This window comes from Mytilus trossulus, chromosome 9, assembly GCF_036588685.1.
Source record: "Mytilus trossulus isolate FHL-02 chromosome 9, PNRI_Mtr1.1.1.hap1, whole genome shotgun sequence".
Taxonomy (NCBI): Eukaryota; Metazoa; Mollusca; class Bivalvia; order Mytilida; family Mytilidae; genus Mytilus; species Mytilus trossulus.
In genome coordinates, this window is record NC_086381.1 from 69,560,488 (window position 1) to 69,682,383 (window position 121,896).

At 32.3% G+C, this 121,896-nt stretch overlaps 2 protein-coding genes and 1 long non-coding RNA gene across 15 annotated transcripts; 2 read left to right on the forward strand and 1 right to left on the reverse strand.

The window, feature by feature from the left end:
• Positions 1-31,385: 31,385 nt before the first annotated feature.
• On the reverse strand, positions 31,386-93,754 carry LOC134683320 (uncharacterized). 11 transcript variants are annotated; one of them, XM_063542528.1, is made up of 7 exons: positions 93,664-93,754; positions 76,319-76,475; positions 68,991-69,044; positions 62,072-62,130; positions 48,910-50,455; positions 41,956-42,522; positions 31,386-36,759 (listed from the first exon to the last, which is right to left on the reverse strand). In XM_063542528.1, the coding sequence occupies exons 5-7, from the start codon at positions 50,216-50,218 to the stop codon at positions 36,638-36,640; spliced, it is 1,998 nt and encodes a 665-aa protein (XP_063398598.1). In that variant the 5' UTR covers positions 50,219-50,455; positions 62,072-62,130; positions 68,991-69,044; positions 76,319-76,475; positions 93,664-93,754; the 3' UTR covers positions 31,386-36,637. The 11 variants fall into 11 exon arrangements, with proteins under 11 accessions (XP_063398598.1, XP_063398594.1, XP_063398597.1 ...); XM_063542524.1 differs by lacking the exon at positions 62,072-62,130; XM_063542527.1 differs by lacking the exon at positions 62,072-62,130 and having other exon boundaries at positions 93,612-93,682.
• Positions 83,125-89,462, forward strand: LOC134683321 (uncharacterized). The gene is made up of 3 exons (XR_010100995.1): positions 83,125-83,255; positions 84,767-84,917; positions 89,135-89,462. It is a non-coding gene; the product is annotated as an uncharacterized LOC134683321 (long non-coding RNA).
• A 4,478-nt stretch (positions 93,755-98,232) lies between the features above and the next one.
• Positions 98,233-121,425, forward strand: LOC134683322 (RING finger protein 141-like). 3 transcript variants are annotated; one of them, XM_063542537.1, is made up of 6 exons: positions 98,233-98,289; positions 105,227-105,387; positions 106,119-106,227; positions 108,853-109,001; positions 113,304-113,414; positions 116,397-121,425. In XM_063542537.1, exons 2-6 carry the CDS (start codon positions 105,254-105,256, stop codon positions 116,545-116,547), a joined length of 654 nt encoding a protein of 217 aa, XP_063398607.1. In that variant the 5' UTR covers positions 98,233-98,289; positions 105,227-105,253; the 3' UTR covers positions 116,548-121,425. The 3 variants fall into 3 exon arrangements, with proteins under 3 accessions (XP_063398607.1, XP_063398608.1, XP_063398609.1); XM_063542538.1 differs by having other exon boundaries at positions 98,259-98,359; XM_063542539.1 differs by lacking the exon at positions 98,233-98,289 and adding an exon at positions 98,392-98,410.
• The last annotated feature ends 471 nt before the right edge of the window (positions 121,426-121,896 follow it).

A 121,896-nucleotide genomic window follows, 5' to 3' on the forward strand; every position in this document is an offset into this window, starting at 1 on the left:
CCTTGTATAGACCAATGACATGCTCAGTTATGTCTCTAGGGTGAAAAGATCCGGGGTAGGTATGGTCTATATTGGCGTCAGGCTATCCAAATTGGGTGTAGGGGTCTATGAAATATTTTTTTGCCTTACATTCACATATTTCAGTATAAATAATGATTCAGGCATGTAGTAGACACCCTAAGCATTAGTTTGAGCTATAATATATCTCAATGGCATGTATGGGCGGTGCTGGGGGAAGATTTTCACTATGATTGATATTTGCCTTTATGTTGGTTTCTTGGCTTTTATGATGGTTTTTCGTGTTTCCCGCTTAATGAGGCACCTATTTATGTTGGAAAACACATGTTAAAGTTAGCCAAGTCCTTTACGGTAAAAAGGACACCTTGTATAGACCAATGACATGCTCAATTTGGTCTTGAGGGTTAAAAGATTCGGGGTAGGTATGGTCAATATTGGCGTCTGGCGATCCAAATTTGGAGTAGGGGTCGATTAAATCGATTAAATATTATTTTGGCTTACGTTCACATATTTCAGTATGAATAAAGATTCAGGCATGTAGTAGACACCCTAAGCATTAGTTTGAGCTATAATATACCTCAATGGCATGTCTGGGCGGTGCTGGGAGAAGAATTTTACTATAATTGATCTTTGCCTTTATGATGGTTTTCTAGGCTTTTATGATGGTTTTTCGTGTTTTTCGCTTAATGAGGCACCTAATTAAGTTGGAAGACACATGTTAAAGTTAGAAAAGGCCTTTACGGTAAAAATGACACCTTGTGTAGACCAATGACATGCTCAGTTTTGTCTCTAGGGTGAAAAGATCCGGGGTAGGTATGGTCAATATTGGCGTCTGGCTATCCAAATTGGGGGTAGGGGTCGATTAAATATTATTTTTGCTTACATTCGCATATTTCAGTATAAATAATGATTCAGGCATGTAGTAGACACCCTTAGCATTAGTTTGAGCTATAATATACCTCAATGGCATGTCTAGGCGGTGCTGGGAGAAGATTTTCACTATAATTGATATTTGCCTTTATGTTGGTTTTCTAGGCTTTTATGATGGTTTTTCGTGTTTTCCGCCTAATGAGGCACCTAATTAAGTTGGACGACACATGTTAAAGTTAGACAAGGCCTTTACGGTAAAAATGACACCTTGTAGAGACCAATGACATGCTCAGTTTTGTCTCTAGGGTGAAAAGATCCGGGGTAGGTATGGTCTATATTGGCGTCTGGCGATCCAAATTAGGAGTAGGGGTCGATTAAATATTTTGTTGGCTTACGTTCACATATTTCAGTATAAATGAAGATTCAGGCATGTAGTAGACACCCTAAGCATTAGTTTGAGTTATAATAAACCTCAATGGCATGTCTGGGCGGTGCTGGGGGAAGATTTTCACTATAATTGATATTTGCCTTTATGTGGATTTCTAGGCTTTTATGATGGTTTTTCGTGTTTTCCGCTTAATGAGGCACCTAATTAAGTTGGAAAACACATGTTAAAGTTAGCCAAGGCCTTAACGGTGAAAATGACACCTTGTATAGACCAATGACATGCTCAGTTTGGTCTCTAGGGTGAAAAGATCCGGGGTAGGTACGGTCAATATTGGCGTCTGGCTATCCAATTTGGGGGTATGGGTCGCTTAAATATTTTTTTGGCTTACGATCACATATTTCACTTTAAATAAAGATTCAGGCAAGTAGTAGACACCCTAAGCATTAGTTTGAGCTATAATATACCTCAATGGCATGTATGGGCGGTGCTTGGGGAAGATTTTCACTATAATTGATATTTGCCTTTATGTTGGTTTTCTTGGCTTTTATGGTGGTTTTTCGAGTTTCCCGTTTAATGAGGCACCTATTTATGTTGGAAAACACATGTTAAAGTTAGCCAAGGCCTTAACGGTAAAAATGACACCTTGTATAGACCAATGACATGCTCAGTTTGGTCTCTAGGGTGAAAAGATCCGGGGTAGGTATGGTCAATATTGGCGTCTGGCTATCCAATTTGAGGGTATGGGTCGATTAAATATTATTTTGGCTTACGTTCACTTATTTCAGTATAAATAAAGATTCAGGCATGTAGTAGACACCCTAAGCATTAGTTTGAGCTATAATATACCTCAATGGCATGTCTGGGCGGTGCTGGGGGAAGATTTTCACTACAATTGATATTTGCCTTTATGTTGGTTTTCTTGGCTTTTATGATGGATTTTCGTGTTTTCCGCTAAATGAGGCACCTATTTAGGTTGGAAAAAACATGTTAAAGTTAGAAAAGGCCTTTACGATAAAAATGACACCTTGTATAGACCAATAACATGCTCAGTTTGGTCTCTAGGGTGAAAAGATCCTGGGTAGATATGGTCAATATTGGCGTCTGGCTATCCAAATTGGGGGTATCGGTCGATTAAATATTTTCTCGGCTTACGTTCACATATTTCAGTATAAATGAAGATTCAGGCATGTATTAGACACCCTAATGGTCAATATTGGCGTCTGGCGATCCAAATTGGGAGTAGGGGTCGACGAAATATTTTTTTGGCTTACGTTCACATATTTCAGTATAAATAAAAATTCAGGCATGAAGTAGACACCCTAAACATTAGTTCGAGCTATAATAAACCTCATTGGCATGTCTGCGCGTGCTGGGGGGAGATTTTCACTATAATTGATATTCGCCTTTATGTTGGTTTTCTTGGCTTTTATGATGGTTTTTCATGTTTCCCGCTTAATGAGGCACCTATTTATGTTGGAAAACACATGTTAAAGTTAGCCAAGGCCTTTACGGTAAAAATGACACCTTGTATAGACCAATGACATGCTCAGTTTGGTCTCTAGGGTGAAAAGATCAGGGGTAGGTATGGTCAATATTTGCGTCTGGCTATCCACATTCGGGGTAGGGGTCGATTAAATATTTTCTTGGCTTACGTTCACATATTTCAATATAAATAAAGATTCAGGCATGTATTAGACACCCTAAGCATTAGTTTGAGCTATAATATACCTCAATGGCATGTATGGGCGGTGCTTGGGGAAGATTTTCACTATAATTGATATTTGCCTTTATGATGGTTTTCTTGGCTTTTATGATGGGTTTTCGTGTTTCCTGCTTAATGAGGCACCTATTTATGTTGGAAAACACATGTTAAAGTTAGCCAATGCCTTTACGGTAAAAATGACACCTTGTGTAAATCAATGACATGCTCAGTTTTGTCTCTAGGGTGAAAAGATCCGGGGTAGGTATGGTCAATATTGGCGTCTGGCTATCCAAATGGGGGGTAGGGGTCGATTAAATATTATTTTTGCATACATTCGCATATTTCAGTATAAATAAAGATTCAGGCATGTAGTAGACACCCTAAGCATTAGTTTGAGTTATACTATACCTCAATGACATGTCTGGGCGGTGCTGGTGGAAGATTTTCACTATAATTGATATTTGCCTTTATGTGGATTTCTAGGCTTTTATGATGGTTTTTCGTGTTTTCCGCTTAATGAGGCACCTAATTAAGTTGGAAGACACATGTTAAAGTTAGACAAGCCCTTTTCGGTAAAAATGACACCTTGTATAGACCAATGATATGCTCAGTTTGGTCTCTAGGGTGAAAAGATTCGGGGTAGGAATGGTCAATATTGGCGTCTGGCGATCCAAATTGGGAGTAGGGGTCGACGAAATAATTTTTTGGCTTACGTTCACATATTTCAGTATAAATAAAAATTCAGGCATGTAGTAGACACCCTAAACATTAGTTCGAGCTATAATAAACCTCATTGGCATGTCTGGGCGTGCTGGGGGGAGATTTTCACTATAATTGATATTCGCCTTTATGTTGGTTTTCTTGGCTTTTATGATGGTTTTTCATGTTTCCCACTTAATGAGGCACCTATTTATGTTGGAAAACACATGTTAAAGTTAGCCAAGGCCTTTACGGTAAAAATGACACCTTGTATAGACCAATGACATGCTCAGTTTGGTCTCGAGGGTGAAAAGATCAGGGGTAGGTATGGTCAATATTTGCGTCTGGCTATCCACATTCGGGGTAGGGGTCGATGAAATATTTTCTTGGCTTACGTTCACATATTTCAATATAAATAAAGATTCAGGCATGTATTAGACACCCTAAGCATTAGTTTGAGCTATAATATACCTCAATGGCATGTATGGGCGGTGCTGGGGGAAGATTTTCACTATAATTGATATTTGCCTTTATGATGGTTTTCTTGGCTTTTATGATGGGTTTTCGTGTTTCCCGCTTAATGAGGCACCCATTTATGTTGGAAAACACATGTTAAAGTTAGCCAATGCCTTTACGGTAAAAATGACACCTTGTGTAAATCAATGACATGCTCAGTTTTGTCTCTAGGGTGAAAAGATCCGGGGTAGGTATGGTCAATATTGGCGTCTGGCTATCCAAATTGGGTCTAGGGGTCGATTAAATATTATTTTTTGCTTACATTCGCATATTTCAGTATAAATAAAGATTCAGGCATGTAGTAGACACCCTACGCATTAGTTTGAGTTATAATGTACCTCAATGACATGTCTGGGCGGTGCTGGTGGAAGATTTTTACTATTATTGATATTTGCCTTTATTTGGATTTCTAGGCTTTTATGATGGTTTTTCGTGTTTTCCGCTTAATGAGGCACCTAATTAAGTTGGAAGACACATGTTAAAGTTAGACAAGCCCTTTTCGGTAAAAATGACACCTTGTATAGACCAATGATATGCTCAATTTGGTCTCTAGGGTGAAAAGATCAGGGGTAGGTATGATCAATATTTGCGTCTGGCTATCCACATTCGGGGTAGGGGTCGATGAAATATTTTCTTGGCTTACGTTCACATATTTCAATATAAATAAAGATTCAGGCATGTATTAGACACCCTAAGCATTAGTTTGAGCTATAATATACCTCAATGGCCTGTCTGTGCGGTGCTGGGGGAAGATTTTCACTATGATTGATATTTGCCTTTATGTTGGTTTCTTGGCTTTTATGATGGTTTTTCGTGTTTCCCGCTTAATGAGGCACCTATTTATGTTGGAAAACACATGTTAAAGTTAGCCAAGGCCTTTACGGTAAAAATGACACCTTGTATAGACCAATGACTTGCTCAATTTGGTCGCGAGGGTGAAAAGATCCGGGGTAGGTATGGTCAATATTGGCGTCTGGCGATCCAAATTTGGAGTAGGGGTCGCTTAAATATTTTTTTGGCTTACGTTCACATATTTCAGTATAAATTAAGGTTCAGGCATGGAGTAGACACCCTAAGCATTAGTTTGAGCTATAATATACCTCAATGGCATATCTGGGCGGTGCTGGGGGAAGATTTTCACTATAATTGATATTTGCCTTTATGTTGGTTTTCTTGGCTTTTATGATTGTTTTTAGTGTTTCCCGCTTAATGAGACACCTATTTAGGTTGGAAAACACATGTTAAAGTTAGCCAAGTCCTTTACGGTAAAAATGACACCTTGTATAGACCAATGACATGCTCAGTTTGGTCTCTACGGTGAAAAGATCCGGGGTAGGCATGCTCAATATTGGCGTCTGGCGATCCAAATTGGGAGTAGGGGTCGATTAAATATTTTTTTGGCTTACGTTCACATATTTTAGTATGAATAAAGATTCAGGCATGTATTAGACACCCTAAGCATTAGTTTGAGCTATAATAAACCTCAATGGCATGTCTGGGCGGTGCTGGGAGAAGAATTTTACTATAATTGATCTTTGCCTTTATGATGGTTTTCTTGGCTTTTATGATGGTTTTTCGTGTTTTCCGCTTAATGAGGCACCTAATTAAGTTGGAATACACATGTTAAAGTTAGACAAGGCCTTTACGGTAACAATGACACCTTGTATAGACCAATGACATGCTCAGTTTTGTCTCTAGGGTGAAAAGATCCGGGGTAGGTATGGTCAATATTGGCGTCTGGCTATCCAAATTGGGAGTAGGGGTCGATTAAATATTGTCTTGGCTTACGTTCACATATTTAGGTATAAATTAAGGTTCAGGCATGTAGTAGACACCCTAAGCATTAGTTTGAGTTATAATATACCTCAATGGCATGTATGGGCGGTGCTGGGGGAAGATTTTCACTATAATTGATATTTGCCTTTATGATGGATTTCTGGGCTTTTATGATGGTTTTTCGTGTTTTCCGCTTAATGAGGCACGTTATTAAGTTGGAAGACACATGTTAAAGTTAGACAAGACCTTTACGGTAAAAATGACACCTGGTATAGACCAATGATATGCTCAGTTTTGTCTCTGGGGTGAAAAGATTCGGGGTAGGAATGGTCAATATTGGCGTCTGGCGATCCAAATTGGGAGTAGGGGTCGACGAAATAATCTTTTGGCTTACGTTCACATATTTCAGTATAAATAAAAATTCAGGCAGGTAGTAGACACCCTAAACATTAGTTCGAGCTATAATAAACCTCAATGTCATGTCTGGGCATGCTGGGGGGGGGGGGGGTTGGGGGGGGGGGGGGTTGGGGGGGGGGGGGGTGGAGATTTTCACTATAATTGATATTCTCCTTTATATTGGTTTTCTTGGCTTTTATGATGGTTTTTCATGTTTCCCGCTTAATGAGGCACCTATTTATGTTGGAAAACACATGTTAAAGTTAGACAAGGCCTTTACGGTAAAAATGACACCTTGTATAGACCAATGACATGCTCAGTTTGGTCTCTAGGGTGAAAAGATCCGGGGTAGGTATGGTCAATATTTGCGTCTGGCTATCCACATTCGGGGTAGGGGTCGATGAAATATTTGCTTGGCTTTCGTTCACATATTTCAATATAAATAAAGATTCAGGCATGTATTAGACACCCTAAGCATTAGTTAGAGCTATAATATACCTCAATGGCATGTCTGGGCGGTGCTGGGGGAAGATTTTCACTGTAATTGATATTTGCCTTTATTTTGGTTTTCTTGACTTTTATGATGTTTTTTCGTGTTTTCTGCTTAATGAGGCATCTATTTATGTTGGAAAACACATGCTAAAGTTAGCCAAGGCCTTTACGGTAAAAATGACACCTTGTATAGACCAATTACATGCTTAGTTTTTTCTCTAGGGTGAAAAGATCCGGGGTAGATATGATCTATATTGGCGTCTGGCGATCCAAATTGGGAGTAGGGGTCGATTAAATATTTTCTTGGCTTACGTTCACATATTTCAGTATAAATTAAGGTTCAGGCATGTAGTTGACACCCTAAGCATTAGTTTGAGTTATAATATACCTCAATGGCATGTCTGGGCGGTGCTGGGGGAAGATTTTCACTATAATTGATATTTGCTTTTATGTTGGTTTTCTTGGCTTTTATGATTGTTTTTAGTGTTTCCCGCTTAATGAGACACCTATTTAGGTTGGAAAACACATGTTAAAGTTAGCCAAGTCCTTTACGGTAAAAATGACACCTTGTATAGACCAATGACATGCTCAGTTTGGTCTCTACGGTGAAAAGATCCGGGGTAGGCATGCTCAATATTGGCGTCTGGCGATCCAAATTAGGAGTAGGGGTCGATTAAATATTTTTTTGGCTTACGTTCACATATTTTAGTATGAATAAAGATTCAGGCATGTAGTAGACACCCTAAGCATTAGTTTGAGCTATAATATACCTCAATGGCATGTCTGGGCGGTGCTGGGAGAAGAATTTTACTATAATTGATCTTTGCCTTTATGATGGTTTTCTTGGCTTTTATGATGGTTTTTCGTGTTTTCCGCTTAATGAGGCACCTAATTAAGTTGGAATACACATGTTAAAGTTAGACAAGGCCTTTACGGTAAAAATGACACCTTGTATAGACCAATGACATGCTCAGTTTTGTCTCTAGGGTGAAAAGATCCGGGGTAGGTATGGTCAATATTGGCGTCTGGCTATCCAAATTGGGAGTAGGGGTCGATTAAATATTGTCTTGGCTTACGTTCACATATTTAGGTATAAATTAAGGTTCAGGCATGTAGTAAACACCCTAAGCATTAGTTTGAGTTATAATATACCTCAATGGCATGTATGGGCGGTGCTGGGGGAAGATTTTCACTATAATTGATATTTGCCTTTATGATGGATTTCTTGGCTTTTATGATGGTTTTTCGTGTTTTCCGCTTAATGAGGCACGTTATTAAGTTGGAAGACACATGTTAAAGTTAGACAAGACCTTTACGGTAAAAATGACACCTGGTATAGACCAATGATATGCTCAGTTTTGTCTCTGGGGTGAAAAGATTCGGGGTAGGAATGGTCAATATTGGCGTCTGGCGATCCAAATTGGGAGTAGGGGTCGACGAAATAATTTTTTGGCTTACGTTCACATATTTCAGTATAAATAAAAATTCAGGCAGGTAGTAGACACCCTAAACATTAGTTCGAGCTATAATAAACCTCAATGTCATGTCTGGGCATGCTGGGGGGGGGGGGGGGGGGGGAGATTTTCACTATAATTGATATTCTCCTTTATATTGGTTTTCTTGGCTTTTATGATGGTTTTTCATGTTTCCCGCTTAATGAGGCACCTATTTATGTTGGAAAACACATGTTAAAGTTAGACAAGGCCTTTACGGTAAAAATGACACCTTGTATAGACCAATGACATGCTCAGTTTGGTCTCTAGGGTGAAAAGATCCGGGGTAGGTATGGTCAATATTTGCGTCTGGCTATCCACATTCGGGGTAGGGGTCGATGAAATATTTGCTTGGCTTTCGTTCACATATTTCAATATAAATAAAGATTCAGGCATGTATTAGACACCCTAAGCATTAGTTAGAGCTATAATATACCTCAATGGCATGTCTGGGCGGTGCTGGGGGAAGATTTTCACTGTAATTGATATTTGCCTTTATGTTGGTTTTCTTGGCTTTTATGATGTTTTTTCGTGTTTTCAGCTTAATGAGGCATCTATTTATGTTGGAAAACACATGCTAAAGTTAGCCAAGGCCTTTACGGTAAAAATGACACCTTGTATAGACCAATTACATGCTTAGTTTTTTCTCTAGGGTGAAAAGATCCGGGGTAGGTATGGTCTATATTGGCGTCTGGCGATCCAAATTGGGAGTAGGGGTCGATTAAATATTTTCTTGGCTTACGTTCACATATTTCAGTATAAATTAAGGTTCAGGCATGTAGTTGACACCCTAAGCATTAGTTTGAGTTATAATATACCTCAATGGCATGTCTGGGCGGTGCTGGGGGAAGATTTTCACTATAATTGATATTTGCTTTTATGTTGGTTTTCTTGGCTTTTATGATGGTTTTTCGTGTTTCCCGCTTAATGAGGCACCTATTTTTGTTGGAAAACTCATGTTAAAGTTAGCCAATGCCTTTAAGGTAAAAATGACACCTTGTATAGACCAATGACATGCTCAGTTTTGTCTCTAGGATGAAAAGATCCGGGGTAGGTATAGAGGGTGGGGGTCGATTAAATATTGTCTTGGCTTACGTTCACATATTTCAGTATAAATTAAGGTTCAGGCATGTAGTAGACACCCTAAGCATTAGTTTGAGCTATAATATACCTCAATGGCATGTCTGGGCGGTGCTGGGGGAAGATTTTCACTGTAATTGATATTTGCCTTTATGTTGGTTTTCTTGGCTTTTATGATGTTTTTTCGTGTTTTCTGTTTAATGAGGCACCTATTTATGTTGGAAAACACATGCTAAAGTTAGCCAAGGCCTTTACGGTAAAAATGACACCTTGTATAGACCAATTACATGCTCAGTTTTTTCTCTAGGGTGAAAAGATCCAGGGTAGGTATGGTCAATATTGGCGTCTGGCTATCCAAATTGGGGGTAGGGGTCGATTAAATATTGTCTTGGCTTACGTTCACATATTTCAGTATAAATTAAGGTTCAGGCATGTAGTAGACACCCTAAGCATTAGTTTGAGTTATAATATACCTCAATGGTATGTCTGGGCGGTGCTGGGGGTAGATTTTCACTATAATTGATATTTGCCTTTATGTTGGTTTTCTTGGCTTTTATGATGGTTTTTCGTGTTTCCCGCTTAATGAGGCACCTATTTATGTTGGAAAACAAATGTTAAAGTTAGCCAATGCCTTTAAGGTAAAAATGACACCTTGTATAGACCAATGACATGCTCAGTTTTGTCTCTAGGGTGAAAAGATCCGGGGTAGGTATAGAGGGTGGGGGTCGATTAAATATTGTCTTGGCTTACGTTCACATATTTCAGTATAAATTAAGGTTCAGGCATGTAGTAGACACCCTAAGCATAAGTTCGAGCTAAAATATACCTCAATGGCATGTCTGGGCGGTGCTATTAGAAGATTTTCACTATAATTGATATTTGCCTTTATGTTGGTTTTCTTGGCTTTTATGATGGTTTTTCGTGTTTTCTGCTTAATGAGGCACCTATTTATGTTGGAAAACACATGTTAAAGTTAGTCAAGGCCTTTACGATAAAAATGACACCTTGTATAGACCAATTACATGCTCAGTTTTGTCTCTAGGGTGAAAAGATCCGGGGTAGGTATGGTCTATATTGGCGTCTGGCGATCCAAATTGGGAGTAGGGGTCGATTAAATATTTTGTTGGCCTACGTTCACATATTTCAGTATAAATGAAGATTCAGGCATGTAGAAGCCACCCTAAGCATTAGTTTGAGCTATAATATACCTCAATGGCATGTCTGGGCGGTGCTGGGGGAAGATTTTCACTATAATTGATATTTGCCTTTATGTTGATTTTCTTGGCTTTTATGATGGTTTTTCGTGTTTTCCGCCTAATGAGGCACCTATTTATGTTGGAAAACACATGTTAAAGTTAGACAAGGCCTTTACGGTAAAAATGACACCTTGAAGAGACCAATGACATGCTCAGTTTTGTCTCTAGGGTGAAAAGATCCAGGGTAGGTATGGTCAATATTGGCGTCTGGATATCCAAATTGAGGGTCGGGGTCGATTAAATATTGTCTTGGCTTACGTTCACATATTTCAGTATAAATTAAGGTTCAGGCATGTAGTAGACATCCTAAGCATTAGTTTGAGTTATAATATACCTCAATGGCATGTCTGGGCGGTGCTGGGGGAAGATTTTCAATATAATTGATATTTGCCTTTATGTTGGTTTTCTTGGCCTTTATGATGGTTTTTCGTGTTTCCCGCTTAATGGGACACCTATTTATGTTGGAAAACACATGTTAAAGTTAGCCAATGCCTTTAAGGTAAAAATGACACCTTGTATAGACCAATGACATGCTCAGTTTTGTCTCTAGGGTGAAGAGATCCGGGGTAGGTAAAGAGGGTGGGGGTTGATTAAATATTGTCTTGGCTTACGTTCACATATTTCAGTATAAATTAAGGTTCAGGCATGTAGTAGACACCCTAAGCATTAGTTTGAGCTACAATATACCTCAATGGCATGTCTGGGCGGTGCTATGGGAAGATTTTCACTATAATTGATATTTGCCTTTATGTTGGTTTTCTTGGCTTTTATGATTGTTTTTCGTGTTTCCCGCTTAATAAGGCACCTACTTATGTTGGAAAACACATGTTAAAGTTAGCCAAGGCCTTTACGGTAAAAATGACACCTTGTATAGACCAATGACATGCTCAGTTTGTTCTCTAGGGTGAAAAGATCCGGGGTAGGTATGGTCAATATTTGCGTCTGGCTATCCACATTCGGGGTAGGGGTCGATGAAATATTTTCTTGGCTTTCGTTCACATATTTCAATATAAATAAAGATTCAGGCATGTATTAGACACCCTAAGCGTAAGTTTGAGCTATAATATACCTCAATGGCATGTCTGGTCGGTGCTGGGGGAAGATTTTCACTGTAATTGATATTTGCCTTTATGTTGGTTTTCTTGGCTTTTATGATGGTTTTTCGTGTTTCCTGCTTAATGAGTCACCTATTTATGTTGGAAAACACATGTTAAAGTTAGTCAAGGCCTTTACGGTAAAAATGACACCTTGTATAGACCAATTACATGCTCAGTTTTGTCTCTAGGGTGAAAAGATCCGGGGAAGGTATGGTCTATATTGGCGTCTGGCGATCCAAATTGGGAGTAGGGGTCGATTAAATATTTTCTTGGCTTACGTTCACATATTTCAGTATAAATTAAGGTTCAGGCATGTAGTTGACACCCTAAGCATTAGTTTGAGCTATAATATACCTCAATGGCATGTCTGGGCGGTGCTGGGGAAGATTTTCACTATAATTGATATTTGCCTTTATGTTGGTTTTCTTGGCTTTTATGATGGTTTTTCGTGTTTCCCGCTTAATGAGGCACCTATTTATGTTGGAAAACACATGTTAAAGTTAGCCAATGCCTTTAAGGTAAAAATGACACCTTGTATAGACCAATGACATGCTCAGTTTTGTCTCTAGGGTGAAGAGATCCGGGGTAGGTAAAGAGGGTGGGGGTCGATTAAATATTGTCTTGGCTTATGTTCACATATTTCAGTATAAATTAAGGTTCAGGCATGTAGTAGACACCCTAAGCATTAGTTTGAGCTACAATATACCTCAATGGCATGTCTGGGCGGTGCTATGGGAAGATTTTCACTATAATTGATATTTGCCTTTATGTTGGTTTTCTTGGCTTTTATGATTGTTTTTCGTGTTTCCCGCTTAATGAGGCACCTATTTATGTTGGAAAACACATGTTAAAGTTAGCCAATGCCTTTAAGGTAAAAATGACACCTTGTATAGACCAATGACATGCTCAGTTTTGTCTCTAGGGTGAAGAGATCCGGGGTAGGTAAAGAGGGTGGGGGTCGATTAAATATTGTCTTGGCTTACGTTCACATATTTCAGTATAAATTAAGGTTCAGGCATGTAGTAGACACCCTAAGCATTAGTTTGAGCTACAATATACCTCAATGGCATGTCTGGGCGGTGCTATGGGAAGATTTTCACTATAATTGATATTTGCCTTTATGTTGGTTTTCTTGGCTTTTATGATTGTTTTTAGTGTTTTCCGCTTAATGAGGCACCTACTTATGTTGGAAAACACATGTTAAAGTTAGCCAAGGCCTTTACGGTAAAAATGACACCTTGTATAGACCAATGACATGCTCAGTTTGTTCTCTAGGGTGAAAAGATCCGGGGTAGGTATGGTCAATATTTGCGTCTAGCTATCCACATTCGGGGTAGGGGTCGATGAAATATTTTCTTGGCTTTCGTTCACATATTTCAATATAAATAAAGATTCAGGCATGTATTAGACACCCTAAGCGTAAGTTTGAGCTATAATATACCTCAATGGCATGTCTGGTCGGTGCTGGGGGAAGATTTTCACTGTAATTGATATTTGCCTTTATGTTGGTTTTCTTGGCTTTTATGATGGTTTTTCGTGTTTCCTGCTTAATGAGGCACCTATTTATGTTGGAAAACACATGTTAAAGTTAGCCAAGGCCTTTACGGTAAAAATGATACCTTGTATAGACCAATTACATGCTCAGTTTTGTCTCTAGGGTGAAAAGATCCGGGGTAGGTATGGTCTATATTGGCGTCTGGCGATCCAAATTGGTAAAAGTAGGGGTCGATTAAATATTTTCTTGGCTTACGTTCACATATTTCAGTATAAATTAAGGTTCAGGCATGTAGTAGACACCCTAAGCATTAGTTTGAGTTATAATATACCTCAATGGCATGTCTGGGCGGTGCTGGGGGAAGATTTTCACTATAATTGATATTTGCCTTTATGTTAGTTTTCTAGGGTTTTATTATGGTTTTTCGTGTTTTCCGCTAAATGAGGCACCTAATTCAGTTGGAAGACACATGTTAAAGTTAGACAATGCCTTTACGGTAAAAATGACACCTTGTATAGACCAATGACATGCTCAGTTTTGTCTCTAGGGTGAAAAGATCCGGGGTAGGTATGGTCAATATTGGCGTCTGGCGATCTAAATTTGGAGTAGGGGTCGATGAAATATTTGTTTGGCTTACGTTCACATGTTTCAGTATAAATAAAAATTCAGGCATACGAAGCCGGACAATTTTTTCGGGTTTATTTTCATACTGTGTGCTGTACAACGTGCTCTTGCAGAACTTAATCTGCGAACCTTTCAAAAGTTTAAAGATGAGAGGATAGAGGATGCCACTTTTCAGCACCTTGCTGATTAATAATTGATCAGTCTAGGTGTTAAAACTATTGGTGATAGAATAAGATTGAGGGAAGCGATGAGGAAGTCTCTGTGACTAAAATGAACAACTATAGGTCATTATAATGCCCCCAATAATAAGACACCCTATACATTGGTTTGAGCTATAACATACCTCAATGGCATGTCTGGGCGGTGCTGGGGGAAGATTTTCACTATAATTGATATTTGCCTTTATGTTGGTTTTCTTGCCTTTTTTATGGTTTTTCGTGTTTCCCGCCTAATAAGGCACCTATTTATGTTGGAAAACACATGTTAAAGTAAGCCAAGGCCTTTACGGTAAAAATGACACCTTGTATAGACCAATGACATGCTCAGTTTTGTCTCTAGGGTGAAAAGATCCGCGGTTGGTATGGTAAATATTGGCGTCTATCTATCCAAATTGGGGGTAGGTGTCGATGAAATATTTGTTTGGCTTACCTTCGCATATTTCAGTATGAATAAAGATTCAGGCATGAAGTAGACTCCATAAGCATTAGTTTGAGCTATAATATACCTCAATGGCATGTCTGGGCAGTGCTGGGGGAAGATTTTCACTATAATTGATATTTGCCTTTATGTTAGTTTTTTTGGCTTTTATGATGGTTTTTCGTGTTTACCGCTTAATGAAGCACCTATTTATGTTGGAAAACACATGTTAAAGTTAGCCAAGGCCTTTACGGTAAAAATGACACCTGGTATAGGCCAATGACATGCTCAGTTTGGTCTCTAGGGTGAAAAGATCCGGGGTAGGTATGTTCAATATTGGCGTTTGGCTATCGAAATTGGGGGTAGGGGTCGATTAAATATTTTCTTGGCTAACGTTCACATATTTCAGTATAAATTAAAATTCAGGCATGTAGTAGACACCCTAGACATTAGTTTGAGCTATAATATACCTCAATGGCATGTCTGGGCGGTGCTGGGGGGGGGGGGGGGGGGGGAAAGATTTTCACTATAATTGATATTTGCCTTTATGTTGGTTTTCTTGGCTTTTATGATGGTTTTTCGTGTTTCCCGCTTAATGTGGTACCTATTTATGTTGGAAAACACATGTTAAAGTTTTAGTTGCATGAACTTTAACCTTCTTTAATATAAAACATAATGCTGTCATTAATGGTAAGCATTTAACTAATATAACAGTGTAGTATATAGATAATTAATTGCTTATACGCACTAGAAAATATTTTCATATTGAAGCATAGATTGTTCTTTAGTTATTTACTAAAAAATGCTTTATTTAAATATCAAGGCATATCCAATCAGTAGTGAAAGACATGCATAGTTTCCTAATAAAGGAAAACTCACTATCTTGAAAGCGGAAAAATGAATCAAGATATTTGCCTTACGCTGTACCCTTTTAAGAAGAAAGTTGATATGAAAGTGGTGTTCGGAAAATAAAGACACAAAGTTACCTTAAATAACAAGTAACAAATGCAGAACATAGTATTGTCCTTTTTTGAGACAATACTTATAATTAAATAGAATATTAGAAAGAAATAATTCCGATGAAGAAACTATTTTTTATTTTTGAATTCGCCCAAAGGTCCCATATTTACCTTTTTTATTCACCCAAAGGTCCCTTTTATTTATCAAAAAAATATCATCCTTAAGGGCAAAGACCAACTAATGTTTATCAATTGTAGTTGCAATAACTTTAACATTCTTCAATATAAAACATTATGCTGCTATAAATGATTAGCATTTAACTAATATAATTGTGTGGTAAATAGATAATTAATTGCTTATACGCAATAGAACATATTTTCATATTGAAGCATATATTTTTCTTTAGTTATTTACACAAAAATGTTTTATTTAAATAAGAAGGCATATCCAATCACTAATGAAAGACATGCAGAGTTTGCTAATAAAGAAAAACTCACCATCTTGAAAGCGGAACAATGAATCTAGATATTTGCCTTACGCCGTATCCTTTTAAGAAGAAAGTTCATATGAAAGTGGTGTTTGAAAAATAAAGACACGAAGTTACCTTAAATAACAAGTGACAAATTAGGAAAATATTATTGTCCTTTTTTGATACTATACTAATAATTAAAAAGAATATTAGAAAGAAATAATTCCGATGAAGAAACTATTTGATATTTTTGAATTCGCCCAAAGGTCCCATATTTACCTTTTTTATTCACCCAAAGGTCCCTTTAATTTATCAAAAAAATATCATCCTTAAGGAAAAGACCAACTTATGTTTATCAATTTTAGTTGCAATAACTTTAACATTCTTTAATATAAAACCTAATGCTGCCATTAATGATTAGCATTTAACTAATATAATTGTGTGGTAAATAGATAATTAATTGCTTATACGCAATAGAATATATTTTCATATTGAAGCATATATTTTTCTTTAGTTATTTACACAAAAATGTTTTATTTAAATAAGAAGGCATATCCATTCACTAATGAAAGACATGCAGAGTTTGCTAATAAAGGAAAACTCACCATCTTGAAAGCGGAACAATGAATCAAGATATTTGCCTTACGCTGTACCCTTTTAAGAAGAAAGTTGATATGAAAGTGGTGTTCGGAAAATGAAGACACAAAGTTACCTTAAATAACAAGTAATAAATGTAGAACATATAATTGTCCTTTTTTGATACAATACTAATAATTAAATGGAATATTGGAAAGAAATAATTCCGATGAAGAAACCATTTTTTATTTTTGAATTCGCCCAAAGGTCCCATATTTACCTATTTTATTCACCCAAAGGTCCCTTTTATTTATCAGAAAAATATCCTTAAGGCAAAGACCAACTTATGTTTATCAATTTTAGTTGCATGAACTTTAACATTCTTTAATATAAAACATAATGCTGCCTTCAATGATAAGCATTTTACTAATATAACAGTGTAGTATATAGATACTTAATTGCTTATACGCACTAGAAAATATTTTCATATTGTAGCATAGATTGATCTTTAGTTATTTACACAAAAATGTTTTATTTAAATAACAAGGCATATCCAATCAGTAATGAAAGACATGCGGAGTTTGCTAATAAAGGAAAACTCACCATCTTGAAAACGGAACAATGAATCAAAACATTTGCCTCACGCCTTACCCTTTTAAGAAGAAAGGTCATATGAAGGTGGTGTTCGAAAAATTAAGACACAAAGTTACCTTAAATAACAAGTGACAAATGAAGAACATATTATTGTCCTTTTTTGATACAACATTAATAATTAAACAGAATATCGGAAAGAAATAACTCCGATGAAGAAACTATTTTTAATTTTTGAATTCGCCCAAAGGTCCCATATTTACTTCTTTTATTCACCCAAAGGTACCTTTTATTTATAAAAAAAAATGCAAACCTTAAGGTAATGCCCAACTTACATTTATGAATTTTTGTAGCATGACATTTAACCTTCTTTGATATAAAGCATAATGCTGTCATTAATGATAAGCATTTTACGAATATAATAGTGAAGTTCATAGATAAATATTTGCTTATACGCATAAGAATAATTATATTTTCATATTGAAGCATAGATTGTTCTTTATTTATTTACACAAAAATGTTTTATTTAAATAAAAAGGCATACCCAATCAGTAATGAAAGACATGCAGGGTTTGCTAATAAAGGAAAACTCACCATCTTGAAAGCGGAAAAATGAATCAAGATATTTGCCTAACGCCGTATCCTTTTGAGAAGATAGTTGATATGAAAGTGGTGTTCGGAAAATAAAGACACAAAGTTACCTTAAAAAACAGGTGACAAATGAAGAAAATATTTATTGTCCTTTTTTGATAAAATACTAATAATTAAATAGAATATTGGAAAGAAATAATTCATATGAAGAATTTTTTTTTTTATTTTTGAATTCGCCCAAAGGTCCAATATTCACTTATTTTATTCACCCAAAGGTCCCTTTAATTGATCAAAACATTATCAACCTTAAGGCAAATACCAAGTTATGTTGATCAATTTTAGTTGCAAGAACTTTAACCTTCTTTAATATAAAACATTATGCTGCCTTTAATGATAAGCATTTTACTAATATAACAGTGTAGTATATAGATACTTAATTGCTTATACGCACTAGAAAATATTTTTATATTGAAGCATAGATTGTTCTTTAGTTATTTACTCAAAAATGTTTTATTTAAATAACAAGGCATATCCAATCAGTAATGAAAGACATGCAGAGTTTGCTAATAAAGGAAAACTCACCATCTTGAAAGCGGTAAAATGAATCAAGATATTTGCCTTACGCTGTACCCTTTTAAGAAGAAAGTTGATATGAAAGTGGTGTTCGGAAAATGAAGACACAAAGTTACCTTAAATAACAAGTAATAATGTAGAACATATAATTGTCCTTTTTTGATACAATACTAATAATTAAATAGAATATTGGAAAGAAATAATTCCGATGAAGAAACTATTTTTTATTTTTGAATTCGCCCAAAGGTCCCATATTTACCTTTTTTATTCACCCAAAGGTCCCTTTTATTTATCAAAAAAATATCATCCTTAAGGCAAAGACCAACTTAAGTTTATCAATTTTAGTTGCATGAACTTTAACATTCTTTAATATAAAACATAATGCTGCCATTAATGATTAGCATTTAACTAATATAATTGTGTGGTAAATAGATAATTAATTGCTTATACGCAATAGAATATATTTTCATATTGAAGCATATATTTTTCTTTAATTATTTACACAAAAATGTTTTATTTAAATAAGAAGGCATATCCAATCACTAATGAAAGACATGCAGAGTTTGCTTATAAAGGAAAACTCACCATCTTGAAAGCGGAACAATGAATCTAGATATTTGCCTTACGCCGTACCCTTTTAAGAAGAAAGTTCATATGAAAGTGGTGGTCGAAAAATAAAGACACAAAGTTACCTTAAATAACAAGTGACAAATTAAGAAAATAATATTGTCCTTTTTTGATACTATACTAATAATTAAATAGAATATTAGAAAGAAATAATTCCGATGAAGAAACTATTTTTTATTTTTGAATTCGCCCAAAGGTCCCATATTTACCTATTTTATTCACCCAAAGGTCCCTTTTATTTATCAAAAAATTATCATCCTTAAGGCAAAGACCAACTTATGTTTATCAATTTTAGTTGCATGAACTTTAACCTGCTTTAATATAAAACATAATGCTGCCATTAATGATAAGCATTTAACTAATATAATTGTGTAGTAAACAGATAATTAATTGCTTATACGCACTAGCATATGTTTTCATATTGAAGCATAAATTGTTCTTTAGTTATTTACACATAAATGTTTTATTTAAATCAGAAGGCATATCCAATCACTAATGAAAGACATGCAGAGTTTGCTTATATAAGAAAACTCACCATCTTGAAAGCGGAACAATGAATCTAGATATTTGCTTTACGCCGTACCCTTTTAAGAAGAAAGTTCATATGAAAGTGGTGTTCGAAAAATTAGACACAAAGTTACCTTAAATAACAAGTGACAAATTAAGAAAATATTATTGTCCTTTTTTGATACAATACTAATAATTAAATAGAATATTAGAAAGAAATAATTCCGATGAAGAAACTTTTTTTTTATTTTTGAATTCGCCCAAAGGTCCCATATTTACTTATTTTATTCACCCAAAGGTCCCTTTAATTGATCAAAACATTATCAACCTTAAGGCAAATACCAACTTATGTTTATCAATTTTAGTTGCAATACCTTTAACCTTCTTTAATATAAAACATAATGTTGCCTTCAATGATAAGCATTTTACTAATATAACAGTGTAGTATATAGATACTTAATTGCTTATACGCACTAGTAAATATTTTCATATTGAAGCATAGATTGTTCTTTAGTTATTTACACAAAAATGCTTTATTTAAATAACAAGGCATATCCAATCAGTAATGAAAGACATGCGGAGTTTGCTAATAAGGGAAAACTTACCATCTTGAAAGCGGAACAATGAATCAAGACATTTGCCTCACGCCTTACCCTTTTAAGAAGAAAGGTCATATGAAGGTGGTGTTCGAAAAATTAGACACAAAGTTACCTTAAATAACAAGTGACAAATTAAGAAAATATTATTGTCCTTTTTTGATACAATACTAATAATTAAATAGAATATTAGAAAGAAATAATTCCGATGAAGAAACTTTTTTTTTATTTTTGAATTCGCCCAAAGGTCCCATATTTACTTATTTTATTCACCCAAAGGTCCCTTTAATTGATCAAAACATTATCAACCTTAAGGCAAATACCAACTTATGTTTATCAATTTTAGTTGCAATACCTTTAACCTTCTTTAATATAAAACATAATGTTGCCTTCAATGATAAGCATTTTACTAATATAACAGTGTAGTATATAGATACTTAATTGCTTATACGCACTAGTAAATATTTTCATATTGAAGCATAGATTGTTCTTTAGTTATTTACACAAAAATGCTTTATTTAAATAACAAGGCATATCCAATCAGTAATGAAAGACATGCGGAGTTTGCTAATAAGGGAAAACTTACCATCTTGAAAGCGGAACAATGAATCAAGACATTTGCCTCACGCCTTACCCTTTTAAGAAGAAAGGTCATATGAAGGTGGTGTTCGAAAAATAAAGACACAAAGTTACCTTAAATAACAAGTGACAAATGAAGAACATTTTATTGTCCTTTTTTGATACAACATTAATAATTAAACAGAATATCGGAAAGAAATAACTCCGATGAAGAAACTTTTTTTAATTTTTGAATTCGCCCAAAGGTCCCATATTTACTTATTTTATTCACCCAAAGTCTCTTTTATTTATAAAAAGACTGCAAAGCTTAAGGTAATGCCCAACTTACGATAATGAATTTTTGTAGCATGACATTTAACCTTCTTTGATATAAAGCATAATGCTGTCATTAATGATAAGCATTTTACGAATATAATAGTGAAGTTCATAGATAATTACTTGCTTATACGCATTAGAATATATTTTCATATTGAAGCATAGATTGTTCTTTATTTATTTACACAAAAATGTTTTATTTAAATAAAAAGGCATACCCAATCAGTAATGAAAGACATGCAGAGTTTGCTAATAAAGGAAAACTCACCATCTTGAAAGCGGAAAAATGAATCAAGATATTTGCCTTACGCCGTACCCTTTTAAGAAGAAAGTTGATATGAAAGTGGTGTTCGGAAAATAAAGACACAAAGTTATCTTAAATAACAGGTGACAAATGAAGAAAATATTTATTGTCCTTTTTTGATAAAATACTAATAATTAAATAGAATATTGGAAAGAAATAATTCCGATGAAGAAACTACTTTTTATTTTTGAATTCGCCCACAGGTCCCATATTTACCTATTTTAATCATCCAAAGGTCCCTTTTATTTATCAAAAAATTATCATCCTTAAGGCAAAGACCAACTTATGTTTATCAGTTTTAGTTGCATGAACTTTAACCTTCTGTAATATAAAACATAATGTTGCCTTCAATGATAAGCATTTTACTAATATAACAGTGTAGTATATAGATACTTAATTGCTTATACGCACTAGTAAATATTTTCATATTGAAGCATAGATTGTTCTTTGGTTATTTACACAAAAATGTTGTATTTAAATGCAAAATCATATCCGATTAGAAATAGAAAACATGGAGAGTTTGCTAATTAAGGAAAACTGACCATCTTGAAAGCGGAACAATGAAACAAAATATTTGCCTCACGCCATACCCTTTTAAGAAGAAGGGTCATATGAAGGTGGTGTTCGAAAAATAAAGACACAAAGTGACCTTAAATAACAAGTGACAAATGAAGAACATATTACTGTCCTTTTTTGATAAAATACTAGTAATTAAATAGAATATTGGAAAGAAAAAAAATCTGATGAAGAAACTATTTTTTATTTTTGAATTCGCCCAAAGGTCCCATATTTACCTATTTTATTCACCCAAAGGTCCCTTTTATTTATTAAAAAATTATCATCCTTAAGGCAAAGACCAATTTATGTTGATCAATTTTGGTTGCATGAACTTTAACCTGCTTTAATATAAAACATAATGCTGCCATTAATGATAAGCATTTAACTAATATAATTGTGTAGTAAACAGATAATTAATTGCTTATACGCACTAGCATATGTTTTCATATTGAAGCATAGATTGTTCTTAAGTTATTTACACAAAAATGTTGTAACTAAATACAAAATCATATCCAATTAGAAATAGAAAGCATGGAGAGTTTGCTAATATAAGAAAACTCACCATCTTGAAAGCGGAACAATGAATCAAAATATTTGCCTCACGCCATACCCTTTTAAGAAGAAGGGTCATACGAAGGTGGTGTTCGAAAAATAAAGACACAAAGTTACCTTAAATAACAAGTGATAAATGAATAACATATTATTGTCCCTTTTTGATACAATACTAATAATTAAATAGAATATTGGAAAGAAATAATTCCGATGAAGAAACTTTTTTTTTGTTTTGAATTCGCCCAAAGGTCCCATATTTACCTATTTTATTCACCCAAAGGTCCCTTTTATTGATAAAAAAAAATATCATCCTTAAGGCAAAGACCAATTTATGTTGATCAATTTTGGTTGCATGAACTTTAACCTGCTTTAATATAAAACATAATGCTGCCATTAATGATAAGCATTTAACTAATATAATTGTGTAGTAAACAGATAATTAATTGCTTATACGCACTAGCATATGTTTTCATATTGAAGCATAGATTGTTCTTAAGTTATTTACACAAAAATGTTGTAACTAAATACAAAATCATATCCAATTAGAAATAGAAAGCATGGAGAGTTTGCTAATATAAGAAATCTCACCATCTTGAAAGCGGAACAATGAATCAAGATATTTGCCTTACGCCGTACCCTTTTAAGAAGAAAGTTCATATGAAAGTGATGTTCGAAAAATAAAGACACAAAGTTACCTCAAATAACAAGTGACAAATTAAGAAAATATTATTGTCCTTTTTTGATACAATACTAATAATTAAATAGAATATTGGAAAGAAATAATTCCGATGAAGAAACTATTTTTTTATTTTTGAATTCGCCCAAAGGTCCCATATATACCTTTTTTATTCACCCAAAGGTCCCTTTTATTTATCAAAAAAAATATCATCCTTAAGGCAAAGACCAACTTATGTTTATCAATTTTAGTTGCAATAACTTTAACATTCTTTAATATAAAACATAATGCTGCCATTAATGATTAGCATTTAACTAATATAATTGTGTGGTAAATAGATAATTAATTGCTTATACGCAATATGATATATTTTCATATTGAAGCATATATTTTTCTTTAGTTATTTACACAAAAGTGTTTTATTTAAATAAGAAGGCATATCCAATCAGTAATGAAAGACATGCAGAGTTTGCTAATAAAGGAAAACTCACTATCTTGAAAGCGGTAAAATGAATCAAGATATTTGCCTTACGCTGTACCCTTTTAAGAAGAAAGTTGATAGGAAAGTGGTGTTCGAAAAATGAAGACACAAAGTTACCTTACATAACAAGTAATAAATGTAGAACATATAATTGTCCTTTTTTGATACAATACTAATAATTAAATGGAATATTGGAAAGAAATAATTCCGATGAAGAAACCATTTTTTATTTTTGAATTCGCCCAAAGGTCCCATATTTACCTATTTTATTCACCCAAAGGTCCCTTTTATTTATTAAAAAAAATATCATCCTTAAGGCAAAGACCAACTTATGTTTATCAATTTTAGTTGCATGAACTTTAACATTCTTTAATATAAAACATAATGCTGCCATTAATGATTAGCATTTAACTAATATAATTGTGTGGTAAATAGATAATTAATTGCTTATACGCAATAGAATATATTTTCATATTGAAGCATATATTTTTCTTTAATTATTTACACAAAAATGTTTTATTTAAATAAGAAGGCATATCCAATCACTAATGAAAGACATGCAGAGTTTGCTTATAAAGGAAAACTCACCATCTTGAAAGCGGAACAATGAATCTAGATATTTGCCTTACGCCGTACCCTTTTAAGAAGAAAGTTCATATGAAAGTGGTGTTCGAAAAATAAAGACACAAAGTTACCTTAAATAACAAGTGAAAAATTAAGAAAATATTATTGTCCTTTTTTGATACTATACTAATAATTAAATAGAATATTAGAAAGAAATAATTCCGATGAAGAAACTATTTTTTATTTTTGAATTCGCCCAAAGGTCCCACATTTACCTATTTTATTCACCCAAAGGTCCCTTTTATTTATCAAAAAATTATCATCCATTAGGCAAAGACCAACTTATGTTTATCAATTTTAGTTGCATGAATTTTAACCTGCTTTAATATAAAACATAATGCTGCCATTAATGATAAGCATTTAACTAATATAATTGTGTAGTAAACAGATAATTAATTGCTTATACGCACTAGCATATGTTTTCATATTGAAGCATAAATTGTTCTTTAGTTATTTACACAAAAATGTTTTATTTAAATCAGAAGGCATATCCAATCACTAATGAAAGACATGCAGAGTTTGCTTATATAAGAAAACTCACCATCTTGAAAGCGGAACAATGAATCTAGATATTTGCTTTACGCCGTACCCTTTTAAGAAGAAAGTTCATATGAAAGTGGTGTTCGAAAAATTAGACACAAAGTTACCTTAAATAACAAGTGACAAATTAAGAAAATATTATTGTCCTTTTTTGATACAATACTAATAATTAAATAGAATATTAGAAAGAAATAATTCCGATGAAGAAACTTTTTTTTTATTTTTGAATTCGCCCAAAGGTCCCATATTTACTTATTTTATTCACCCAAAGGTCCCTTTAATTGATCAAAACATTATCACCTTAAGGCAAATACCAACTTATGTTTATCAATTTTAGTTGCAATAACTTTAACCTTCTTTAATATAAAACATAATGTTGCCTTCAATGATAAGCATTTTACTAATATAACAGTGTAGTATATAGATACTTAATTGCTTATACGCACTAGTAAATATTTTCATATTGAAGCATAGATTGTTCTTTAGTTATTTACACAAAAATGCTTTATTTAAATAACAAGGCATATCCAATCAGTAATGAAAGACATGCGGAGTTTGCTAATAAGGGAAAACTTACCATCTTGAAAGCGGAACAATGAATCAAGACATTTGCCTCACGCCTTACCCTTTTAAGAAGAAAGGTCATATGAAGGTGGTGTTCGAAAAATAAAGACACAAAGTTACCTTAAATAACAAGTGACAAATGAAGAACATTTTATTGTCCTTTTTTGATACAACATTAATAATTAAACAGAATATCGGAAAGAAATAACTCCGATGAAGAAACTTTTTTTTAATTTTTGAATTCGCCCAAAGGTCCCATATTTACTTATTTTATTCACCCAAAGTCTCTTTTATTTATAAAAAGACTGCAAAGCTTAAGGTAATGCCCAACTTACGATAATGAATTTTTGTAGCATGACATTTAACCTTCTTTGATATAAAGCATAATGCTGTCATTAATGATAAGCATTTTACGAATATAATAGTGAAGTTCATAGATAATTACTTGCTTATACGCATTAGAATATATTTTCATATTGAAGCATAGATTGTTCTTTATTTATTTACACAAAAATGTTTTATTTAAATAAAAAGGCATACCCAATCAGTAATGAAAGACATGCAGAGTTTGCTAATAAAGGAAAACTCACCATCTTGAAAGCGGAAAAATGAATCAAGATATTTGCCTTACGCCGTACCCTTTTAAGAAGAAAGTTGATATGAAAGTGGTGTTCGGAAAATAAAGACACAAAGTTATCTTAAATAACAGGTGACAAATGAAGAAAATATTTATTGTCCTTTTTTGATAAAATACTAATAATTAAATAGAATATTGGAAAGAAATAATTCCGATGAAGAAACTACTTTTTATTTTTGAATTCGCCCACAGGTCCCATATTTACCTATTTTAATCATCCAAAGGTCCCTTTTATTTATCAAAAAATTATAATCCTTAAGGCAAAGACCAACTTTGTTTATCAGTTTTAGTTGCATGAACTTTAACCTTCTGTAATATAAAACATAATGTTGCCTTCAATGATAAGCATTTTACTAATATAACAGTGTAGTATATAGATACTTAATTGTCATACGCACTAGTAAATATTTTCATATTGAAGCATAGATTGTTCTTTAGTTATTTACACAAAAATGTTGTATTTAAATGCAAAATCATATCCGATTAGAAATAGAAAACATGGAGAGTTTGCTAATTAAGGAAAACTGACCATCTTGAAAGCGGAACAATGAAACAAAATATTTGCCTCACGCCATACCCTTTTAAGAAGAAGGGTCATATGAAGGTGGTGTTCGAAAAATAAAGACACAAAGTGACCTTAAATAACAAGTGACAAATGAAGAACATATTACTGTCCTTTTTTGATAAAATACTAATAATTAAATAGAATATTGGAAAGAAAAAAAATCTGGTGAAGAAACTATTTTTTATTTTTGAATTCGCCCAAAGGTCCCATATTTACCTATTTTATTCACCCAAAGGTCCCTTTTATTTATTAAAAAATTATCATCCTTAAGGCAAAGACCAATTTATGTTGATCAATTTTGGTTGCATGAACTTTAACCTGCTTTAATATAAAACATAATGCTGCCATTAATGATAAGCATTTAACTAATATAATTGTGTAGTAAACAGATAATTAATTGCTTATACGCACTAGCATATGTTTTCATATTGAAGCATAGATTGTTCTTAAGTTATTTACACAAAAATGTTGTAACTAAATACAAAATCATATCCAATTAGAAATAGAAAGCATGGAGAGTTTGCTAATATAAGAAAACTCACCATCTTGAAAGCGGAACAATGAATCAAAATATTTGCCTCACGCCATACCCTTTTAAGAAGAAGGGTCATACGAAGGTGGTGTTCGAAAAATAAAGACACAAAGTTACCTTAAATAACAAGTGATAAATGAATAACATATTATTGTCCCTTTTTGATACAATACTAATAATTAAATAGAATATTGGAAAGAAATAATTCCGATGAAGAAACTTTTTTTTTGTTTTGAATTCGCCCAAAGGTCCCATATTTACCTATTTTATTCACCCAAAGGTCCCTTTTATTGATAAAAAAAATATCAACCTTAAGCCAAATACCAACTTATGTTTATCAATTTTTGGTTGCACGAACTTTAATCTTCTTTAATATAAAACATAATGCTGCCTTCAATGATAAGCACTTTACTAATACAACAGTGTAGTATATAGATAATTAATTGCTTATACGCACTAGAAAATATTTTCATATTGAAGCATATATTATTCTTAGGTTATTTCCGAGGGTTATTTACAAAAACATGTTCAAATTAAATAAAAAGGCATATCCGATCAGAAATGAATGACATGCAGAGTTTGCTAATAAAGGAAAACTCACATTCTTGAAACCGGAACAATGTATTAAGACATTTGCCTTACGCCTTACTTTTTTTAAGAAGAAAGTTCATATGAAAGTGGTGTTCGACCATGTTTGTAATATTTGTTCTGTTTTGATTCTTTCAAATGCAAATGAACAATGAAATACTTTAGATAGTTAGAGCTTAAGTATTTAAAATGGTTAAACAGAATAAAAAAAATAAACTAAAAAGCAAAAACATAACCTTTGCTCCATGGTTGAGGTAATTAATGTTTTACAATGGCCAAATTTCTTTATTAACCATGAAAAGTGTTTTTGATACCAATTAATTGTTGCTTTGATTCAACATAACTACACAATTATTTCTTGACGGATGTTAAGTAACCAAAACAAAATTAAAAATATATTTTACAATAATAGATCGTACTTTCACTTTGTTTAAAGTATGATGTAAAAATAACCCAAAAAACTACAAAATACAACTATGGTTCAATATATAGAACGTGTAATAAAAATGAAAACACGTATCTATACTGAATGAAAACAATGCATTATTGTAATCGAATAATGATTCTTCACATTGAGAAAGAAATAATTAAAAAAGAACAAGACGCAGGGGAAGTTACATTGAAAATAAGGGATAATGCGGTTTTTGTGAACGCTTCTCGGCATTTTGTAATTAAACTTTTTTCAGAACTTTGACCCACCCCCTCCCACCCCCTGAATTTTAATCTCATCTCGGTTTTATTTTAAATGATATACATGTCAGCCTCAATCCCATTTTAATCAGATTAAAAATGCAGTTATATAGCAGGAAGACTATTAAAAGTTCAAGACTAAAAATGTGATACTAAATGGAGAAAGATATAAAAACTTATTTAATAAAACGTACGCAACTATTAAAAAGTGAAGACCATGTAAACTTTATCAGAAATCTAAAATTACTCTGTTTGACGTCAAATTGTATAAAGTCGATTTCTATCCTTCACGGCTTGAGATATTGATATTTGATCTTGTTTACGTTTCTAAGACAAATGATGCATAAACAAAATAATGTTAACAGTAAATATAGTAATTAATAATCAATTATTCATAACGTAATGATCAAAATATGAACACAGACAATAATTCAGATTTGTTTTGATAGTATATCTATAAAAAGATACAGGTTAATTTAAAAATAGTTTTCAGGTCAATATTGCAATTCACCCGTCAATTAACCCAACACTCCAAAAAATAGTAAAACCTTGTTATATATGATTGAAAACTTTGGTGTAATTCACTTTGGTGCAATAAAACATGTATATATAAACTAGCGTTTAATTGAGTACATACTTAAAAAAAAAAAAAGTCACATTTACATGATAAAAATTCATTAGTCATCAGCAATTATTTAGTTTTTGATAATTTATCAAAGTTAACATTATATTCAGCCTTGTTAATTATTTAGCCACAACGTACCATTCATACGCTTTTGTTCCGAATTACCCCAACAAGCCATTTATCGGTTATATATATATATATATATATATATATATATATGAGTTTTGAAAAGTGCAGGAGTAATTCTCAAATGACATTAATATACCTGTATTAAAAATGAAAAAGGTAAAATCTTAAACGGGTATGGAGTATAAAGCTAGGTATCTTAGGTCCGAGAACACAATTAATTCGTAGTGCATTTCTTTTAGAACATAAATGAAAATAAAAAAAATCCCACCTGCGCTTTCTCAAAGAAACTTTTACAGTGTGTTGTACTAATTTTGGGACAAATTATATCAAAATTATAGAAAACTTCATCGCCTCTATTTCAAAATATGGACAATTTCATGTTAAGGGCGTCTTGAAATCTTTTGACAGCTTCCGAAGTGCTCATTTTCAACCTTTTTCAGCTGGACCAAATCACTACTTTCTTTTAAAATTCTGGACCCAAATTTTTTTACAGTGTAATTCCATCCCCCTATTTGCAATTTGAGGCATTAAACATGGAGAAATAAATTTGGAAGGGGTATAAAAATTAATGGCAAGTAACCCACTGTCAACACTAGGGACTATATTTGTGAACAGAACAACGAAAGGGAGGACAATGGTGGTCTCGGACCATAATTGCACTAATTTACAGAATTTAACTTAATCTTAACAAGGATTTGTATAGTTACTATACAAATCCTTGATCTTAATAAACATGATCATGATGGTGCATTACATCAGTTACAAATTCAAACTTATAATCGCGTAAGTTTTTCAACATCACATACATGTATATATAGTTGCTCACTTAACTATGTATGATGATAACATTAATTATTTTATTAAAACATGCAGTTCAATGAATCATTTGTACTTACACAATTACATACTGATTATCCCATATATTACTGAACCAAAATTCCTCCTTAATCTCTTATATGTGAAAAGCATTTCCAAACACAACCAACATGACCTAGCCACAATTTCAAATTGTTAGCATCCAGGAAGTGCCAACTAGGCATGCCCAGTCAATATTGTGTAATTCCTGCAATGTTCTGGCAAACATATAGCATGGTCAAAGTTTTCTGCAATCTTGTGGCAAACATTCTTTATTATCTTAAACTTTCTGGCAATCTTATGGCAAACATTGATGTTTCAGCAAACTTGCCGCAAGCTTGCAGCAATGTTTGCCAGAAGTTTGCAGCTAGCGGCAAACATCTGCAAACACTGTTTTATGTGTTCCTGCAAACTTTTTGTTTGCTGCAAGTTTGCGGCAAACAATTCAGTTTCATAAGGGTAGAGTGTGGGTTTCTATGTTGTGATGTTACACTATTGTTCAGGTCAGAGTGAAGGTTGGTACTCATTAAAATGTTGAAACTGCTGCATTTTTTTTTGCACCTGTCCCAAGTCAGAAACCTGATATTCAATAGGTGTTATTTGTTGGTGTGTGTCATAAGTGTTTCTTGTTTTTATATGACCATAAACAAAATTTGGAGGTTGTATAATGCTATGATGTCATGGTCTTTATTGTCCTAAGACACATTTGGTTTCAGGACAATAATTTTATTTTAGCTGAATGGATCTTGATAATATTTTAAAGGAAGATTCAATGCCAAAAAAGGGAGGTTGGGATTGATTTAAAGGGTACCAGGAATTTAGGAATTAGGGGGGGGCACCAAAAACAAGCATTTTTGTAGTTTCCAAACAACTTGTCTATAATTTGTGTGTAATTGTATGGACCTTACCGACATTGTACCACAATCAATATGACATATCACAAAAAATTTCAAATTTCAAATTTTTTGAAAAGTTTCAAGAAGAAATCTCCAATTGTACAGTTTTGCACAATAGATTTTTAATATTTTTAACCTCATTTATTTTGTTTCAAAAACATATAACAAAATTTTTATCACAATCCAAATTCAGACAGTATAAAGCTTGAATATTTTGTCCATATTTGACTGAACAGACAGTAAGCTGTTAAGGGTTCAACCTCTGCGGTGGTATTAGTGTGCTCAGGAAGACCTTACTTTGACCTGATAATGGTTTACTTTACAAATCGTGACTTGGATGGAGGTTTGTCTCATTAACACTCATACCAAATCTTCTTACATTACAAATCGTGACTTGGATGGAGGGTTGTCTCATTAACACTCATACCAAGTCTTCTTATATCTTAATACACTAAAGAATGGGGTAAATTTTGAAATGAATGCAGTCAAGTTTGGTTAAATTAGTAATATCATAGAGCTACTGGACATTAAACAACCAACAATCAATCAATCAGAGAAGAAGATTTATGTAAAAGTAACAGACAACGATGGATGCCAAGTAATGAGAAAAACTTGGTTGGCCAGGCAACAAAAACAAATTAAATGTCTCATACGATAACAATTTTTATTGATAATGATTTCTGTTGAACATAATGACATTGCACAATTGCCCAAGGATGAAACTAGGCAAACTTTTTCTGCCAATTCTATATTGCTATAATACAATCAAGGTTATGCATCTATTTACAAATTAAAATGATTATAGACTAGAAAACAACATAAAACAATCTGTTATTAAAAAATAAATGGTTCAATACATAAAACAATCTGTATTAAAAAATAAATGATCTCAGCTTAAAATTTATCTATAAAATTTAAAATTCATTTAACAAACTTTGGATAACAAATTCTATCTCTCACAATAAACAATAACACAGTAAATGGAATAGTTTAAATCAAAGAAGCTGAAGGTATTGTTGAAAGATTGAATATATAATAATGTAAATACTTCATATCCATATTGTATATACCAGATGGCATGAAAGCAAAGTTACCATGTTCATCAACAAATAAATATTCTATATTTAGAATTATTTTGTTTTCCCATAAGGCATTACATCAAAAAGCAAGAGGTTCTAAAGAGCCTGTGTCGATCACCTTCGTCTATGTGCATATTTAACAAAGGACATAGATGGATTCATGACAAAATTGTGTTTTGGTGATGGTGATGTTTTTGTAGATCTTACTTTACTGAACACTTTTGCTGCTACAATTATATCTTTCTAAAATGAACTTGGCTCAGTAGTTATAGTAGAAAAATTTACAAAAATATACCAAATATTTGTAAATTGTTAAAAATTTACTATAAAGGGAAATAAATCCTTAAGGGGTCAATTGACCATTTTGGTCATATTGACTTATTTGTAGGTTTTACTTTGCTGTACATTATTGCTTTTTAAAGTTTATCTCTATCTATAATAATATTCAAAATAACAAGAGTGCAAACACTGAAATGTCTCGCCTTCTTTACTAATCATTGATTTTATGTTGATAGTCCTTATAATAAAGCTTTATTACAACTGTCACATAAACTTAACATAAACCAAGAAAACTAAACATTGACCTTTGAACCATGAAAATGAGGTCACAGTCAGATGAACCATGCCAGGTAGGCATGTACAGCTAACAATTCTTAGATACAACAAATAAAATTGACTTATTGCTTATATTTTAAGAAAAACAGACCAAAACACAAAATCTTAACACTGAGCAATGAACTGTAAAAAATGAGGTCAATGTCAAATAAAACCTGCACGACTGACATGTAGATCATGAAATATTTCCATACACCAAATATAGTTGACCTATTGCATATAGTATTAGAAAAAAAGGCCAAGACTCAAAAACTTAACTTTGACCACTGAACCATGAAAATGAGGTCAAGGTCATATGACACCTGCCAGATAGACCTGTACACCTTACAACCATTCCATACACAAAATATAGAAGACCTATTTCATACAGTATAAGAAAAACAGACCAAAACACCAAAACTTAACTATAACCACTGAACCATGAAAATGAGGTCAAGGTCAGATGACACCTGCCAGTTGGACATGTACACCTTACAGTGCTTCCATACACTTAATATACTAGAACTATTGCTTATAGTATCTCAGATATGGACTTGACCACCAAAACTTAACCTTGTTCACTGATCCATGAAATGAGGTCGAGGTCAAGTGAAAACTGTCTGACGGGCAAGAGGACCTTGCAAGGTACGCACATACCAAATAGTTATCCTATTACTTATAATAAGAGAGAATTTAACATTACAAAAAATCTTAACTTTTTTTTTCAAGTAGTCATTGAACCATGAAAATGAGGTCAAGGACATTGGACATGTGACTGACGGAAAATTCGTAACATGAGGCATCCATATACAAAGTATGAAGCATCCAGGTCTCCCACCTTCTAAAATATAAAGCTTTTAAGAAGTGAGCTAACACCACTGCCGCCGCCGTAGCTGCCACCGGATCACTATCCCTATGTCGAGCTTTCTGCAACAAAAGTCGCAGGCTCGACAATAACCAAAAACTGCAAAATTTCCTTATAATTAATTACCAATTCAGGGACAGCAACCCAACAACAGGTTGTTTGATTCATCTAATATTGACCTGTTAAACAATTTTATGTGCTCTAAATGCTTTGGTTTCAAAGATATAAGCCAAAATCTACATTTTACCCCTATGTTCTATTTTTAGCCCTAGCTGCTATCTTGGTGAATTTGGCCTAGTATTTTCAAAACAGAAGATTTTTTAAAAATTAACGAAGATGGATGACAGACAACAAATGACAGACGCCAAGTGATGAGAAAAGCTTACTTGGCCCTTCAGGCCAGTTGAGATTAAAATAAATTTTGTCTCTATTTTTAAAATTATAGCTCCACATTTAAATTTCAGGTGTTACAATCTTGGATGGAGATATATTATGTCACAGATTAATCTATTTAAAGATTCTTTTTTTTTTATTAAATTTTAAAAAGATGGAAAAATAAAGATGTCCTCCAGTTGAAATGAATATATAATAGACATTTTTAAAATATCTGTCTTTATTTTTATAAGCAAAGAGTTGTCATTTCTCTATTCACTTGAATCTGATTTCTTTAAGAACTGTCAAAATTGGTGGAGGAAAATAATAAAAAATTAAATCCATATAATTAATATGCTATCTGCCTTGAGATATTCATGAAGAAAAAAAATAGAACTCTGACTTTTGTTTAACATTATAAGAAAGAACATTTAAATTATTCTCCAATCTTTTTTATTGATGCATTATGATTGCATGAAAAATTTCCTTGTTTAAGCAATTATGTTTTTTTTTATATTTTAGTATTGTGCGTTATTTTTAAGACATAATTATTTTATGTCACACATGAAACCTGTTCTTTGCACAAAAGTAAAGCCTGTCAAAATTCAAATTTGCAAAAAATGGTTGTAGGAAAAATAAAAAGCTTACCTTCCTAAATATGACTTTTTTATGAACCAAATATTATTTCTTGACTATAAAAAAGTTTGAGTTAAATCTTTGTATTATTCATCTTGTAAATATGTAAAATAAGGCTTCTTGCATGAATAAAAGTTATAATTACTCTTTTCCGTTATAAGTACAGCATCGTATGTAATTATAATATGACATGACCTGAAAATATATATATAAAAAATAGCATATTGACCCTCATCAGTTCACTTATCTCAAGTTTTATTGGATTTGACCCTCACTAAACAAAAACTGAAACCCAAATTTCTCTCCAGTTTCTCATATGAAAAAAAATATTTTGAAATAGAAAACTCATTTTGATATTTCATTTGATCACTGGGTTTTCACATTTAATGAAATACATTAGGAAATAAAAAGGTATTATACAGAGCAATTGTTTTAAATAATAGGAATCACTTTCCCATAACAAAATTCATTGTGTGCCAAAGCATAATTACACATTGAATATATTTGTTTTCACATGAAAGATTTATATATATATGAATAAAAATTCGTACTTTAATATCACTAAAAACCTAATCTTCTGTAGAGCTGTGCTTAAGCTTTGCACCATTTGCATTAATGGTGTAATTTTTGTTATCATTTACCAACTAACTGTTTCCTTAATTTGACCCCAATTTTTCTTTGATGTAAACATTGCACAATTCTCTACTCTAGTGACTTCTAGTTATGTTTACTCAATACAGGTACATACTCAAATAATCAAATGCATTCTGCAGACTTTCTTGTACAAACTACATTTATTAGTGCTTCCTTGGACCATGAGAAATCAACTAAATATTTGGTCCAATAAACCATTCTTCTTTACTGGACCAGACTCTTTTTTACAGGACATTTACATATATATATATCATTAGGTCCAGTATTGCATATAACTACATTGGACAAAACCCGGTCTTTGCCCAATGTCCTGTGACCTTGAAATTATTTTGGATACAAATAACAGTGAAACTTAAATCAACTTTTTAGTTAACTTACAAATTGAGCAAAATAATTATTTTTTTGGTGCTAATGAAATACAACCTAGTGAGGCAAATAAGATATAGAAGATTATAATATCGGCACAAATTGATAAATGAGAATAGCGTTTTATAAATTTGATACAACTAAGTGCTTTTCTTGATTGACCTTCGTTAGAAATGCTATTAACATGATTAACAAAAAAATTAAAACCCTAGAATCTGAATTTGCTATGAGTTACATTGGTAAAAATAAAAAAATAAGGGCAAAGTCACATGATGGTTTTAGTCATTTCTTATCGTCATTATTTTCAAATCAATTCAAGGCTTAAAACCATTAAAAGAAATTAAAGTGCTTGTGACCACTGTAGGATACAGAATTCTTTCATTTTGCAATTTTATCTATTTAAAATAAAACAGTGAACTTAATTATATATAAGAGTTTGAGTTATCTTTCTTTGTTCTTGATTGCTCATTTGTAGTTGAGCCTATTTAGAAAGCCATGGAATTCTAAAACAAAAACTTTTCTTGTCAAGTATTGTAATTCAAATACACTTTAAAATATCTAAGTAAAACATCATTTATCAATTGCATTACATTTACTGGAAATGATACAAAGAATGAATACTTTACTGCACTATTTGGTTCGATAGTGACAAACCTTGGAAAATATTGATAGCAAGTCAGCACCATAAGAGTTTAGATTGCATTTTCATTCAATCTTAACCCCAAAAAATTACTCCAAAATAAAGTCTGTCATTAATCACATAATGCTGAACTTTTTATGTAATGTTACCTCAACGCGTAAGCTAAGAGTGAGATTTCTAAGAACTTATCAATATTGGTTACAAGAGCGCAATTATTTGTTTACATTTTACCAGCAACTTTTACCCTTTTAACATCAATCTCTGATTAGAATCTTGTGTGGCTTCTGATTGGATGATATAGAATTGGAATTACTTTTAATCTTAAGCTTATCCATTTATGGTTTAAAAAAATCAGAAAAATAAATTTCATACTTTACAAAGTATAGAAAATTTGTTCAATTTTTGAAGGAGCCTTTAAAAATTGTCTTTAAAAATTGTCTTTTTATTAATTAAAAGAAAAAAGAATAGGTTGTACAAAGCTGTCAATTCTTGTAACAGGAACTGCTATACACTTTTTGTAGTTTTTGTTGTCTTGAAAAAATAAAATGTGGAACACCCATGCCACCAAATGGAAAATACATAACAAATAATTCTTTTCTTGTATCCTATTGTTTTGAAACATACAAGATAGGGACACCAGTAAATCATTTAAAAACGAATAACTTAGAAAGATGAATTACACAAAACTGTGAGCTACACCCAAACACCATTTGGATTTTTGGAAACTGACAATATTTTGCTTAGAGGACTGTCAATCATCTTCCTCCCTATACCAAGATTTGGTGATTTTCTTCCTTCCAGTACTTTTAAAACCACTGAAATTAAAACAAAAAAAATATAAAATAATGTCTTTTGTCACATATACATTAATGTGCAGATATTCTTTTAATTTGAAAATATGAAAATTTATTGGAAATTTGTTTCTCAGCATTATATGGTTACTAAATGTTTTATTTAAGCTCTTGGATTTCACACACACACACACAATATTAACAAATGTGTCACCAAACATTGTACGTTCACCAAACAATGTACATTCACCAAATAATGTACAATTTCACCAACACAGTGTGTTTTCTTTGCCACTTCTTAAACTTTGTCTTTCTACAGAAAGACAGTGTGAATGTCTACAAATGCATGTTAGAGTCTTGTTTATAAAAATCTTTTAAAGAAGGCCAAACTAAGTAGAAAATGTTTCATTTTTCAACTTATATGGTTAAAGCCTATAAAATAGTACATTTCTAACAAAATCTGATGCCACAATTTAGAATAATTTCTTTCTTTGTATATATATTTCAAAATCATTTTAAAGACACATTTAAATTTTGCAACAAATCATGTTCATTTACTTGATGTTTATGGTTCAAATTTAATTGTATACCTAAGCACTTGTTTATCTACATGTATTATAAAATGTATACAGAACTCATGCATTACACAAATATATTTAAGTTATGAAAGCAGGAAAATTGAGATATTATGTTCGGATATATACAAATGGAAAAGGAATAATTTAAACACAAACCATGCATTAATTTAAAATCTTGAGGTCATGTAATACATTTAAAAACTTCTTTTCTTGAACATGTCATAAAGAAGATAACAATCAACACTTTAATCAAACCAGTCAGAGTTGGAGTTAATTTTCTGAAGATGTATTAATTGACAAAATGCACCAAATGTTCCTTACAAAGAGAACAGAACATGCAAGTGACAATGTGACTGTTCTAATAAATGTTGTCACAGAGTAATGCTAACCAATGTATGAACCTTATTTGTAACAGAAGAAGCTTTGATTTATTGTCACAGAGTAATGCTAACCAATGTATGAATAGATATAGGAAGATGTGGTGTGAGTGCCAATGAGACAACTCTCCATCCAAATAACAATTTAAAAATTAAACCATTATAGGTTAAAGTACGGCCTTCAACACAGAGCCTTGGCTCACACCGAACAACAAGCTATAAAGGGCCCCAAAATTACTAGTGTAAAACCATTCAAACGGGAAAACCAACGGTCTAATCTATATAAACATGAACCTTATTTGTAACAGAAGAAGCTTTGATTTGTTGTCACAGAGTAATGCTAACCAATGTATGAATAGATATAGGAAGATGTGGTGTGAGTGCCAATGAGACAACTCTCCATCCAAATAACAATTTAAAAATTAAACCATTATAGGTTAAAGTACGGCCTTCAACACGGAGTCTTGGCTCACACCGAACAACAAGCTATAAAGGGCCCCAAAATTACTAGTGTTAAACCATTCAAACGGGAAAACCAACGGTCTAATCTATATAAACATGAACCTTATTTGTAACAGAAGAAGCTTTGATTTGTTGTCACAGAGTAATGCTAACCAATGTATGAATAGATATAGGAAGATGTGGTGTGAGTGCCAATGAGACAACTCTCCATCCAAATAACAATTTAAAAATTAAACCATTATAGGTTAAAGTATGGCCTTCAACACGGAGCCTTGGCTCACACCGAACAACAAGCTATAAAGGGCCCCAAAATTACTAGTGTAAAACCATTCAAACGGGAAAACCAACGGTCTAATCTATATAAACATGAACCTTATTTGTAACAGAAGAAGCTTTGATTTGTTGTCACAGAGTAATGCTAACCAATGTATGAATAGATATAGGAAGATGTGGTGTGAGTGCCAATGAGACAACTCTCCATCCAAATAACAATTTAAAAATTAAACCATTATAGGTTAAAGTACGGCCTTCAACACGGAGCCTTGGCTCACACTGAACAACAAGCTATAAAGGGCCCCAAAATTACTAGTGTAAAACCATTCAAACAGGAAAACCAACGGTCTAATCTATATAAACATGAACCTTATTTGTAACAGAAGAAGCTTTGATTTGTTGTCACACAGTAATGCTAACCAATGTATGAACCTTATTTTTACCAGATAGCAAGAAGCTTTGATTTGTTGTCACAGAGTAATGCTAACCAATGTATGAACCTTATTTGTACCAGAATAAGCTTTGATTTGTTGTCACACAGTAATGCTAACCAATGTATGAACCTTATTTGTACCAGAGAAGCTTTGATTGGTTGTGATACAGACAGAGCAAACCATTTGTTTGTTGTGTTTTAAATTTGTACATGTATTTTTAGGAAGGCATAACATCATATAAGTATACAATTTACTATTTTACTATATCTACTTCAATATCAACAAAGAAAATTATCACACACTTCAAAACAGCAGTTCCATCTATATTCAATGATCTGAAAGTTTTAAATCAACTTATATTTCATACATGAGCTTGTCTCGCTCAATCTTATTGTGTTTGTCCAATATAGTAGCCATCTTAAATAACTAGTCTTAAATCCTGGGACTAACCTAAAATCTAACACTTGATGAAATCTTAAGAATTGATTGGAATAATAAAACATATTGACTGTGAATTGGTTTGTATTTCTCGACTCTAAAAACTTCTTATATTCAAACTCTTATATGTAAAGAGTTGTTATTTGCATCTAGAAAAGTTTCTATTTTGTGACACCATTGAGCTGTTGACGTGAAGTGTGTGATATCTAACCTAATATACACACCACAAACAATTGACTAACACCACAATTACCTTTATCCTGGGATACCCTAACAAAACATAATCATTTCTTTACTCAAACATGCAAACAAACACGCTTTCTACACACTCATAACACTAAAATAACTAAGGTTCATGCAGGAAACATGCCCCTTTTTCATTTTAATGCTGCTTTTTTCTGTAGATGCTGGTGAAATTAGCTTTCTAAAAATTATGCATGAGAAATAAAATGAACAAAACAAAACTTTAGTGGCATTTCCAATAATGCAGTAACCAGTTTGAATAATTGTAACAAATATATTTGTCATGCATTACAGAATATGGCAGTACATGATCTCAAAAATGTACAAGCAGGTCAATTTAAAAGCAAAACTGTTTCTAAAATAATCAAAGGAGCACCAGTTTTATTGATTTTTTTTATTTGTAGATTTATTTAGCTGCTTTTAATATTTCTGTCACTTTTAGTTTTCACAATAAATGCCAAAAAATGCAAAATTTAGGGAAAACATATTTCTGAGGGCACCTACTCTTATTAAGGAGTTGATCAACAATTTCCTTTATTTATCTTTCTTATCATTTTTTGCTTTTTACTATTTCTTTCAATCTATAGTCGGCGTCACGTAAAATTGGCACCACGATGTTTATCAAATTTTTCTTAAATATCGATCACGTTTACTCCAGATCATATTTTTTCAATTTGCGGAAGAAAAATCCAATCCAAATATATACTACTGTCCTACCTTTTATTTTGTTTGCACTGTATAATCCTGACCTTCACATTTTTTAAGATTGTTTTCATTGTAAAACCGCTATCTTGGTTTCTATGAGGATCCCTTAATTTTGACAAAAATCATGGTGCCAATTTTACGTGACGTCAACTATACTATGATTTTGAAAATAACGGTTGATAACATATAAGGTATAAAAATCATCAATCAATGGGCAATTGACAGTTTCATATATTTCAATGTTTTGTAGATTCTATAACGCTGATCATTTAGGCTGTACACACTTTTTCTCTGTTATCTATATAATCTATGATAGTTTTCAAAGTAATTCCAATTAACACAAAAACATGGATAATCTTTGGTTATTTAAGAATAATAGTAAGAAGTCAACTAACTATTTCATTTAAGTTCACTCATTTTTACTGCACAGAAATCTTCAGGCAAAAAATAATGAGGAAAATGTAATAAATTATAATCATAGGTGCTTGAGGACAGGATCCTGTAATAAGCCCCCCATAGTCCCCCCCTTATTATCATAAATCTCAGATTTTAAAAATAAATATCACTTATTTGTACCATATATATACTAATATACCATATTTTTACTTTAAATAAGCATGTTTACTATCAACGTGAATCTCGACTATAGAGCGAAGCGAAAGGTTGCCAACTTCGTTTCAAGAAATTGGGGCAATGCTCAGGAAAAATTGTTTTAAAATCTAGTTAAAGGTCTCTTACCGGTCTAATCAGCGAGTACTTGCTGTTCCAATATAATTATCCTTATCGAATATCAATATCCAAACATAATATATTACTGTTTAAACACTTTTAACTAGTTTTTTCGCTGGCGGTGTTGGCAGTTGCTGTTTTTTTGTCCATTCAACTTTGATCAACGGAAGTTACAAAACAACGACATCTGTGTGGTCTTCAGCTCAAGAAGGATAACTCCACCTGAAAACGCGGGAAATTAGATGAGTTCCGGGGTAGAAAAAGTCAGAGATTTTCGAAATGCATACATTCTAAATTCTTGTATGTTTTCTTTCACTGCATTTACCCCGGAACTCATCTTATTTCCCGTGTTTTCAAGTGGAGTTATCCTTCTTGAGCTGAAGACCACACAGATGTCGTTGTTTTGTAACTTCCGTTGATCGAAGTTGAATGGACAAAAAAACAGCAACACCGCCAGCGAAAAAACTAGTTAAAAGTGTTTAAACAGTAATATGATATGTCTGGCTATTGATATTCGATAAGGATAATTATATTGGAACAGCAAGTACTCATTGATTAGACCGGTAAGAGACCTTTAATTAGATTTTAAAACAATTTTTCCTGAGCATTGCCCCAATTTCTTGAAACGAAATTGACAACCTTTCGCTTCGCTCTATAGTCGAGATTCACGTTGATAGTAAACATGCATATTTAAAGTAAAAATATGGTATATTAGTATATATATGGTACAAATAAGTGATATTTATTAAAAAATCTGAGATTTATAATAAGGGTGGGGACTATGGGGGGGGGGGGGGGGGGGGGCTCATTACTGGATCCTGTCCTCAAGCACCTATGATTATAATTGGTTTAAAATTTTGTGTCACAATTTTTTTTTTACATGCTTTTGTTGTATTGTGTATTATTTTCTAGGTACAACCCTGGTAAATACCTGTTCTGTAAAAAACCCCAAGTTCAAATGAATATGATTTAATGTATTACCCTCTCCACTGTCAGATGGTTTATCACTCCCCATTGGTGTGACTTGTTTAAATTCTCTCATGTTGACATCTTTCAGTTTTTTCTCTAATTGTACTACATCTTCCTTCTTTCTATCCAACTCTTCACTCAATTCTTTCAGATCATTTTCAATTTTGACCATTAATATTTGATCTGCCTCCCCTGTATTTGACAAGGTCATTATTTCAACTTTTACTTTCTCTACTTCCTCTCTTAATTGTTTTTCTTCTAATTCTTGTTTTTCCTTCTCTTCTTTCAATTCATTTTTCTCATTTTCAATGTCTTTTTCAAGGGAATTTGATTTATTTTGCAAATTCTTTAATTCTGACCCCACTTTTGTAGTCTGAGATTTAAATTCTAAAATTTCACTTCTAATTTTGGCTTCTGCTTGTCTCTCAGCTTGTACTAAGTCTACCCATTTTGTAGATTCTAATTTCGAAAGTTCCGTTTCAAACTGTTTTTTCTTTTGTTCCAGTTTATTTTTGTCTTCAGCAATCTGTATCAGTTCATTTGCCTGCTCTACATCTTTTTTCTCTAACGTTGTTATTTCTGTAAATAGAAAGAAATTGATCTTTGCTGCGCTCTAAATGGGGTTGATAAACCATGCATACAGTAATAACATGATTGAAGAAAAAAATCAGCTGAAATTGGTTCTGATGGTCATTTGTCATATCAAATCATACCAAATCTCCTTGTTTTTTTTTATATGTTGTTGTTATTTTATAATAAATTTTTCAATCAAATGTAGATCTAAAATTTTGAATAAAACAATCCTTAGGTCAATTATGATTGGAATTGAGTGCATCCAAATGAGCAGTTAGAACTCACAACCTCAGTGTTGACAGAAGTAACTACTTAGACCACTCACGGTTACCAAGAAATGAGCAGTTAGAACTCACAACCTCAGTGTTGACAGAAGTAACTACTTAGACCACTCACGGTTACCAAGAAATGAGCAGTTAGAACTCACAACCTCAGTGTTGACAGAAGTAACTACTTAGACCACTCACCGTTACCAAGAAATGAGCAGTTAGAACTCACAACCTCAGTGTTGACAGAAGTAACTACTTAGACCACTCACGGTTACCAAGAAATGAGCAGTTAGAACTCACAACCTCAGTGTTAACAGAAGTAACTACTTAGACCACTCACGGTTACCAAGAAATGAGCAGTTAGAACTCACAACCTCAGTGTTGACAGAAGTAACTACTTAGACCACTCACGGTTACCAAGAAATGAGCAGTTAGAACTCACAACCTCAGTGTTGACAGAAGTAACTACTTAGACCACTCACGGTTACCAAGAAATGAGCAGTTAGAACTCACAACCTCAGTGTTGACAGAAGTAACTACTTAGACCACTCACGGTTACCAAGAAATGAGCAGTTAGAACTCACAACCTGAGTGTTGACAGAAGTAACTACTTAGACCACTCACGGTTACCAAGAAATGAGCAGTTAGAACTCACAACCTCAGTGTTGACAGAAGTAACTTCTTAGACCACTCACGGTTACCAAGAAATGAGCAGTTAGAACTCACAACCTCAGTGTTGACAGAAGTAACTACTTAGACCACTCATGGTTACCAAGAAATGAGCAGTTAGAACTCACAACCTCAGTGTTGACAGAAGTAACTACTTAGACCACTCACGGTTACCAAGAAATGAGCAGTTAGAACTCACAACCTCAGTGTTGACAGAAGTAACTACTTAGACCACTCACGGTTACCAAGAAATGAGCATTTAGAACTCACAACCTCAGTAATGACAGAAGTAACTACTTAGACCACTCATGGTTACCAAGAAATGAGCATTTAGAACTCACAACCTCAGTGTTGACAGAAGTAACTACATGTACTTAGACCACTCACGGTTACCAAGAAATGAGCAGTTAGAACTCACAACCTCAGTGTTGACAGAAGTAACTACTTAGACCACTCACGGTTACCAAGAAATGAGCAGTTAGAACTCACAACCTCAGTGTTGACAGAAGTAACTACTTAGACCACTCACCGTTACCAAGAAATGAGCAGTTAGAACTCACAACCTCAGTGTTGACAGAAGTAACTACTTAGTCCACTCACGGTTACCAAGAAATAAGCAGTTAGAACTCACAACCTTAGTGTTGACAGAAGTAACTACTTAGACCACTCACGGTTACCAAGAAATGAGCATTTAGAACTCACAACCTCAGTGTTAACAGAAGTAACTACTTAGACCACTCACGGTTACCAAGAAATGAGCAGTTAGAACTCACAACCTCAGTGTTGACAGAAGTAACTACTTAGACCACTCACGGTTACCAAGAAATGAGCAGTTAGAACTCACAACCTCAGTGTTGACAGAAGTAACTACTTAGACCACTCACGGTTACCAAGAAATGAGCAGTTAGAACTCACAACCTCAGTGTTGACAGAAGTAACTACTTAGACCACTCACGGTTACCAAGAAATGAGCAGTTAGAACTCACAACCTGAGTGTTGACAGAAGTAACTACTTAGACCACTCACGGTTACCAAGAAATGAGCAGTTAGAACTCACAACCTCAGTGTTGACAGAAGTAACTTCTTAGACCACTCACGGTTACCAAGAAATGAGCATGTAGAACTCACAACCTCAGTGTTGACAGAAGTAACTACTTAGACCACTCATGGTTACCAAGAAATGAGCAGTTAGAACTCACAACCTCAGTGTTGACAGAAGTAACTACTTAGACCACTCATGGTTACCAAGAAATGAGCAGTTAGAACTCACAACCTCAGTGTTGACAGAAGTAACTACTTAGACCACTCACGGTTACTAAGAAATGAGCATTTAGAACTCACAACCTCAGTAATGACAGAAGTAACTACTGAGACCACTCATGGTTACCAAGAAATGAGCATTTAGAACTCACAACCTCAGTGTTGACAGAAGTAACTACATGTACTTAGACCACTCACAGTTACCAAGAAATGAGCAGTTAGAACTCACAACCTGAGTGTTGACAGAAGTAACTACTTAGACCACTCACGGTTACCAAGAAATGAGCAGTTAGAACTCACAACCTCAGTGTTGACAGAAGTAACTTCTTAGACCACTCACGGTTACCAAGAAATGAGCATTTAGAACTCACAACCTCAGTGTTGACAGAAGTAACTACTTAGACCACTCATGGTTACCAAGAAATGAGCAGTTAGAACTCACAACCTCAGTGTTGACAGAAGTAACTACTTAGACCACTCATGGTTACCAAGAAATGAGCAGTTAGAACTCACAACCTCAGTGTTGACAGAAGTAACTACTTAGACCACTCACGGTTACCAAGAAATGAGCATTTAGAACTCACAACCTCAGTAATGACAGAAGTAACTACTGAGACCACTCATGGTTACCAAGAAATGAGCATTTAGAACTCACAACCTCAGTGTTGACAGAAGTAACTACATGTACTTAGACCACTCACAGTTACCAAGAAATGAGCAGTTAGAACTCACAACCTCAGTGTTGACAGAAGTAACTACTTAGACCACTCACGGTTACCAAGAAATGAGCAGTTAGAACTCACAACCTCAGTGTTGACAGAAGTAACTACTTAGACCACTCGTGGTTACCAAGAAATGAGCAGTTAGAACTCACAACCTCAGTGTTGACAGAAGTTACTACTTAGACCACTCACGGTTACCAAGAAATGAGCAGTTAGAACTCACAACCTCAGTGTTGACAGAAGTAACTACTTAGACCACTCACGGTTACCAAGAAATGAGCAGTTAGAACTCACAACCTCAGTGTTGACAGAAGTTACTACTTAGACCACTCACGGTTACCAAGAAATGAGCAGTTAGAACTCACAACCTCAGTGTTGACAGAAGTAACTACTTAGACCACTCACGGTTACCAAGAAATGAGCAGTTAGAACTCACAACCTCAGTGTTGACAGAAGTAACTACTTAGACCACTCACGGTTACCAAGAAATGAGCAGTTAGAACTCACAACCTCAGTGTTGACAGAAGTAACTACTTAGACCACTCACGGTTACCAAGAAATGAGCAGTTAGAACTCACAACCTCAGTGTTGACAGAAGTAACTACTTAGACCACTCACGGTTACCAAGAAATGAGCAGTTAGAACTCACAACCTCAGTGTTGACAGAAGTAACTACTTAGACCACTCACTGTTACCAAGAAATGAGCAGTTAGAACTCACAACCTCAGTGTTGACAGAAGTAACTACTTAGACCACTCACGGTTACCAAGAAATGAGCATTTAGAACTCACAACCTCAGTGTTGACAGAAGTAACTACTTACACCACTCGCTGTTACCAAGAAATGAGCAGTTCGAACTCACAACCTTAGTGTTGACAGAAGTAACTACTTAGACCACTCACGGTTACCAAGAAATGAGCAGTTAGAACTCACAACCTCAGTGTTGACAGAAGTAACTACTTAGACCACTCACGGTTACCAAGAAATGAGCATTTAGAACTCACAACCTCAGTGTTGACAGAAGTAACTACTTACACCACTCGCTGTTACCAAGAAATGAGCAGTTCGAACTCACAACCTTAGTGTTGACAGAAGTAACTACTTAGACCACTCACGGTTACCAAGAAATGAGCAGTTAGAACTCACAACCTCAGTGTTGACAGAAGTAACTACTTAGACCACTCACGGTTACCAAGAAATGAGCAGTTAGAACTCACAACCTCAGTGTTGACAGAAGTAACTACTTAGACCACTCACGGTTACCAAGAAATGAGCAGTTAGAACTCACAACCTCAGTGTTGACAGAAGTAACTACTTAGACCACTCACGGTTACCAAGAAATGAGCAGTTAGAACTCACAACCTCAGTGTTGACAGAAGTAACTTCTTAGACCACTCACGGTTACCAAGAAATGAGCATTTAGAACTCACAACCTCAGTGTTAACAGAAGTAACTACTTAGACCACTCACGGTTACCAAGAAATGAGCAGTTAGAACTCACAACCTCAGTGTTGACAGAAGTAACTACTTAGACCACTCACGGTTACCAAGAAATGAGCAGTTAGAACTCACAACCTTAGTGTTGACAGAAGTAACTACTTAGACCACTCACCGTTACCAAGAAATGAGCATTTAGAACTCACAACCTCAGTGTTGACAGAAGTAACTACTTAGACCACTCACGGTTACCAAGAAATGAGCAGTTAGAACTCACAACCTTAGTGTTGACAGAAGTAACTACTTAGACCACTCACGGTTACCAAGAAATGAGCATTTAGAACTCACAACCTTAGTGTTGACAGAAGTAACTACTTAGACCACTCACCGTTACCAAGAAATGAGCATTTAGAACTCACAACCTTAGTGTTGACAGAAGTAACTACTTAGACCACTCACGGTTACCAAGAAATGAGCAGTTAGAACTCACAACCTCAGTGTTGACAGAAGTAACTACTTAGACCACTCACGGTTACCAAGAAATGAGCAGTTAGAACTCACAACCTTAGTGTTGACAGAAGTAACTACTTAGACCACTCACGGTTACCAAGAAATGAGCAGTTAGAACTCACAACCTCAGTGTTGACAGAAGTAACTACTTAGACCACTCACGGTTACCAAGAAATGAGCAGTTAGAACTCACAACCTCAGTGTTGACAGAAGTAACTACTTAGACCACTCGTGGTTACCAAGAAATGAGCAGTTAGAACTCACAACCTCAGTGTTGACAGAAGTAACTACTTAGACCACTCGCGGTTACCAAGAAATAAGCAATGTATACAATGTATAAGAAAAGAAGTGTTTTTTGGCCAATTTTTCCAAAATGGTCAGGGTCAGAGCCATAATACCCAAGATCAATCTCAACCTTCCTTTTTTGGTATGGAACCTTGTTTCAAATTTCATGAAGATCCAGACTTATACTCTAATATATTACTGTCCAGAAACAAAAAAAATCTTTTTTTGGTGTCACAATTGATGCTAATTGGCAATTAAGTATTAAACATTTTTGGTCATAGTAATATCTATGTCTTGCATACATATATACATTCCTTACTGTAAGTAATCTAATTATCTGTCTATTCTTGTCCTGAAATTACTGTGTTTTTATATCACAGTAAGCCAAAGTTTGTTGTCATATATTTTCTTTGACCATATGAATCTATAACTGATTTGTACACATGACTTCAGTAATAATGGTTAACTTGAATTGATGAATGGAACATGTTTAACCTCACCACATAAAGTAATTGTGCCTGTCCCAAGTCAGGAGCCTGCAATTCAGGGGTTGTCGTTTGTTTATGTGTGTAAGTTAAATATTTGTTTATCATTTCTCTTTTTATTTAAAATAAGGCTGTTAGTTTTCTTGTTTGAGTCATTTAAAGCCGATTATGCAGTATGGGCTTTGCTCATTGTTGAAGACTGTACAGTGACCTATAGTTGTTAATTTCTGTGTCAATTTGGTCTCTCGTGGAAAGTTGTTTCATTGACAATTATACCACATCTTCTTTTTCTTTGTACACATGATTTTTAGTAATAAGTCCATCCCTCTATCTAATAACTGACTTGAATATATAAAGTAGTTATTGAGTGTATACCATAATACTGTCATGACTGTATAGCAAGACATTTTTGTGGAGGATTTAATTTTATTTATTTGGTGGAAAGAATGTATCCACAAAATTTAACCTATACATAATATCACGTACATTTACTTGAAACCATGAAATTAAATCCCCCAAGAAATCATATATAGAGACAAAACCATGAAATTAAATCCCGCACAAAATCATACATAGAGACAAAACCATGAAATTAAATCCCACACAAAATCATACATAGAGACAAAACCATGAAATTTTAACCCCATGAAAATGAATTTATCTACAGTATATAACTGACTTACACAATTGAATCTATTAATTATTGAATACCTGAATCTATCACTTACACAATTGAATCTATTAATTATTGAATACCTGAATCTATCACTTCAAGCTGTGATTCCTGATGTTTAATTCGCTCTTGTTGTCTCGTCACAAGCTCCTGCATTTTGACAAACTCTGAATCAACTTGACAAACTTCCTTAATTGGGGAACTTGCAAGTTTCCCCCCAGGCATATAGTATTCTTCAAGCACTTGATCCTTTTTTTTACCAGAGTACAAGTCAGGGAAATTGCTATCTAAATCATATTCTACGACATCAGAACTTTCCTGTTCTGGGCTATATACACGAAAATCTAAGTCTCCATTAACTAAAGTTTTTGGACTAATAGGAGATTTTTGACGAGGAATAACTGGTGAAAATGCTGATTGTCTATTTCTATTATACAATGAAAGACTTGGACTTTGTCCCCTCGAGTCTGTTGGTGAAACAGGTGAAGCTGTTTTATTAGGAGAATTTCTTGCAGGACTACTTCCTGTGCGTGTGTGCACTGGTGAGTATTTGATTTGATGTGGTCCTTGATTAGCAGATTCTCCATTAAGATGTTTGTGCTTTCCTGATATGTCGTTTCTCTCTCCATGATGAGCATGCTGATGTGTATGATTATCAGATTGATCTAAATAATCAAACTTGTGCTGAATTGCATAATGAGTTGTCTCCTCCTGAGGTATATGTGGGTGAGAAGGAGGGTAATGATGCTGTGCAATCTGAGGCTCTGCCACATTTTGATTCCTCGAAATATTTCTAACTTGGCTGTATGGGTGATGACTTGCCAGGTGAGGCGCTGGGGGAGGTGGGTTTAGTATCAATGGGGGTTGTCTATCTACTCTCTGTTTTGATGAATTCATAAATCTGTCAGTTGGGAGGCTCTGTGTCAATGAAATATCACCGATATTCTCCTTCTCTGAAATGTTTTGAAGCTTACATGAATGTTTCTGTTGTTCGTTTTTCCGTTTGACAGATGGGTTTGTAACATTATGTGCACCACTAAATGTTAATGATCTACGAACTGGTCCATCCTTTTGAACCGGTGGGGTAAAATTATGTTGAAAGTTTTCTTTGGATTTCACCTGGTCCTTTTGTAATTCCTTTTTAGTCTGATCAGATTGCTGAAGAAGTAGCTGCACTTCATTAGCATACTCTCCCCATTTTTGTAAAACCTTCACCGGGAATTCTGCTTTGTTAAGAGGGCGCTCACTGTCCCTCCACTTTTCAATCAATGTGAATGTTCCTGTTCTTCCCATAGCATGAGCTAGTGCTATGACAATGTCCTGACAAGTTGTATTTTCAGTAACACCACATACAATTCTGGGAATACCATCCACTCTCACTTTTAACTCCATTTTAAGAAATAAAAAGAATGTTTAAAAAAGCCTATGTCACTAAAAGTTACAGGTGTTAAAACAGTTAATAAAAACACACCAATTATGTAAATTGTATAATCAGGGATAGTTATATTGTATCGAAACAAGTAATTCCTTCTGCAATAATTCCTTGTACAGTTTTCTGGAATATGATGTTTCCATAGCTTTAATGTCCCAAACTGTTTTACTCAGTTAACATAACTCTGCCTTGATTATCTAGAATAAAAAAAAACATACAGGTTTTAAATGTCTACCCCAAACAATTGACAATATGATAGTTATTTTATCTGTTCATATAAAGTTACCTACTTTCAATGCCAAATACCTTACATATTATAATATATATATTTTGTGTATTTTATTAAGAATAAAAAGACAATATTTTAAGCATGTCTAAAACAGCCTTCCAATCAAGAATAAATAGAAAACTATGACTTAAAGCTATGGACAATGAACCCTTATAATGCTCTGCCATATATGCATGCCATTAGTTCGATATACTTTAGATTTGATTAAACAGTGATTTGGAAGTATAACTTGAACTTGTTGTGCTGTTTGAAAGAAACAATCAAAAAAACCTCCTGACCATAAGTTTCAAGTTTTCAGCAAATTTTCACTTGTGTATCAAAATAATTAAACCTAGAGAGTCAAATTGCAAAAAGGTTCAATCTAAAACAGTAAAAATACTAGCTGTCTTTGAATAAAGATAATTAGAGTTGTGCTAAACTTGCAGTTTAGCTAATGTGTAAACCCTTTAACTCATAAACTTGACATACAGTATATAATTTGTCAAGGATTTGTAAAGTCTTTGTGTTTGTGATAGTTTTTGACTAAATCAACCATCATTAAAAGAAACAAATTTTGACCTTTAAAGAAGTATTGTTAATTTTGTTGCTACTGGTTTGCTGTTACTTATTTGTGAAAGTCAAATCCTTTGATCATATTTTCATAAAAAATGCTTTTTTAATATGGTACACCTTTATATCCTGTAATACATCACAATTGTAGGCAGTTGCTTGCTTGTTTTGAATTATTTATTTTTTAAAATAAATTAAAATGTAGTATGATGGCTAATCAAAGACAACTTTTCACAAAGACCACAGGACAGCCTTCAACAATGAACAAAATCTTAACCAAGTTTAGTCTTAGATGCATGATTTTTTATATAAGTTGTTAGTGGTTTTGAACTTGCTGTCAGATAACTGCGAGTACTCTCATATCTGTCCCTAGTGTCTTTTTGTTGTCGGGATGTACAAGTACCCGGCCACGTCCACTTGTATTTTTGTCCATCTGATCAGTTAAGCCTTTTTCAACTGAATTTTATAATTGGTTCTTATGTTGAACTGTTATACAACCGTCTCAAGTTAGGGGAGGGTTGGGATCCCACTAACATGTTTGTAACCCCACCACATTATCTATGTATGTGCCTGTCCCAAGTCAGGAGCCTGTAATTCAGTGGTTGTCGTTTGTTTATGTGTTACAGCTATTTGGTTTTCGTTTATTTTTTTATATAAATAAGGCCGTTAGTTTTCTCGTTTTAATTGTTTTACATTGTCATATTGGACCCTTTTATAGCTGACTTTGCGGTATGGACTTTGCTCATTGTAGAAGGCTTTACAGTTACCTATAGTTGGTAATGTCTGTGTCATTTTGGTCCTTGTGGACAGTTGTCTCATTGACAATCACACACACCACATCTTCTTTTTTACATATAGATATATGTAAGCTATGCTAAATAGGCCCCTATAGCTTCATAGAGAAAATCAAACTCCTGATAAACAAACCAAATATTGCAGGCTGAAACAAGCAAAAGTCTAATATACACAGAATAATGCTGGTTTTAAAAGGCAATAACTTAGCTGTCTTTCCTTCTGTTTTGGTGAATTATTATTTTTAATTTGCTACCCTATGTCAGAATTAATAACAATTGTTACATCAGATGACCATAAGGGCATTCCACTGTTTTGTTGCCACAGACATTTTTACCCACTTGACTTTTGACTGATTACTGGACACAAAATTACATTCCTTATATTGCTTGTTGTACTGTTTATCAATTTCATCAATAAATATTCATGAAAACAATTTTAAAGAACATAGATAAATGATATGAAAATTGTTTGTCGTGAGAAATATATAAGTATATTCATAACAAATCAAGTATTCCAAAATGTGTATGTGAAGAATATCTCACACTACAATTTCTACAAATAATTGCTCAACATTTTTAGCACAATTTTTTGGAATTTTGGGTCCTCAATGCTCTTCAACTTTGTATTTGTTTGGCTTTTTAACTACTTTGATCTGAGCGTCACTGATGAGTCTTATGTAGACGATACGTGCGTCTGGCGTATAAAATTATAATCCTGGTACTTTTGATAACTATTAGAACATTATTTCTTAAATGGAATTTAAACAATTAAACTTCTTATTTTTTCATTGTCCAAAACTATCACATGTTTTGTACTGAATAGGTAAACAGATTAAACAACATTTTATAATATTCTGAATTTAATTATTTATTCAAAATAGGCATACTCACAAGGAAATGTTCCTATATCATTCCATAGTAAAACAACAATAAAACTTGAACAACTCTACTTTTAGTTTATCTTTTATCTTATCCCTAAATTTCTGCTCAATATAAACTTCCTTCATTATCTAAAATTCTATCCTAATCACAAGTTAACCTTTGACCTTACAACCTTTTATCTCATAATAGTGTAAAATTATGTAATTATTATTTGACAAAATGCAAATGACAAGGAAATGACAACACAGAAATGTATTTGACAGTTACTATGAGAAGGGCACCATATTATAAGGGCATTACAGTATATCACACAACATTTATTAGTTACTATGAGAAGGGCACCATATTATAAGGGCATCACAGTATATCACACAACATTTATTAGTTTGAATAATTATACTTGACTTCAAAGTATATTCCCAAAGAAACTAATGTTTAAATATACTGGCTACCTTTTTCAGGGAAATCTCTAGAAATGGTATTATAACTGATTGTCATAACCTTTAGGTTACAAGGTTGTGATTTTGAATCAGGCTATTCATTCACAAACCTTTAGGTTACAAGCTCGTGATTTTAAATGAGGCTATTCATTCACAAACCTTTAGGTTACAAGGTCGTGATTTTGAATCAGGCTATTCATTCACAAACCTTTAGGTTACAAGCTCGTGATTTTGAATCAGGCTATTCATTCACAAACCTTTAGGTTACAAGCTCGTGATTTTGAATCAGGCTATTCATTCACAAACCTTTAGGTTACAAGCTCGTGATTTTGAATCAGGCTATTCATTCACAAACCTTTATCATCTCTTTATACAGTTGGATAATTGAAGATAGAAAAAGTTTCAAAGAAAACATTGATTTTTATTTATTCAATATATACCTCAAGGTTTGTTGCAAAAAAATGAAACAGTATTTCATGTCATAACATCATATATAAATATATTTTATTCTTCTACCAAAAAGTTTTTTTTCCACTAAATACGGTACTTTAAACTTTATAAAGAACCTTTTATTATCTACCCTTGACATCCATACTAGTATTAAATAGCCTAAAAGCCTATTAAAACATTTCAATGATCATTATCTATCATGTCTATAGTTAAAAGGTGTCATTCAATATCATTTCTGATCCAAAATTTACAACACTAATTACAAACTAATCAGGAAGTAATACACATGTAATATCATAGAAAAACACAGTATATTGGGTATCCATCCATGACATCCAAGGAACAGTGCTTTATTGCCGTTCTTCATCTAATTAAAAGACACAGCACCCCAGTCATGCTTCAATGATTCCCTATATAATCAACCAAATTTTTCCCACATAAAAAGGGGTGTGTGTTATTGTATCCGCCTATGGGAATATTCTGTCAAGATACCATTATGTTATTTCATTTTGAATAGGAGGTTACTTATGGTTACTTTAGTACAATACCCCACATCACATGAACTGTATAAATGTGAACTGTATATGTCTACACTACCCCATGTAACATGAACTTTATAAATGTGAACTGTAGATGTCTACAATATCACAATATCCCATGTCACATGAACTGTATAAATGTGAACTGTAGATGTATACAATTCCCCACGTCACATGAACTGTATAAATGTGAACTGTAGATGTATACAATTCCCCACGTCACATGAACTGTATAAATGTGAACTGTAGATGTATACAATTCCCCATGTCACATGAACTGTATAAATGTGAACTGTAGATGTATACAATTCCCCACGTCACATGAACTGTATAAATGTGAACTGTAGATGTCTACAATAATACAATATCCCATGTCACATGAACTGTATAAATGTGAACTGTAGATGTCTACAATACCCCATGTCACATGAACTTTATAAATGTGAACTGTAGATGTCTACAATACCCCACATCACATGAACTGTATAAATGTGAACTGTAGATGTCTACAATTCCCCACGTCACATGAACTGTATAAATGTGAACTGTAGATGTCTACAATTCCCCACGTCACATGAACTGTATAAATGTGAACTGTAGATGTCTACAATATCACAATATCCCATGTCACATGAACTGTATAAATGTGAACTGTAGATGTCTACAATATCCCATGTCACATGAACTGTATAAATGTGAACTGTAGATGTATACAATTCCCTATGTCACATGAGCTGTATAAATGTGAACTGTAGATGTCTACAATATCCCTTGTCACATGAACTTTATAAATGTGAACTGTAGATGTCTACAATTCCCCATGTCACATGAACTGTATAAATGTGAACTGTAGATGTCTACAATTCCCCATGTCACATGAACTGTATAAATGTGAACTGTAGATGTCTACAATATCACAATATCCCATGTCACATGAACTGTATAAATGTGAACTGTAGATGTATACAATTCCCCACGTCACATGAACTGTATAAATGTGAACTGTAGATGTCTACAATTCCCCACGTCACATGAACTGTATAAATGTGAACTGTAGATGTCTACAATTCCCCATGTCACATGAACTGTATAAATGTGAACTGTAGATGTATACAATTCCCCACGTCACATGAACTGTATAAATGTGAACTGTATATGTCTACAATATCACAATATCCCATGTCACATGAACTGTATAAATGTGAACTGTAGATGTATACAATTCCCCACGTCACATGAACTGTATAAATGTGAACTGTAGATGTCTACAATATCACAATATCCCATGTCACATGAACTGTATAAATGTGAACTGTAGATGTATACAATTCCCCACGTCACATGAATTGTATAAATGTGAACTGTAGATGTATACAATTCCCCTCGTCATATGAACTGTATAAATGTGAACTGTAGATGTCTACAATACCCCAGTTCACTACTAATTAACACAAAAGCCATTAATGTTTTAGCAAATCATTAAAATCTACCAGTACTGTTTAGTAGTATCCAGTACATGTTACAATTAAGATATTTATTTGATGTCAGACTTGCATATAAACAATGATATTTATTTGATGTCAGACTTGGATATAAACAATGATATTTATTTGATGTCAGACTTGCATATAAACAATGATATTTATTTGATGTCAGACTTGCATATAAACAATGATATTTATTTGATGTCAGACTTGCATATAAACAATGATATTTATTTGATGTCAGACTTGCATATAAACAATGATATTTATTTGATGTCAGACTTGCATATAAACAATGATATTTATTTGATGTCAGACTTGCATATAAACAATGATATTTATCATAATTAGATTAAATTATACATAAATGAGTCAATTAATCATGGTAACAATGATACATGTACATATTGCTGTGGTTATCTTTATACAGCAAATGTTAGGGGTGACATTCAATCACCTTGTCAAATCTCATCACAGTTCACATGCAATGGAGCAAAACATCTGTCAAACTGTCAAATGTTAAAATCAGTTTAGTAGAAAAATAATCAAAAGGTTGCCTTTTAACTGCAACTATAAGCAACAAAAATATGCCTAGCTGATTCCAAGGATTTGTATAGTTAACTATACAAATCCTTGCTGATTCTAAATATTTTGACTATTTTTATGTACAAATCAGTAGTAACAAAAACATATTTCTTTGATTCTTTGATTGTTTTGAATTTCCAGAGAATGCAGTCCACTGACATTAAGCCCATATCCTAGCTCAAATGTTAATATACTAGTTTTACCAGCGCATTACATTTGCACACTTTTGAGGGACTATATTTTTTTACGTTTGTGAGCAACTTTTGTTTACATTTGCAGTGAGGCATTCATTTTACAGGTTACAGAGGTAAAAATACAGATAATTCATAATTAAGACTCGTGTGTATCTATAACTATCATCATGATAGTTGAATATAATTGTTAATTTAAGTTTATATATTAAATTGTAAAAATTGATCATGAGAAATTCTGTAATTAGCTTAAAACATATGTAACCTAACTGTGAATATTTCATAGTGAATAATTATAGAAGTTAAGTTTAAGTTTAAACATATTTATTTAGAGTGGATTGGGAAACAAGTTTTGCAACTTATATTAATCCCTTTCCACTTTGCGGGTGCGAAGTATAATACTATATCCTAATTTTACCGAAATAGTGAAAGGGAAATAATTCATTAGAGTAAGATTGTTTTACATTCTGAATTCACAGAAAAATTTAGTTGTATTATTAGTGAGTTGTCTTTTGTTATCTTGATTGAAAAATTCTTAAGTTTTTAAGAAAATACACAAACTTGCATTTTACCCTTATTTTCTATTTTTTGCCATGTCGGTCATGTTGGTTGGCAGACACATTTTTCAAATAAGAATAAAGATACCCCAATGATGATTGTGGCCAATTTTGGCTAAATTTGGCCCTATTAGTTTTGGAAAGATTTTTGTAAAATTTAAGGCAGACTCAGATGCCAATTGATGAGACAAGCTAACTTGACACTTTGAGCTAAAAGAGCTAAAAGATGATGAGATATATGTTAAGTAGAAATCTGTTAAAATTATTTCATTACCTTTCATAATTCACCTGATAACAACATAGGTAATTACCTACACAAACGCCATGTTACTTTTGAACCTCCACATTGAAATGACTACTATCTTAGAAATCCTGTATGCATGGTTATAACAGAATATAATTGTCATAATTCATTTAGTTTTAAGTATATTTTCTACACAGTGTATTATATCTCTTACATAATATTCCTTTGTCATCAAACAACAGTCCATATATAAGTTATGGCCAATGACACTTTTGTGAACTCTAATTGTCTCCAAATAGTAAACTCCACTTGATAATTATTACAACAAATATTTTTCAATAACTGTTTCATTTTCTGTTGTTTTATATTGATTAGAAATATACATGTATCTCTATGTTTCTTTGCTGTGAACTGAGAACAATAGTAGTAGTATCAATAATCAATGTGTAAGTCTGAAGTTTATGTTTACACAGAATGTAATTATATTTACTTTTCACAGTTTTTTTTGTCTAGACCGACTCCTACAAAGTTATTGTTATGATTTTGATATTTTGTTAAAAAGACTTCCATTCTGCAACCCCAGCATAATCCCTTGTGATATGGAACATTGAGGTACAATTTTAAAGGGATACATACACTTAAACACAAGTTATTGTCTGAAAACTACAAAAATGCTTGTTTTTTGGCCCCTTTATAGCCCTAATAATTACCACACTGTTAACTAGGTATCAGAACCCCCAAATGAATCCCAGCATTCTACTTGCGGTATTAAAATATTGTGGTACAATTTCAGAGCAATACACAAGTTATTATACTAAAACTAGAAAAATGCTTGTTTTGGGCCCCTGATTCCTAAACGGACCATCAAGCCCAAATTCAATTTTAACCTTCCTTTTGTGGTAATGAACCATTCACTTAAACTGAAGTTATTGTCAGGGAACCAAATGTGTCTTCGGACGAAGATGAAGACAACAACATCATACCATTATACAAACCATTAAAACTTTTGCGGACATATAAAAAGGCTAATGCAAATATCATTACTATGTGTTTTTGAGTTATTTTCATTATCACTGAATTACATGTAGTATATATATATTTGTTTAGGGGGCAACTGATGGACCCCCACTGGGTGTGGGAATTTCTCGCTGCATTGAAGACCTGTTGGTGACCTTCTGATGTTGTCTGTTCTATGGTCGGGTTGTTGTCTCTTTGACAAATTCCACATTTCCATTCTCAATTTTAGCTTATATCTGAAAGATGGTAGTATAAAAACAGTGTTTGGTGTTATAAATCCTTTTTAAGATCAAAACTTCTTTCATTGATTTTTTACATGAGGCATTAAGAAATAAATGAGATTTTGGATAGAGACAGTTATACAACAACCTGTTAAATTACATGCTTATCATATTTCAATAATATATTAAAAGGGAGAAAAATAAGAAACCACAAGTTGATGAAAAACAGACAACACCATGGCCAAAAGAAAACTGAAACACAATCCAAGTCCACAAAACATTTCACAGTAAACCAAAAGATGATGATTATTGACAATTATAAAGTATTCATTACAAACACAAACAGCAGTTGGCATTTCACAAATGATTCAGTCCCTCATCATGACTCTCCCACTCCAGAAGACTTCAAATCTAATATAATAAAAAAAATGTCACTAATCATGGATTTTGATTGCTAATCAATTAATGTAATCCAGATAAATAAATGCTGAGCGAATTCTGACTGATTATAAGAAGATTTTCATGACAAGGCCTTAAATTCACATCTTAAAATAGTAACAGTAGAGTAGTGGCATATAATAACTGAATCATTGGGGTTTGACAGACGAAGATGAACAGAAGACCAACCTTACTGTCTCCACAAATCACATTATTATAGATCAGTTGACTGTGAACAGAAGACCAATCGACTAGTATGGTGGAAGTCAGACTCTCCCACATTATTATAGATCAGTTGACTGTGAACTGAGTGTCATGATCTCATTTTGTGGCCAATATTCTGACACTTTAATCCCTAAACTATAATATCATATTGTATTATTGTATACTTATATCAGTTTATAACCATTAAGACGACAGATCAGGACATCAGCTTTTTGTTATATACACAATTGGAAGGTAACTAAAATATTAAATGCTAAATTTAATCATAACCCATATCTAACAATTCTTTACTGATTTATCTCCCTTCCATGATCTCCATTTGTTACCTTTATATTTATATCCTTTTTTGTTACTTTTGGCAAAAATGTGACAAATCAACTGTTTTAACTCATTTTACTCCTTCTTTTAGTATCAATTTATAATTCAACAAAACTTACTAGATTTTTTCACGCCATGAAATCTACATTTTGTGTGCAAACTACTTTATATTTACATTATTTCTGAGTTTGAAATTTAATCAATTTTAATGAAATAAACAGGGACTAAATATTTCCTTTGGAAAAGGTCAAAAGTGTAACTATTATGAAACTAAAGTCTACAACCTATAATTAACATATGTAGGACCTTAAATAACCTGTTTAACTCAACTTTAAGTGACCATAAGAAAAGATCAAATACATACATTAACATGAAATTGACCATTATTATAAATTAAACATCATAAAGCCTGTATTACACTACAATATTATTTATTGTCAATGCAGAATAATACTTTTCAATAATTTTGGCATCTGACCCTTCAGCTATTTGACTATATGTTATTGAAAAGTATGATAAACACATACATTGTAGTATTCATGTTTTTGAACGACATCTTGGTGTAAGCAGAGGCGGATTCAGGGAAGGGGGGGGGCCTTTTATGGGAAAAAAAATTGGTTTCTTATATAGGGAATCACTAAAGCGTGACTGGAATGGGCCCCCTCTTATAAAAATTTCTAGATCCGCCAGTGGTAAAAGGCAGGTTGTTACATTATCTAGAATGTCTAGATTAATATTTTTCTGACTAATCCATCTCCTTTCAAAAGTTCCCATTCCATAGATATAAGAATAGTATGAGTGCCAATGAGACAACTCTCCAATCAAGTCACAATTTGTAAAGTAAACCATTATAGATGAAAATCTAGTTATAACTCTTGAGATTCCCATCAACAATCTCAGTTTCAACAGATCTTTTTAAAATGAAACCATTATGATCAGTTGCAATCCAATATTCAATACACCTATAAAATATGTGTAACATAATGATTTATACATTTCATTGTATGTACAGAAATGGCAAAAGTTCCCAGATTCAGACAGCAACTGTGAACAAATAATTAAGGTCAACAAATAGACAGGTTAAAACAAAACATAACAAAACATATTCATTCTCCCTGGTATAACATAACATACCCATTCTCCCTGGTATAACATAACATACCCTTTCTCCCTGGTATAACAAAACATACCCTTTCTCCCTGGTATAACATAACATACCCATTCTCCCTGGTATAACATAACATACCCTTTCTCCCTGGTATAACAAAACATACCCTTTCTCCCTGGTATAATAAAACATACCCTTTCTCCCTGGTATAACATAACATACCCATTCTCCCTGGTACAAAAAAATGTATAACATAACATACCCTTTCTCCCTGGTATAACAAAACATACCCTTTCTCCCTGGTATAACAAAACATACCCATTCTGCCTGGTATAACATAACATACCCATTCTGCCTGGTATAACATAACATACCCATTCTCCCTGGTATAACAAAACATACCCTTTCTCCCTGGTATAACAAAACATACCCTTTCTCCCTGGTATAACATAACATACCCATTCTCCCTGGTATAACATAACATACCCATTCTCCCTGGTATAACAAAACATACCCATTCTCCCTGGTATAATAAAACATACCCATTCTGCCTGGTATAACAAAACATACCCTTTCTCCCTGGTATAACAAAACATACCCTTTCTCCCTGGTATAACAAAACATACCCATTCTCCCTGGTATAACAAAACATACCCTTTCTCCCTGGTATAACAAAACATACCCTTTCTCCCTGGTATAACATAACATACCCATTCTCCCTGGTATAACATAACATACCCATTCTCCCTGGTATAACATAACATACCCATTCTCCCTGGTATAACATAACATACCCATTCTCCCTGGTATAACAAAACATACCCTTTCTCCCTGGTATAATAAAACATACCCATTCTCCCTGGTATAACATAACATACCCATTCTCCCTGGTATAACATAACATACCCTTTCTCCCTGGTATAACAAAACATACCCTTTCTCCCTGGTATAATAAAACATACCCTTTCTCCCTGGTATAACATAACATACCCATTCTCCCTGGTATAACATAACATACCCTTTCTCCCTGGTATAACAAAACATACCCTTTCTCCCTGGTATAACAAAACATACCCATTCTGCCTGGTATAACATAACATACCCATTCTCCCTGGTATGAGCAGAAGTAAAACAAAAATTAACAAAACATACCCATTCTCCCTGGTATAACAAAACATACCCATTCTCCCTGGTATAACAAAACATACCCATTCTCCCTGGTATAACAAAACATACCCATTCTCCCTGGTATAACATAACATACCCATTCTCCCTGGTATAATAAAACATACCCATTCTGCCTGGTATAACAAAACATACCCATTCTCCCTGGTATAACAAAACATACCCATTCTCCCTGGTATAATAAAACATACCCATTCTCCCTGGTATAATAAAACATACCCATTCTGCCTGGTATAACATAACATACCCATTCTCCCTGGTATGTGCAGAAGTAAAACAAAACTTAACAAAACATACCCATTCTCCATGGTATGTGCAGAAGTAAATCCCTGGTATGTGCAGAAGTATTACCATTTCTTTTGCATCAAGGAAAATTACAAAAAATGTCAGTAATTCATATATAAAGTTAAACTTTATAAAGCTGTCATTAAGTTTCAAATTTTGCTGTAAAGGTTATTCTATAACAGTGCAATTGTATAAAGCCAGGTGATAATGTTTTATTATAGCAAGGAAGTTAAAATAATATTTGTGAGAAACTTCCTCAAGGCAATATCAATGTAATTCTGTTTAAGATACAATATTTGAAAAATCTTTTTAAATTACACATTAATAAAGTATTATTAATTCGAAGTTGTTCATGCTTATATAACAAGTTGGTTCAGAGTGGGTTTTTTCATTGCACAGATCATGACTTTTAAAATTATGTCTTTGTAGACCTTTGTATGCAGGATAATAATTTGTAACAATCAGTAATTATATATATAATGCATGCATATATATAAAAGTAAATAAGAGTAAAACAGCAACCCAATGCTTAAGTTTACATGACAACAAACAAGAACACACTTTTAATCAAAAGTACTGAAATGCTGAACATCGGATGACCGCAAGTTTTTATGGATGGTCAAAAGCACTCGTTTCAGAATAAAATCGCATCAAGATAGTTTACACTGTAACAAGAGGTAGATACAAAAAATTATGATAGTTTACACTGTAACAAGTGGCATATAAGTCTTTAGACTTTATTTAAAAAAAAAAAGATATCTGCCAATGAGACACTAACTGCTCATAAGAGACCAAGACTATATAGTACTCTCTAAACAGTGAAGTGAAAGGCAGACAAATAATACAGGTAATATAAATCCTTTCAATTATGCAACTAACGTTACTTCCTAAGATTCGTATTTTTGTATCATGATTACTGTGAGGGAATTACGATGTATTGCTGTCGCCTAGATTTCCATTACGCAACTTTCTTGTTGGGTTTGTAACCAATCCATAAACATGATAAACATGTGGAGATAACCACATCTTCTTTTTTTTTTAGTTGTCGGACTGGGTTTTGGTTATTAAGATAAAGTTACTGGTTTCCTGAAATCCTTCATCCTATTTTTCCCCTTCAATTAGACAATCGGGTTTCTGTTTGGGAACAGTTTTTATGTGCCTGTATTTTTTGTTTATATTGTAGGGGAAAGGATATAGACATGGAATTAAATGCAAAATATTATTTGTCGCCATCTGGGCGATCAGGATGATTAATATACTGGTCTGAAAACCTAGTAAATTGGGTGATTGAGCAACTGTTAAGTTTGTCTCTGTCAATGTCAATGTAAGTTATTGTCTGGAAAACCAGAAAATCATTGGTTTTTGGCTCCTTATTAGTCCATTTGCTGATTACCGATTTGATTCTATTTAAACACTTTTTAAACAGATTACTTCCCTTTTTCAATCGTAGACTGGTTCCACAATGGACAAAATTCCCTTTTACCAATGCAAAGCATGATGAATTAAAAGTGATGTATCGGCGGTTTAACTAAGTTTTAATGAAAAATAATTACTGATGTCAAAAGTATTTAGCTAAACAACAATTAAATTAATGTAATTAAAAGATTTAAAAACATTATAGATTACTCACATTACACACATGTAAATTTGCTCTTTCTGCAAGCTCTCCATTGTAAATAAAAATTAATGTCCCTCATAAGGGAGAAAACCAAAATATGGACCTCTAATTACAGGATCAATTAAGGGAATTGGCAAATAGCCTATGTTCCATATTTCTAAACAGTTTGGGTCAATCCAAAAAAAACATTGCAATCTTCCTTTCCAAGTATAGAACAGTAATTGTGGTACAATTTCAAACAGATCCATAAACTTACTCTCAAGTTATTGTCTGGAAACCAAATGTCTTCGGTTGACAAAAACATCATTCAAGGACCAATTTTTGAAGTCCTGAATAAAAAATTTGATTACTTTATTTGACTCCTTTTGGAAAAAATATTATTTGTTTTGAGAAAATTAACAGGGAAATTTACTCACTCTAGGCCCTTCTCTTTTTATGGATAAAAATAAAATTGAGAATGGAAATGTGGAATGTGTCAAAGAGACAAATAGTTTGTTTTCACCCATAAAATGTTTCATACATTCTGCCTGTTAACATAGTGTAGCTAAACAATTTCCAGACATTTTAAATGGAAAAGTTATCCACTATATATATATCATTGACTATTTTCACATTATATTTATTATTACCAAGCAACATAAATATATACCGGTACATTTCATTTCATGAATAGATAATTTTTTATACTATGATAGAATCAAATTTCATCTCTTATTAAATCATGGGACCTAGATATGTTATGCATGATCAACTCAAGTTAAAAAGTTAAATACAAGACAACAAATGTTTAATGAACAAAAGTTTTCCTTTTTTACATTAGAGTATAATGCATTAACAGAATGTTTTCATTAGAATTGCAAAAAACTTTAAAACTGCCATCACAGAACAGAAATCAGCACTCACAGTGTCAATAGAATGATGAACAACTGTAAAACTGATGTCATCAAATAGCCAGAATGTGTTAACTAATACAATGGTGAACGACACAAAAACTGATGTCATCACATAGCCAGAATGTGTTAATTAATACAATGGTGAACAACACTAAAACTGATGTCATCACATAATTAGAATATGTGTTCATAGAATGGTGAACAACACTAAAACTTATGTCATCACAAAGCTATAATTTGTTCATAGAATGGTGAACAACACTAAAACTGATGTCATCACATAATTATAATGTGTTCATAGAATGGTGAACAACACTAAAACTGATGTCATCACATAATTAGAATATGTGTTCATAGAATGGTGAACAACACTAAAACTTATGTCATCACAAAGCTATAATTTGTTCATAGAATGGTGAACAACACTAAAACTGATGTCATCACATAGCCAGAATGTGTTAATTAATACAATGGTGAACAACATTAAAACTGATGTCATTACATAATTATAATGTGTTCATAGAATGGTGAACAACACTAAAACTGATGTCATCACATACTCAGAATATGTTTTCATAGAATGGTGAACAACACTTAAAATGATGTCATCACATAGCTATAATTTGTTCATAGAATGGTGAAAAACGCTAAAACTGATGTCATCAAATAGCCAGAATGTGTTAATTAACACAATGGTGAACAACACAAAAACTGATGTCATCACATAGCCAAAATATGTTAATTAATACAATGGTGAACAACACAAAAACTGATGTCATCACATAATTAGAATGTGTTCATAGAATGGTGAACAACACTAAAACTGATGTCATCACATAGCTATAATGTGTTCATAGAATGGTGAACAACACTAAAACTGATGTCATCAAATAGCTATAATGTGTTCATAGAATGTGAACAACACTAAAACTGATGTCATCAAATAGCTAGAATGTGTTCAAAGAATGGTGAACAACACTAAAACTGATGTCATCAAATAGCTAGAATGTGTTCATAGAATGGTGAACAACACTAAAACTGATGTCATCAAATAGCTAGAATGTGTTCATAGAATGGTGAACAACACTAAAACTGATGTCATCACATAATTAGAATGTGTTCATAGAATGGTGAACAACACTAAAACTGATGTCATCACATAATAAGAATGTGTTCATAGAATGGTGAACAACACTAAAACTGATGTCATCAAAAAGCTAGAATGTGTTCATAGAATGGTGAACAACACTAAAACTAATGTCATCACATAGCTAGAATATGTTCATAGAATGGTGAACAACACTAAAACTGATGTCATCACATAGCTAGTAGCTAGAATGAGTTCATAGAAAAGCAAAGAACCCTAACACTGATATAATCACATAACTAGAATGTGTTCATAGAATGGCAAGTTCTCCTTACACTGATATAATCACATAACTACAATGTGTTCATAGAATGGCAAGACATCCTTACACTGATATAATCACATAACTACAATGTGTTCATAGAATTGCAAGACCTCCTTACACTGATATAATCACATAACTACAATGTGTTCATAGAATGGCAAGACATCCTTGCACTGATATAATCACATAACTAGAATGTGTTCATAGAATGGCAAGTCCTCCTTACACTGATATAATCACATAACTACAATGTGTTCATAGAATGGCAAGACATCCTTACACTGATATAATCACATAACTACAATGTGTTCATAGAATTGCAAGACCTCCTTACACTGATATAATCACATAACTACAATGTGTTCATAGAATTGCAAGACCTCCTTACACTGATATAATCACATAACTAGAATGTGTTCATAGAATGTCAAGTCCTCCTTACACTGATATAATCACATAACTACAATGTGTTCATAGAATGACAAGACATCCTTATACTGATATAATCACATAACTACAATGTGTTTATAGAATTGCAAGACCTCCTTACACTGATATTATCACATAACTACAATGTGTTCATAGAATGGCAAGACATCCTTACACTGATATAATCACATAACTACAATGTGTTCATAGAATTGCAAGTCCTCCTTACACTGATATTATCACATAACTACAATGTGTTCATAGAATTGCAAGACCTCCTTACACTGATATAATCACATAACTAAAATGTGTTTATAGAATTGCAAGACCTCCTTACACTGATATTATCACATAACTACAATGTGTTCATAGAATGGCAAGACCTCCTTACACTGATTTATGTGATTATATCAGTATAAGGATGTCTTGTCATTCTATGAACACATTGTAGTTATGTGATTATATCAGTGTAAGGAGGACTTGACATTCTATGAACACATTCTAGTTATGTGATTATATCAGTGTAAGGAGGACTTGACATTCTATGAACACATTCTAGTTATGTGATTATCTACAATGTGTTTATAGAATTGCAAGACCTCCTTACACTGATATTATCACATAACTACAATGTGTTCATAGAATGGCAAGACATCCTTACACTGATATAATCACATAACTACAATGTGTTGATAGAATGGCAAGCAAATCTCAACTTGGTTTATTTAGGAGCCAACATGTTTTTATACAAACAGCTGGTCGGTAAGATAGTTTGAACTGTGAGTCAATCCTTAGTCAGTGTACAAACTAAGTCCATATGAACAATTTTTAAATTATAGCTACACAATGTTACAATAATCAAGAAACACATTTATCTTCATACAAAAGTATGTTTTTGTTCCCAAATCTAAAAAAAATAATCTTTCAACTTACACATTTATGTTTTTATTGCTTATATTATTGTTGACTAAACTCCTCATATACAAATGTACAAAGCAATGTTAAGTCAACCCTCTAAAAAACACATGTTTGACACACATATGGTCAGATTACAAGACAACCGGATAAAAATAACACAGGTATGTAATATCTTATGTCATTTTTTGAAACAGTTATGAAATAATTTATTACATTATGTTTTAAGCAGCTAGCTATGTCATCTTTTTTTGCAAAATGGTAGCATGAATTTTTTAATGAAACCCTTTTGAAATGTTTATGTTACAGTTTTAAGGGATAAAAAAGTTTTGTTTTTGAGTATTTTTATTCCAGCTAAAACTTTTATTCTAATATGCATATCTAGGTGTGGTTTAATATGAAATGTATATCTATTATTTATATTTTTAAAGAAAACTAAGCATGCTTCATGAATAATACATTCTTATACATGTATTTCACCAACTTTACTGCATTCAACATGTTTAAGTGGTTTTCCCTAACTATTTTAATATAATTTAAATTTCTACATATGTAACATGTAAAAATGGCAGGTAGTTTCTACAAGAACTTTAATCAGTTCCTCATATAAACTAGCAGAAAACTACCATTCCAGATCATTGTTGTTGCAACAGCCTGTAAAACTGTTAAATTTTTCACATATTTTGTCTTAAAGAGAATTGTTGCATGAATGAATATTTGAATGTGTAGAAATTCAAATAAGGAACAATAACAAAACAATAAATAAGGAATGTGTCCCCATAGATACAGATGATGCCCCCTCTTGCATACAACCTTATCAAAAACAATATATATAACTCAAAAACATAAATAAACATTTACGTACTGCCCAAATTTGTAAATGATCTGAATTATTATGGAAATGTGCATTGTGTAAATATTTCATAACATTTGATTGATGCAAACTAAAGTGAAAGAACAGAAACAAAAAAATCAGGATTGTTTTCAATACGTAAAGGGGCATAACTTTAGAAGTGTAGACATGCGGACACCACCAAAGTTCAGACTCAATCTGTGCTTTGTGGTTATGGATTTTTAACCTTTCCTCAGATAACATTCCTTTTTTTTTTCTTTTTTTTTTTTTTAAAGTTATTGTGTTATTTCAAATATAAATATTAGTTATTGTTTTGTCATTAAAAAAAAATAAAAATCAGAAGAAAAAAGTGAATTGTCACACCAAGGATTTGTATAGTTATGTTCTAACTATACAAATCCTTGGTCACACACAATATATAAGTAAAATTATTATTATAATAACATTCACTACTTACACAATATTTGAGTTAAAATCCATAATTTCCCAACCTTAGTACATTGAAAAATGTCCATATTTTGGCCTGAAGGATCACAACCAAGTTTATTTTATATCATTAATCATTTTAGGTCACAAATTTGATCTACACTGATTAGTTTAGCAACTCTGTCGAAAAATCAAAATAAAAAATAACCTTAAGGCACATTCTTGTTTTCTAGGTTAAATATATATATGTAATTAAATATTTGTAAGGCATTCTAACACTACTTTTCTTTAATGCAACCACATTGAATGATAGATCCTAATATAGTATACAAACCCTAATATAAACACACAGTGTCATTCTTAAGTATTTAATTATTCTATTTACCTTGAAAGTCAGGTATTTCTTTGTTTCTTCATTTTAATAATCCTTTAAAATGATCTGAAAATTAAAAGAAAATACCAATTAAAAAGCCAGCTTTTGAAAAAATCAATTTCCTGATCAATGTATATAAAAAGTTAGATGACAGTTTAATAACTTCTTTTCCTTTAAAGACACATTTATAGTCAAATGACAATACATAAGGTGTCATATAAAATTTCCTTGTGACCTTGAGGAAATATGTGTCCATTACAAACATATGTTTTCCTTTCAACACATTTTCTATATTTTATAGCATTTCAATGTCAACTTTTAATATACAATAATTCTGCTTCAAGATTTAATTAATCTAACAACTCAGTTGTAAGCTAAATGCAAAGATATCAAAACTCCCTACAACTTAAAGGATTGACAACTCCAAACTCCCTACAACTTAAAGGATTGACATCTCCAAACTCCCTACAACTTAAAGGGTTGACAACTCCAAACTCCCTACAACTTAAAGGATTGACATCTCCAAACTCATAACAACCTTCATGCAAGGACTTGTACAGTCAATCCTTGTTTTCATGCAATCATAATTTTCCCAATTTTGCATAATCAATATCAGAAGTTAAAATATGCTAAAATATATTTGCCTTTGTTTTGTAGAGACATTGGAAGCCTAGTTTTGAGGTTGTAAGATTATAATATATTAGATAGGATATATAGGAAGGAGAAAGATGTACTAGTAATTAATTAGGCACTCCTACTTTCATGATTTGAACTTTCTGAAGTATTGTGGGGAATATACAAAAAGACTAAAAAACTTTGCATTATTTTTTTTGTTTTTTTGTTTTTAGTTGTTTTGTCCAATGCATTTGATATAAGTAATTTGTATAATAAAAATGTTGATAATACTTCATATTTCATTAAAATATTGTAGATTATTAAATAAAAAAATCCATTCAATAAATACTTTAGATGTCCAACAAAAAGAATCTTTTTTTTTATAATTTGTTTACTTTGTCATGCAAACACTTTAAAGATTAAAACAAATCAAAGAATTCCCTCTCCAGACTGCTTTATCAAGTTTTTGATTAATCTGACAGATTATCCCGTGTGAAGTACTGATATGGAAGTTTTAACATGCCTAGGAATTGAACTTGTATATAAAGGTTAACTTTTATTGATAATAATATACCAAAGCATGTTCCCAATATTTTCCTCATGGCGATGCTGTTTTGTAACATTGGGTTAGTGATTGGTACACTACAAGACCTTCACACTCTCTTTAAAAAACTACCAATCTTACAAAGTCTTATAGTCACAATACTTCCTTAATTTTACAGTAGACACCTATTGTGATATAATTGAGAGCTTAAATTTAAATAATAACTTAAATAAAAGAACAGTTCTGATGTCCCCTGTGGTTTTCATATTTCATCTATAAAAGAACAATTTAAAATAACTATTTTTGTTTTTTCAAACATTTTTTAATTGTCTTATAGAAATGAAGACAATAGGACAAAAATGCAATTTTCTTTCAGAATTAATTTTCCAAATTAAGGGCTTAATTTACTGATTAAAACCATTTAATCAACACTTATTTTCAGAAGGGTCAAAGATAATTGCTGATATAAACCTATAATATATAAGTTTCATAAAATTCTTGCAAGAATTGTACACAGAGAACTAACAATGCTGTTTTCCAAATCATTATTTCCAAGGAACAAAAATCTTATAAAAAACAAGAGTGCACACACTGAAATGTCTCGCCTTCTGTACTCACCATTGATATTATGTTGATAGTCCTAAGTAAAAAGCTGTATTACAACTGTCACATAAACTTAACATTAATCAAGATAACAAAACAAAGACCAATGAACCTTGAAAATGAGGTCAAGGTCAGATGAACCATGCCAGGCAGACATGTACAGCTTACAATGCTTCTATACAACATATATAGTTGACCTATTACTTATAGTTGAAGAAAAATAGACCAAAACACAAAAACTTAACACTGTGCAATGAACCGTGAAAATGAGGTCACGGTCAAATAAAACATGCGCGACTGACATTAAGATCATAAAATATTTCCATACACCAAATATAGTTGACCTATGGCATATAGTATTAGATATAAAGACCAAAACTCAAAAAACTTAACTTTGACCACTGAACCATGAAAATGAGGTCAAGGTCACATGACATCTGCCCGCTAGACATGTACCCCTTACAATCATTCCATACAACAAATAAAGTAGACATGTTGCATTTAGTATGAGAAAAACACACCAAAACACAAAAACTTAACTATAACCACTGAACCATGAAAATGAGTTCAAGGTCAGATGACACCTGCTAGTTGGACATGTACACCTTACAGTCCTTCCATACACCGAATATACAAGCCCTATTGCTTATAGTATCTGAGATATGGACTTGACCACCAAAACTTAACCTTGTTCACTGATCCATGAAATGAGGTCGAGGTCAAGTGAAAACTGTCTGACAGACATGAGGACCTTGCAAGGTACGCACATATCAAATATAGTTATCCTTTTACTTATAACAAGAGAGAATTCAACATTACAAAAAATCTGAACTTTTTTTTTAAGTGGTCACTGAACCATGAAAATGAGGTCAAGGACATTGGACATGTGACTGACAGAAACTTCGTATCATGAAACATCTATATACAAAATATGAAGCATCCATGTCTTCCACCTTCTTAAATATAAAACTTTTAAGGAGTGAGCTAACGCCGCCGCCGCTGTAGCCGCCGGATCACTATCCCTATGTCGAGCTTTCTGCAACAAAAGTTGCAGGCTCGACAATAATTGATCAACAACAATTTTCAACTGTTGAATGAGACATTGATGATATAAACCTATAATACAGATTTCATAAATATCTTTCAAAAATTGTACATATGAGAGTGCTTACAATACAATTTTTCTTATAATTAATAGGGGACAAAACTATTAATAATAATAATTGGTAGTCAGCGATTTTCGTATTAGTTCAAGAAATTACTACATTTTGTAATATATAAACTGGTGGTATATATATAAAGTTTCATAAATTTTATCAAGAATTTTAAACATGAGAGCATTAATAAAATAGAGAATGGAAATGGCGATACAATTTTCAATATAACTAATATTTCTTAGCTCTATAGATGATAACTCTTGTCATCATTGAGTGGCACTGTCCAAGACATTGTTGGTACAATCCTATGATATAAGTTTCATAAAAGAACTAAAACGAATTGCACACATGAGAGTGCAAAATTATGAGAGAGCAAACGATACAATTTTTCATATAAATTCATATTTCCATAGAGCATAACTCTTTAAATTGAATTACTAAAACTTCCAACAATGAACAAAACCAATACCCTGAAAGTATTTCAGTTGAAAACTGTACTATTAAAGCATGTACCAGTGTCTGTGAATCAGTAAAGGAGTAGGTTCAGTAAGATCCCTTTTAGGCCCCAAAATATAGCAGTTTTGAAAAATAGTTAAAATGTAAACTTTTAGTTATTTATTGTTCAGAAGAATGCTTCTGCTACATAAATATGGGCTGTTTTTGACAATACAATGCAAATACGGTATATCAGGTACTAGCACCATTACGTCATGCCAAATTACTGAAATCTTCACAATTGTAGCATTTTAAAATTAGGTAAATTTTCGACGGTTTTCTTAGTTTAATGTGAAACGAAAGTGGCCACATTCGTGTTCATCCTTAATATTAAAATATAAGTTGTTTTTTATGATAATACATAACATGTATAACGATTGAGGATGAACACAGATGTGTCCACTTTCATTTTTGACAAAAAACATCTGAAAAGTGACATGTTTCTGCATATTTCATTATTTGGTAGATTTTTCATATTTGAGCTTGAATCAGGTCGTTTTTGATGACAAAATCAGTTAAAATCTTTCACTTAAACTAGTTGATTGAAATGAAATAGACACTTAAGTGTTTAAAAAGTGGTCAAAATCTTTCGTCAGATGAACCTGCAATTTGAGGCCAAAATCGTCCTTATCCGGACCTACTCCTTTACAACACTTTTATTTAATCCAAAAACCAAACAAAATATTATACCTGTACTTGTCAAAGTTTGTGAGTGGTATGTATTAAGAGATTTTATTTCCAAATAATCTGGCTATATTTCATCTTTGAACATAATGTAAGTTCTTTATCTGATAAATTATTATAAAAGAAAAACCTGTGTTTACTTCTGATGTTCATCTCTGAACCCTCCACTTTTCCAGTTTGACTTTCCGTCATCCTTCTCAAGTTTCTACCTTCATATGGTTCAAATATTTAATAAAATTGAAATCAAATTTCAATGTGTATTTCTTTTTTGTCCTTTAATGTCTCACAGACAAGTTATCCATTCCCTTCCTATTGTTGTGGTTACATTAAATCATCAGAAACCCTGTGTCTGCATAAGTTATCTTTTCTCTCATACACACCATAAATGATTAGTACACTTAATTAACTTGTTCTCATAAAAATGTGCAATTAAATTTGACAGCAATGACAGAAAGTACATGTGTTTGCATAATTTATGGCATCTATTCATACAGGTAATAAAATGTTAATTAGTTTTTTCATGTGAAATTATACCTACCTATTTTATCAAAATGAAATGTGTATTCCTGCCAGGTAAATTAAAGTGGTTCAACACAAAAATTGAATCATTGTCAAAATACTTTCACATGACTAAGATCCCCCACTAGATGTCAACTAGCCTCTGCTGTTTGACTTTAGTCCATTGTGGGAGTTAATTACTTGTACTGTTCCACTGTTCTACACTTGTAACTAATATATACATGTATGAAGATAAACAACCCAAAATACATTGTAAGTCCAAAATGTATAAATAAATCAGTCACAAAGACTTTCTCAAGTCCTAATTTTGCATTTAAACACAAACCAACCTGAGAAACTATTGTATGTTAGTTTACGGTTTGGTTCACATGAATAAGAAGCCTCAATTATGTATATATGTTATTCATACAAAATAAATACCACATTCCGATTATTACGATAATTATACTGATCATTACAACAGGGCTTTTATCATTTGATTTTTTACTTGTGAATAAGTCAGCAATAAAACTTATGGTCATTGGTTTGATGATCCAAGAGTTTAAAGATCATTGATATATAAATTTACTATGGGAAGTCAATCATATTTATTATTTTACATCATGAAAAATACTCATTGTAGAATCCTTCAATACATTCAAATATATTATGCAGTCTCACTGCATGTAATGGCCATGGAGATCAAAATTCGGCTAACTTTTCATGTAAGTTCATCCATCAAGTTATTCTGAAATTCTATATGTACTGGTTAATGATACATTATGAACTGAACCAAAACAAAACAGAAGTGATCTTATTTTCACAAAAAATTGTGTAAAGGAATTTTCGAGTTGTCACCTGTTATTTGATGGATCAATAGTAAGCAATGCATCAAGAACTGTCCTCAAAAATCTTGGTGTTGATAATTGTAGAACATTAAGCATGGAAAAGCAGGTCAATGGCATCACAAAGTTGTGCTACTTCCAAATTAGGAGCATTGGTTGAATTCAGCAATATATCACTGAGGATGCTTGTAAAACTTTAGTCTGTTCGCTAATGTGACATCACATCTAGACTACGGAAAGCTCTGCTATATTGAGTAAATGCAAGTTTAGTCAATCAATAAGTTACAGCGAGTACAGACTACGGCAGCCAGGCTCGTTACACATTCCAAGAAACATGATCATATAACACCAGTTCTTGGGTCTCTTCATTGGATCCTGGTGCAGTACCAAATATACAATATAAACTTTTTTTGTATACTTTCAAAATCCTGCATTCATGGCCTAGTTTAGTTTAAACTTATTTTATTGTTCCAAAAAAGACCAATGGATAAGACACAAGTTTTTTCAATTTAGTAACGTCTTCTCTGCATGGCCTAGCTCGTCTATCTTGAGGAACTCATTAGCGTTTATCAACCATCAAGATCTCTTAGATCGGAAAATGCAATCCAGCTTATACAACCTCGTGTATGCACCAAAATCTTCGGAGAAATACGTTTCAACAAGGTTGCTGCAAGCCTTTGGAACAATCTTCCTAGCCATCTAAGACATGAACACTCAATCAAACTTTTTCAGAAAAATTTGAAAACCCTTTATTTTAGACTCACTTTCAGTGATTACATTTAACTTTTTATACTGAAAACGACTTTTTTAACTTTGTCCTTTTCGTTGTAGTATAACACACCTTTTAGTTATGATTATTTATTTATTTTAACTATTCTGTTCCTTTTGGGTTGTTTTTTAATATGTGTTCAAATTTTTATTTCAATCTTATTGCATTGATTGTTTTAATGTTTAACACCAGTTATTTAACTGCATTGATTGTTTTATGTTAAGCACTGAATTAAAGTAATTTTAAATTAGATAATGCGCTATATAAATATTGTAAATAATATAATAATAATTATATCTATATTTGCTATTTTAATGTCAATTACCAACACATCCTTTTGTCAATCATAATTAAAATACTAATTTATCATTGATCAGCTTCTGTTAAATCAATTCATTAAATAGAAAGATTAATGGTGCATATAATTAACAAATAAAACTCTTGTAAATGAGCCAAATACCCAATATATGATGTAAAGTATAGTAATTATGCACATGATTCTTCAAACAATGGATGTTTGTTGTTAGATCAGATAAGTACAATTGTAACAATCAAAACATATAGGACCTTTATCAGGACTCTGGGATCAGGGATTTTGGAATTCCAGATTGCCCCTTCTGGGATCCAGGAATTCTTTTTACTTATTTTAGGATGTTGGGACTTAAATATTATATATATTTAAATTTGGGACCTCAGGATTTTTTTTTTCAGCCTGGGATTTCAGGATCAGGACCCCTCCCACCACCCTTTTCATGTTCATAATCGTAACATGTACAAAATAGGTATAAGAGTTTTAATCAACTAACAATAAGACATTCAAATCTGTAGGGGAAATAGCTGAATATGCATATCAGGTATCATTGAGGCAACTAAAGTTAGAGAACAGAAACCATTTCACTGTATTATGGTGTATGGAAGAACCAATGAACCAGGTCAAACTTGTAATGCCCCTTTGCTCCCCAGGGGCATAAACATCTCTGCAACTAAACTCAATATCTATGTGTTAAAGTTATCTTTTATGGAATTTATATAAATTGTTAATATTTGTTTTGTTTAGGGTATATTCCTGTTTTCTTTAGGGTATATTCCTGTTTTCTTTATGGCATATTCCTGTTTTCAAAAGTACATACCTTCTCTCAGATTTGATATATTCCATGTCCAGTGGTCAAAATCAACTGAATCGAAATAATCAACTGTGGTCAGTTCATCTTCATAGATTAGTCCTTTACAGCCATCTCATCTTTAATGATCTTTAATTTATTGCCTCTTAACTTTCAGGTAAAATCACTGTACAAATATAAATAAGGTATTAAAAGGTATGTGACCTAAATACTGCACAAATAGTGTCACATGTATTTATATCCATGTATAATAAAATAGAAACAGATTAAGGATAGATACACACATAAGCTTAAGTTCTTATCTTCTTGACATGGGTACTTTGTGGTTTACATTGCAAACTTTTACTGCTTCCTACATGTCCTAGTTTTGTTTACAGTTAAATTCAGGCCCTTTAAATGCTAATCAACAGAAAACATGACATGCTTATCTGACTTCTGAGGGTTTTATATAATCCCAAAACCCTCAGTATTGAAGAAAGCTGAAAAATTCATGACGAAATGTTCTACAGTAAAAATCTACAATATAATAAAAACTGTGAGCTGCTCACTGATGGTACCCTTGCTGCAAGTGGAGAATGTTAATAGTGTAACAATATGGAAGTGTTACATTAACACAATACAGACAGGATTAGTGTTCAGGGTCTGTTGACCCTGTCATGATATAAATAAATATTCTACGATGATTCTTCAAACCATTCTCCTCACACATTCATATAATAAGTATGAATCGTGTATTAATTGATTGCTTTATAAAAAGACAAACTCTTCTTTTTCATGATGGACTTTAAGGGAAGAAACTAGTCCCCTACTAAAAGAAACACTAAATTTGGCAAAAACTTTACATAATTCAGGTATTAATTCTTGGTACATAATACTTCTATATCATGTCAGATGTCAAAATGATTTAGAAATTGTCAACCAAAATAATATGCTCATACACAAACAAAATTTAGAAAACTCATATAACAAATGTATAACAATTCATATAATTATAAAATATTAAATTTACAAGAGAATAGTCAGATAGTAACTCCAACTTTTTAAAACAAATAAAAAAAAAACCTATAGCTTTGAACCCTACCAGCTACTTTCTCCAAACTTTGAACATAGACAACTATTTTGTAAAATTTTGAATATTTAAGTGAGATACAGGAAAATTCCCAGAGATTTACTAGATGCTCTTATGATGATTGTGGACAACAAAGTTTGGTTACATTTTGTCTCAATAGTTTCAGAGGAGAAGATTTTTGTAAAAGATTACAAAAACTTAAGAAAAATTGGAAAATTTACTATAAAGGGAAATAACCAGACACAAAATCTCACAAGTTCTAATGCCCGTGATTTCTCAGGTGTGTTCTACGTAGTAATTATTATAATTAAGAAAAGTTCTATAACTCTGGAATGTCACATTAGATTTTTTTGTTGAATTAAATGCAGTGCTATACTTAAGAAATCTTTGACATCCATATGCATACTATTTATATTTTAGAAAAGAAAAAAAAAGAAGTTTTTTTTTTTTCTTAATTAATCTACATTAAATATGAACATATATTTGTTACAAGTATTAAAATGCTTACAAAAGATCTTATTCATAAATAAATATCTTACATCAAATATGACAAGCCAAATGAATGTTTCCCTCTAATAATCATATGAAATAATAACAACACACCTAGAAAAACTGTTGTTACTCCAAATCCATAAAAGAAACCAGCCGTTTGAAAAACAAAACCTTAAAACAAACATAAAAATTCTACATCCCCATAGAAGGTTACTGATAATCCTATTACAATGTATTATAAAGTGAAAAGTAGAAAATCTTTTAATAAATCAATGACCTGATATTACCAATTGAATTTGTCATTTATTACATAATTAATTTTCAATTGTTTAGCTTACTAGCGAGCTGTCAGCTTTTTGACTACAATATTATTTAATCTTATTAAGTTAATCCAATTAAAATTTAATTGGATATTTTTATCCTTTTTGAAAGGTGAAATAGAACTATATTAAATTTGATTAAAAGTGCTTTCCTAATACAAAACAAAAGGGTGTCCACCATGCTCTTGCACTGCACTATTATTAATATAGTAGAAACGAAAGATGTTCTAAAAAGTAAAATCACAAAAATACTGAATTGATGTTATATATTTTCATGTTACTGCATGTTGTATATGCAAATACATGTATTTATATAATATTCATTCATTGTTATGCGTTTACTTTTCTACATTGGCTAGAGGTATAGGGTTGAGATTTCATAAACATGTTTAACCCCGCTGCAATTTTGCACCTGTCCCAAGTCAGGAGCCTATGGCCTTTGTTAGTCTTGTATGATTTTTAATTTTAGTTTCTTGTGTATAATTTGAAGTTTATAGTATAACGTCCATTATCACTGTACTATTATGCATATTTTTAGGGGTCAGCTGAAGAACACCTACGGGTGCTGGAATTTTCGCTACATTGAAGACCCATTGGTTGCCTTCGGCTGTTGTCTGCTCTATGGTTGGGTGGTTGTCGTTTTGACATATTCACCATTTCCTTTCTCAATTTTATTGTATAACAACACAGTACATGTATTCTGATTTGTATCCCTGACCATGATCATTGATGACATAATGGTTATTTTGATGAGGTTGAATTCCCTGTCATTTATTTATCATCTACACATGATCTTGTCTCAGAAAATAAATATATCTACTGGAACATAAACCCCACTTTCAGGTATAGAGATGTGATTTTTTTTCAGAGACAAGTGCTTGTGACCATCCTGAAGAACTTGCAGTCATCAGATGTTCAGTACTTCAGTACTTTGATAATAAATTGTGACTTGATACCATTGATAGAGAGTTGTCTCATAGGCACTCATACCACATCTTTTATCTCTAACTTGTCTCATTGGTGATCATACCACATCTTTTATCTCTAACTTGTCTCATTGGTGATCAAACCACATCTTTTATCTCTAACTTGTCTCATTGGCACTCATACCACATCTTTTATCTCTTACTTGTCTCATTGGCACTCATACCACATCTTTTATCTCTTACTTGTCTCATTGGCACTCATACCACATCTTTTATCTCTAACTTGTCTCATTGGCACTCATACCACATCTTTTATCTCTTACTTGTCTCATTGGCACTCATACCACATCTTTTATCTCTAACTTGTCTCATTGGTGATCATACCACATCTTTTATCTCTAACTTGTCTCATTGGTGATCAAACCACATTTCTGTATTCCTTTTTACTAATATTACATTTTGTCCATTATTGAACATGTGCAAACTCACTCAGAAAGTAGGGGGAAAATTAACTGTCAAAAAAACATTTCATGAAACAAGCAGTTACATTTACTTAGTATTTCATGGAACCTGCCTAAGATATATATGATCACTGCAATACAACGAATATATTCAAAAATCCTTAATAATTCTAATTGGTTTATGGGCTGTTTTTGTTAAAGATTAAAACAGATTAGAGGCTATTTAGGATTATAATGTTTGGAATGTATTTTAAAATATGAACAAGTAATGTAGTCACATTTTTGAATGACAGCCAATAAAATCATAATCTAACTGGCAAACACTTGGGTTTTCAAATAAAATGAATAAAGTATACATATTATTTCACTGCTTCCAATTGCCTCTGACAAAGAGAATAAAACTGGCAGCATAATTATAAATGTGGCTTCACCTGGAGCCCAGAACCTGCTTCCTGAATAAAATGCCAATTACAATCGATATAGAAAAAAGATCCTCATAGATCAACAATTAAAGCCAGTATTAATACCTTATAACCTGTCATAATAGGCGAAACATGAAGATGTCAATGTAAAGCTTTAATCCGATCATCACATTACATTTTGTACCAGAATACATGTATTTATCATATACATGTATTTCCTTTTTTTCATGATTTCACCCATAATTTCTCCTGACCATGCACTGTCAAACATAATGTTCATCATAAGGAGTTAAAAGTATGGCCGTGTTTACACCTCAAAATTAACAATGAGTACAGACAAACTGATAATCTAGGAAAGTTTCAGGCATGATAGGAACTTGAAATATAAAAGTTATATGAAGTATGCGTTTCAGAAAATTAAAAAATAACCAGAATTTTGTTGTGCACTTTTTTTCCAGCTTGCAGATGATAGCGAAATAAACTAGATCTCGAGGCTTTAAGAACCTGTGTCGCTCACCTTGGTCTATGTGCATATTAAACAAAGGACACAGATGGATTCATTACAAAATTGTGTTTTTGTGATGGTGATATGTTTGTAGATGTTACTTTACGGAACATTCTTGCTACTTATAATTTTCTCTATCTAAATGAGTTTGACCTTTACTTACAGAGGAAAATATTTGTAAAAATTTACAAAAATTTACCAAATGAATGAAAATTGTTAAAAATTGACTACAAAGGGCAATAACTCCTTAAGAGGATAACTGACCATTTTGGTCATGTCGACTTATTTGTAGATCTTTTTGCTGAACATTATTGCTGTTTACATCTATTTTATCTCTATCTATATTAATATTCAAGATAAACTATTATAACCAAAAACAGCAAAATTTCCTTAAAAATAACCAATTGGGGCAGCAGCCGAACAACCAGTTGTCCAATTCATCTGAAAATTTCAGGGCAGATAGACATTGACTTGATAAACAATTTAACCAGTCAGATTCGCACTTAATGCTTTCGTTTCAGAGTTATAAACCAAAATCTTCATTTTACCCCTATGTTCTATGTGTAGCAATGACAGCCATCTTTGGTTGGTTGGTTGACCTGGTCACTGCACACATTTTTTAAACCAGATACCCTTTTAATGATTGTGGCTTTGGTTAAATTTGGCACAGTAGTTTCAGAGAAGATGTTTGTAAAAGATTACAAAATTTACAAAAAATTGGTAAAAAATGATTTTAAAGGGCGCAATTGGTTTCAAAGTTATAAGCCAAAATCTACATTTTACCCCTATGTTTTAGTTTTAGCCATGGCGCCCATCTCGGTTGGTTTGCAGTGTCACCTGACACATTTTTTAAACTAGATACCCCAATGATGATTGTGGCAAAGTTTGGTTAAATTTGGCCTGATAGTTTCAGAGGAATTTTTTTTGTAAAAGATTACAAAATTTACGAAAATTGGTAAAACATGACTATAAAGGGCAATAACTCCTTAAGGGGTCAACTGACCATTTTGGTCATGTTGACTTATTTGTAGATCTTACTTTGCTGAACATTATTGCAGTTTACAGTTTAGCTCTGTCTATAATAATATTCAATATAATAACCAACCAGGTGCTCTGCTGGGTGCAGCTTTATATGACCGCAGTGGTCGAAACCCTGAATAGGGGCAAATTTGGTCCTAATATTCAAGATTGATACTGTCTGAATTTGGATTGTGATCAAATTTTTGACATAATATAGGTTTTTGTCACAATATAAATGTGGTCAAAGATCTAACAAATCTATTGCACAATACTGTGCAATTGAAGATTTTTTTAAACTTTTGAAAACATTGCAGTGTAAGGGAGGTAATCAAGTAATCAAACATATATATAACAGTATTTTTTAAATTTTAATTGCATTACCTCCCTTACACTGCTTTTAAATTGTAACCAGAAAAACCCTTGTTTTTTCCCTTTTTTGCCCCTAATTGCTTAATAATTTGAGCCATAACCATCCCTTTGTAGTATGGAAACTTGTGGTATAATATAAGATTTATACACTTAAACACAAATTATTGACTAAAAACTACAAAAATGCTTATTTGGGCCCCTTTTTTGACCCCTCATTTAAAGACACCCCCTCCCACCTTGGAGCAAATACCCCTAAACTTATTTCCAGCCTTTCCTTTGTAGTAAGAAACCTTGTAGCATAATTTCAGAGAGATCCATTCACTTAAACCCAAGTTATTGCCTGTAATCTAGAAAAATGCTTCTATTCGCCCTTTTTTGGCCCCTTATTCCTAAATGTTCAGGGTTATTAAATCCAAACTAAATGAAAGCCTCTTCATTCTGGGTTAGGAAACCCCCCATTTTATAAATGGCTGGATCTGCCTCAGAGTGAGGTAAAAAATTATGCTTTTCTTGCCAATATTTTTGCTATTCTCAACAATTTATTGTCTTGGGTTATATTCGAAACATTCAGTCTATAATCTTATTGGTGCAAACAATTTTTTCAATATTCAGATTTCAGAAGCAAATGTTTATTGTTTTTTTTTAAACTAAGAAGTACTCCATTTATGTGTTGTCGCAACCTTAAAGTATAGGCATATAGTTCTGTCATACTGTGATTTAGTGACGTTTGAAAGATTTAAAAAAAAATATCTGGTGTGAAATAACTTCTTAAGTATCAATTCAATTGGCCCAACTTTACTAGTGAATTTTCCAATGCTTTAATAAACTTATTCAAAGGGAGTTAGCTTAAGCTTTTTCCCATTGCAGTCAGTCCAATTTACATTGACTTCTTTATATGCTTGCGTCCTTAAAATGCATTAAATGCTTGCCTCTGAATGATAATCAAACAAGTAACTAGTATGTTAATTTGGATACTGTTGTTTTTTGTATCATATATATATACATTGTACTTTAATATTTTCATATTTTATATATAATGATTTAATATCTGTAATTCTTTCTATTTAATGAGTAGTTTCTAGTCATGCATCAGTGGTTATATTTATTGTAAGACTTTTTAATGGCCCAGTGAGTTTTGATCCATTGAGTATTTGTGTACTCTCTAGGTTTAACTAGTTAGTGCTATGAAAACTCTATATCCTTTATGATAATTGGTTCACTAAGTCATATGTTCTTTATAGGCGGGAAATTATTTTGTTTGGTCAGACTTTGCTTATATTTTTAACTGATTGGAGCTGTGCTGTTTCTTTATATAATTTTCATTCATATTTGGTGGACATCTTTAATTTTATTTCAAATAAGGTCAGTTTTCTCTAATTAATATCTTACATTTCTAATAATATACTGATATGAATGTATTATATAGATGTTTTTGAATGAATGGTCAAAATGAATGATTTTAGAATAAAAGGTGCATATGAAAGATTATTATGAAACTTACAAGCATATATATATACAATTTTTTTTTCAATTAGATAGGTCAAAATAATCATTTTGTAAGAATTTACGCCAAACAATAGATGAATATCGAATTTTAGCCAAAAGAAGCATAGTAAATAGATATGACAAATTTTACCACTTTTATCCTTTTTTGCAAATAAAATTTTCTTCTCAATTATGAAGTGTTTTATTTTAAAAACACCAGTTGCATAAGTTTTCAATTTATCTAGTACATAGTTAAGCAGAACAATTAGATATCAAGTAGACGACATGGGTATCTTTCAAGTTGGATGTAGAAAATGCATAACCTCTGATTTAAAAAAAAAATTACCACGGAGGGAAAACATATCAATCTATTAGTTCAGTAATTTTCGTGTCTGCCCTTCCATTATGTGACTCAAGAAAAAATTCCCCAAAATGGGTAACAATTGTATCGAAAAGAAAAAATCGAGTGCACCTTTTTATGTTAGGGCATGTTTGAGTTGAATATTTTGTCTTGATATCGTACAAAGCAAGAATATTTCATAAATCGTCTCGCTTCAGATTCTATCATTTTTATATCAAAGCTACAGGTTGACTTTATTACATAAAAAATCATAGTACTAAAAGATGAAATATATGGGTCAAGTGAAATACCTATCTAAGAGGGAGGCCAATGTCCGTTACCATGTTAACAACACCTCGATTTTGGCAAAAACAGTTAACAAAAAATGCAAAATGCTGATAACAGTTAACAGAGTGGGTTGAAAATAGTTAACAGCTAAAATTGATCTCAGATAACAGTTAACAACACATTGAAAAAGGCCATAACAGGTTAACACAATAAGGTATTGCCCCCCTCATCTAATGAATCACAAAAACAGAGTAGGTGTGTTCGAATAGCTATTTTTTTACTAAAAGTACATGTCAACAGTCTTTCAAGTTGGATGATGAAAATGCATATCTTCGAAAAATTATATTTTTGATGTGTGATAACTAGAGTTTAAAATCTTCAACCACTAAACAAATCTAGTCTGCCCTTCCTCAAAACATTTAATTAGAATTTGTTTAAATGTTTATGAATTTTCGAAAATTCCACCTGACAACCAATCAGACAATAGTATTAAGTTGTATCAATGCAGACACGATAATTTACGGATAAATTTATCGGTTTTCTAGAGAAAAATTGGCAGCGCATCATTCCTACAATGGCTTCCATTTCTACAATTGTATAAAATGCACTGGCGTAATGGGGAGATAATTTAGACAAAGAAGAATCCTGACTGTATTGTACTGAGGTTTTTTATATACTACCAAAACTACATAGTTTTGTACAAATATTCTTAAAATTACACCAATTTGATAATCCTAATTCATGATTTTATTTTTTGCAGGATATTTTGAACAGCAAATGAATCAAAGAAGAATATTCATGGTGCAAAACATAGAAAATAAATATGAAGATAGCCAACGATTGACATACGGAGAAGCAGTTATGAATTTTGAAATTGATTAAAGGAGAGAAGACTTAATCAAAGTTTACAGGTAGGAGACTTGATTGGTTGATTTATAAAAAAAAGATGTGGTACTATGATTGCTAATGAGGCAATAATTATCCAGCAGAGTTCAAATATTGCAGATTTAAGCAACGGTATGCTATTATATGGCTTTCAACAATGAGCCAAAGCCATACCATATAGTCAGCTATACATCTGCCAAGACATTACTTGTTTACTGTATTATCATGATTATGTGACAAATGTTTGATACATTTTGTATATATTCATGTCATGATGAGATACATTTGTAAAATATTTATAACTTAAGTCATGTAAGTATGGAAAACTTCAGAAATTATTGCGACATTTTTTATAGCAAAAAATGTGAAAGGGTTATAATTACAATAATTTAAACTCTTATTTTGATTTTTTTTATATGAGATAAACCAGATTTCTAGCTATTGTGCAATACTGTGCCTTTGAAGATTTCTTGCTATTGTGCAATACTGTGCTATTGCAAAATACTGTGTTATTTCCCCATTCTGTGCTTTTGACCAATAATGTGCAATTTTAGAAGATTTCTAGCTATTGTGCAATACCGACAATTGAAGATTTCTTGCTATTGCACCATTCTGTGCAATTGCAGATTTCTTGCTATTGCATGTGCAATACTGGTGCAATGAAAGATTTCCTGCTATTGCGCAATACTGGTGCAATTGCAGATTTCTTGCTATTGCATGTGCAATACTGGTGCAATGAAAGATTTCCTGCTATTGCGCAATACTGGTGCAATTGAAGATTTCTTGCTATTGCACCATTCTGTGCAATTGCAGATTTCTTGCTATTGCATGTGCAATACTGGTGCAATGAAAGATTTCCTGCTATTGTGCAATACTGGTGCAATTGCAGATTTCTTGCTATTGCATGTGCAATACTGGTACAATGAAAGATTTCCTGCTATTGCGCAATACTGGTGCAATTGAAGATTTCTTGCTATTGCACCATTCTGTGCAATTGAAGATTTCTTGCTTTTGTGCTACATGTATACCGGTAGTTAGGAGATAACTGTATTGTATTTTAAGCTCCGACGGCATCAATTGGGGATTTGATGGTCGCAAATTAAGTTTGCTGGCGACGTGTTAGCGGAGACAGTAAACGGGTATTTGCGACCATCAAATCCCAAATTGATGCCGTCGGAGCTTAAAATACAATATTGTTATCTCCATTCTAATGAAACTAACAGAAAACAACGTTAAAACATGTATTTAAAATCTGTCATATGCCGTCTGCGCTTGCGCGTACGTCCCATGGCATCAATTGTCAATTATATAAAAAATATTGTTACATTAGAGACTAATTGCCAGGATGCAGCGTTGGGTAAGGAACCGATTATTTATGAATGTATCAATAATAATCCGTCAGACAGTTTCCACTTTAAAGTTAAGTCTTTTAAGAATTGTTAGCTGTACATGTCTGCTTGACATGGTTCATCTGACCTTGTCAGTAGTGATGTGAAAATCCATGGATGGTACCAGCGGGATTCGAACCCTCAATCTCGGGATCTAAAGGCAGCACTCTAACTAATTGAGCCAAAGAAGATCTTCCCTAACTCAACTAGTTAGACTACCTTTATATCTCCAGGTCTACAACACTCTTCCCCCTTTTCTTTTTTCGGGCTGCATACCATCCATCCAAGCAACTCACAGGTCCACTACTGTACAACCCTGAGACTTCCACTCGGAAACTCTCTGGCCAGTTCCCTAGATGTCACCTAGAACTGTCATGGTATCCTTTGACCGGCTGGTCAATCCTCATGACAAATAACATCTCACTGCCAGGCAATATTCTATTTACAATGTTTGTACAAGAAGCAGATGCTCCCAGCGCCAATAATGTGAAAATCCATGGATGGTACCAGCGGGATTCGAACCCTCAATCTCGGGATCTAAAGGTAGCGCTCTAACCAATTGAGCCAAAGAAGATCTTCCCTAACTCAACTAGTTAGACTACCTTTATATCTCCAGGTCTACAACACTAGTAATAAAGCTTTAAATTAAGGAGTATCAACATAATATCAATGATTAGCAAAGAAGTTAAGACATTTCAGTGTGTGCACTCTTGTTGTAGCTGCGGAACTGTAGCTCTTAGGTCCTTATGTTATTTTTTGACTATTTGCAGACCATAGATATTTGCGGACCATCTATGGTCCGCAAATAGTCAAAAAATAACAGAAGGACCTAAGAGCTACGGTTCCGCAGCTACTCTTGTTGTGGCTTGGACTGTTTCTTAAATACTATTAGCTATAGATCAACTATATTTGGTGTATCATGATTATGAGTATTCTGTCTGTCTTGCAGGGTTCATATGACCTGGTCCTCCCTTCTATGGTTCATTGGTCAATGTCAAAATTTTAAGGCTAAAAACTAAGATATTCATCAGGAGTTATTTTTTGGAAAGACCTATTGGATTTCTTCTGATTATTATTAAGTCTTTCCACTTTTCCGTGGAAAGACTTATTGGTTTTCTTCTGATTGTTTTTTTTTTCTTCCGCCTAATTTTTTTCCTTCGCTGTATTAATGTTTCCCCAAGATGTCGCTCAGATATATTTGTAATATGATATCGTACAGTTTCTACTTCTGCGTAACCGAATACTTTTCTATGTAAGAGTTTCTCCCAAACACTGTTTTTCTTGTTATCCCTAATGCTTTGCAACAGTATAAGAAACTGAGTTTTTTCCCCTTTTCTATTTTAAGTAAGTGAGATGTATTTGTAACTGGAAAACCAGAAGTGATAGAGGCCTAGGGTCTTTGGATTTGATGTCCTTGGTAAAAAAAAATGAAAATGAGGTCATGGTCAAAGGTCAAAATTTTTGATTTTGCCTTCTTATCTTTCATTTTCAGAAATCTTATTAGGTATTGCCAAATATTTTGACACAATTGTTAGTTGTGACATGTCGTTACACATTAATTTTAGTTGAAAGAGTACCTAGACGTCTTGATGCAAGTTTTCCCTCTTTTATATCTTATTTTGGTTGTATGGTAATATAACTCATTAACAATATAAACTAAAGTAGAGGCCTATAGTCTTTCTATTTGAGGTCTTGGTTTATGACCTTAAAATTGAGCTCAAGGTCATTGGTAAATTTAACATTTTAGATTTTGACCTTTGCTTTTACCTCATATGTATACATGATAAAGCCATGCGACTTTTTGCATTAGGTTGCAAGTAATGTGACCTTAACAAAGCCAACCGGAAATGACTCTTTGTAAGCCGGAAGTAGCTATTTTTTGTACTAAATTAATGTTGAAGTATAGATCCATATATTTTTGGAATCCGTGTCAAGTAGACAATCTAACAATACCGGGAGTAACATCTTTTGAATTGGAAGTAAAAAATTATCTCCCTTATTTATATTTGTTTGTATAGAAAACATATATTTTTTGAATCGGTATATAATAAGCTGTCATTTGACGCTGAAATTCACAATTAAAACCAAATTTCAATATTTACTATACTGTATATAAAAATATTAATTTTTGCGAACCATTTAGGTCACGGAAATTCCAAAATATGGCATCAGTAAGGAGAGTTGTACAATTAACGTGAAAACACAGAACCCCCATCCAAATTTTCTTTAGCTAAAAGTATTCATCTTTTTCTATTTTATATGTACTAACAATATTCCATTTTTCTATAATTTCGATTGAAATGTGTCAAAATCTGAGTTAAAATAGGTCGAATGCCCCAAATAAACATTCCCTGTTTCATATCAAAATAGATTCTTACTGGTCGAAAGACCGAACAGTTGGTTTTAATTATACCATGACTTTGTTTTCATAAAGTTTATTTGATGCTTAATATAAAACCATCATATTACAGACTTTTTCAATTCAATTCAATGCTAAGTAAGAGGCGAGACATCTCAGTATATTTATTCTTATTTTTATTTAATATTTTACCTATTTAAAGGTTTCATATACAAATAAGAAGATATGGTATAACTGCCAACATGCCAAAGAGAAAACTTGCCACCATAGAGGAAATGACATAGAAGTTAACAATTATATTGAGTCACGTTCATCAGTGATTTTGCTAGCGCTCGTCACTTTCGTATTTTACGAAAAGGTTTTCGAAATGACGAAAGTATTTCATATCAATTTCGGTTCATTTACCAATTTAAACTATCATTCTAATCTTTTGTTTCAATGTTTTTTCAAACAAACAGCACACTTAAGAATTATAAATAATGTTTTTACTTTTCAGTTTGTTGAGAGAATTTCAGCCATTGGTTGAAGACGAATCACAGTGATCAAGACTTCATCCTTTGAATAAAGTTAATTGTATTAGAAGAGAAGCTTTTACAGTCATAAAACAATAACATATCTTCAATTGGTATTTCCAAGACTATGTGGATTTAACCTGATTATCACTTGTATGACTTGAATCACTTTAAATGTGGCATTTTTCATGTGGAGACTCAAAGACAAAGAATTGGATGTGACATTAACTTGCATGCATTTGAAGACAGCTCTGTGTATGTAATGAAGAGTGTTTTCTAATAAAATGAGTTACAAAAAAAGTTTTTTCTACCTTCAATTTTTTAAAAACAGCAGAAAAGATAGAAAAAGTGTAACTCGATGGGTTATCAATATAGTAAACTACAATTAACTCTCAGCTTTATAAACAAGGAGATGTGGTAGGAATTGCCTATGAGACAACTATCCCTTTATAAGTTCTAAGATCAAAGATAGTGAAACATGGATTTCAATACAAGATTACCATATACTGTGGATTTATTTATTTTTGTGGGTATTATAATTTTCAAGTTAAGGAAAACTTGCATGTTCCTGGATATTTAATTTTGTTTGTCAAAACTGTATACAAGCCTTTAAATATATTGTTATTTGATAACCATTTAATTTCGTCCTACATGGATCTGTATCCTCGAAAATTGGTATCCAAAAAATAATAATGAATTCACAGTAACATTCAAATACACTTACAATCATTTATTGTTAGATAGTTTTTTTGACGTGGTTTTTCATTATTGTTGAGTTACCATACTGTCACACTGTATTTTTCTTCAATCCTTCATGAAAAACCAACCTAGTCTACTTGATCAATCTTTTATAGAACTTTTATACAAAAGAATATTCCACTTCTTACAACAGGAAACTTAGAACCAAGGTGTTATGTTATTGTTATACTTGCAGTAGTTTCTTAATTACATGTATCTTCATTTTATTTTGTTCAGTGACTGACATAGAAAACATCATCTCCGCTAGCGAAGATGAGAAAACATGAACAGGTTACTTATCAGTACTCATTGGATACTTGTATACACGTATGGGAAGTTAAGCCGCACTCTGTGTTTAGGGTTCACAGATGCTATACCTCTGCTCTAGGTATAGTAACGTCCCCTACCATACGTATCAAGTGTCCGATTTTACTGGTACAAACTGAGAGTGAGGAGGCTCGGTTGGCTGAGAGTGAGGAGGCTCGGTCTGGCTGAGAGTGAGGAGGCTCGGTCTGGCTGAGAGTGAGGAGGCTCGGTCAAAAACATTTTGGGGATATTTTATCCCCAGTACCAAGAATTCACTATTTTTGGTACAGACTGAGAGCGAAGTGGCTCAGTCAAAAACCTTTTGGGGATATCTTATCCCCAGTACCAAGAATTCACTATTTTTGGTACAGACTGAGAGTGAATTGGCTCAGTCAGCATGTGAAGCTCTGTAACATGCTTTTTATTTGTTTTTATCAAATTTTAAAGGGGATATTTTACTGTTTTTATCAAATTTTAATGGGGATGTTTTATTGTTTTTATCCAATTTTAAAGGGGGGATGTTTTACTGTTTTTATCAAATTTTAAAGGGGGATGTTTTTACTGATTTTATCAAATTTTAACTGGGGGAGTTTTTTAATGTTTTTACCAAATTTTAATGGGGAAAGTTTTTACTGTTTTAATCACATTTTAAAGGGATATGTTTTTATTGTTTTTATCAATTTTAATTGGGGATGTTTTTACTTTTTTATCAAATTTTAATGGGGAATGGTTTTACTGTTTTTAACGTGCTTTTAAAATGCCAGGGGTATTTTATTTGTTTTAATCACATTTTAAAGAGGTATGTTTTTACTGTTTTTATCTTATTTTAAAGGGGTATGTTTTTACTGCTTTTGCCACTATGTTTGGTACAGACTGAGAGTGAAGTGGCTCAGTCAGCATGTGAAGCTCTGTAACATGCTTTTAAAATGCCAGGGGTATTTTATTTGTTTTAATCACATTTTAAAGAGGTATGTTTTTATTATTTTTATCAATTTTAATTGGGGATGTTTTTACTGTTTTTATCACATTTTAAAGGGGAATGTTTTTACTGTTTTTATCTTATTTTAAAGGGGTATGTTTTTACTGTTTTTGCCACTATGTTTGGTACAGACTGAGAGTGAAGTGGCTCAGTCAGCATGTGAAGCTCTGTAACATGCTTTTAAAAGGCCAGAGGTATTTTATTTGTTTTTATCAAATTTTAAAGGGGATATTTTACTGTTTTTATCAAATTTTAATGGGGATGTTTTACTGTTTTATCTAATTTTAAAGGGGGATGTTTTTACAGATTTTATCAAATTTTAACTGGGGGAGTTTTTACCGTTTTTACCAAATTTTAATGGGGAATGTTTTTACTGTTTTAATCACATTTTAAAGGGGAATGTTTTTATAATTTTTATCAATTTTAATTGGGGATGTTTTTACTTTTTTATCGAATTTTAATGGGGAATTTTGTCTTATTTTAAAGGGGTAAGTTTTTACTGTTTTTGTGCCAAATTTTAATTGGGATGTTTTTACTATTTTTATCTGCTTTTATAGAGGGATGTTTTTACTGTTTTTATCGCATTTTAAAGGAGATGTTTTACTGCTTTTATCAAATTTTAACTCAGGTGTTTTTACTTTTTTATCAAATTTTAAAGGGGATGATTTACTGTTTTTAATGTTTTTATCAAATTTTAAAGGGGGATGTTTTTAATGTTTTTATCATTTTTTACATGTGTCAAATCAAAGACTTTAAAACTGGTACTCCAAATGGAAGAGACATGTGTCTTACTGTGGGCATTTGTCTTGGTGAACTAGCACCTTAAAGTCCAGATAACCCACAGGCTAGCTGGCTAGTACAAGCAGACAGGTACTTTTGTACCATTTGGCATTTTTAAAACTTTTGGCTATTTTTACTTTTGGACTTTTACTTTTTTCTATTGTATTTTTTTTTAATTGTTTTCAAAAATTATTTACACCATTCAGTTAAATACAAATTTAGGCTGCATAATGGTTATCCAATGATAGTTTCTTTTTTCAAAAATTACATCACACATTTTGGCTTATTGTAACTTTGGCTGTTACCTTAGATTTTAAGAAATGATATATATGATAACCATTTCATATTGAAAATAAAAACTACAATTCAAAATTGGCTCAATACTTAAAAATATTTCCATATTTCATCTCAAAATGTTTTGATCTTTTAAACATTAAAAGTTGTATTCTTCCATGCCTAGTTCAAATTTACTTCTTGATTATATATAATTAAAAACCTTTTTATTTACTAATAAATTTTACACACTAGGATATCCAACACAAAGAGTGGTTTAATGAAAGTAGTTTTACTCTTTTCTCTCCTGTAGTTTCTATTTTCTTTAGAAAATTGATAACGTTTAACTTCTTTTAAAAATTACTGCAGTATGAAAATTTACAAGTTAACAGCCTTTCTTGTTACTGTTTATGTGCTGCTTATATATTAACATTGTAGCACTTCACAGTAACTAGATAGGGTTGCAGCTTTTCTACATTTTTTTGCAGCATATATGCAGTAATAAACACTTGCTTTCAATCTCATAAATTTTGCTTTCCTGCAGTCTTTTGAAATGCCTGTTCAACATCTTTGAATAACATTATTGTTATGAAGTCTTTGTGCATCTTTACTATCGAGTTTATTATTCATTATCATTATATGGGATTTGTATCTTATTTTGCAGTTAGCTTAAAAACTTATATTTTGTGGTAAACTTTCAATATTAGGAAAAATAACTCTGTAAAAAATATCTACCAATTTCAAGGAGAATACAAAAAAAAATAGAACACTGAGACAGATTGTGTGCAGATGTCAATTGTCCATATACTGTCCATTTTAATCAATACTACTCACAACATGTATTATATAAGGGGAGATTCAAACCTCTTTCCCAACTTAGTTTATTTTGGCACCCTCTGCAGGAACAACAAAAAATAAAGGGCTGCGCTTTCGGGCATTAAATACGCCCGTTGCTCTTTTAACTTGTCTTTTATGCTTTAAAGGTAATGTTTTGGTTGTAAATACGGCCATATTAGCCTAAAGATAATGATGAACCTTAATCTGTGGGTCTCCTTGGGGTCTAAGGCTCTTAGCGGGACGCGGGATTGTTTATTATTTATAGGTGTGACACATGAAACTCAAATTATTGTGCCGTGAAAACGGGAAATGAAGTCTAGCGGGACATGGGATATTACAAAAAAATGAGAATTGCTTATGTACATTGTGTAAGCAGGATACAGGTATCTGACAAAACAGTTTGCAGGATCCGGGATCAGAGTCCCCCTAATCTGTTAATGATACCATAGTGATAATCTATTTTGCATGGTGGTAACGATAATTTTTCAATAATATATATAATAACCACTGCCACACCGAAATCAAAACCTTGCTTTTATTTTACTTACTTTTGTGAGTACGGTTATTTCTATACAGATAACTATTTATAATTGTTCTCACCTGTAGGCTGTATATAAAAACAAGCAGGGGGATATATGCAAAGGGAAAAGAAAACAAACTATTATGCTCGAGAGATTTCATTCGAGACCCTCTAAATCTTTCCATACTATTAAATGGACAAAAATCAAAGTTTGGAAACACAATCAAAACTATTTTGTCACATTAAAAAAAATCCACCAGCTTTTTTGCGGCATCTTTAATTTGGTGTGGGCAACGTTCAGTACAATTCCCAAAATATATCACCAATCAAGAAAATATACTATAATATATGTACAACGACAAATTATAAGCCCAACTGGTACGGACAAGTCAAGAGATGTTCCGAAATCTATAAATATTACCTTTTTCACCTGGACATGACCAAAGGGGAATAACTAGAAAATATTTCGCATCATAATTACTAATATTTTTTTTAGAAAAAACAAAATATGATACAATGATATAAAATATTTATAAATATTTACCAACTGTGATTCCGGTAAGATATGTACTCATGAACATACATAATATATTAGCAAGTAGGCCTATGTAATAAATTAATTGAATCATGATCACTGAAATTGGTGAGGGTAGACTTTTTTTTTGTTAGAATATTTTGGAACTTTATACACACAAAAAATGCAAATGAAAAGGAACATGCATGAACCAATCTAGTTAAAATATATATCTCTAATTTCGTTATACTAGCTACGTTTTTACTACATATGAGATCAAACAACTATATGTAGTATAACCAAGGATTTGTATAGTAATACAAATCATAATCCTTGGTATAACATAGTATAACAAAATCAGAGATTTACATTTTAATTAGATTGATGCATGAACAAAACATGTAAATGTTGAATATATGACGTTCCTTGTGATATGTTGGCATATGATGGAGCCGTTTTGTTGCACATATAGCAGTCCCATTAACCTGCAAATAATGATCTCCATCAAAGTGAAGTTGTTTTTTTTTAGTACCAGCGTGAGCATTTTGACCAGGCCGCTCAGTAGCATGTGGATAATTTACTGGTCTGGAATTTTAAACTTATTTACATGCATCAATGACATCTGCATGTGTCATATTTGTGTGGAGGGAGTTACTATCCATAGAAACAAGTGTTGTGTCGGAGGGAAGTGGATTTAATACAAATTTAGGCTGCATAATGGTTATCCAAGTGTTGTGTCGGAGGGAAGTGGATTTAAGGCCTAGAAACAAGTGTTGTGTCGGAGGGAAGTGGATTTAATACAAATTTAGGCTGCATAATGGTTATCCAAGTGTTGTGTCGGAGGGAAGTGGATTTAATACAAATTAAGGGGTGTCTTCTGGCTATTCCTACATTTTGTATTTTTCTATTCTGGCTATTCCTACATGGGGGATTAGTGGAATAACAATAGATGCTGTTATTGCAAGATATGTTGTTTTAATCATTAGTCTCTAATTAGGTCCCAGGTAACTTTAACTGTGGATTTTAAATAAAATAACTATTTATTTGAAATTTATGTAAAAAATGTTGCTTATTTTTTGGTAGTTGGAAAACCCGTATCAAGTTTTATGATAAAGTGTTTCTAATATGGAATTTCTTGAAAATAAAATCATTTAAAAGAAAAGGTAGTTAAAGCATTTAATAGTACCCACCAATTTCAACTTAAGCTTTAAAGATTTGAATGGTTTCATATTATTTGAATAAAAAATGATTTTTTAACAACAAATCATTTAGAAGGTTGACATAATAAACTAAAGAAGTTAGCCAATGCACCACACCCAAACATCTTCAGCATGATCAAGTTGTTGAGTCAAGAAGAAGCCTTCCTTGCTCTTGCTTCACACTAAGCATTAAAGAATTTGTGGTAAACATGGTCCAAGAAGGAGAAAATATACAGGGAAATAGATGACAGACTTTGTGATGGTTTTTTTTTTCTAAATCCATAGGATGTCAGATGTGAACAGCTTGATATTTTAGTCTGAGATGGATGAAATTTTTTATTAGTTGTTATCGGATTTAAACTAGCTGTCACTAACTGCGAGTACTCTCAGATCTGTACAAATTGTTGTCTTGTTGTGGGGATGTATTAGTACTCGTTCACGTCCACTTGGTGTTTTTGTGAGATGTATTTCTATTTGTCACTTCGGGGTCTTTAAGCTGACTATGCGGTATTGGCTTTGCTCATTGTTGAAGATTATTCGGTCACCATTCGGTGACCTATAGTTGTCAATTTCTGCGTCATTTTGGTCTCTTGTGGAGAGTTGTCGCATATGGAAATATACCACAGTTTCCAATTTTTGTATTCTAACATTGAAAACAAGGTTACAGAATGATGAAAGTGTGCCAATCTAGTATGTATAGATGCTGCTTCTCATTCATTCAGACTTTGTTTATTCTTATGTGTTTAATTAAATGAAATTTTTTACTGTCTAAATGCTCTGCTTTAATGTCAATTTAGTGTACTTTTGGTGCTTTATTTCAATGAGTAACTCAAAATTTATTTCTTATTTATTAGCGCTTTATTTCAAAGAAAAATTACTACAATTTAGATAACTTTATATTTCAATTGATATCATTTACAAATGTACTTTTCTATAATTTCAAATACTTGTAAATTACATTGAGCCTATAAATTCATTTAGTGTTTTTGAATATTATTTACCACAAATTTGCTTTTAACAAATTTATATATAAAATATTGAAATATTGAATGAATTTAAAATATTGTAATAAAATTTATGTTCTTTTTCTTTATTTTCCACAAGAATTACCTGGATTTACCTTAAATAATTAGTTAAGTGTTGTTACAATATAATCCTATGATAATCTGATTGTTTACATACAAATTCTGGGAACTCCTACATAAGATTTTACTATTTTACCTATAAAATTCAAAATGTAGGAATAGCCAGAATGAACCAAATTAAGGCTGCATAATGGTTATCCAAGTGTTGTGTCGGAGGGAAGTGGATTTAAGGCCTAGAAACAAGTGTTGTGTCGGAGGGAGGCGGATAATGGATTGTATCTTGAATGTGAGATGGTAAGTCTTCAACATGTTGACGAAGATGAAAGTCAACTCTTTAATGTGAGATGGTAAGTCTTCAACATGTTGACGAAGATGAAAGTCAACTCTTTAATGTGAGATGGTAAGTCTTCAACATGTTGACGAAGATGAAAGTCAACTCTTTAATGTGAGATGGTAAGTCTTCAACATGTTGACGAAGATGAAAGTCAACTCTTTAATGTGAGATGGTAAGTCTTCAACATGTTGACGAAGATGAAAGTCAACTCTTTAATGTGAGATGGTAAGTCTTCAACATGTTGACGAAGATGGAAGTCAACGAATTCCGACATTTTCCGTCGTATGACTGTTCGCTGATACTTTATGTCTTCCTTGGTTATTGGCCTATTGAATTTTAGGTAAAAGATAAAATCTGCCAGGTCACGTTTGGATTATCTGGTTTCAAATATTCAACAGTTGTGCTAATATTGATTTATAACACAATGTTGACAAATTTTATAGTATTACCTACTATATAGGTCTGTTTGTTTTAGTTCCATGATACATCGTCGTCAATATAGTTTAATTTAATGCAACTGTCGTACAAGTCAGAGGTTTAACAAGCTATAAACCAGGTTTAATCCATAATACATAAGAATTAAGATGCCAGTGTTATCAATTAATTTGACTGCTTTTAATTTTATCATCTGATAAGCAAAATAAGTTTTCCACAATTGTTCCTCGTTTGTCTTTCAGTTGTTTAATGAGGGAGGATAGGACCTTTATAGGGAGTCCGGGACCGGGTGTTTTTAGTAGGCTCGGGATTTCGGGATTGACCCATTCGGGATCCGGGAATTCTTTTTTCGAATTTTGGGATGTCGGGATTTAAATTTAATTAAATTCGGGACCTCGGGATTTCGTGTTTTCAAGCCCGGGATTTCAGGATCAGGACCCCTCCTACCCCCCCCCCCTTATTTAATATGCTGCGATGATGAGTAAGTGCTGAAAACTGATCATCAAAATTGTTTGATCGGTTTAATTAAATTCAAAGTTTTTAGAGTCAAATCCATGGTATTCAATAAATACATAAACACAAGCTTTATTGAAATGTTCAAATCGACTAATTAACTAGATACACACACACACGCACATGCATGCATTTTTTTCATATTAACTGTCTCTAAACTTAACTATAGTAAAATTTTAGCGATATCTGTAATTTAGTTCTTTTTTTAGTTCGATATTACTATTTTCTCCTAATAGCTCAAAAGAAACAAAGAAAATGCATGATTCTTTCGAAAGCAGATTGTAAGCTTAAATGAACCCCATATTTTAATTTTATTTTTCAATTAATTAATTATTATAGGATAAAGCTTATTTGTAGAAAAAATAGCAAAACCCTTTTCAAAAAAATAAATTATACCCGCATGCCTGGTTAGTTCATTTGTTTCGATTTGTCCACTTGTGACTGAAAGTTGAAACAATTTTAATATATCTTCTTGCGTTTGTAGCCATATTTATATGCAATAATAGGCGAGTTGCCAAACCCTGGCCAATTGCAAAACAAGAAAGGTAAAAATAGCATTTCCTGTTGTGTACACACCTTATGATGACGTAATTCACAGAAGGTGTTAGAAGACAAGTGAAAATTGTGTAATTATCATGATTATACATTTCAAATTCAATTATCGCAATATACAACCCCACAGAAACATAATATTCAGTAACTACCGTACATACAACTTGAATCAAATTATTTATTAACCTAATTACGGTACCCCTAATTTCACTGTTTTATGGATTATAGCCTTTCAGAAAACAGAACTAAAAAAAAAATGAATGAATATTAAAGACGTTAAACGGTTAAAATAGCTATATATTTTTCTTCTATACTACAGGAAACTGGCTTGAATTAACAGAAACCCTGTCTTTGTGCTATGTTGATAATTTCATAAGAATAAACATATAGGTAAAAAAGAAGAAGAAGAAAAAAACTGCATTTATCGTCGTGTCATATGTTTTCATATGTCATATGTTTTCGTATCAACCACGTTTCGTCGGTTTTGACTGCATACGCGTACATTGTGGCATGTTTTTCTGTTCCTATATTTAGAACAACAACACCACTACAACTTGACATATTTAAAACATATTCAATGTCGCTTTTTAAAGACGTTAGAACAAATTAAATTAAACTGACCTATTTAGCCATTTTTATTTAATGTCAAAAATATGCATCACTAGAATAGTTGTGGAAAAAAATTCTGTAGGGTTAAAATAAAGTCCAGATATGTTTTTTGCAAGTCAGACACCGGATTTTCAAGACATATGACTGTCATGTGTTTTTTTGGCAGTTTTAATAACAAACCATCGAGTTAAAATTAGCAGGGTTCTTATATAAAATGGTTGTTCAAAATCTAATTATTCAATATTTCATTGACAATTTTTTTTTTATACATCTTTGATACATGAAGGTGAAAACAGTCTTAACTTTTCATATTTAATCCTAAATTTTGAAAACAGCATTTTATTTTAGAAAAAATAAGGTATTTTGTAAAAGGCAGTGTCTGCGCGTACCCGCATGCGGGTACGAATAGTCAAATTGCCGTTCTAGGCTGCGCGTACCCACATCCGGTTTTCTAATAAAAGGCCATCGAATCGGGAATGAAACGTGAAATATGTAAGAAAATTATCGATAGTATAGGGATTTCGTGTAGAACGAGTGAAGAATATGAAAAAATAATATTTTCAAATTGTATTTATTAATTAAAATTAAATGCACAATGATGGAAAATGAAACTGTACAGTCCCTGAAAAGAAAAAAGTAAAATAAAACTACTAAAATTAAAGCTGGAGTTTATAAAAAATTAAAGAAGCAAGTTATAATATCAATTTAAACCATTTACAAAAGATTCATGTAACTTATTAAGATTTGGAACACATTTTACATATCAAATATGATTGTTTTGGCACGGATTTCAACCCGGCTGCACATTTCAAATGTTGCCAGCCTCCGTTCACGTTTCATTAATCATTATTACTTGCTTCTTTAAATTTTAATTTTTATAAACTCATGCTTTAATTTTAGTAGTTTTATATATTTTAAAATTTTAGTTTCTGTTTAACATTTTACTTAAAGATTATTTTAAAATATCATATGGGTATATTTTTAATTTATAAAAAAAATATTCTTTAAATTTGCATTAAAATTTTATAATAGTTTTAATTTCTATCATGTTTTTCTTTTACAGGGACTGTACAGGTTCATTTTCCATCATCGTGCATTTAATTTTGCAATGATTATTATGTATCATTATTTAATAAATACAATTTGAAAATATTATTTTTCATACTTTTCACTCGTTCTACACGATATCCCCATTTTATCGATGATTTCAGTAGATATTTCACGTTTTATACCCGATCCAATGGCATTTTATTAGAAAACCGGATGTGGGTACGCGCAGCCTAGAACGGCAATTTGACTATTCGTACCCGCATGCGGGTACGCGCAGACACTGCCTTTGTAAAAACCAGGTGCCAATCTGAAATTAATCAAAATCTAAAAATTTCATCACACAAAACACCAACCTTACACTATTTCCCAGTAATTTTTAGAAGGGAAAAGTATTAAATAACCTTTTTTATGATTCAAGCGATCACCAGAACCACGACTTTAGAAAATATTAATTTCCGGATTTTGTAGTCATTTCTGCCCGTTTACTGATCCAATTTTTATTTCATACGAAAACATATGACGCCGTTTTTTTGACATACAAAAATCGCAAAGTAATCGGAAACAGTAAAAAGTCGTAGTAAGCATTGACAAAAAAACTAGATACCTAAAATCAATCTACAGGACATGCTTTTTAAATTTGAGTAAACACCTGAATAAAAACTCAACAGTGAAAACCGTAAGCAGTGAAAATTGTTATTAGTACGAAAACACATTACACGATGATAAAGGTTCATCTGAGACTAATATAACACTGTTATCATGGTTATAGTAGTCTCAGGGTTCATCTAGACCAGAGACAGAGTTTGATTAAGATTTCACGTGACTGTTTATTTTTACACCACCTGTGGTGAGGAAAGGAAATGTTTTGCAAAATCCACAAGTTTTCTTATAAAACGCAAAATGAAAACAACTTATATATATCTATGTATGTGCTATCAGGAGTTAAAACTAATTTTAAAATAGATTACACAGTTTTGTCTGTGGAATTCAGAGAAAATTTCATGGTTTATAAACACAGCCATTTTTGTGGAAGTGTATAGATGAACCTTAACAATGTAAATACTTCACATAGATATAGGAAGATGTGGCGTGAGTGCCAATGAGACAACTCTCCATCCAAATAACAATTTATAGACAATAGACAATACTTTATTAATAAACCTCAGATACATAGGTATAAAAGTAAACCATTATAGGTCAATGTATGGCCTTCAACATGCATACTGTCCATCAGAACCTTTTTATCAATGTTTACTATAATCCTTGCAATCTTAGTAGTATAACCAACCCTCAACATGCTCAAGACAAGAAAGTATTTGAAATCAATATCTCTAATTTATCATGTTCATGATGTTTATTGAGTTATATAGATTAATAGCAAATGATTGTCCACTGGATTCATACTTCATTGTAGCAGTCAGGATATTTATAGACCTTATTGCTGAGTCTGAAATCTGCTCCTCTTGCAGTCAGGATATTTATAGACCTTATTGCTAGTCTGAAATCTGCTCCTCTTGCAGTCAGGATATTTATAGACCTTATTGCTAGTCTGAAATCTGCTCCTCTTGCAGTCAGGATATTTATAGACCTTATTGCTAGTCTGAAATCTGCTCCTCTTGCAGTCAGGATATTTATAGACCTTATTGCTAGTCTGAAATCTGCTCCTCTTGCAGTCAGGATATTTATAGACCTTATTGCTAGTCTGAAATCTGCTCCTCTTGCAGTCAGGATATTTATAGACCTTATTGCTAGTCTGAAATCTGCTCCTCTTGCAGTCAGGATATTTATAGACCTTATTGCTAGTCTGAAATCTGCTCCTCTTGCAGTCAGGATATTTATAGACCTTATTGCTAGTCTGAAATCTGCTCCTCTTGCAGTCAGGATATTTATAGACCTTATTGCTGAGTCTGAAATCTGCTCCTCTTGCAGTCAGGATATTTATAGACCTTATTGCTAGTCTGAAATCTGCTCCTCTTGAACTGTTGGCGTCACACAACTATCCCTTATGTTCTTCTCATATATCATGTATATGTTATGATGGTATGATACTAAACTCCTCAAGGGGAGGATTGTGTCTGATATGCATATGATGAAGACATAATTTTTCAATCAGTTTAATAATAGTCTTGAGCTGGCATGTCAGTTAACCATTTGTTAACTGCTAGTAATCTGATGTTATTTATGTATTATTGTCATTTTGTTTATTTTCTTTGGTTACATCTTCTGACATCAGACTCAGACTTCTCTTGAACTGAATTTTAATGTGTGTATTGTTATGCGTTTACTTTTCTGCATTGGCTAGAGGTATAGGGGAGGGGTTGAGATATCACAAACATGTTTAACCCCGCTGCATTTTTGCGCATGTCCCAAGTCAGGAGCCTCTGGCCTTTGTTAGTCTTGTATTATTTTAACTTTTAGTTTCTTGTTTACAATTTGGAGTTTAGTATGGCGTTCATTATTACTGATCTAGTATATATTTGTTTAGGGGCCAGCTGAAGGACGGCTCGGGGTGCGGAAATTTCTTGTTGCATTGAAGACCTGTTTTTGACCCTCTGCTGTTTTCTGCTCTATGGTCCGGTTGTTGTCTCTTTGGCACATTCCCCATTTCCATTCTCAATTTTACTTAAATTCAATTGTGGTTTTCTGGGTACTCTGGCTTCCTTCAATAAAAACATGCCACCAAAAGTAGTGTTTAAAAGTGGCCTTATTAACACAAAAATTAAAATATAATCAATTGTGGCATCAAATATGTTCTTTTAATATGACATCAAATTTTAAGGAAATCTTTGTGATGGCTTGAAATAGCAGTTAGTTGTACCGATATTCTTCCTTGTTGAAATAATTTCCCCATTATCTTTATATGTACCAGGTAGTTGTCCTACTCAAATGTTTTTAGCTCACCTGACCTGAAAGGTCAAGTGAGCTTTTCTCATCCATGTCATCACTTGACGTCCATAGTCTGTTGTCATCGTCGTCTATTAACTTTTACATAAACCTTCCTCTCCGAAACTTATAGCCTAAATTTAACCTAACTTGTCCACCTTCATCACTAGGGTATCTAGTTTTTAAAAAATAGGTGTAAAATACATTTTCTCAGAAATTATAGAATTTAGAGCAAATCTGACAGTTGGTAAAAATTTTCATCAGGTTAAGATCTATCTGCTCATAATTTTTACGACAAATCCAACAAATCATTGTTGGGTTGCTGCCCTTGAATTGGTTATATTAAGGAAACTTTGCAGTTTTTGGTTATTATCTTGAATATTATTATAGAAAGAGATAAACTGTAAATCAACCCTTATACGGATAAATCAGCATGTGCAATACTGCAAACATTCCACAGTTGATATATATAAGAGTTTATATTGCTTCTCGAACAGGACCAATACAGGAAAAGGGCCAGTATTGACAAAAAGCGATATTGGCCCATGGGCTAATATGGGACGGTCATTTCCGGTTTGAATTTTCTTAAAACATTTTATAAGAGTGTTATGAACTGGCTGTTTCTGTATTGGCCCTGTTAAAGATTCTTAATCAGCTGTATTGGCTCTTGACTCTTCCAGGCCATGGTCCAATACAGCAGATCTCACATTTATAACAGGGCAAATACAGAAACAGCAAGTTAATAACACTTTATTAACCAACTCAGTACATTATTGCCAAAAATTACTATTTATTCAAAATTACATATTTTCTGTAATGGCCCTGTTTTTCTGTAATGGCCCTGTTTTTTTCTGTAATGGCCCTGTTTTTCTGTAATGGCCCTGTATTAATGCCCAGTTTGTCTGTATTAAGCCCAGTTAGGGACTGGGTTTTTAATAAAGTTAATAAAATTGAGTTGTTAAGAGTATAATACCTTTTTGTATTTTGTTTAATTTAGTAACCATCAACAAACATTAAAGAGTTATAAAGAACCATATACAGGGATCACTGTTCATCCTGTTTTTCAACACATAACTTCTTTCAACTTTATATCTTGGATATTTGGTATATATTAAAAGCTTTATCATGGTGAAGTACAAATTATTTTTTTCAAACTAAACTGTCATTAAAAGAGTAAGAGAGTACATCAAGTTGGTAGCAACACATATACTTTTGTTTAGTTGGTTAATAAATGTATTAAGAAATGGGTGTTTTTATAATGGCCCTGTTATATGTCCTCGGTCAGTAATAATGGCCTCGGATGTCTGTAATGGACCTCGACATTGCCTCGGGCCATTACAGACTTCCTCGGCCATTATTACAGACCTTGGACATATAACAGGGCCATTATAAAAACACCCATTCATTAATACTATGATAATAATTTTCAGCAAAGTATGATCTACAAATCAGTCAACATGACCAAAAGTGACCAGGACTCAGGAGTTATTGGCCTTAATTATAGTCTTATATACAAAAATCTTCTTTTCTAAAACTATGGAGCCATTTTTGGTTACTATCTTAGATATCATTATAATATCTAATATCAAATACTATTAATTATGATTTTAACCTTATTTACATGCTTTCCAGTAATTCAGTAAATACAGGCGAGCAACACAGGCTCTTTAGATCCCCTAGCATGTATAGTTTTTTAATATCCCTGCTGAAAGGTGATGATCAGGGAATTTAGTTTTACTCTTAAATTGTATGATGGTTGTAACTATAATAGGGTTATCTTCATGATGAATTAGGGTAATAATTCTTGCCAATTGTCGTTATCAGTTATTTTTGGTGCATGAAGATAAAATGTAAACATTGTTTGAAATGATGGAATTTAACAATAGATTTTAAAAAATCAGGTCAGTGACTCAGTGTTGATATTTCTGATTTTGATATTTTTGATATGTTTACCTATGCTGCTCAGTACGTAAATGTGGTTTTTCATTGATTGATAAATGATGTAAAAATTTATGTGTTTCTATTTAATTTCTTGATTTACCATCTACATGTGATTGTCATTTCCTTTTTTAAACGTTGATACATTAATTAACTAACTTACCAAAATTGAGGTCAGATTTGATTAACAAGATTCCATCTTGCCATTCTGGAGTACTATATATAGCTAGTAAAGGTCCCTTTTAAGTTGCATCAGTTTGAAATATTTATCGTCAAAACTGAGGTAATAATTTCCCTTATGCCAGCTGGCTGCAGTTTTTTTCGTCTCATAGTTAAAACAGTGACAATTCAAAATGCAGTGGTCACCAATACCAACAAAAGAACTTTAACTTACTTCAGTCTAACAGCTGAATAGGGAGAAGTGGAGACTCAACAGGGGATCAATTTAAAATGCACTATTTTAATCAAATAGAAAAAAAGCCAAATTGACTGGTATTTGAATAGTATATATATTAGCAATCTTTTTTTCAGAATAAATGTGAAGGCAAAATATGTAGTATGGGCAATGGACACAGTTTACCTGATCCTGAAAGAGTCTTTAAAAAACTTCATTCACATATTGGTATTATCAAAAGGATTGCACATCTCTCATATGAAGATTTTCTCAAGTCAGTTTTAGAATTAAATGAAATGTAAGTAAATTGTAAAATAGATATTAATCTGTACAAGAAACAAAACATTAACTGAACTAGATGTTTAACAAGGACATAAAATGATAAAAACAGTCAAAAGAATTTTAAGTGTACTGGCATGATCACACCAACCAGTCGATATTATAATTTTGAAAGTGTTGTACAATTGTACAGTAAGACTCTCTAACATACATTATGATTTGCTGTGTGGTCAATTTTTATAGACTCTTATATAATTTTCTGAATGACCTGTATTTGGTAACATAAATCATGTAAATAATCCGAGCGAATTATGTATTTCCTTCTTTTCCAAAGATCTGATTTGGTTGTTGTCACTCTCATCATTCTGGTGTTTTGTCTCTTTATAAGTAAAAAAATGCTAAAACTTTATTTATCGTGCTATGCCAAAAAAAATAGATTTTTTGAAAATTAGATGAAATGGTTTTGTGCAGGAGAAAATTTTACAATTAACTGTAATCACTTTTTTGTTCTTCAATAACATATTGATGATTTTAAATGAATGTCTTACATAGTAGATCTTCTTAAGGAGTTACACCATTTCTTGGGAGTCAAACAAGAAATTGGAAGACTTTATAAGATAAACCATCAGTAAATTATTTTACGTAAATACATTGTACTATATATGTTGTGATGTGTAAATGAAAACAAAACACAATAGAGCATCACTAATGAAAACAGTGATGACTAATGATATGATATTTGTTTTCCAGAACCTCTTCATTTAGTGACCAGAGAGGGAAACAGTTAAAGTTTTCTGTACAAGATGGTACAGATACCTCAGTGTTCTGGAAGACTACAGTCAGGATATCCTGTAAAAAGGTTTGACAGCATCATCCATTTACATCTCACATTGTACATGTTACAAAATGTTTACTTCAAAACAATTTTATGGGCTTCGATGGCTAAGTGGTCTCAGTACTACTGTAATCACTAGCCAGTCAATACTGAGGTTCTGAGTTTAAAATCCCCTCATGTGGGTTCATTAGATTCCAATCTTAATTCAATAGGATTGTCAGTTTTTCTATTGAAGGTAAGTGGTTTTCTCTGGGCATTCCAGCATCCACCACCCATAAAAACTGACTGCCGCAATATAGTCAAAAAGTGGCACTTAAAAGTGGACACCAACAATTAATCAACTGACAAAACAATGTCAGCCATTGGTCATTGTCAGTAAAGAAGGAAACACAATATATTCACATAGTAAAATTGTTGAAAAATATAGGATTAGATTTTACAAAACTAGTGCTCACCTAATTTTGAAATTTGTTCAACATATTGCTTTATGGGTAGATAGATTGATTGATTGCTTTAGGGTTAGAATATTATTACAATGAATGTTTTTAAGATGAATCACTTATTCATCTCAAATCTTTTTTAATTTTTTTTTAAAAAGACGAGCGTTAACTTTGTGTGTTAATTTGTGTCACAACGCTTTTATACCACAGAAAAAATTAAAAACATTTTGGTTGTACATAGGTATCACATTGTCTTCGTCGTCAGCGTTGTTCAAAGACAGATGGTTTCCACATAAATATAACCGTGTATCTAGATTTTTAATTTTGGGTCCAGTTTTCAAATTGGTCTACATTATGGTCCAAAGGGTCCAAAATAAAACTTAGTTTGATTTTAACAAAAATTGAATTCTTGGGGTTCATTGATATGCTGAATCTAAACATGGATTTAGATTTTTGATTATGGGCCCGGTTTCAAGTTGGTCCAAACTGGGGTTCAAAATTTAAGTTTGTTTGATTTCAACAAAAGTTGAATATTAAGAAAGAAGATGTGGTATGATTGCAAATGAGTCAACTCTGCACAAGAGACCAACATGACACACACACTGTACAAATGAATGTATGGGGTTCTTTGGTATGCTTAATCTAACCATGCATTAAGATTTTTGATTGTTCTGCCCTGTTATCAAATTGGTCCACATTGAGGTCAAAAGGGTCCAAAAATAAACTTTGATTTCATAAAAAAAATGAATTCTTGGGATTCTTTGATATGCTGAATCAATCCATGGCCATGTATTTAGATTTTGGATATATGACCATAATAGGTAAATTTAAACTTTTTTTAGTTCATTAGGCCACATTCATTCTGTGTCAGAAACCTATGCTGTGTCAACTATTTAATCACAATCCAAATTCAGAACTGTATCAAGCTTGAATATTGTGTCCATACTTTCCCCAAGTGTTCAGGGTACACCCTCTGTGGTCATATAAAGCTGCACCCTGTGGAGCATCTGGTTTGATTGAGTTACCAAGCCTTCAACTGATATCTTATAGTGTGTCTTTCTATGTTGTGATGTTATACTATTGTTTGAGAAAAGGGAGAAGATTTGGTACAATTTTAATGTTTAATCCCGCTGCAATTTTTTGCACCTGTCCTAAGTCAGGAATCTGATGTTCAGTAGTTGTCGTCTGTTTATAACACTAGACTAGTAAATTTTGGGGCTGTTTATAGCTTGCTGTTCGGTTTGAGCCAAGGTTATGTGTTGAAGATTAACTCATCATAGATACCAGGACTAAATTTTGTATGTACGTCAGACACACGTTTTGTCTACAAAAGACTCATCAGTGACGCTCGAATCCAAAAAGTTAAAAGGGCCAAATAAAGTACGAAGTTGAAGAGCAGTACTGACCAAAATTCTTAAAAGTTTTGCAAAATACAGCTAAGGTAATCTATGCATGAAGGCCCTACCTAGACCTCTAATGATTTACTTTTATAAATTGTAATTTGGATAGAGTGTTGTCTCATTAGCACCCATACCACATCTTCCTATATCTAATTAAAAGTTAAAAAAAAAATGAATTATAGAAAATTATCTATCCTTTACTTCAGTCAAATATTTTTTTGTTGAATTTTTGTAAAAACATCCTACTACTTTCCAATATTTCTTAGTAGTGTTAGATAGTGTTGATAAGCCTGATGTTTTCAGTGTTAGACATCTTCACTTCTCCTTGTGTTTTCCAATGTTTTTATTGTTCGAAAATGTTAATGCAGTTTATAGTGCAAGAAATCATTTAATATTTTGGATGATAACAGCAATGAACAGTGTTTATCATGTTTCTACGCCTGATGATTTTATGTGATAAATGAACGAAGTTATGCCCCAAAGTCCACCCAAATTATTTTGCCAGGAATTCTATTCAAACAAGTTTCTAGGCAGCCTTTAACTAGCAGTGAGGTGCGAGTTGTAGGCTTCACTGTGAATCTGAGATGAAATACAATAATAAAAGCACTGCTTCTTTACTTTTTGCTGAGAATGTAATGATTTAATGTAATGAATGGATACCTTTATTATTTTTATTTCTATTATATGTTTACACTAATAAAAGTAAGTTTGGTAAGTTTTATTTATTGATAACAAAATCAATGTATATACTGATACATATGTTTACATCAATGTTTATACTGATACATATATTTACATTAATTTTCTAGGTTCATGCAATCAGAAATCATATTCTATCAACTCGACTCCTAACCTTAAAACAGTACATAGAAATATACAAGGAAATTACAGAACAAGTATCAGCCTTGCCAACAGATAGAAGTCGTGTAGATATATGTGCTTCAGTCATATTTGAACAGTAGGTATTAAAATATAGATTCATAAATGTCAACTTATTGGGCTCAATTATGTTAAATTCTTGTTCTGAAATATTTTGAGGGCAATATTTAGAGTCTATCTTTAAAATCTATCAGTGAAATATGAAATTTTTAAATGTTTTCAATATTTTGCTCTAGAAATTTTAATTTCTTATAGATGGACTTAATTATTTTGCATATAGTTTTGGAGGAAAAATGTTTGTCCAACTCTACTGGGTTTTATCAAATTGTTCAGGGCATATGATACAGTTTTGATCCCATATTGAAATTTTGCAGACAATTTGCATAAAGGCTATATTTTACCTGATTAAATCAAATATGTAATAAAAAATATACCTTCATGTGCTACTTTTTGAGTTAAATAAGGTCCAAGTTTTATAAATATTTGCTAAAAATTTGGATTTGTGGATGTATTTTTCCTTTCAACAGAAATACATAACTTTTTAGCTCACCTGGCCCAAAGGGCGTCGTTAACTTTTACAAAAATCTTCTCCTCTGAAACTACTGGGCCAAATAAACCAAACTTGGCCACAATCATCATTTAGGTATCTAGTTTAAAAAATGTGTCTGGTGACCCGGCCAACCAACCAAGATGAAATAGAACATAGAACATAGGGATAAAATGCAGTTTTTGGCTCATAACTCAAAAACCGAAGCATTTAGAGCAAATCTGACATGGGATAAAATGGTTAATCAGGTCAGATCTATCTGCTCTGAAATTTTCAGATGAATCGGACAATCGTTGTTTGGTTGCTGCCCCTGAATTGGTAATTTTAAGGAAATTTTGCTGTTTTGGTTATTATCTTGAATATTATTATAGATAGAGATAAACTGCAAACAGCAATAATGTTCAGCAAAGTAAGATTTACAAAAAAGTCAACATGACCAAAATGGTCAGTTGACCCCTTTAGGAGTTATTGCCCTTTATAGGCAATTTTTAACCATTTTTCGTAAATCTTAGTAATTCTTTACAAAAACTTCTCCTCTGAAACTACTGGGCTAAATCAATCCAAACTTGGCAACAATCATCATTTAGGTATGCAGTTTAAAAAGTGTGTCCGGTGACCTGGCCATCCAAACAAGATGGCCGCTACGGCTAAAAATAGAACATAGGGGTAATATGCAGTTTTTGGCTAAAAAAACAAAAGCATTTAGAGCAAATCTGACATGGGGTATAATTGTTTATCACGTCATAATCTATCTGCCCTGAAATTATCAGATGAATTGGACAACCCGTTGTTGGTTTGCTGCCCCAGAATTGGTAATTCTAAGGAAATTGTCCTGTTTTTGGTTATTATCTTGAATATTATTATAGATAGAGATAAACTGTAAACAGCAATAATGTTCAGCAAAGTAAGATTTACAAATAAGTCAAAATGGTCAGTTGACCCCTTTAGGAGTTATTGCCGTTTATAGTAAATTTTTAACAATTTTCATAAAATTTGTTAATTTTTACCAACATTTTCCACTGAAACTACTGGGCCAAGTTCATTATAGATAGAGATAATTGTAAGCAGCAAGAATGTTCAATAAAGTAAGATGAACAAACAAATCACCATCACCAAAACACAATTTTGTCATGAATCCATCTGCTTCCTTTGTTTAATATTCACATAGACCAAGAGGAGCGACACAGGCTCTTCAGAGCCTCTAGTTCGTTTTAAAAGATAAACACATGCTGTTTTTTTGATAACTTATTTGTAAATTCTGTTTTATATAAGTGTCCCTTCAATTTGTGCAATTTCTATTTACATTTTCATGAAAATTGGCACACATAATCTTCTTACCTAATCAAACCAAATGGCATTTTAAAACAGTGGGGTCTATGAACTTGTTTTCAAGTTAGATGAGTTTGAATTATAAGAAATCAGTCGAAAACTAAATCTTTTCCCATTAAGTCACAGTTTGACGTAGCGAAAATAACAATTTACATTAGCAACGTCATAACCTCCCCTGTAACTGTATTGTATGCCCTTAAGTCTTTGAAAACCATGATAGAAAAGAAAAAAAAATCTCACATGTGCAACATTATTCAAAATAGAATTTAGAATGGAAGCAGGGAATATGTCAAAGAAACAACATCATGGCCAAAGAACAGAAAACAACCCATGGGCCAACAATGGATCTTCAAAACATCAAGAAAATTCCACACCCTAAAATGGCTTCAGCTTGCCCCCAGTCAATTATGTTATACTTGTTCAGCTAAATGGACACTACACTTAACTCAAATCTTTGAGATCCTCTTCTCATATAGGAGTTATTGATTCAAATGAATATTGTCCTGTTTTTGTCTTATATCTTAATAGGCTCAAACTGTTTAGAAGTACTTTTGAGAAGAATTATAAAAAAAAATTCTCTTATGGTTGTGGCCTGTTATCTATTTCTAGCATGTATTGATATATCTCATATCACACTGTACTGAGTGTGATATAAAAAAGTGGGATGAAAATCTGCATCAATTTGATTGGATTATCCAGCATCACAAGTCAAATTATAACATTTCCATTGGTTGTTAGTTCAATGGTGGCTTTCAAATGTTAGGACAATGTACATTGTGTCCATGGCAATAGACATTGTGATTTTTGTCGAGCCTTCGACTTTAGTCGAAAAAGCGAGACTAAGCGATCCTACATTCCGTCGGCGTCGGCGTCGTCGTCGGCGGCGTCCACAAATATTCACTCTGTGGTTAAAGTTTTTTAAATTTTAATAACTTTCTTAAACTATACTGTATTTCTACCAAACTTGGACAAAAGCTTCTTTATGATCATTAGATAGTATCCAGAAGTAAATTTTGTAAAAATAAAATTCCATTTTTTCCGTATTTTACTTATAAATGTACTTAGTTTTTCTGCGGGGAAACATAACATTCACTCTGTGGTTAAAGTTTTTGAAATTTTAATAACTTTCTCAAACTATCCTGGGTTTGTACCAAACTTTGACAGAAGTTTGTTTATGATCATAAGATAGTATCCAGAAGTAAATTTTGTAAAAAAATAAATGCATTTTTCCGTATTTTACTTATAAATGGACTTAGTTTTTTCTACGGGGAAACATAACATTCACTCTGTGGTTAAAGTTTTTGAAATTTTAATAACTTTCTCAAACTATCCTGGGTTTGTACCAATCTTTGACAGAAGTTTGTTTATGATCATAAGATAGTATCCAGAAGTAAATTTTGTAAAAAAATAAATGCATTTTTCCGTATTTTACTTATAAATGGACTTATTTTTTTCTACAGGGAAACATAACATTCACTCTGTGGTTAAAGTTTTTAGAATTTTAATAACTTCCTTAAACTATCCTGGGTTTGTATCAAACTTTGACAGAAGCTTGTTTATGATCATAAGATAGTATCCAGAAGTAAATTTTGTAAAAAAATGAATTCATTTTTCCGTATTTTACTTATAAATGGACTTAGTTTTTCTGCTGGGTAACATTACATTCACTCTGTGGTTAAAGTTTTTAGAATTTTAATAACTTTCTTAAACTATCCTGGGTTTGTACCAATCTTTGACAGAAGCTTATTTATAATCATTAGATAGTATCCAGAAGTAAATTTTGTAAAAACAGAACTCCATTTTTTCTGTATTTTTCTTTTAAATGGACTTTAATTTTCTTCCAGTTTACCTTACATACAGTCTGCAGTTAAAGTTTTCAAAACATTTATTATATTCATTAAACTATCATAGATTTTTACCAAAATTGGACAGATTAGCTTCTCACAATCATAAGATAGTATCAAGAGGAATATTTTTATTGACTTTTTTCCTCAGTTTTGTTGAGCCTGCGATTTACAGCAAAAGTAGGCGAGACACTGGGTTCCGCGGAACCCTTACAAATTTTTCATTTCAATAATATACAAAACACTAGCACATTTCACTTGACAATCTTCTTTTTGTCAACAAATTCTATTATATGAATCTGTAGCATACAAATAGTCTTAAAAAGTCTGAATTTAAAGTATTACACTGGAAAAGGAGTTTAAAGGACATATTACCTCATACCTGAAAAAGCAAAAGACTAGATCAACATTTTAGGAATTTTGATTTACACATTTGTAGTATTGACCATAAGAGAAATAGGTTTTCTATTATATGACTTGTGAAAATTAGATATATCCCTTAATATCAACTCTTGTTATTTCATTTAAATAGTAATAATACATGCTCTTTTATTAAATTTAATTACTCATGTCCATCTAAAGCCAATATCCCTTTCTCACTCGTATGAAACCTGCAAGTATCAGAAGCATGTTTATCTATATCATCAGTAATATTTGTCAGATCAGGAAATGACGCCGAGGAAGAGGAGGAATGTTGCATCTGTATGGAAAGTAAACCAGAACTGATACTTCCATGTACACATAGATTCTGTGAACAATGTATAAAGGAATGGTAAGTACTGTGTTTTCATTATTATTTGTTGGACACCAATTTTTCGTGGATTTCGTGGGTACAGATAAACCACGAAATTAAATATTCAGTGAAATACAAATTTCCTATATAGGCTTGTAAACACACTATGGCAAAACCAGAAGTTGGTTTCCATTCTTCTAACCTTAGTTTGCCTCAACCAACTGGTACAAAACTTATACACAATGCTTATTACCACAAAATACAGATCAAGTATGAATTTGGTGCCGTCTATTAAACCGTTATACAGTTACAGTGGCCCTTTACAATTGGGCAAATTGCAAAATTTTTCGTTTTTGTTCTCTTACTTTAGTTTGCTTTAAACAAATGGTATGAAACTTATTCACAATGCTTATTACCACAAAATACAGATCAAATAAGAATTTTTAAAGTGTCACTTTTATTGTTCTAGCGACATATCTCTTTAAAAAACTAAAAACTGCTGAATATTTCATTTCCATTCTCTAACTTTTGTTTGCCTCAACCAAATGCTATGAAACTTATACGAAATGCTTATTTCAACAAAATACAGACCAATTAGGAATTTTGGAGGTGTTGCTTTAACCTTTCTAGAATTAAGATCCCTTACAATCGGAATAAATTGCTTCGATGAGCGCAACTGGATACAACTGCAGATGTCCAACCCTGAAAAGCTGGGGCCAAAAGGACATAATATTCATGCTTGATACCAGTCTTAATTTGGATTGTAATTAAATTTTTGACACATAATAGGTTTCTGACACAGAATAAGTGTAGTCAAAGAACTGCAAATTGGTTATATGATTTGAATTTATATTCTATTTATTGCTTTTGTGTAATACTCTATGCTGTTAATATTAATCCCCCCAAATTTTTCTTTTTATTTCTGAAATCTGAAATGAGAAATATTGTTCCCCTCTCTAATTTTTTTCACTTCCCCCTTTAACTTATTCCAAAAATAAGTTCTTTCCCTCACGATATGATCAGTATCTCAATTCAAATTTCTAATGGAGTTTGCCATTTAAATACATCATAAAAGTTTTAAAATATAAAATGGCATACACAGTCGTGGCTTAAATTTCTAGTAATTAATAGTAACTGCTAAAAATAAATTGACAGCTAACAACCTCAGGACAATCATCATTTCTTAATTCATAATTTACAAGCAGTGTAAGGGAGGTAACCAAACATTGTTATTTTAAATTGATTTTCATTACCTCCCTTACACTGCTTTTAAATTGTCTCAATTGTCCTTTAATCAGAAAAACCCTTGTTTTTCCCCTTTTTTGCCCCTTATTCCTAAATGGTTTGAACCATAATCCCCCATAGTCAATTCTTACCTTCCCTTTGTAGTATGGAAACTTGTGGTATAATTTCAGAGAGATGCATATGTTACAGTGAATTTGTTAAATCAGTGATTTTATAAAATCCCTGGAATAGTTAGTGAGTATGTAAAATCACTAACAGTTTCAGTGATTTTTCAAAATCACTGAAATGTCAGGGATTTTAAAAAATCACTGAAAATATTGCTAGGGGTTTTGTAAAATCTCTGATTAAAGGTTTAATCTTGAGAATAGAAATGTATTTTTCATAATACATAAAGACCAATGATTTTGAAATATATTTGATTAATAAATAACTAACTAAACTATTTTACAGAGATTATAAATGATAATAGGAATATATGAATAGATATTAAGACTAAAATTTACTCATTTTTGCACGATGAATATTGTTTTAGTACTTTTTTTTCGCATCTCCACATTCGGAAGAACTTCATACATACAAATATTTACTTTTAATTTGATAGATAAAGAATGGAAAAAGTATAAAAACTTTATGAAACATGTATCACTTAATGATAAAATACATGTTAAAGGCAGTATCTGACGGATATGACGTATCACTTAATGATAAAATACATGTTAAAGGCAGTATCTGACGGATATGACCAAGTAAGAAATTCAAGTTCAAAACAAAATTTTGTTATTTCCACTTATCTGTTGTCTTTTTGTTTTACTATACATGTATTATAATTTTGCGGATATGAATAACTTTTTTAAGCTGCACATTAATAATACAACGAATTTGCTTTTTATATATTAATTTCCATGTCACGATAAGATATGCATGTAATATTTGATGATAAATTTGATATGATTAGTTTACATGTTTTAATAATAACACTACGTGATAAATATTAACTTATTTTCCAACAAGCAAAAAAATGAAGAGCTTATATTGTTTCTTTTCTGTGGGCTTTTAGTAAAAGGTTTATAAATTGGTTCAATATGTTCGATTATTGAAATGACTTTTGTGTGAAAGTTTGCTCTTGTTGTAAAGACTAATTTTTCTACAGTATGTCATTTGTTAAGTAAAAATTGCTCACTAAGTAAAAACTTAACCTCAAACTTGTTCAGTGTTACTGCTGTTAAAGAAATTTTAATCAAAAATAATTATATCTTTCACAAATTCACTGAATTCAATCAGGGAATCTGTAAAATAAATCTTAATTAATTCAGTGATTTTGTAAAATCCCTGGTCATAATCAGGGATTTTATAAAACACTAATCAGTTCAGTAATTATACAAAATCCCTGAAATTTCAGGGATTTGACAAAATCACTGATTTTACAAATTCGCTGTTACACATACACTTTAACACAAGTTATTGTCTGGAAACTACAAAAATGCTTTTTTGGGCCCCTTTTTGACCCCTGATTCCTAAACAGTTGGGACCATAACCCAAAATCAATCCCAATCTTCCTTTAGTGGTTATAAACCTTGTGTTTAAATATTATTGATTTCTACATACTTATACTAAAGTTATTATCAGGAAACCACCTGTCTTCGGATGACGACAACGTGATACCAATATACGACCAAATTGTTTTTAATTAATGCAGTCTTTTTAATTAATGCAGTCGTATAAAAATTGCTGATTTTTTTTATACATAGTACTTTTACTTCTGATTTTACTATATAGGAATGTTACAAGTAAGACTTGTCCAATCTGTAGAGAAAGAGTTAACAGTGTGGAAGATACTTGGGTATTAACAGAAAAACCAGATACAACAGAATATGAAAAAGATGTGAAAGGTTACCTGGTCAGTCTTGCAGACAGGAAAGATTCCTGACGGATACTGCTGAATACTTATTGTGATAAACAGTAGATTTTGTGTGTGTTAGAGATGTTACATTTGAAGGGTAATATTGTGTCTGAATGTATTTAATCAATTTACCAGTTACCAAAAGACTATTGTTATTCAATTTAACTGATTTATTAATGGTCTTCCAACTAGCAAAAGTTTGCTGACTGCACTTATTTAGAAATGAAAAGATATCAGACGCCAAGCTATTTATGATGTACTATGATTAAATCCAAATATAAGAAATAAAAGATATGATACATTAGTTAGAGCCGTTGTATAATGAGAAACTTTTGAGTCATTGTTGCTTTCATTAATTATTTTCTTACATTGACAGATTGCTAATTATATGCCCATTTATGGGATGTATTATGGTATACAGTTGTCTGCCCATCGTCAACATGTGGAACATTAACTCCCTTTCTTTTTTTATAAATTTTAGATTTTACATTTCTGAGTTACAGGGTTTCATTCATGAAAATGGGGGGATTTTCCAGTTTTAGGACAATAACTCAAAAATGCTTTCAGCAATTCTCATGAACCTTTGGTGAATTGTTTATATCTATTGATGTAAGCTCCCATTGGATTTTCATAAATTTCAAATATGACATTTAGAAGTAATTAAACCTCATTCTTTGAAAATGTGAATGACGTATTATGTGGTCATGGCACAGCTGTTTATTTTTATCTTCCTTTCCAAACACATTTGAATAAAATTTTCAATAATTTATAGCAATAATTTAGTTTTTGTAAATGAAACTAGTTACTCATACTCTATATACTCCAGAATTTTGGTATACAAAGTAAATTACAAGGGCGGAGCCAGCCATCTTAAAAAGGGGGAGGGGTCCAACCATATGTCCCCATTTAAATGCATTGATAGTCTAAAAAAAGGGCGGGGTTCCAGGGGCCGGATCTGCCACTGATTTTATCTGTTATATTCCATCGGTTTAAGCTTGTTTTAGTTAAAACATTAAGCATTAACAAAACAATTATGAAATTGTATAGATAAAACCATGAAATGAGGCTTTTTGATATATTACTGAGATCATATGATAGGTGATTTAGCCTTTATTTCTAAACACAATCTTGTTCTAACTTGGCATATATAATTGCTTGATTTCAGACTTATGTCTATTGTCATAAATTTTCCCCAAAAAAGATTTTCTGAAATTAACAGACTAATTTAAACAAAGTAATTTACCTAAATGATGACCATACATTTTTGGTTACTATACCTCAGCTATAGATTTGGACAATTATTTGTTTTAAAATTGTGTTTTATGTGTTCACTTGATGTATGTTACTTACAGGAATATAGCTCATTTTTTGCATTGACTATAAACAACGATCCATATTCTTTTATTATATACAAGTATACTAAGAAGAAATTCAAATGTTTCTTAGATTTTCAAATATTCTACAAATTAATTTACAGTTTGAAGAGTTTAATGACAGTTATTTCATGTAGTTCATTAATACTATCAGCCATCTTGATTTTGTCATTACAATAATTATTGAAGACCATATATCGATGTATAAAAATTATGCAGATAAAAATAAGTGGTCATATTTGAGAGAACTATTTTCTTAAGAATATTTTCTTATGTTGTGCCAACATCAACATAAAAGTGCAGGAGGAGTTTTTATCCTACTCACAGTGTGTGTTTATTATAGAGAAAGATATCATGTTTTATTTATGCAGTTTTGTATTGAAAGATTTGTTTTTCATACAGTACAACTGCTATAATTATTATACCCTCACATGTTTTAATACAAATGTTTTCTAGTATAAGGTTAGAACATGAATATTTTAATGTAAATTATAATTACATATTTCATGTATATTTAGGTCTTTCCACTTTTCTGTGGAAAGACCTATTATTTTTCTTCTGATTATTTATTTATTAGGTCTTTCCACTTTTCTGTGGAAAAACCTATTGTTTTTCTTCTGATTATTTTTTTTTTCTTCCGCCAAATTTTGTTCTTGCGATAAATATTTGTTTCGCAATATGTCGCTTAGATATTTGGTATATGATATCAAACAGTTTATGCGCTTTTGAAATTTACCCTGCGTAACCGAATACTTTTCTTTGTAGGAGTTATCTCCCCAAACACTGTTTTCCTTGTGTCCACTACTCCTTCGCAACCGTAAAAGATTACGACAAATTTATTTTATAAAATTGCTCGTAATATCCTTAGCATGATTTGTCCTATTTTGACCGAAGCAATATGAACGCTCCATATGAGAGTTATTTCCCCTTATGCATTTAATATAGGTGATATGCATTTCTATCTTGTAAACCTTAAGTGATAGAGACCTAGGATCTTTTGATTTGAAGTCCTTGGTCCAAAAAAATGTAAATTAGGTCAAGGTCAAAGTTCAAGGTCATATTCTAATTTTTGAATTTGGCTTATTTTCACTTAATCCTCAAAAACCATATAAAATGTCAAGAAATTATTTTTACTAAATTGTTAGTTGCGACATGTCGTAACACGTAAATTTTGATTTCAAGGGTACGTTGAACAGAAAAGGGAGTTTTCTCCCCTCATGTATTTAAAAATACGGGTATGTTGATATAACTCATTAACCAAATATAATTAAGACCTATGGTCTTTTGATTTGAGGTCCTTGGTTTCTGACCTTGAAATTGATCTCAAGGTCATAGCTTAATCTGATGTTCTTGATTTTGACCTTTGCTTTTACCTCATATGTATACATGATAAAGGCATGAGACTTTTGGCAAAATGTATCAAACCATTTAACCTTGGAAAAAACAACCGGAAGTAGCATTTTTTTGTTCTTTATTGATATAAAAGTATATAGAACCAGATATTTTTGGAATCAGTGTCAAGTAAATATTTAAATATTATCGGAAGTAACATTTTTCTAACCGGAAGTAACAAATTTTCTCCTTTATTTAAAAAAACAATAAGCTATCCTTTGACGATTGAAATGACATTTTAAACTTAATTTTACAATTAACTTTCATATTAAAATACATTGTTTTTGGTGGAAAGACCTTCAATTGTTCTCTGAACAATTGGTTTTTAATTTGATTAGAATTTCTTGTTGTTCAAAAAAGAAACTTCATACTATTTTTGATACTGGCACATGCATATAGTTTTAAATCACATGGCCATATATACTTTATCAATATCCTGGTGTCCATTGCCTGTCTGTTACTCATAATTAACTTTTCCTTTTAAGGTTTTAAAAATGGTTTGCAAAACTGCATTTGATGAACCATTACCTAACCTGTATTATAATATCAACAACAATGGTCTTACATCTGGGAAGGGTTCGAAGAGTTTGAAAAGTCCAATACCTTTTCTAGTCGTATAAGAAAACTGTTCTTTGCCATTTAGGCCAATAACATTTTGAACAGTACTTTCTTTGTTAAGCTTCACTTGAAAATTTTCTTTTGAAATAGTTTGAAAGTCATTAGCATTATGTTTAATAAAGAAATAGTTAAGGTTTCCATGGAAATTTTTCTAAAGACTCTCTTTCTTTATCTTGAAAATAAACCTCTCTCCACGTTTAATAATCTGATCTTGACAGGTACTTATTGACTAGATTTTCCAAAATTTTAAAAATAAGTTGATTTCATTTCTCCCTTGAAAAAGTGAATTGCTTTGAATTCGTTAAAGCATGTAGCTTTCTTGATTAATTTCAATTAAGACATAGTTATCTGACATTCAGCATTACAGAAAATGTATAAATATAAATAAAAAATAAAAAACACCTAGTGAGGGCAATCCTCTTCACTTACTCACTTAGATCTTTAAATATGTAAAAATGTTCAGTGAAATGAATATAACAAAATGACAAAAACCTACCTGTGTGTACACATAAAGTCATAAACAGTTCTATATAATTCTGATTGTAAAATGAAGTTTAAAAATAAGTTGTTGATTATCCTGCATGTATTGTTTGAAGTTCACAGACTTGTGTAGTACTTTCACTTTTTTCTGTTTTTTTGTCGAATAAATTTGTCCCAATCCTGCAAGAATGTTCACATTGAACAAAATGTATCAAAAAAATTTACATTACATTTTAAAATACACTCCTCACAATTTTTGTTCATATTGAATCAATTTAAGAATAGAGAAGGGAATTGTATATTGAAAGAAAAAAAAAATGTTGATAAAATGTTACAATTAATATAATAGGCAAATCTAGAACAGAGTTTCAGAAAGTCAAAATTTCTTTTCTTTATTAAAAAAATGTGGATGTTAAGCGACTTAATTATTCTCATATCAAAACTGGTATCAAAAATAGGTTTCAAACTGTTTCAAATAAGATCCATAGTGGGGTCAATATTTTTTTTCTCATAAATGCTAATTAATGTCAGGTTTAATTCATTTTTTCTGCAAAGAAAAAGAAATCTATTATATACCGTTCAGTTGTTTTGTGATGCCATATTCAGTTTGATTAGATACAGATTGGTGTCCATATATATAAGTAAGGACCTGACTGGGTTTCATTGTCTATTTTTGTTGTAACAAAGATCTGTGGGTTGGGGCCCATGGATAACTACATAGTAGCAGACTCTTTTCTATGAGTTGTGCTTCTGAGTGTCTGTATGCAATAAGTGTACTTTTTGTTTTTAAACTTTAAACATCTGCTAGTTATCTTGAAGATGTGTTTGTGAAGTTTTCATTGACTTACTTTTTCTTTGTTATTGATCTATTTTACAATTAAAGTTTTTGTGACTACGTTAATTCTAGTATCATGTACACATATCTGTGATAATACATTTTGTAGTTAATAATTTGCTGTAACTGGCATTCTTTTTGTTGTATTTATTTAATTTGTGTCTCATTTCATGTATATGCATTTTTCATTGGAATATTAAATATATTGTAATTCACATTAATTAAATAAATAGAATTAAAGTGTCAGTATGACTAATTTTTTTTTATGGTTTCTTATATAGATATAGGAAGATGTGGTGTGAGTGCCAATGAGACAACTCTCCATCCAAATAACAATTTTTAAAAGTAAACCATTGTAGGTCAATGTACGGCCTTCAACATTGAGCCTTGGCTCAAACTGAAAAACAAGCTATAAAGGGCCCAATTTTACTAAAACCATTCAAACGGGAAAACCAACGGTCTATTCTATATAAAAAAAAACAAGAAAGAGAAACATGCATAAACCACATAAACAAACAACAACTATTGTTCATTAGATTCATGACTTAGGACAGGTGCAAACATTTGCAGCGAGATTTTAATGGTACCAAACCTTCTCCCTTTTTTTGAAACAATAGCATAACATCGCAACATAGAAAAATATAAGATAAAATATCAAATGGCAGGCTTAAATCAATC

Excerpts from the sequence above, each read along its gene's own strand:
- LOC134683320 (XM_063542530.1), bottom strand. The coding sequence starts at position 50,218 with ATGGAGTTAAAAGTGAGAGTGGATGGTATTCCCAGAATTGTATGTGGT. Across the intron at positions 42,523-48,909 it reads GCTTGAAGTGATAGATTCAG|AAATAACAACGTTAGAGAAA; the intron begins GTATTCAATAAT and ends TTCTATTTACAG. Across the intron at positions 36,760-41,955 it reads ACCATCTGACAGTGGAGAGG|TGGTTTTAAAAGTACTGGAA; the intron begins GTAATACATTAA and ends TTTTAATTTCAG.
- LOC134683322 (XM_063542537.1), top strand. The coding sequence starts at position 105,254 with ATGGGCAATGGACACAGTTTACCTGATCCTGAAAGAGTCTTTAAAAAA. Across the intron at positions 105,388-106,118 it reads GTTTTAGAATTAAATGAAAT|AACCTCTTCATTTAGTGACC; the intron begins GTAAGTAAATTG and ends TTTGTTTTCCAG. Across the intron at positions 113,415-116,396 it reads GAACAATGTATAAAGGAATG|GAATGTTACAAGTAAGACTT; the intron begins GTAAGTACTGTG and ends TTTACTATATAG.